Here is a 128,926-nt window from a genome sequence, read left to right as displayed (position 1 = left end):
GTGGTGTTGGAGAAAACTCTTGAGAGTCCCTTGGACTACAAGGAGATCCAAACAGTCAATCCTAAAGGAAATCGGTCCTGAATATTAATTGGAAGGACTGATGCTGAAGCATATGAAGAGCTGACTCATTTGAAAAGACCCTGATGCTGGGAAAGATTGAAGGCGGGAGGAGAAGGGGACGACAGAGGATGAGATGGCTGGATGGCATCACCGACCCGATGGACGTGAGTTTGAGTAAACTCCAGGAGTTGGTGATGGACAGGGAGGCCTGGTGTGCTGCAGTCGGTGGGGTCACAAAGAGTCAGACACGACTGAGCGACTGAACTGAACTGAACCCTGACCAGCACTCCTTTCTCTCCCTTATTTTAGCCATAGTGTTTCCTACCACCTGAAATATTATATATTTTACTTTTTTGTTTTCCCGCTCCCTCTGCAAGCTCCCTTAGGGAATGGATTTTGTTTTGTTGTTGTTATGATGCATTTGCTATGTTCCCAGAGCCTAAAAAAATGCCTGGCACACAGTAGCCACTCAAATACTGGTTGAATGAAAAAAAATGAATGAACGAATTCTTGGTAGGAGTATAAATTGGTAGACTCTAGAAAAATAAATTTAGCAATGTTAATATTTAGCATGCATTAACCTTTTGAACCTGTAATACCAGAGCTAGGAATTTATCCTGTTGATGACATATTCATGCCTGTGTCTAAGGCCATATGTGCAAAGATGTTTCCTGCAACACTGCCATGGGAAAAGGCTAGAAGCAGTCAGACTGTTAACGCTGAGGGCACTCATTAAACAAATTGTGATAGTCCTCCTCGGTGGAGCTCTGTGCAGAGGTGGGAAAGAGAAGTAGACCTGCGCGTGCTGACACGCAGCAACCTGAGGTATGTTAGTAAGTGAAGTAAAGCAGAGTCCAGAACACAGTGTCACTTTCTTTTAATTTGCATTAAAAAGAAAAAGATATGATTTAAAAATATATTTGTTTATGTCTGTACTGTTTCTGGAAGGAGAAACACAAAATAGTTGCCCCTGGGGAGAAATAGTTGCCCCAATCAGTTGGATTGAATACTTTTTTTTTTTAAGATTTATTTATTTATTGGCTGCAGTGAGTCTTCGTCGCTTTAAGCAGGCTTTTTCTAGTTGTGTCCAGTTGTGGCAAGTGGGGGCTGCCCTTCCCTGCGGCGTGCGGGCTTCTCGTTGCGGTGGCTCCTCTTGTTGAGGAGCAGCGGCTCTGAGTGCTTGGCTTCAGGAGCTGGGGCACGCGGGCTTGGTCGCTCCATGGCATGTGGGGTCTTCCTGGACCAGGGATTGAACCAGCGTCCCTTGTGTTGCCAGGCAGATTCCTTAACCACGGGACCACCAGGGACGCCATTAGAATACATTCTTACAGTACACTCTTTTTTAAAGGTTTTTTTTTTTTTAAAGCAGTTTCATTGAAATACAATTCACTTATCATACATTAATCCATTTAAAGTGTATAATTCAGTGAGTTTTGCAGTATGACATTCTTAATTTTTAATAAATTGTGGTAAATATATATGACATAAAATTTGCCGTTTTAACCATTTTAAGCTATACAGCTGAGTGGCGCTAACTACATTCACAGTACTGAGCAGCCATCCCCACTGTGGATTTCTGAAACTCTTAGCCTCAAACAGAAACTCTGTAACTGTCCTAGTATAGTCGTTTGTAGTATTTGATTTTTTTGTAAATTGAAGTGTGGTTGATTTATAATATTAGTTTCAGTTATACGACATAGTGATTCAGTATTCTGATACATCATGCTCCATTTAAAGTTATTACAAAATAATGAATGTATTTCTTTGTGCTATATGGTATACCTTTGTTCCTCATCTGTCTTATACATAGCATAGTAGTCTGTGCCTCTTAACGCATGGCCCTGTCTTCCCCTCTCCCCTTCCCTCCTCCTGTTGGTAACCACAGCTTGTTCTCTACACCTGTAAGTCTGTTTCTGTTTTGTTATATACATTTCTTTATTTTTTAGACTCTACCTGTAAGTGACAACATAGGCTAGTTGTCTTTTTTTGTCTGAGCTATTTTACTAAGCATAATACTCTCTAGGTCCATACACATTGTTGCAAATGGCAGAATTTCATTCTTTTTATGGCTGAGTAATGTACTATTTTATATACACTCACACACACACCACATCTTCTTTATCCGTTCGTCTGTTGATAGACGCTTACATTGCTTCCATATCTTTTCTGTTGTAAATAATGCTGCTATAAACACTGGGGTGTTACGTTGTATTTTTGAATTAGTGTTTTCACCCTCTTCATGGACGTACCCAGGAGTGGCGTTGCTGGATCGTATGGTAGTTCTGCTGTTAGTGTTCTGAGGAATCTCCACACTGTTTTCCACAGTGGCTACACCACGCTACATAGGGCTCCCTTTTCTCTGCATCCTTACCAATATTTGTTACTGTGTCTTCTTTGATGATAGCCATTCCAACAGGTGTGAGGTGATATTTCATTATGATTTTGCTGTGTATTTCTCTGACGATTAGTGATGCTGAGCATCTTTTCATGTTGGCCATCTATATGTCCTCTTTGGAACAGTGTCTATTCAGGTCTTCTGCCCATTTCTCAATAGTGTTGTTTGTTTTTTAAGAGCAATATTTATTTATTCAGTTGCATCAGGTCTTAACTGTGCATGTGGGATCTAGTTCCCTGACAAGGGATCAAACCTGAGTCCCCTATATTGGGAGCATGGAGTCTAAGCAGTTGGACCAACAGGGAAGTCCCTGGTTCTTTGTTTTGTTTTGTTTTTTAAATATTGTATGAAGTGTTTATGTCTTTTGGATATTAACCCCAATTGGTCATATAATTATAACTTGCAGATATTTTCTCCCGTTTAGTAAGTTGTCTTTTCATTTGTCAGTGCTTTCCTTTGTTGTGTAAATGTTCTCAAGTTTAATTAGGTGTCATTTATTTATTTTCATTTTATTTCTTTCGCCGTAGGGGACAGGTCCAAAGAAACACTGCTTTGATTTATGTCAGGGTGTTCTGTCTGTGCTCTTAGGAGTTTTATGGTTTCAGATCTTAGGTCTTTAATCCATTTTGAGTTTGCATTTGTAAATGATGAAAGGAAATGTTCTAGCCGCATTCTGTTGCATGTGGCAGTCCCGTTTTCCAGGCAGCACTTCTTGCAGAGACTGTCTTTTCCCTGCCGTGCACTCTGCCGCCTCTTCTGTGGATGAACCGACCACGCTTGTGCGGGTCTGTTTCTGGGCTCTCTATTCTGTTCTGTCCATCTGTGTGTCTGTTTGGTGCCAGTCTGTTTTGATGACTGTGGCTTTATAGTATAATCTGAAGTCGGGGAGTGTGATACCTCCAATTTTTTCTTTTTTCCTCTCACTAGTAGTGAAATTTACTTTGTTATTAAAAAAGAAAAAATTCCCAGCAAGCAAACGTGCAGGGCTGTATAGCTTTACCAGTGGAAGTCTACCGAACATAAAGAAGAGTTAACATCTGTTCTTCTCAAACTGCTCCAAGAAGCTGGAGAGGCAGAACCCTGCCAGACTCATCCCGCAAGCTCCCCATTTACTAAAACCAGGAAAAGACAACACAAAAAGGAGGATTACAGGCCCAAACCTCTAATGAACATGAATACAAAACCCTCAATAAAGCATCGACAAACTGAATGTAATCATATACACAAGAATAAAATTTTAGCCACCTTTCTGGGTAAGGGAAGTGGGTACCATCTAACCCCTCCATTTTACAGATGAGAGGCAGACCCACAGAGGTAGGGCGGCTGCCCCACGTCAGGAGGCTCGTCAGTAGCGGTCCTCCCAGTCCGAGGGGCGGTGGTCAGAGTAGGTCACAGAAGAGGTCTCTGGCTCCTTGGCAGACGGTGGGGCTTGTATCTCTCCTGACCCAGAGAGGGTTTAGGAGCCTCCCACGGGAGGTCTCTCTTGTGTGGCCTGTGTACCCGTCCATCTAGTAGTAGGGAATGGGGCCACTGCACCCTGGTACCAGTGTTTCTGTTTATCTCAGACTATGCAACGAATCTTCAGGGCCCATCCAAATCCCCACTTGATTCTTAATTCTTAGAAACATTGTTATTTAAAGCATTTAATTAGCAGTCAGAGAATGGTGTGGGACATTTAATAGCTGTGTCAGTTTATGAGCTCCTTCTGCCCACTAGTGTAAGCTCCAGGAAGGCAGGAGCTGGTGGTTGATTCACTGTAGTATGTGCCCAATTGATGGGTGATGGTTGATTGGGTTAGTTGAGCTGTGCTGTTCTGGGGGGAAAAAAAAAAGCTATGGTATGAGATGTGAGTTCCTCACAGAGTTTCTCTATGCCGTCCAGCAGAGACGCCTGTTGGATCTCAGAACGTTGGAACTGACAGAGGTTGTGACTGTCCCCCAGTCACTGAGAACCACGTATGGATCTTCCTTTGTCATACTTACATGGTGTTAGTGACACCCTCATTCACACGACTGATTACAGCTCATCTTCTCTCTCCTCTTCTCTTCCGCCTCACCATCGGTCTCAGCACCCAGCCTGGTAAACAGTCGGTGCTCAGAAAGTACTTGCTGAAGGCATGGATGAAGGAACAGACCAACTTGTTTCATAGACGAAGCCGCAGAGGCCCAGGGCGGTCGGGCTTCTCGGTGACAAAGCTGGGACAAGCAGTCAGGTCTCCTGGGTCTCAGGCGGGTCCACATCCTCTCCGCTTTCCTTTGTGTTCGGTCAGTATTGGGGTCTAGTCCAACCTGCTTGTTTCCAGAAGGGAAACTGAGACCCAGAGAGGGGAAGGATTCGCCCACAGTCACAGAAGAAGACCATGGCAGAGCCAGGCCTAGAACTGAAATCTCTTGCCTCCGAAGCCAGCGCTCTTTCCCTGTAAAGGCGTAGGGAGACGGAGCTGGATCGGGCTGATCGCCAAGCCCCTGTAGGAGGTCACATAGCCGAGCGGCTCTCAGAGCTCCTTGTCTATTCTTAGCCTGAACTTTTAGTGACTTTGGTCTGCAGCAGCTTACCCCCCCGCCTTTTTCCTCTGCACTAGTTTTTTTTGTGTATGTGTGGTACGGGCTTTTAAATAAGGGGTGCTACGTGGAGGAAGTGGGCTTCAGCGCCGTCCTGCCACAGGGGCTCTGAGAAGAATAAACGTGAGGGGCCCTGAGAAAACAATCTGCTTCTCTCCTCTGAGCTGACCCCAGAGCCGCCCTCTCTGCTGCCTCTCACAACTGTCAACGCAAGGCTGAACTCCTCTCACAATGAGGAGGAAATGGCCAGAAGGAATTTACAAAGAGGGCTGACTGTTAGTATTGGCCGCTGATGCCTCACGTTGATGAAGACTAAAAACGCGCTCCTCCGAAGCCATAGTCCCTTTTCTAACTTCCACCTCAGTTTCCCACTGCCGCGTCATTTATGTCAGCCATCAAGTATGAGCTAGGAGCCGCTTTCTGCACAAATTCTCAAAACCCCTTTCTCTCCTTTGCCAAATACTTGCTCTGAACAGGGACACACAAGAAATTTAAGCAGCTACTGACTTTGGGTTACTGGAAAGGACCAGAAACCCAGAGGATAGAGGGCAATCAGTGCTGCAGAGGAACAGAGTGACCGGTGAGGACAGCTCCGCAAGTTCAGAGGAGGCAGAAGCTGCTCTGGGCGGGCCCAGGTGAGAGAAGTCGCTGGCAGGGGCAGTTTGAACCAGGTCTGGTGTGTGAGTTGTCTGTTGCCGTGTAACAAATACCTCAAAACTTAGTGGCTTAGAGCAAAAGCGTTTATTATCTCACAATTTCTGTGGGTGAAGAATCGGATCCAGCTTAGCAGGACGACTCTGGCTCAAGGTGTTCTGGGAGGTTGCGGTCAAGCTCCTGGCCTAAAGGCTCGCCAGGGGAGCCAGTTTCAAGCTCACCGAACTGGTCGTTGGCAGACCCAGCCCTCGTGACACAGGCTTCCCTACACGACAGCTTCAGCCCTTGGGGCTGGCTTCCCCCAGGGTGAGAGATTTAAGACAGCAAGAGTGACTTGATACGTGCACCACGGCCCTTTGGAAACCTGACCTTAGAAGCACTCTCCCGTCACTTCCGCTGACTCTTCACTGGACGCAAGTCAGGAGGCTCAGCCCACCAAGAGACGGAGGCCACTGGGGGCGTGTCAGGGGCTGCCTCCCCCGGCCCTGCTGGGTGGGCAGGGTTAACTGAGGTGCAGACAGCATTCCAGGTGGAAAGGAGAGTGCGAGCACAGAGGTCACAGAGGTCTGAGTGCGGCGACTCGGCTGGAGCCAAGCGCCTGAGTAGGAGTGTGCGCAGTAACTGGAGAGTCGTCTGGGCCCGGGGTGAACTGGGTTTAAAAAACATAGCAGGCTGCGGAGTTTTACTTCCGTCCTTAGGCGCTTGTCTCTACCGCCCCACTCCACGCTGAGCTCTGTACGTTTGGGAACTACTCCTGTTTCATTCTCAGTACGTCTCTGTGATTTACAGCAGAAGTTGGCAAGTGGTGGTGATCAGGAAGCCTTAATGAATAAACCTGGTGAAGTCGGGAGAATGGGCAGTGCCAGATCTGTTGTCTTCATCCTTTAAGGATTCAACAGGATCACCTGCAGAGCTCCCGATCAAGATTCAAACACTGCCCCTTATTCCTAAGGTCCCACGACTGAGATTCACAGCACACAGCCAAGAGGAGAGTTGGGCTTTGGACTACAGTCCATGCAGTTGCAAAGAGTCAGACACAGCTTAGCGACTAAACAACACAAGCTCTTTCATCAAACCTGATCATCCTGTTGAGCCTCAGAATCTTGGCGCCTGGGCAGGAGAGGACCAGCTTGGTGTCTAAGGGCAGGCAAAGCCGGTCCCCCTCAGCAGCGCGGGAGCGAGACGAGACCAGCACAGCCGGGCTGGGCAGGCTCCTCACGCTGGCGCTGACCACTTGCCACGCCACCTCCCCCCATGGCTGGCTGGAATGCCTCTCCGAGCTGCCTTCATGCATTGCCCTTCGGTGTGGAGGGAGAGAGAGCCTATTCTGGGGGAAGGAGTAGAGGAAACAAAACTATCAGGTGGAGTGTTTGTTTGGGGCCGCCCCAGTCTGGGAGCTTAACCAGTAGAAACGCCTTTCTCGCAGTTCTGGAGGCTACAGGTCGGCAGGTTGGGTTTCTCCTGAGGCCCTTCTCTACGCCTTTTGATGGTTGTCCTCCCACCTGCAGGCCTTTCTTCTCTGCTCACACCCCTGTGTCTTTTCCTCATCTTACAAAGTCACCAGTCCTGTTGGATTAGGGCCCCACATCCATAACCTCATTTAACCTTAGCAACCTTGTTAAAGGCTTGTCTCCACATACAATCACACTGGCGGTTAGGGCTTCCTCATACAAGGGAGAGGGACCCAGTTCATTCCATAATGGGGGCCAAAGTTTATTGCACATGCGCCTTACGTCCCGTCATCCGTGTTCTTCTAAGGGAGTGATAGCCTCCTGCTTGCAGGGACGGTGATCGATCATTCTTTTTTTCCCCCAAGGCTTTCCTTTTGCTTATTTTTAAATTTGTTTCTCTGGCTGTGCTGGGCCTTTGTTGCAGCGCACGGGCTCTCTGACTGTGGTGGGGGAGGGCTACCCCCGATTCGTGCTGCGCGGGCTTCTCGCTGTGGGGGCGCCTCTCGTCGCTGAACGCAGGTGCTAGGGCGCGCGGGCCCCGGCAGTGTGTCAGTGGACTCGGTGGTTGCGGCCCATGGGCCTGGTTGCTCTGTGGCATCCGCGGGCTTCCTGGGTCAGGAACTGAACCCGTGCCCCCTGCCTTGGCAGGTGGATTCTTGCCCACTGCACCACCAGGGAAGTCCTGACCCCTGACTGCTAAAGGCGCTTCACAGCCACCGTCCCCCATGACGTCACAGGACTCTCCCGGTTAGTAGAGATGATGTCACCTCTCGTCTACAGAAGGGGAAGCCAAACCAGGAGGGTTCCCAGGCTCCCCCCCAGTTACAAAGTGTCTAGAATCTGGTTTCCGGATCCTGGGCCCCTCTCTATACCCTGCCTTGGTGTAATCTGCCCTTGACCACTTGGGACCAGCCCCTCAGCACCCTGACCTAGATTCTGACTGCCTGCTTCTTCCTCCTGCCCACTCCATCAGAACCTAACCCCCCCTTCAAGTCCTTCCATTTGATTTTCAAAGCAACAAGTAGCTGACTGAAGAAAACTCAATAATCCATGTTGATTTGTTGGTGCAAGATTACTCAGGAGGGATCCTAGCCAAACAGGTTAACAATCTGTGATACTTTATAGCTTGTAAAACACTTTCTTCATATTCCGTATCTAACTTACTTTCACTATAACAAGGATTCTCTGAAGGGGATGCTACTACTATCCATACTTTTCAGACTCAGAGATGGGCAGTTAGCCCCGAATCACGCAGGTAAGTGCAGAGGTTGGACTTGAACCAAACACTGTGAGCTCTCTTTTCTCTGCCTTCCTCCGCCTCCAAAGTCTGCTGGATCGTTCAGAGCAGTGTTTTGTTGCACGGACGCTCTCCTCTAACCCAGCCTGTGGCGCCCACCCTTCCCTGGGCATTCCTTCCTGACCGCCCCTCTGTCGAGCTCCCACAGCGCTGGGACTTGAGACTCTGCTCCCTTCCTGCTTAGCCGGGGTGACCACAAACACATGTTCCCTTCTCACTAGGCTTTTGCTTCTTCATCTGGGATTAATTTCATTGACTAGGGTCATTTTCCCCCTGTAAGAGTCTTAAACAAACTGATTGTCTTTATCTTTCGTTTCATTCATCCCATAAACAGTTATTGAGTATCTGCTATGTGTCAGGCCCTGTGCTATGTACTCTTCCCCCCTTTTCTCATTTCTTTTTAAAATAAACTTGAACCTTTGAGTGTCTTACTAACAGAAAACAGTAGCAACAAAAGAGAAAACCCAAGAATGAAAAAGAAAAAAGCTTCCTCAGCAGGTTCCCACACATGCGAATGCCCGGGCCTGGGGGACAGACAGCAGCAGGTTTGCAAAGCGGAGCAGCAGCCCCCAGGACTAGCCCGGCAGGGACCCTGCCCTCAGGGTGTACACCTTCTCACCTGCCAGGATTGCCCCTTGAAAGCATCTGCAGGGTGCTTGTAGAGAAAAGCTCAGTCATGCAGACGAATGACTGAGGAAGGAAAGAAAGGCCACAGGGTGAGACGTGGCAAAGAGGGGATCTGGGAAGCTGGGCTTTTTCATTTCTAGCCTGGGGTGTTTCTCTTCCACACTGTCCTTGCATCGTGAGTTCTCCCTTCTCGCTCACTGCTGAGACTGTGTCCTCTCTGCTGGGCGTTCCGGCCGGGGTCTGGCCTTGCGCTGCTGCTGATTTCGTAGCTGACAACAGGACTCATGGGTCACCATGTCAACACCCAGATGTCCAGTGTCCACTGAAATTTTAGACACAAGAGTACAAGAGAGAAGCCTGGTGCTCGGGCTGAGCCAGCTCACAAGCAGGGCTCCCCTCTGCTTCTCTCTGTGCTGCCGGGGCAGACTCTGCTAGCCCTCTCTAGGAAACGGCGCGCTTTGCTGTCCCACTCACTGCACTCTGCCCCCTGCTTTTCTCCAAATTAGGACCTGGAGCAGCTGCCTGTAGGTCTAGGCTCCGCTCGCTCTGCATGCCAGTCAGTTGCTGAAAAACCTTCACCACTCCTCGTGTCCGGTCTCTCAAGGAGACGTTCCGAGATTTAGGCCACCGAGGAGAGTGTGAGCCCCGGTGTGGGATTAGCCCCGTGTTCCCCTCCATATGGAAGCACCCGCACCCGTGTGTTTCACAGAAGCAGCAGCTGGGTGCCTACATGTACATGAACACCTATTTGCACTGTCTGCCCTCAGTTTGAACGTCACCACACTCCTGTTAAAAATTGCATTCTATCAAAAGCACACCAGCATGTGATTTAAAAAGCCAACTTCTACAGTCCTACAAGGTTTTAAAGACAAAGACAGAGTGGCCCCGGGCCTCTCCCCACCCACCCCATCCCCACTTTTCCTTCCCCAGAGGGACCACTTGCAACTTACTTGACTCTCGCTTTTACTGATACCCATCTACAAATATTAACAGCAGGTTTGAAGTGCTGCTTCCTGGCTTTTCAGTTCAGGGGTTATCTGCTGCCGTCCCACCACAGGACGTGAGGACTCAGCCCCCTTTCTCCACTCAGCCTCCACACGCGTGTGCACGTCCCACGCTCCTTTGTCCCCGCTGCACTGAGTGTGGTTTTGGGCAGACTGGTGGTTGCGCACTGGTCCCCGTGACAGAGCTAAGCCATGGAGTCACCCGGGTGGCTTTTCCTTCCCAGCGCATCTCTCTGTCTTGATTCCCGTTTTTTCCACACACTTAGGTTTCTAAGACCGCAGCACTAATTCCCTCTCAACCCTGCCAGCTCTCCAGATCCCCCAGTGTGTCCTTGGAGGCTTCCTTCCCTCCTGCTCTGGGGGCGCTGGTGCGTGGCTGCCCGAAGATTCCCTGGCCCCTTTCTTGTCTTGCATCACCTGTTTCTGGATTGCATGTCTTCTCATTTTTTGCTTCCTTCCCTCTTTTTGATGACTTACATTTTTGGAAACTTCTGAGAGTGCATGAAAGGCAAACTTTTTTAAACTTTGCATGTCTGAAATGTCCAACGCCTGCTTGATTAAGTGTGGGGTCCTAGATAAGGAGTCGTTTTTGCCGCAGAACTTCGATAGCATGGCTTGTTGTCTTCTAGCTTTCAGGGCTGCTGTGGGGGCCACGCCTTCCTTGCATGTGACCTGGTAGGAATTCTTTGTCTTCAGTATCAAGAATGTCACCAGGTCATACCTATCGTGCTGGCCACTTGGTGGCCCGTTCAGTCTGGAAGCTCATGCTCTATGATTCTGGAGTATTCTCCTGAGTTATTTTATATCCTTCATCGTAGTTCTAAAACTCCTGTGACTCAGCGGTTGGGATGAATTTCTCATCTGTTCTTTCCTGTTTCCTTCTTTGTCTTTTTTATTCTACTCTCTGGGAAATTTCCTCAGTTTATCTTCTAATGCTTTTATTACATTAAAATTTCTGGTGTCATTTTTTTTTTTTCCTTTCCAAGAGCTTGGAGACTTTTCCCTAAAAAAAAAAAAAAAAATTGTTTTCAGTGGAGTTTTAGATATAGTGAAATTAGATGCATATGGCTAGCCCACTATTTTTACCCAGTGTCTCTAAATACATTGGTTCTCTAACAATTCCTACCTTCTGTTTGTATCAAATCCATTAAGTTTTTATAATGGTGTCCTACTAGTTTGTACTTGACCCTCACAGCCTAGAATGTGGTATCTGTGTAGAACCTTGGGGTCGTCTGGTTCACCCCTGTCACTGACAGAATACCCAGCTCTCAGAGACATGAAGTGTCCTCTTGGAAAACACTTGTTCCTGCCGGGACTCACCAGAGGCGTGTGAGATGAATGACTTGGCAGATGCACTGTACTCTCGTAGCTTTTTTGTTTCTTTGGGCTAGTGGTAAAGAACCCGCCCACCAGTGCAGGGGACATAGAGATGCGAGTTTGATCCCTGGGTTGGGAAGATCCCCTGGAGGAGAGCATGGCAGCCCACTCCAGTGTTCTTGCCGGGAGAGTCCCATGCACAGAGGAGCCTGGCGGGCTACAGTCCACGGGGTTGCAAAGGGTCGGACGTTGTTTGTTTACTCTTTTCCAAAGAGTGTCACTGAGTTATAATTGACATATAATAAATAACCTGCACATATTTAAAGTGTGTGATTTGATCAGTTTTGACCCATAGACATATGGCCCACATGCGTATATATACACACATACGTATGAAACCATCATCACAGGCAAGACACTGATCTCTCCCCCAGTTCCCGTCCCCTTTGTCAATCCTTCCTCCCGCCTCCCGCCAGGCAGCCGGGGGGTCTGCTTTCTGTCACTGTGGATTCGTTTGCATTTACTCGGTACAAATGGAATCACAGAGTGTGGTCTTTCTGTCTGGCTTTTTCTGCACTAGTTTTGCTGGGTGCTTTGGAGACCACACCTGGCTGTCCAGGTGAGAAGCCTTCGCCAGCTCCACCTCCTTCCACAGCCTTCCTCTTCTACACGCTTCCCATCTCGCCTCCCACAGGGGCTGCCACCTGCCGTGTTCCGGCCTTCTCTCCTCCATCCAAGCCTGTAGTCAGGAAAGGACCGAATTAACATCCACAATGAGGTGACTGATACGATTTTATATGTATGACTTGGGTGACAGAAGACAAAAACTCATGTTTGGCTTGTGCCAAAGAAGTAAAGCTCTGATGGTGGACTTCTGAGCATGAGCACTTAAGCTTGGGAGAGATTTTTGGACAAAGGCCTCCCCGGAACCTCTAGACTTGCACCCTGGTAGCAGAATCCCCGCGAACTGAAATCCCCTCTGGTTCCATTCAGAATTTTGGTTTCCGGAAACGTCAGCCATTGAGAAGCTAAAAAAAGAACTAATGTCTTGCTGGCCTTCCTTCCTTTTGGTCTGTTTGGCAGAGAAAACAGCCCTGTGTCGATACGAGGTCACTTGAGAAGGCAGGGCTCCCGCGTTTCGTCCCTGGGTCTCTGGTCTGGGTGAGAGGAGGGCCACCAAAAGCGGTCCCGGGCTGCCAGACCAAACTCTGAAGCCCGCAGGCCGGCCTGGCTCTGGAAGTGACCCCCTTCTTTCCTTACTTGTTTGCACGTTTAATCTTTAATTCTTCATCAGTTAATTCACATTTCATTCTTGACAGTAAGTGCTGTGAAGGAGGAGAATTGGAAATATCTCTACATGTTAAAAATGAGAAGAGGGGGTAGCATAATCTCAACTTCAGCGCAGTCCTCAGCGGTTGCCCTGTCCGAGGGGAACGCCAGGCCGCTGTGCTCGCCAGGGAACGTAGTGGTTAGGGACCCTTGGGGCGGCAGCGGAGGAGTCAGCGTTACTTTGATAGGTAGTGTATGTGTTTATGGTTTGTAATGATTGCCGGAGCAATGATATTTTCACATTACATAGTCATATTTATTAAGGCAAATTATCGTCTGTGTTCTTCAGGCTGTGCATTAGAACTCTGTGACTTATTTACTAAAGACAAGTTTGTTCTCTTAAACACCAGCAGTGTTGCCACACACACACACACACACACCCCATCTCCTAGCACCATCGTTTTATCCTGCTTCTTACAGTGTTAACTTGTTTAAATGCCGCGTGTGAGGGGTGTACAGTGCTTGTCTCTCTCTGGGGCTCATCTCAAGGCCACCGTGCTGCGAGTGGCAGAGGGTCCTCACCCTCCGCTGTGTGTGCTACATCCTGTATCCGTTCGTCCACTGATGGGCATTTCAGCCGTTTCCATGTCTTGGCTATTGTCAATAGGGAGTGCAGACGTCTTGCTGAAATCCTGTTTTCATTTCCTTTGGCCATATACCCAAGAATGGGTTGCTGAATCACAAGGTAAATCTATTTTTCTCTTTTTTGAGGAACCTCCATATTGTTTTCCGTAGAGGCTGGGCCAATTTACATTCCCACCAAAAATGTATAAAAGGATTGAACTTATTTTCACATGTTTATTGATCAGTTAGACTTCCTCATCTAAACTGACTGGTTTTAACTCCACCCATTTGTCTAACAGGTTATTTTCATAGGAGTTATGTATTGTGGACACTTATCCTTTATTGATTACTGACTATATGCACCGTAGTTACTTTCTCCAAGTTTGCGGCTTCTCTTCATACTTTTTGAATGTTTCTTGTGGAAAAAGAAGTTTAAAATTTTAAATAAGTAGGTTTAGCAGTATTTTCTCTTACAGATTTTGTGTTTTAAGAAATCCATCTTTCCCCAGAGATCATAAAGTTATCTTTGTTTTTTTGATTCTTGCTTGTTAAAAGAGTTAAAGTTTTTTTTAAGAGTTAAAGTTTTTTTTAACCACCTTTATTTTGTTTTCAGTTTTACTTTTCCATTAAGAAACTCTATTGTCTCAGAACCATCTAATGAACACTCTGTCCTTTTTCTGTGATTTGTAACGTAACCGCTACCACATGACACATGCCCATGCAAGACAAATGTGTTCCTAACCTTTATATCCCACCCACTTTGTCTATTTGCCTGTCTGCCTATTGTAATGTCTGCCTTGAGCTTTGTACTTTAGATATCTTTTAAGGCAAATTTTCACCTTCTTCAAAAGGAGGAAAGTTGTTTTGGCTCTTTTTGCTCCTTTTTTTTTTCCCTCACATTATTTATTTTTTCAATCCAGATTGTCAAATTTCATGAAAACCCTCTTGGGCTTTTTAAGAGGTTTGTATTTCATTTAAAATTAATTTGGGAATAACTGCCAACTTTATAACACAGACTCTTCCTGTTCACAAACATGGCACGTCTCTGCATCAGATTGAGTCTTCTCTTTTGTGCGTATTTGTTAGATTTATTCTTAGGTACCCTCTAGTTTTTGTTGCTATTGCAAATGATATATTTGTAAATTGGTTCTTAGAATAGCTTTTAATTTTATTGTTATTTTGAATTTATTTATTTTATTATTATCTTCGGTTGCACCTGGTCTTTGTCGCTGCGGGAGGGCCTTCTCTGGAAGCTCCAAGTGGAAGCTGCTCCCCAGTTGCCGTGCGCGGGCTCCTCGTTGCAGCGGCTTCTCTTGAGGCGCAGAGGCTCACAGGCGGCTCTGTGGTTGCGGCTTGCCGGCTCCCGGGCCTGTGGGTTTCAGCAGCTGCAGCACAGGTGCTCATTAGCTGTGGCTTGCTGGCTTAGTTGCTCTGCGGCATGTGGAATCTTCTGGGCCAGGGATCGAACCCGTTTCCCTGCATTGGCGGGCAGATTCTTATTCACCGCACCACCAGAGAAGTCCTCTTATAATAGTTTTTGATGGTATATAGGAAGGTTGTTGATTTTTTTAATACTGACCATCTATTCAGCAGCCTTGATGAGCTCTCATAGTACAGTCATCTCCAAAGAAATTTTTTGAATTTTTCAACAGAGAGTTAGTGCAAATAGTGTCACTTTATTTCCTTTCCCAGTCTTAGATCAGTTTCATGCTTACTGTGATCTCTCAGACCTTTATTACAATACTGAATAGTCTTTACTAGAGAGAGAAGGCTTCTAATATTTCACCACTGACTGAATATGATGTTTGCCGTAGGTTTTCAAGAAATACTGTTTATTGGGCTAAGAAAATGCTTTTATATTTCTAGTTTACAAAGAGTTTTTACTACGAATAGATGTTGAATTTTTAACATCATAATAATTTGCTGTGTCTATTGAGACATGTTTCTTTAATTTACTAATGTGAATAATATTGATTGATTATCTAATGTTAAGCCACCCTGGCATTCCTGGGATAAACTCTAATGGGTCATGATTTATGTTTATACATTGCTAATACTGAATAGTTTGTGTCTAAATTTGTGGGTAATATTGGCCTCAAGTTTTCCTTTTTCATACTTTGCTTATAGTATATAGAGGTGTAAACAAACTGTTTTTATAAGGGTTAGAGCCATTCGAATCAGAAGGGAATTTAAAGAGCATCCCATTTGATCATATCACTGTAGCAGGAGAAACTGGATCCCAGAGAAAGGAAATAGCCTTTCCAAAATTACACAGCGTTAGAAAGAGTTGGGGCTGAAGTACTTGGATTTCCGACTGCTCTCCCACTCATGATCTTATTCTGTCTACAGCAGCCTCGCAGGAAGAGTGTCGTTTATTGCCCCTCAGTCAGTAAAGAATCTGCCTGCAATGCAGGAGACCCAGGTTCGATCCCTGGGTCAGGAAGATCCCCTGGAGAAGGGCATGGCAACCCCCTCCAGTATCCTGGCCTGGAGAATTCCATGGACAGAGAAGCCTGGGTTGGCTACAGTCCATGGGGTCACAAGAGTCAGGCACGACCTAGCGACTGAACCACCACCACATTTACGATTGGGCTGAGAACCGGGGAAATCACATCATGAATTGTGTGACTGGAAGCCAGGCATCAGACTCCTAGACCAGAGCCCCCTTCCAAGTTACTTTTGTTCTGTGCCCAACCCCCCTGACAGATCCACTGTTTAGCCTGAAATGAAGGGAACCCTGAGACCTACATCCAAAATGATTAGTGTATAGGAGTCCAGCAGTGTTTTCACAGGCATGTCAGACAAGCGGCCCGTCTGCTTGAGCGCGTCTGTCTGAGCGGCCCACTCCAGCGGGCAGGGGCGAGGCCTTCATGGTCCCCAAGGGTTGTCGGGTGAAGGGACACCCTCAAGGCCGTGTAAGTCCGGGGTCTCTGAGGCTGTCCCTCGTGGAGTCTCTGTTACAGAGTCAGAGCAGGCCCTGAGGGCCTGTCCTTGCCGCCCCCGAGAACGGGGCTGCAGTTTGCCCCCCACCCCTCAGCCACACCGCCCCTCCCCAGCATCTCTCTGCGGGCTGCTTCCTGCACCTTGTTTGGCTGGTGCTATTTGTGTCTGCTGCTAACAGCTGGCCCCAGCCCGGCAGCCCCTTGCTCGCAGGATGATCCAATTACCCCATTAGCCCAGCGTGTCCTTCCTTCCTCCAGAGCTATTAGCTCCCGTCTCCCGCTCCCTCGCTCCCTCCAAGGGCCAGTCTGTGGCCTCTGCCGCTCCTTCCCAGCCCGGCTGAGGGCCGGGTCAGCCCCCAGTCACACAGGCTCGGGGAGCCCCAGAGCTGGAAGGGGCACTCTGCGTGGCGGAAGGAAGCTGGCCGCCGTATTTCAAGTCCCGTGAGCCTGCTCGGCCCCACGAAGGCCTTAGGCCCCGGGTCTCACGTCCACGGCCGTGTTCTTCCCTACCGCACCTGGTCGCCACGCTGTATCAGGCGCTCACTATGCCCAACCCTGGGCTGGAAGGGAAACCATTCCCACTACACTGTCTGGAAATCTGTGGTTGGGATTAGAAGTTACGGTCTAAGGGAGCGCACACGCCTGTGAAAATCAGCACATTGCCCGGGAGCTCCGTCGTGCCTCAGCAGAAGAGGCGCCAGCAGAGTAGGGGACACGCTTCTGCTTCCGGGGCACAGAGCCGGCCCTGGGTGCTAGAGGCACGCTGGAGGGGGAGAAGAGGCTTCCCGCAGGCTCCGGAGGGCCTCCTGGAGGAGGTCATGGGGAAGCTCGGGCTGTGGTGAAAGTAGGGGAGATTCAGAGGGTCCGCATTCGTTCCTGGCAGAGGCCTCCCTGAAAGGGAGAGACGGGGAGTGGGTTAGGATGGGGGGAGCGGTTCAGCGGGCTCATTCGGGGCGACTGGGGGACGAGCAGGGGCTCGGCCAACACAGCATCCTGAGGGAGGCCTGGTGTGACCGGGAGCGCCGTCCTGGAGCTGATGCGGGAAGGGCGATCTGACTGCAGGGGCCGAAGCAGCTACAGCAAAAACAGAGGTCCGTCTGGAGCTCATCCAGGTGGGTGAGAGGATGAGGCCTCGCCAACGCCACAACTTTGGGGGCATTTCTGGAGGTAGGATGGATGGAACAGATTCAGAAGACGTCTGGAAAGAGGAGTTGGCAGGACACCACAGACTGGGTCTGGGGAGACATGGATCCCGGCAGTGGGAAGTACTGGGTGGGGAGGAGGCGGGGTGGGTGAGGACCCCCCCTTCTGCAGCCTCGGGCACTCGTTAGGGGGAGAACGTCATAAACTGGCAAAGTCTGCTTAACCTGCGCTGCGTGATGCTTTCCCTACCCCACGTCCGAGCTCCTCAGGCTTCTCCTCCCCGCCTGCTGACCCCACCAGACAGCCGTGCATTTCAGAGAAGCCTTCACGCCTCTGGCCCCGAGCCGTTAACTGTATGGGACAGGATGGGGCTGGAGACAATAGAGGATCTGTTGTCCATGTCCCTTGCAGGCCAGCAAGGCGGGCACTCCTCGGAGTGCCCTCCCACCGCCCAGATCTTGAGCACCTTCCTTTGGTCACTCACTGATTGCGCCAGGTGTCGCTGAGACTCCCTTCTCTGGGCGGGCGCGTCCTCAATGGGGACTTGAGTTTGCTGATGATTGGCTGTGGTGTTGAGACCTGAACACCATCCTCCTGCCTTGAGCTGGGACCCAGACACCACGGAGCCCCTCCTCCCTGGGGCTCCCGAAGCGTGACGCCGCTGGAGGCTGCAGCCGTTTCTCCGTGGGGCACTTTGCCCAGAGCTCGCCGCGGCTGAAACGTTCGTTGTCGTGGCAGGGACTGATGCTGGTGGCTGTGCTCGTCTTCCCGCTTGTCCTTGCACGCTTGCTTTTTCGGACTGGCTACAGGACTTCACACTGATCTCTGCTCAGTTTTCTCTGCCTGGCCCCCTGAGGTCATTTTGAACCCCGATTTGGTTTGTGTTCCTTGCCTGAGCGGTCAGCCAGTGTTTACTCCCAGCCCCCACAGACACCAGAGGCTTCCAGGCGCCTGGTTTAAATCCACACTTGCCACATTTCTGTTTTGGTTTGCACTGGGTCTTCGTTGGTGCACGCAGGCTTTGGTCTAGTGGAGAGCGGGGGCTCTTCTTTACTGCGATGCACGGGCTTTTCTCATCGCAGTGACTTCTCTTGTTTGGAGCACAGGCTGTGGGTACACGGGCTTCCAGTCGCAGCACTTGGACTTGGTGGTTCTAACTCACAAGCTAGGGGGCACGGGCTTAGTTGCTATGCGGCATGTAGAATCTTCCTGTACCAGGGATCAAACCTGTGTCCCCCGCATCGGCCGGCGAATTCCTGTCCACTGTACCACCAGAGAAGTTTGCCACATTTCTTTATCTCAGAATGGCTGGGCATCTGGGAACATACCTTCCAAAGCACTTTCACATCTATTGTGTATTATCTAAAAGCAGGCATGGCAGGTCAAAGAGAGACTCTCCCACAGCTAAAGAAGTCAGTGGCAAGGCCGTTTGAACCTGGTGCCGACCCCCAAGGAGAGCTGCGTGAGGCAGGGTGGTGGTTTCAGGAGTGAACCGGGGGATTTTTTGGCACCTCTGGATGAGGCAGAAAAGACAGGCAAGCTGAAACCGCAAGGGGTAGGCTGGGGATGACCGCAGAAGGCCTGGCCCGGTCTCTCCAGCCCCCTAAAGATTCTGCAGCTGCCAACAGTTGTGACGGGCTCTGGGCCTGAATTCTACCAAGAGAAAACTACACAATTTTTATAATTTTATAAAAGTTCATCATTTTTATCTGACATTTCCAAAAAATCTCTGAATCTAAACCAGGTTCTATCACCCTCATTCTCCCTTCCAACCCAACTAGAAAGTGTGGGTGGATTGAGAAAGAACAGAAAAGAAAGATCAAAACTGTGACAAGCCTCTGACAACATTTTAACTTGAAAATTGCCTGCAAATGGGAGGCATAATCCCATGTGGGCAGATGTAAGTCAGGCGTGTGTCTGCTCCGTCTCCTCCACAGCTCTTGACAAACACCTGGAAGGCACGTCCCTGGACTCGACCGTGGGTCTTGGAAAGATGGACCCTCGTCGGCCGGCCTGAGGCCCAGTGTCCCCAGCACACTCCCGGGGCCTGTGTCCTGCTGGCGGCCTCACCTTCTGCCGCCCCCGTTGACAGCACCCCTGCCCCCGTCCCCCGACTGCCCCAGGCCCAGCGTCACCCGCGGGCGCTCAGGAAGTGCTCGGGAGGAACAGAGTCAGGAGATGGGGCTCCTGGCGGGCCTGCTCCTTCCCACCCGAGCCCGCTCTGGGCGCTTCCTGGCCATTAGACGCCGGTCCAGATGGCAGAAGTCTCTGTGTATCTCTTAACACACACGCATACTTCCCTGGGCGAGGCAGAGACGCATGGATGGTTCTGCATCCAGCCTTTCCTCCTGGTGGGGGAAAAACCCTTCCCTCAGAGAACACGGGCTCCTTATACCCATCACCTGTCCCTGCTGCCCCGGAGCCCTTCTCCAAGCCCGACTGACGGGAGGGCAGGGGCCTGTCGGGGGCCTCCGCCAACTTGCCCTTTCCCCTCTGGCGAAAGACGGGGTGTAGCCAGAGCCCCTCGAAAGATGCCTGCACACCCAGGCTCCGTGCTCTGCGCGTCCTGCCCTCTCCTTAGCGTCTGTAAGTCATCCGACGTTCTCCTGCCCCTCCCAGCCCTGCAGCCCGCCGGGCTGTCCCACCCTGACAGCCGCTGCTCGTGAGGATCAAACGGGGCAGTGAGGGGCGCCTTGGGGTGGGGGCGGGGGTGGGGCGGGTTGGGGAGGGGAGAAGGGGGCCGTGGTCATCCGACTTCAGGTAGCGCGCTTTCCACTCTCCAGAGGAGAGGGGGCCCCGAGGGGGCGACCTGCCTCACCGCAGAGCTTAGGCCTCCCACGGTCCTTCTCCCCTAACGCGGCCTCCGCCACGGGCACAGGCTGTCCCAGAGCTCAGGCAGAGCGTGGGTCCGGCACGGAGCCCGGGGAGAGCGCTCACTACAGCGACAGCCCCCGGGACCGGCCACGCTGGGGGCGTGCGTGCGTGATGGGCCAGGAGGTGTTCTCGGCCCGGAGCGCCTTCCCGACGCGCCTTCCCTGAGGGCCTGGTGTCGAGGCCGGCCGCGCCGGGCTGTTCCTCCCGCCCATGCCGCTGGCTTCGACCAGCCCCCGAGTTCCTGTTTCTCCATCCCAGTTGAGAAGGCCCGCTTCCAGCTCTGGGGTCCCATGCCCAGCCCGGTGGGCCGCGGGGTGGCCTCTCGTCTCCTCTCACTTCCCAGGCCGCCCTCATCCCGGCGCTGCCGGGGTCTGTCTCCAGAGCTTGCCCGCCCCCCCCCCACCCCGTTGGTACATGCATATCTGGGGCTGGCCCACCCGCCCCCCACAGCAGGCTCCCGGGAACCCAGCTGTTTTAGCAAGAGAAAGGGGCCTTACTACAAACAAGGGAGCCTTGCAGAGGTAGGTTTTTCAGGGGAAAGGGGGCCCGCCTCTCATGGGGCAAGTGAAGCGCCAGGACACAGCCTGAGCCGGGCCTCTGCTCACAGGCTTCCCTGGGAACCCTGACGACACTCACCACAGAAAGGGCTGGACTCTGATAGAGCCCCGTGCCTGGACAGGCTTGCCGAGGCCTGCTGCCTACCCCCGGCCCCGGGAAAGGCCAGGACAGGCCCGAGGGGCCCCGGGCTTCGAGCAGCCCCGACGTGGCCCCCAGCCGCTTGGCCCAGGGCCGGCAGGCCTCCGCAGCCCCAGGGCTGAGCCGGGCCTCACGGCTCGCTGGTGCTGCTGTCGGGGTGACTTTGCTTATGTACGTGAACGTTACGTACGTTCGTGTGCACACACGTGTATGTGTCTTATACAGCCAGGGCGTGACACACGCGTCCGTCTGTGTCTGTGTACACGCACATACAAGCGGGCTCCCAGTGGGAGCCTGCACAGGCGTGTGTGGTGAAAGGGCGCGGGGCCCTCTGGGGACCCAGGGGAGCAGGGTCACGTCGCCCCGGGACTGCCCCTGCGAGGGCCCGGGGCTCAGTCGTACCTGAAACGTCTCGAGGCCCGGCTCTGTTCCTCCCCAGCCCAAACCTTTGCTCCCCCGAGGCCTCAGCTAAAGGCTGGAGGGACAAGCTTTCTTCTTTTGGCCTTTGTGGGTCTCTCCGTGGCCTCCCCCCCAACTTGGTCAGGAGGATTCAGCCTTTGTGCTCTTGGCCGCCTCAGGCCCCAAGCCGACCACCATTCCGCCCCCTGCCCGCAACCAGCACAGGCCAGCGTGGACGGGGCGGGGGCGGCCGGCGTGGGTGGGGTGGACCGCGCGTTGGTCTCTGCGGTTCCGGTCCTGGCTGTCCGAGAGCGCTCCTGGGAACCGCCGCCGTCCGCGTCCACCCACGTCTCTGCGGCAGGGGCTCGGGGGTCGTCCTGCGTCTCCTCTCTGTAGCCAGCCCGGAGGACCTCTGATGGGTGGGGCCGTGAGATACTGCCGACGCGAGCCCAGCCTGGTTGGGGTCCTCACACACACATCTGTTCAGTAGGAGCGGAGATGAGCAGTGCAACCCAGGGAGCAGGGAAAAAGGGGAGCGGGCGGCTATCAGGTCTCATGTCTTCAGCAGAGCGGTGGGAACATGGCGTGATTTCCTAGTTTCCCGTTTGGTTGAAATAGCTCATCCAGGTTTTGGACTTCACGGTCAGACAAACCTGGGGTTTTTAGTTCACGTCTGCTGTTTACAAGCTGGGGGCTGGGAGGGTGCTGAGCCTCTCGGTTCAGAGGCGGTCTGCTCTCTCTGCTGTCCCGGCGCCTGTCCTCCCGGGGCTGCGTGAGGGTCCCCTGCAGCTTCTCCTGTTCCGTCTGGGCCTTGAGTGTGCCTCTGAGACTCGAGTCATGGCCTGGCTTTCCCTGGGGCAGCCTGCTCTTCCCGGCTGCCCCCCATCCCTCGCTCCAGGCTTCTCCAGAACAGAAGGGGGGGCACCTGCTCCTTGGTGGAGGGGGGCAGGGCCCAGAGACAGTGTCAGAGCAGGAAACCCCCCCTGGTGGGAGCGGGGGGTGGGGGATGGCTCCAGGGGAAGGCAGTGTAGTCTCTATCCACACCCCCCATCGATGCCAGATTCCTGTGGCCACAGGGAGGGGGCGAAGAGGGCTGCAAGGGTGTCAGGGAGGCAGTAGCCTGCTCCCCACACTGAGGGGGTCCGGGGGGCGCCTCCTTCCTTTGGGGGTGCACATGGACGTGTGGATTTTGCTGCAAGCAGACAGCCTGCTCCCTGGGAAGAGGGGCGCCCTGGAGCCCACCGCGGCCCCAGGCAGACAGGCAGGCCGGCCGTCTACCTCACAGCTGCAACACACACCATAGGCGTGTGGTAGGCCTGACTGTGGACAGGGGAAGGAACTCAGACACCATTCTCACCGGACAAGCTTAAAACACAATGTGGCTCATTTTTATTTTATCTCAGAAAAAAAACAACAAAATAATATTCCCTTCAGAAGGCAAGGCAGTCAGAGAGGGCCTCTGCCTGGGCGGCTCGGAGCCACCTAGACTCACCCCTACTGGCCAGCCCTGACTGCCTCCCTGCACCCGTGCCCTGGTCCCCTCGGCTACCACCCCCGGCCTCGAAGTGGACGCGCGCGGCCGCTCAGGGCAGTGGCGGACGCCTGGGGCCAGGTTAGCAGCAGGACTGAAACAGAGCCAGCAGCCAGGGAGGGAAGGTAAAATAAAAAGGGTTTCCTCAGGCTTTCCTTTTCTCCTGGGGAAAAAAATACAACAGTCCAAGGCCACCACCAAGCGCAGCAGCTCTGAACCCTTGGAAAGCCTGGCGGGGCGGGGAGGAGGAGTGTGGCAGGGTGCCCTTTGGGGCCATTTCCCAGCCTCAGGCCAGCCGGCCTGCTCTACGGAGACTCGGCGGCACTTGGAGGTGTTTCAGGGGCTGGAGGCCGGCGCTGGCCTGGTGCGGGGCCGCCCCCGGGGGCTCCAGACCCTTCCTGCTGGGCCTCATGCTGCTCCAGCCGGCGGGGGGCTCACTCCTCGGTCCAAAGTGGGAACCGACCGCGAGAAAGGGGGTCTCCGCACATGCACTCTGCTCCCAGAGCCACTAGTCCTCCCAAGCGGGAGGAGAAAGTTCCTTCCCTCCCGAAGGGGCGGACTCGGCAGGTCCTCAGGATACTCCCGCTCCGCCCCGGGGGCCCCTGGGGCCAGAGGACTCTGGGCGCCCGCCCTGGAGCTGCACGTCCGGGAGGCGCGCGTCCCGCTGGGACCCGCTGAGCAGCGCCAGGGCGGGGCCGTCGGGCCGGGGGGCGCTGCCGTTGGCCCAGACGCCGCCGGGGGGGTGGCCGTTGAGGCGGAGACCCACGCGCTCCGCGTCGTGAGCCGCCAGGGCGCGGGCGCCGGGGCCGCCCGCCTTGCAGGGCTCGCGCCGCCGCCGCCGCCGCAGCACGTGAGTGCGCAGGATCCTGCGGAAGGTGTGGCGGAACTCGCGGATGCGGTAGGCGTAGATGAAGGGGTTGACCACCGAGTTTCCGTGCGACAGGACGATGGCCAGGTACATGAGCCAGGCCGGGGCGTGGCCGCACGAGGGGCAGAAGAAGGTGAAGCAGTTGATGACGTGCAGCGGCAGCCAGCACAGGGCGAAGAGCCCCACGATGATGGCCAGCGACTTGGCGGCGTGCACCTCCTTCTGCAGCGTGGACCGCGCCCGCTCGCCCGGCGGCGGCGGCTGGCTCTCCGTCTGCTTCAGCTGCCGCCGCGCCGCCAGAAAGATGCGCAGATAGACGCCCAGCATGAGCAGCAGCGGCACCAGCACGCAAGCGAAGAAGTTGTAGTAGACCATGTAGTCCATGGGCACCACGTCCTCGAAGAGACAGGCCACCTGGCCCTCCCTGCAGACCTGGGAGCCGTTCCGGCCCTCCTGCTGACTGCAGTTGTTCCAGCCCAGCATGGGGGTCAGGCCGATGGCGAAGGACAGCACCCAGCAGATGGCGATGATGCCCTTGGCCCGCGTGCCCGTCACCAAGCCGTTGTACCTGGGGAGAGGGGAGGGGCGTCAGAGAGGAGCCTGGGCACCCGGGTAGGAGGGGCCCCGCTCCAGCACCCGCCCCCCACCCCGCCCACCGGCTCAGAGGTCTTGGACCAGGCGCTTCCTGCCTCCCTGCCTGTGTCCTCTGATGCCTGCAGTCCTTGACTTGGTTTGGTTTGAAGGAACTAATGTGACTTGGGAAGGGGGAGGGGAGAAGTTATAACCTCCACGTCGATCTTAGGCGCCGCTAGAATGGATTTCCCTGGAGCGTGGGAATGGCCAGCAGGCTGCTCGCTGGCTGGGGACAGCACCTGCCAGATCCAGCCTGTCGGGGGGTCACACCTCCTGCGCTCCGTGCTGTCTGTTTCCTACTTGACCTGGGGGTCCCCAGAAGCCCCCCCCCCCCCGGGACAGGTAGCACAGGCGGGAAGGGGAAGGGTGGAGGTCCCAGGCCAGATGAGATACTCATCTCCCTCCCAAATCCACCCACAGCCCTCTGGAGAGAGACGAGGTCAGGATGTCTTAACATCTGCACAGCAGCCTCCACATTCAAGAGGACGCAGTTGCTCGAGATCGTAAGGTCCAGAGAGGAGACGTAACCTGGCCCGAGTCGCTCCTTACTCCGGAGGGCCGCACTCGGGGACAGGCCGGACCCACCAGCCCAGAAGCTGATGCCAACGAAAAGAGATGGCAGGGACTTCCCTAGTGGTCCCGTGGGTAGGACACCAAACTCCCAGCGCAGGGGACCTGGGTTCTATCCCCAGTCAGGAAACTAGATCCCACGTGCCACAGAGACCTCGAGTAGCCAAATAGATCAGTTTAAAAAAAAAGACGGCAGAGATTTTAAAGAACAGGCAGTCAAAAAAACTCATCTCCCAGACTGAGGAGGGCGACCTCAGTGTTCCGATGGATGACCTGCGCTTCAGGGGTTGGGTTCCCCAACACCTCTACCAGTAAACCCCACCCATCCTTTTAAAGCTCAGGTCAGCTATCTTCCCAGAGGAGTATCAAGCTCAACGAATCCCACCCAAGCTGGGCTCCCAAGGCTGGGGGCCCCGTGGATCCTGAGTCCATCTCTGCATGACCATCACTGAGACAGGACGGAATAGGTGTCGAGGAGAAACACGCTTCCCTTAATCCAGGGTTAGAAGTTTCCACAGAAACCAGCTCAAGGGGCAGCAGACACGGGGGGCCTGCAGGTCACGAAGGGGCGAGGCAGGCGGGCTGCCGGCTGTCATGGAGTGTGCGGGAGGCCCCAGACACCGCTCAGCCACCCCCGCGCCCCCCACCGCGACACACGCCTGCCCCGCGCTGCAGGATCTCGGGGGCCGGGAGACGGCTGTTCTGGGTAAAATCACCATGGGTTAAATTTTGTCAGCTGATTCACATTAAGGAAAAGAGAAAACCTGGTGGCCTCTGACCTCTCATCTAACCATTCATTCTCTAGGTGGGGAAACTGAGACGCCAGGAGAGGCGTGGCCTTGCCGTAGACATTCCAGGAGTCCAGAGGCTACTCGGGCCAAGGCGAGTCTGTCAGTTCTGAACCCAAACAGTGCCCGAGCAGGACCCCTCTCTCCCGAGCTCTGGGGCCCCAGTCACTGCGGGCTTGGGTGCCTCTGGCAGGAAGAGGTCATGGGCTTGCCCAGTTCGCCCAAGCCACAGAAAGTCTACACCGTCCTATTTCCGGTTCTGGAGCTTCAAATGTAAGGTCAGAGGTTTTTTTTCCCCCCCATTTAATTCTTACGTAGCATTTGCTGTGTGCTAGACACTGTTTCTAGTGCTCCGCAAACAGCAATTTATATAATCTCATTGAGTAGGAGGCGATTTTAATGCTGACATTTTTCTGAAGAAAAGCATACCCCTCTCTGGGTTCTAGCGCTGGTGTGTTCCTGTTTAGCCACGTTCTGTCACTCTGAGCCTCAGTTTCCTCGTCTGCAAAACGGGACTCAGAACGCAAGGCCTGGAGCACTGTCCCGTGAGGGCAGAACCGAGATCGGGGGTGGAAACCGCAGGCAGGTGGGTTCAGGGTGAGGGAGCTGTTCACAGGAGACACGGGCCGCCTCAGGCAGGAGTGAGCCTCCTGTCATTGGAGGCAATCAAGCAGAGGCCAGCCTTCTCACCTGCAGTCCCAGCGCGCAGCTGCTGAGGGAGACGAGGCTTACTGACATTCCCCGAGTGAACCCGGGGCCCAGCATGACGGCTGCTGGGAACACGGCTAAAGAGCCCGTGCCATCCAGCTGTCTCCATGCAGACGAGGAAACCCAGGAGAGGAAGTCGGCCGCTGCAGGCTGTGAAGGAAGCCCCTCCTGGGGACAGGAGCAGACACGGGTGGCACGCGTCTGGGCAGAGGATGTCTGGAGGAGGCCCGGCCTCGCCCTCCCGGAAGGCAGCGGGGCAGGGGGCAAGGGCCCAGCTCCTCACCGGGCTTGCTTCTCTGCCTTTTGATGTTTTAATACGTGCAGTTCTTATTTAAGGACCGCCCAGACAGATTAATCTTGTTACTCAAAAGAAAGCCTCTTAGGCCGAGAGCCCTGGACCCAGGCTCCCAGGGGACCGGGTCAACATTTGGGCTCAAATGGGGCGCCACGGCCACGCCCCAGCCTGGCCCAGCGGCAGCCCCCGGGCTGTGTCTGTGACCGAGGCGGTCTCGTCCTGCCCCGCGGGGCCTCAGACAGCCTGCCTGCCGCGCGGGGGTGTGCCCAAGTCAGCCAGCGCTGCGCAGTCCTGGGGGCCCATCTCTCCCACTGGGGGCTACCCTGTGACCCATCACACCGCCCCATCTCTCCCACTGGGGGCTTACCCTGTGACCCATCATACTGCCCAGTTCTCGGTGGGACTCAGTGCCAATCTGCCCTTCAGTCAGGAGAAAGCAGAGCTCTCCCCAGTCATCCAAAGGCGCCGTGGCCCGCAGCTGAAACCCACCCTCCCTCCCAGGTGCGGGCAGGCCTGAGCCGCCTCACAAGCCCCGTGGGCCATGCACCTGTCCCCTCTCCCTGCCCAGGGCCCGTCCGCAGGCTCCTTCCTTCCCCGGGGCGTCTGTCCAGGCGGGACCCCCGTTACACCTGCCCCCCAACACCAGCTCGCATCCCGGTGCACCCGCAGCAGGCTCGGTGTCATGCCCTGCAGGGAGCGCTGTCTCCATCTCCCACTCAGAAGCCAGGGCGCTTGGGTCTGCCCTCTGGGGCAATCCAGCACCCAGGCCAGGACTCTGCAGCCCCACGGGGAGGCTGCTCCCCGGGTCTGGAGAGAGCAGTCGCCAGGGGCTGACGAGAGAGGAGGGAGGTGGCCCTGAAGTGCCCCCAGGAGTCTGTCCGCTGGGGACGCGGAGCACGCCCGTCCCCACCTCTGGGCAGGCTCTGCCTTCGCTCAGCAGGGCCCATGCACACGGGAGGCGCATGGACATCTTTCTGAAGCTGCACTATTTTTTTAAAGAGAAATTAACGGTGAATGGTGCGGGCCTGGGGACGGGCACCTTAGAGCATCGTCAGAGGCTGGACTTCAGAGCAGCCAGCGGGCCTCCTGAGCAGAGCAGGAAACAGCACACGGGCCGGGCTGGCTTCCGCTGGAGGGGGCAGGGACGAGCGTCCCGAGCCGGGCAGCGGCCCCAGAGCTGCCAGGAGCTCCAGGTCCCACCTGCCTCTGTCTCGTCCCCCTCACGCCCGGCCTGTTCTCGGGCGCCCCAGCAGACAGCGTCCCACGCCTTGTCCCCCGGCCCTGGCGTCCCAGGGTCAGGAGACACTTTTCCTTCGGAGCAGCTGCTGCCATCCTCCTGAGCAACAGGAGGGTCACAGCCGCCGGAGGCCATGTCGCCGGCCGGGGATGAGCGGAGACGTGAGCTCACATCCTCTGGCGGTGGTGGTGCCCGGCCCCGGAGGGACGAACATCACCTCCACCGTCAGCCCACGGCTGCCTGACCCGGGAGCCAGGCCGGCCCCTCCAGAGCCCTGCCTCATGGAGCTCAGATGGCTGAGGTCGGGGTGGGACTAGGCCCCATTCCTGAAGGTCACAGGGCCCGGGAGGCAGGCAGGGCTGAGGAGGGGTGGCCAGGCCCACAGCTCTGAGCCTCCAGCAGCTTCAGAAAGGCCTGAATCCCCATCCACCCTCCTGCCATCCTCCCACAGGGCCCCACCACGCCAGTCCACTCACTGGGCCCTCAAAACACCTTTGTGAGCATCAAGGGCTAGAGACCCGGCCCCTGGAACCGATGAAAAACGGGCCCAGAGAGGGGCAGCGGACTCCCCACCATCACACAGCGCGGGCCACCCACTTGCACCAGGGAGGGAGGCTGGGACTTCTGAGTCTCAGAGAAGAGACAAGAAAAAGAAGCCATGGGCCTCTCTGTTGCGATCAGCAGCCCTGATCGCCCCAAGACCTGCTGTCCCTTGCTTGAATCAGGGCCACAGCAGCCCTGGCCTGGAAGGGGACGTCAGTCAGACCAACCTCTGTGTCCTGGACCAGCCTGGACTCCAGCCTGCCATTCAGGCTGGTCCAAGGTTAGGGCCGGGGTCGCCTTTCCTTCTGACGAGGGTCCTAGGCTCTCGCGGGACGCAGGCGTCTGCTGTCCCCCAAGAGCCCCGGGGGCAGTAACGGCTGCCTGACCAGGCAGCCGGCGGCAGGCGTGCTCCTTCCCAGACCCGGTCCTGCCATGCTGCCAGCTTGCAGCGTGGCCCCAGGGGCTGACGCTTCCGTTGCTTTCCCACCCACATGATGAGAGCAAATGATCTCTAAGCGTGCCCTCGGGTTCCACACGCACCCTTTCCACTTGCTCATCAAGCATCTGCCCCATGCCAGCCGGGGTGCCCTCAGCCCAGCATGGGGCTGCTCCGGAAGTAGGCGCCACCTGTGCGCATTCACCACCTTCCTCGGGCCTGCCGCCATGGAACGGAGGGGCAGGGAGGCAGGGCCGAAGCCCCCTGAGTCGGGGGGCTTCGGCCCTGCCTCCCTCAGGGGTGGGGTGGGGAGGGACGCACTTCCTAGCCCGGCCAGGGTGGTGATGGTGTGGGTGGAGGCTGCATTTCAGTGAACTCAGCCTCGGAGAGAGTCTTTGTTTCCACAGCACTTGCCTGAAGTCATTTCACAAGTTTCACCAGGAAAACCCCACCGGGGCGGAGAGCACCCAGTGACTGAGAAACACAATTTGCATAGAGGTCCAAGTGACTCACAGGCATCAGGCCAAGTCACTTCCCCTCGGGGTCATTTCCCTAACTGCAAGCTGCAGGCTGGCCCAGAGGGGCTGGAAGAAGGCGGCTTCCAGCAGGGCCCTGTGGTTTCCCGTGGGGCCCGCCCCACCCCAGCATCAGCTGCGTGAGGGGAGGCTCAGATGCAGCCACCCCAGGCTTGGACACACGGGTCACCAGGAGCTGCAGCATGGCAGCCTCTCCCAGGTAGCCCCGGGGGTACCAGCCTGGCCCAGCCCACGGCGATCAGCCGGCGGCGCACAGCTGCTGGCCAGCCAAGCCCTGGGCAGCCCTGCGGCCCCGTCCCCGCTCACACACACACCAGACCAAACCCTGACCCCCGAGTTCACCCTGACCCCGGGTTCACCCTGACCCCCGAGTTCACCCTGACCCCGGGTTCACCCTGACCCCCGAGTTCACCCTGATCCCGGGTTCACCCTGACCCCCGAGTTCACCCTGACCCCCGACTTCACCCTGACCCCGGGTTCACCCTGACCCCCGAGTTCACCCTGACCCCGGGTTCACCCTGATCCCGGGTTCACCCTGACCCTGGTTCACCCTGACCCCGAGTTCACCCTGACCCTGGTTCACCCTGACCCCCGAGTTCCCCCTGACCCCTGGTTCACCATGACCCCCGAGTTCACGCTGACCCTGGTTCACCCTGACCCCGAGTTCACCCTGACCCTGGTTCACCATGACCCCCGAGTTCCCCCTGACCCTGGTTCGCCCTGACCCCCGAGTTCACCCTGACCCCTGGTTCACCCTGACCCCCGGCACAGCCCCTCACGGGTGCGGCCCTGCACGAGGCACCCCAGAGCAGGACTCACCGGAGCGGGATTCTGATGGCGATGTATCGGTCAATGGCGATGGCCAGCAGGCTGAAGATGGAGCTCTGCGTGAGCACCAGGACGAAGCAGGCGAAGAAGAGGCAGCTGTGGCAGGCGGCGCAGAAGCCGGTGCTCAGGGTCACGGCGAAGGGGATGGCGAGCACCCCCACGGCGATGTCGGCCGCCGCCAGCGACGCCACGAAGTAGTTGGTGACATTCTGCAGGTTGCTGTTGAGCCACACGGCCCAGCACACCAGCACGTTGCCCAGGATGGCCAGCACGGCGATGGCCAGCTCCACCGCGATGTACACCGCGAAGCCGGGCATGGCGCGCGCGGAGGCCGGCGGGCGGGCTCAGCGAGGACGCGGGCCGCGCCAGCGCTCGGTCCATAGCTGCGGCGCGGCCGGCGCCGCCCAGGCCCCGAGCCCCTTCTCCGCAGGAGCCGGGGTGACCCTGCCGTCGGTCGGGGGCTCCCCCAGCACTCTTCACCGCCCACGGGGCGTCTCCAGAAGGCAGGCCCCCTCCAGGCGCTCCGGCGGCATCTCTCAGCTCTGCTTCAGGTCCTGAGACCCCTGCCAAGAGAGAAAGCTCGTGAGCAGCTGGACCTCGAGGCACGGCCGGAGATACCCGGGCAGCCGCCCGCCCCCCGGCCCCCGCCAGGCAGGCACCGGCCCGAGGACGACCCACCGTGCCCCGGCCCTCCTGGAAGGCGGGGGTCAGGTCAGCCCGAGTCTTCTCCCAGAGAAACCAAGACCTCGCAGAGGTGAGTCGCTTCTGTGGTACCCCCCCTCCCCGCCCCGGGCTCAGCTCGCTTCTCGAGGCTTCTGTGGCAGCCCCGCCACCCCTCCCCTGGAAGCCCCTGGGTCTGCCGGGACCACCCTCCTTGCTCAGCCGGCTGGCTCCATCCTTGAGAGCCGGGAGCTGCCCAGAGGCCCCGCGCGCTCCCACCGCTGGGCGCCCCACTGGGAGTGCAGCCTTGGTGCTGGAGCGCTCGGAGGGGGCCCGCCCCCCAGCAGCCCCCGCCCGCTGCTGCGCGTCTGGGCGGGGCGCTCCTCAGCCCCGCCCGCTGCCTCCTCCCACGCCCGCTCCCAGCCGGCTCCTCCGCCCGCGGGGGTGCTCGGCCCGGACTCGAAGGCACCGGCAACTGATGTACCTGTCCGGGCCTCGGTTTCCCCACTGACACAGCGGGGAGGCTGGACCCCCGTGATTCTATGAGCAGAAAACGAACACGCGTGAAACAGCCCCCCGCCCCGAGTCAAAATATCCTGGTGTCAAGAATCCGGGACAGCACTCTGCAGAAGCAGGCCGCCTCCCAGGGACCCCCTGAGCTGGTGGAACGTCCCCGCTCCCCCCGCCACTCCGAGGCCTCTCTCCGCCGCCTCTGCTTCCCGGTCATATTCCCTTGTGCCGCCCGGCAGGGTCCCCCGTGCCAAGTCCACCCTCCTCCCGCCCAGAGCTCCCCTGCCGGGGCTCCAGGTGCGCACGGCCAGTGGTGGCCGCGGGCCACGGGGACAGGAAGCCGGAAGGTGCCCGCAGTGGGCTGGGGGCTGCCCCGCCCTCTCTCCTTGAGGCCGCGAGGGATCAGATGGACAGGCCACCTTGGGAGAAGGCTGCTCGTGGCCCCTGGCTGCATTCAGAGGGCCGGTCCCCTCACCCGGTCCAGGAGGTGCTGTGCCGCTGCGACAGAGGACCCCCCAGCTTCCTTCTGACTGCCCCCAGCTTCCAGCGGTTGCAGCCGGCGGTGGGCACCCCATGACACAGAGCAGGAGAGAGGAGGCGGGGCCCCCGACAAACCGAGGGGTCCCTGCAGCCTGCGGGGTCTCCCAGCCGCCAGGAACAAGTCCTACCGAGCCCCTGTTGCCCAGACGGCACGTGCTGGCCAGTGGCTCACAGCACTGGCCGGCAGCAGAGGTGGGCCGCCCCGGGCCACGCGGTGTCCCTTGCTGCTCCCCCTGGGGCGCCTGACCGCTGAAGCCCCGCCCCCAGGTCTCTCCGTCCTCCCACCGCAGCGAAGGGGCCGGCTCCCCTCTGGGGGGCCTCCCGGGTCCAGTGCCGGCCTGGGGACCTGTGTCCCCCCACCAGTGAGCCGCCGGCCTCCTGCCGACCCCCTGCCATCCTTCTTGCCCTGCCTCAGCCCCTCCCAGGGAAGCTGCGTTGGCAGTGCGTGGCCCACACTGGAAGCCTGACTCTGCCGGGACCACCTCCCAGACCAAGGGCCCCGGGGCCGGCTGACCCAGGCCGGTACCACGTTTCTGGGGAGCTGAAGCTGGACTGTCTGGGCCCACCGCCTGGAGCCCCAGTGATGGGGGAACACAGCCCGCACCTGTGTGTGGATGTTGGCTGACCCCACGAGAGCCACGATGCTTGGCCCAGAAGGGCCTCAGGACCAAGGCCAAGCCCTCTGGTGACCACCTCCTGGGACCTCTAATCTGCAGGGCGTCCCCATCACCTTCTGCACCCGGGGCGTCCAGGCCTCACGGCACTTGGAGCCAAGCTGGAGCCGCCCTCCTGCTGTCCACCGGTGGCCGGGGGCGCCCTCCCGTCCAGGTCCGCTCTCGCAGAGCCAGCGCGCCCCTGCGCCCCGGGCTCCCGTCTGCCTCCCGCAGCTGCGAGCACAGCCCCGGCCACACAGATCACCGGGCGTCGGCCAGACCCAGCCCTCCAGCGCCCAGCAGAGCACGCGAGGGGCGCCCGGGGCAGGCGGGCTGGAGGCGGCCGCAGCATCCCGGCCGTCAGACCGCTAGTCAGCCTGGGCCCTTTGCCGGACTTTGCTGGGTATCAGTGCTCCCGTGATGGCCAGTTTCAAGCTGCTCCTGTGTCACTGACAGGAACCGGGAATCAATGCGCACAGCTCGGGAGAACCAGGCTCCAGCCCCCCCGCTGACCACCCAGACCTGTGTCCCCCCGCCGGGACCACCCCCCGGGCTCCACCCCAGAGCCCAGGCTCCGCGGGCCTGCTGGGGAGCTCAGGAAAGGAGGCTGCAGGGGCCTAGGGGCCCCCATGAGCCTTACTGGGGAAATGCCCATGGAAAACAGCAGCAAGGAGGCTTCCTGGGGCCTTGGGCACCTCCCCGTAGCCCCGCCTCCGGAGGCTTCCCAGAGCCACAGGAAGGTCAGAGGCCCCAGGGCCCAGACCCAGATCTGGCAACTTCCTATCCCTCTTTGTTGGCCCTCGTTAATCCTCGAGTCATCTGTCGCTAGCCAGGAGGGGCAATTAAGTATTAATGATGCAGTATTTCCTCGTGATTGTCGCCGGCCAGGGACAGAGCAGAGGGCAGAAGCCATCCACGGCAGGCCAGAGTCACGTGCCAGGGAAGCAGCATGCTGAGCCTGGGGAGGGCAGCCCCACGGGGTTCCCCAGCAGACAGGCTCCATCCAGCCTTCCTCCTCACCCTCACCAGCCTGGCCGCTCGGATTAAAACCTCTGTGTAATCACAACCCACACGCTTCCCAGCTCCTGGTCCGTCCCACCGGCGAGGCTTTGTGTACACACACCCAGATGGCGGGCGGCCCCCCAGGGCCTGCTGGACGGAGCGCCTGGCAGCGAGCACACAGCTCCCTACACCCGCCCCTGAGGACCGCGCAGGCCGGGATACCGCCTGGCCTGTCGCAGCCACGCCGGGCCTCTTCCCGGGCTCCAGAGCCCCAGCCTGAGACCCCTCCACCAACTTCTCAGCAAGTGTTTCCGAGAACTTGACCCCATGCCCAGCAGCACCCCGCCTGCCGGAGCCCAGGGAGCCTGGTACCAGCCGCTGCCCGGCCTGAGCCCACAGCCGGGGTCCTAAGGCGCTGTGGTCCCGGGAGGCCGTCCCGAGAGCTGCCACTCACCCTGGTGTGCGGGTCACGCCCCACCTCCAAGACCTCAGGTCCACTCAGGCTGCAAAGCGCAGTTTCAAAGCACAGGAAGAAAACTAAGGGTGAGAAAGATGAGCAACCGGTGGCCACAACACAGGCTGATTCATTCCAAAAGAGACGGAGGCAATCCAGTAACCGAAACGATGATCAAAGGTACTTAGGGTCTTCAGAGCAAGAAAGGAAAGGCATCCCTAAAGAAGAACAAGAATCCCTGGCAGCGCTGAGAAGGTCGGGCAGACACCAGCCAGAAATGAAACCGTGGAAGCGAAGCGCAGAGGGGCCGCGAGGCACACAGCACGGCGTGCGCACGAGCTGAGAGCATCAGGGGCGTGAGCACACACCAAGAATCGTCGCCCAGGCCTCACAGAGCAGGCAGTCGAGAGCCTGAAGGTGGCAACGCCGACATCTGTCTCACGGAGGGGGCTTGGTGGGCAGCAAGAGTGGGAGAGACAGCTGGGCAGCTGGGTTCTCTCCAACTGCGAGCCCCTCGCTGGCCTTTGGGGGGCCCCAAGTCTGGGCATGAGCCTCCCCCAAGCCCCCAGGGTCCTGGGACCCGCCAGGCCCCTCTCCAAACCCACCAGCAGAGCAGTGACTCCAGCGCTGCCTGGAGGAGCCGCGGGGCCTCTTCCCTCCGGCCCTGCAGGGCTGCCAGCCCGAGGAACTCGGCACGGCCAGTCCCCAAGTGGGCGCCGGCCAGTGATCCCTCCCCCAGGGCCCCCGGGGGTGCAGCCGCTGCTCTCGGAACCTGAGGGCAGGATGTGGGCAGGGGCAGGGCTGAGGGCGCTCCCTGCACTGGTCCCCGCCCCACGGGCCCTCCCCACAGCAGGCCCTGGGGCTACATAAAGGGCCCGTCTCCCTGCTGGGGGCCTCGGGCCACCTCCCTGTCCCCTGGTGTCCAGGCCAGACGCCGGACAGGCTGCGGGCCCGGCCCCCAGCCTCAGATGGCACCCCTTGGCCACCTCCCCTGACACCCCGCTCCAAGGGGCCACTCCTCACACAGGGCCCTGAGTGCCCACTCCTCCAGCCCACGCTCCGAGACCTGAGCCAGGGGTGTCATCCCTGGGGGGTCTCGGCTCCCAGACCCCTTCCAGGTGAATCTTCAACTGGCAGGACCAGCTCCTGTGCTTGAAGAGGGCAAGGTGGGGGGGTGCTTTCCAAATGACGACAGACTGTAGGGGGCCCGGCGTGGGAGCTGGCGGGGGCTGGCCGGCTCCAGGGGCAGTGCCTGGGGCTCTCGGAGGCGTCCACACGGGGGGTGGGGGAGGCAGACCCCCTTCCGGGCCCAAGGCATGGAGAGGTGCTGACGCAGCTCTGTGGGTGGATGGGGGTGGGTGGGCCAGAGTGGCTGGCTCCCTGACCCCTCAGTGGCCCCGCATGCCCGCCTGGGGTTTGCAGAGGCTACTGAGGGGCCAGAGGTGAACCCTCCTGCGAAGATGGGCAGACCTGGGGGCATCAGCGTGGAAACCACCGCCCTGCCGGGGGCAGGGAGGCACCGGGCGGCCCCTGCCTGCCTCTGCCTCGCACACCCCAAGGCCATCTCTCTTCCCGGGGATGGACGGCTGGACCGACGGGGGCGGCAACTGAGGTTGGAGCTGCAGGACCCTCCCTGCTCAGCAGGTTTTCACACGCCCTTCCTGCAGGAGTGGGTGCGGGCTGGAACCGTCTGGAAGAGCGCTCCGGGGACAGGCACGGCTCAGGCATGTCAGGGAAGGCTCGGGGGGCCTGGAAAGCTGGAGCACCCTGCCTCCCCGACCCCCACCCCCTCTGCCCCTAGAGGGAGGGCAGCCCCCCTCCACCCAGCCCCTCCCACACCCTGTCAGGATCCTGTGGCTTCCACGCCCAGGGGGCCCTCCCATGACTGGGGGAGGGTATGGGGGGACCCCGGCCACTTCCCTCCCAGCCCTGCCCGGGAGGGGAGCAGTCTCCCAGGAGAGCTTCTCCCAGCATCGCAGCTCCGAGCTTCTGCCGTCCCTTCAACTTCCAGGGCAAACCCTCCTGGGGCCGCCTGCACTCCCCAGGCCCAAGAGCTGGAGCTCATCCTTCTGAAGCTGAGCTTCAGAAGGGGTCTCCTCGGGGTCGCCGAACACACACACCGCCTGGAACATCTTTTCAAGTCAGCCTTCAAGCCCTTGCCTGCCCTCTGGCCCTGCTGCCCTGGACTCTCACGGGTGCAGAGATTTCAGCAGACAGCAGCGCCCATAAGACCAGTCCCAGCTCACAGAGGCAGGGGTCTCGGGAGTCAGGCAGGTTAGATGGAACGAGAGCGGCTGGCAGCTTTCACATCAGTGCTGTGAGCCCCGGGGCCACGGCCCTGCATGGTGGACGCTGCCTCGGGGGCCCCGCAGTTTGCAGGGTGCGATGCCCGGGAGCCAGCACCTGCTCCCCACCCGCCGCTTGTCCACCTGGCCCTCTGCTGACAGTGGTCTCTTGTGATGAGAGACCTTGGGGCTCTGGGTCTCTTGGGGTTCCCCAGCCCCGCAAGCCTAACAGCCTCTCCCCAGGGCTTCCCAGCTCAAGCACAGGCCCCAATCTGTCCACCCCCCCGACAGCCCCGAACCTGAAGCCCTGAGCACACCATCCCGCGTGTTTCACAGGATGAGAAGGCAGATTGGCCGGGGCAGGAAGCCCAGTGAGTGGATCCAGACCAGAACATTTGGATGTTCAGGCCTCGCAATCCGGCTGCCCCTGAAGCCACCCACGGCCCCCGTGAGCTGCGGACTCCTAGGGGGCAGACTGGGGGACGTCTGGGGACCTGCACGTTCCAGGCCCATGTGAGAAAGGAAGCGTGCAAGCCCACACACACTCACCTGGCCAAAGTCCTGTCTCCCGTCGGCCGTGTGTGGGGAGTCCTCCACTTTCCCGAAGCACTGAAGAGGGAGGCCGGGTCAGCCCAGAATACGGTCTGCTCTAAGGGGACGGGCCAGTGGTCCAAGAGACATCCGGGACCTGGGAGAGCCCGGGGACCTCCAAAGGACCCGGGTGGAGCGAGGAGGAGCGGACACCCTGGGATGGGGCCTGGCCCGGGGGGCAGAGCCTCTCCAGCCCACCCTAGGAGGAGGAGCCCCCGACACCACCCCACCTGCCCGGCCTGCTGTGCGCCCAAGAACTGTCCATGGCAGGCCCTGGGCCAGACACGGGGCGGGGGGTGGGGGGGGCAGCCCAGCTGGGCTTGGCGGTGAGGAGGGGCAGCCTGGGATCCCCGCGGGAAAAGGGCACAGATCCCGCGGGTGGACGCAGGCTCGGGGCGCCTGAAATGGGGAAGGGGAGCCGGCTCAGGGAGCCAGCCCCGCCGTCCCCCAGGGGTCAGCTGCGTCCAGAGAAAAGGGGGTGGGGACACGCCCTCCGCTCCCAGCTTCTCTCCTCTCCCCCGCGGAGCCCTCGGCCCCCGCCTTCCTCCCATTGTGCAGTCGGGGAAATTGAAGTCTACCGCGCGGTGGCCGCGCCCCAGTGCAGACATCACCGCTCGCTGGCCCGGGCCAGCACCCCCACCCATCCCCTGGGCACCCGAAGCCAAGCCCCTCGAGGGCCGCCACCGTTCCCGCCAGTCCCGCCTCGGCTCAGGGCGGCCCCAGCGGGCCTTCAGAACGGTCCCCACCCCGGCCTCCCCCGGGGCGGGCCCCCGAGGCCGGTTCCCGCCACCAGCGCCCACCGGACGCGCCCGCTCTCGGCCGGCGCTCAGCTCCGTTCCTCGCCGCGCCCTAGGCGCTCGGACGCCGTCCGCTCACCCAGCCTCCCCGGGACGCCGGGACGCTTAGGCGCTCCGCCGGTGGAAGTCCCGGCCCGCGGGGGCCGCCCGCCCCGCTCCGGCCGGCCTCTGCGCCCCCCGAGGGCTCGGCGAGGGCCCGGAGCCCGGGCGCACCGCGCCGCCCCCGCCCCTGCCGCCGGGGTCGCGCGCTCTAGCCCCTTCTCCTCGCCGCCTGCCCTGCGCGCCTTCCGGTCCAGCCCGGGGACGGTCCGGAGGAGTCCGCGCAGCGCCCCCGACCGCGCTGGGGAGCCGGCGGCGCGCCCCAGCCGCCCCCGCGCCCGCCGTTCCCGCCGCCGGCGGGGCGCGGACCCCAGCCCTCGAACCGGCTGTCGGAGCGGCGGGAAGAGACACAACGGCCGCGCGCCTGAAGGAGAGGGCCTGCGCCGCCCGCGCTCCCGGCCCGATGACCCTGGCCGCCCACCTGCGACCCCAGACCCGGGGCCCCCACTGACCTGCTGCTCGAGAGCCGGCGCCCGCGGTCTCGGCGTCGCTGGGGCTCCGACTCCGCCCGCGGGCGCCCCCCGCCGGCGACTTCCAGCCCCACGCGGTCCGCGCCCCGCCCCGCCGCCCGCCCGCCCGCCCCGCCGTGCGCGGAGCCTGGGGTGCCTCGTGCGGCGGCTCGTGCCCCCCGCGCGCCCTCCACGCTCCCGGCTCCCGCGTCCGCTCAGGCCACCTGCCTCGTCCCCTCCGACGATTCTCTCGGCCCGGGGCGCAGGCCCGCACTCGCTCCCCTCCTGCGCGAAGCCCCGGGGCGCGCCAGCCCCCGGTCACCGTGTCGCCAACGGGAAGTGCCCTGTGCCTGGTGTCCTCGGCCCTTTCCACGGCGCCCGCTCCGGAAGGAGAAAGCTTAGCCTCAAACCAGGGTCCTGGGGCTGGTCCCCAGCCTTGCCCCGCTTCCCGAGTCTGGCCGGCAGTGCGCTGGTCCAAGATTGGCCTCTAAGAAGCCGCCCCCATTCCAGTGACCCCTCTGAGCCCTCCCCAGGTCAGGTCCTTCCCCCTCCCCAACTTCTCTGAGCAAAAGGAGGAGGAGTCACCTTCGGCCTCCTCGACCCCCTGGGATCTCAGACTCTTCGCCCTGGGAGTCCTTCATCTGCCCGCCTCACAGATCCAGGGTTGTGTGATTCCGAATGGGAACGCCCCACGTCCATCCGTCTCCAGCTCAGCCACTCAAGGGGACCCCCCTTCCACCCTGACTCTGGACAGACACGGGGCCACCCAAGTTCTGAGCACAGCAGGACAAGCCGCTCTGAGGCCGGGGTGTCGCTGCCAAACGTTCGCAGGAACCCCAGGGTGGGGGCGCTGTTTGTTGGCCCCCTGGGTGGGGGCCGGGTTGGCGGAGCAGCTGTCTCTGCAGCAAGCCCACAGGCTCAGGGGAAGCGCTGGAGGGAAGCGGGGGGCTCCTCCGTGCGGGAGTGCAGCCTTCCCAGTTCATCCCCAGCCCCATTCGGCCAGCGGGGACCCCGTTCCCATCTCCGCTGATGTCCAGTGGCCCCCTCCCCGGGCACAGGAGGGGTGCTGGGAAGCAGGATGGGACCCTGAGACCTCGCGGGGAGAGGCGCGGGAGCGCGTCCCCGTGACCCCGCCCCCGGCTCAGCCCCCCGCCCCACCCCCAGCCCCGCCCTGGTCCAGCTCAGCTGGCTCCCTCTCCCCCGCCCATGCACTCACCTCCCCTGCTGGCTTTGGGGGGCCCCTTGCCTCACCTGTAGAGTAGGGCTGTTGTCTTTCTGTCCTGCTGCCCCTGGAGCTGTCAGACCACGAAGGACCACCCTCCAGGCCCTCGGCTTCCCTCCCTGGCTTCTAGGCCTTCCTGAGGGACAAACTCCTACAGGGGGACAAAACCCTTCCCATGGGCCCGAATTCACTCAAATCCTCACTCGACAGACATCCAGGGAGTTGCCTGAGTCGCCTGGGGCCCAGATGGGTCGGCGGGGTTCATAAGGCGGGGACCACACTCAGCTGACCCCGGGTCACGCTCACCCCCAAGCGTGGGTCCCAGTTTCCTTCCGGGGCCCAAACCTTCCTGCCCAAACTTCCGCAGGTGTGGCCCGGCCCCAGCCAGTGCCCAGGGGCTGAAGCCAGCCCCGTGGGCCAGAGGGCCAAAGCCCTCGGATTTCACCCGCGGGGCCCAGAGGGAAGCCCTTCCTCTGCGTGGGTGTCCCAGGCCTGGGGTAGCCGTGTCCTCGAGACGGGGGCACTTGGCTGGGCCAGCGGGACTCCAGCCCTAGAGCCAGCTCCCCAGGCGCTGGAACCCACCTGCCCTGGAAACACAGGGTCCGCAGCCTCCTGGCAGAGGCAGGAGGGGTGGGGGTCTGCCCCAGAGGTCCTGTGTCATCTGCCACGAGCTCTGAGTCCAATGAAGCCTCTGCCCAGAGTGGGCAGGAGGCAGGCAGAGGGGCTCTTCAGCAGTCCTCGCTGCCTGCCACCGTGGGCCTCGAGCGTGCTCCTCCAGGTCCGGGCCAGGCCGGGGGAGCCCCGCGAGCCCATGGCCGCACCCAGGTGATGGGGGTGGGGTGCCCAGCAGGCCCCTCGTGGGCCGTGGCATTCCTGCCCAGCCCCGCGCCAGCCTGTGGAAGCTGTGGGCACCCACCCTTCCTTCCGTCCGGGCCCAGCTGCTCAGGCCAGGCGGGGTCCAGCTGGGCTCCCCCCCCAGCCCACTCCCACAGGCTGTGTCCCCGTCCAGGATGCACCTGCGTAGCCTCTGGCCCCCAGCTGGGCCGGCTCTGGGGCCGCACCAGGAGCGGAAGGCCAGACATGGGGTGAAGCACCCCAAGGGTGCTGTGGCCAGGGTCCCAAGAGCTGCCAGGCCGCCCCGAGTGCCCGCCAAGTCCTCCCCTGCGAGGGGGAGGCTCTGGAAATGTGGAGGCGGGGGCATCGCGGGGCTGCAGCTCAGGCTCCCAGGCCCTGAACAGACACGGGAGGCGGCTGCAGGCCCCGGCCCCGGCCCCGGCCAGGCCCAACCCAGGAGGTGAGCGCTCCGGGAATGCTGTGCCTCTGGCGGATCTGGGCGCATCCCTGTGGGCGGCTCGGGCACTGCCCACAACAGCGGTCAGGTTATCAAAGGCGCCCACCCCCCCAGGAGCTCCCCACGGCGCTTCACGGGGGGCAGAGCCCATGGGGGCCCTTCCTGGGCCTACCCTGTTGCAGAGGCGGTCCCTCCCGGGAGATGGACGCAGACCTGGGGGGCGACCAGGTGTCCCCGCATCCTGCCTGATGGGTGCTGGTAACTTGTGGCCCCAGGCCCCTCCCTGGCCCTCCTGGTCTGCCAGCCGAGGCTCCAGACCTCATGGTGGCTCCCTCCTTGGAACCCCGACCACCCTGGATACAGACGACGCAGACGCCGCCATCCGGGGGCCCCAGTGCCCTGGGCCCTGGGCCTGGCACAGCCCGCAGGCAGAGCCCCCCACACTGCCCCCACAGCCCCCCAGTTCCTGGCACTTCCTCCGCACCCCAAGCGGGGGAGGTCTCGGAGCCAGGAAGCCTGGAGCCCCGTCCTGACGCCGTCAGCGCTTTCCCAGCGACCTGGGCCCCCGACAGAACCTGGGGCCTGCAGGCTCAGAGCCCCCACTGAGGGGCCCCCTTAGACAACCAGGCCTCCCCGAGCCCGGGACGCCCCCCACCTCCCAGCCCCGCGGAGGCGGCCGGCACAGCAGCAGGAGGGTGTCTGCCCCTCGCTGCCCGGGGTCCGGAGTGGTGCCTCCCTCCTGCTGCCTCAAGCAGGGCCCAGGTGCAGCGCAGAGCCTCTGGCCGCCGTGGGACAGCCTCCGGCAGGGCAGCAGCAGAGGGGGCTCTGAGCATCCCCGGACAAGGCCCTGACCCGGGGAGGGGGTCACAGACCCGGCAGGGGCGCTCACGTCGCCCCGCACCAACGGGATCGCGCCGTGTGTCAGGTGACGTGGCTGGGCCGTGGGGTCAGTCCCTCTACACGAGGAAGAAAGGCTGACTGCTTGGGCGCTGTGATGAGTAGAGGTGGCTGGTTTTTCTTTATAATTTTATGTATTCTCAAGATTATCTCTGAGATATACTTTTACAATCACCCACCAAGCCTCAAGGGGCCCTCCTCCAGCAGAGCAGCACCTGCCCGGGCCGTGCCTCCCGCCACGCAGGCAGACGGCCGGCCCCCCAACACAGGCCACCCCCCCTCCAGGCCCCGGGACACCTCCTCGCCCGCGGGCTCCGGGGTCAGCCGTCCTCCCAGCACAGCCAGACCCTGGAAGCAGTGAGCGTCCTGTTCATGGTGACCCAGAAAAGCCCAAGCCGATGTGTTACAACACTTTTAATACATTCAAGAGTATTTAATAGAACAAAATTTAGGGTATTGTCAGTCAGCAGAAGCCTGTGGTCAAGAGGAAGCCCATGGGTCCTTTTGCAGGAAGCTTGTGCTTGGCGGGAGGAGGCAGGCGGCCCCTGGCATGCTGGCTGCAGGCAGGCTGGGCCCCAGGCCGTCCAGACGGCCCCTCACAGCCAGTAGTCCTGGCCAGCCTCCTGCAGTCTCCTCACAGGACCCCCGTGGGGACCGAGGGCCTGGCCACATGGGCTGTCATCAGAGGCAGCAGGGCCCCCGGGAGACCCCCTTGCAGCCCCACCAGCCCTGGGCTGAAGCCGGGCCCTCCTCCAGGGGACGCCGGGGCCCCCACCCCCGGCCCTGCGGCAGGCGTCCCCAGGGACAGCGAGCGGCCTGCAGACCCAGGGAGGTCTCCGCCGGACAGGAAAGCGGCCCCCACTTAATAAATAGACTCAATCGTGGCCACAGGCTGGGCACGCAGGCTGCCGTGAGCGTGGGGGAGAGAGGAGCCGAGGGGAGACGTGGAGGGCGGCCCGTCTCCCTGACGGCCACCGGGTGGGCACAGTGGCGCCCGCAGATGTGAGGGCAGGCCCGGCAGGCGTCCTCGGGGGCCTGGGCTCCGGCCGGGCGCTGCTCCACAGCTGACAACGGCGCTTCACCCACAGCCTCTCACCCCACGGAGCTGCAGCGCCCGCCGCGCGGCTGCCTCCTCGCCCCGAGCCCCCGGGGTGCGGGCCGCCCTTCCGCCTGCCAGTCTGGGTTCTGGACACGGGTCACCCCAGCAGCTCCTGGGCCCCAGGACGGGCCGAGGTTGGTCATCGGGATGCGGGCCCGGCCTGCAGAGCTAAGGCACTTTTGTCCACCCCGCCGGAGGCAGGCCATGTCCAAGCGCTGCAGGGGCTGAAGCCGCAGTGTCTGGGCCTCGGGTCGCTCGGCTTTTCCTCCCGTTTCTGGCGACGCTGGTCCTGTTTCCCCGCCTCACGTCCAGACGCTGTTTCATTGCTATGTTTACTAAAACAATTTAACAGTGGTGCTGAGAGAACAGGAGCCCTTCCCCCAATATTGCTCGTAAGAAACGCACTTTCTAGCCCAAGAACCGCTTGTGGGGAACTCCTCTATCAGGACCCTGAGGCCAGCACCGGGTTCCCAGGCCCCTGGGGCTGGAGGGCAGCAACGTGTCTGCGCATGGGAGCCTGGGGGCAGGAGGCAGGCAGGTCCCGGCAGGCTCCCGACCCTGGTTCTCGGGTGGGCAGCCGAGGTGCTTCCCGGGGCTGTGGGCGCAGGAAGCCCAGTGCCCCAGCTGGCGGAGGACGAGCCTCCCGCCACGGCTCCGACCCGGGTGGGCGAGCGGGTCGGGCTGCAGGCCGAGTCCCCGTGGGGCGGGCGGCTGGGGCACAGGAAGCTTGCTGGGCCCCGTGACGGGTGGCGGGCGCTCAGGTCTCGAAGTACTTGTAGATGGCAGTCACGTAGAGCATCACACTCTGCCAGTCCGGCCGCTCGGTCCGCACCATCTCGCTGATGTCCTGGCGGGAAGCAAGCAGCCGTTAGAGCCTGGGCGGCCCCCCGGGCTCCGGGCCCCGCCCCGCCTGTCACACAGGCCAGAGGGCAGGGTGTGGCCACATCCCCGCCGGGTGCCCAGGGCCGCCCAGGGCCTAATGGGGCTCATCCCCACACGTGCCCGCCCCCCAGGCCTGCCGCACAGCCCCCAGCCGTGACCCCAAGGCCTGCAGGTGCCGGCCAATGCTGCTGGGAAGCGGGCGGGGGCCTGAGCTCTGAGCCGGGCCTCCCAGGCCCGCTGGAGAGCCGGGGGTGCAGGGCACAGATGAGCGTGGGGTCAGCCAGACGGGGAGAAAGAACACGCGCGTGTTCAGTGGAGGAGCCTCAACGGGAAGCTTTCAGGGTGGGGGACTGCCCACTTCTTGGACATCAGAACTTTACACGTGGCGTGAACCTTCCAGATAAAGGAACCATCACATAACCGTACTTCTGTCTACGTTTACAACCGAATAGAAGCCACTCAAAACCATGTGCTTCTGTGAGATCGCAAGACAGATTCATGGAACTCTGCGTGAACACTCCTGCAGGGTAAAGATGAGTGCAAACACTTGTTCAAAGCTATCGGTTGCTACAAGGCAGGTGACAGGTACCCTCGGGCTGGGAGGTAGCTCTGGGGGCTCCTGACCTGGCCCCGTGGGGTCCCTCACTCTGCGGACACCCTAAGCTGTGCGTCTCTGGGTGCAGGGAGGTTGGCTGTGTACTTGGATGCAGCGTTTTCTCCCTTGAAGTCAAACCTGCTGACGAGGCAGGAGCCCCCACAGAACAATCTGTCCCGAGCACGGCAGCCCCGCCCCGCCCTGACCGCACCCCCGGGGGCCCTGTGCTCTGGGCCCCCGCCCTCCACTGGGGCATAGGCCGAGCTGCTGGGGTGCGCCTCCGACGGCGACCCTGACCACCCCCAGCCAGGGCGCGGCCTCGGACGCTCCGTGTGAGGCACGGGGCACACGGGGCGGGCCGTCCGCACCCTCCCGGGTCCCCGCAGCTGGCAGCGCCCCCGAGCGCCTAGGGCCCCGCCCGGCAGCCCCCTCAGGATGAGGCCTCACCAGTGTGGACTTGATACCGACGCTCTCGGCCGCCTGGAAGGCCAGAGTGAAGTTCCTCCGCTGGAAGAGAAGCCGCAGGACGGCTGTGTGAGCAGGCCGGGGAGGGCCACCAGCCCGCCCACGCCTGCCGCGCTGACCGCCGCCCCGGGCCCTCCCGCCCCTCTGCCGACCGGCTGTGCGGTGACCCCCAACAGGGCTCAGACCTGAGCTGCCTGTACACCCCCAAAGCTAATAAGAAATACCTGTGAAATAGTTTTCCCTTTGTGGGGGTCTTCAGAAGTCATCTGAAGGGCAGGAGGGGCCCTGAGATGGGGTGCTGGGGGCAGTAGAAGGCTTGGGGTGCACTGAGCCCGTCCTTTTCTGGGGGATGGTCTTGATCCCTGCCTCCTGTACAATGTCATGAACCTCTGTCCATAGCTCTTCAGGTGTTCTATCAGATCAAATCCCTTTCCACGGGACTGGAAAAGGTCAGTTTTCATTCCAATCCCAAAGAAACGTAATGCCAAACAATCTTCAAACTACCACACAATTTCACTTATCTCACACACTGACAAAGTAATGCTCAAAATTTTCTAAGCCAGGCTTCAACAGTACATGAACCATGAACTTCCAGATGTTCAAGTTGGATTTAGAAAAGGCAGAGGAGCCAGAGATCAAATTGCCAACATCCGCTGAATTACTGAAAAAGCAAGAGAGTTCCAGAAAAACATCTACTTCTGCTTTATTGACTATGTCAAAGCCTTTGACTGTGTGGATCACAAGAAACTGTGGAAAATCCTGAAAGAGATGGGCATACCAGACCACCTGACCTGCCTCTTGAGAAACCTGTATGCAGGTCAAGAACAGTAGTTAGAACTGGACATGGAGCAACAGACTGGTTCCAAACTGGGAAAGAAGTATGTCAAGGCTGTATATTGTTACCCTGCTTATTTAACTTATATGCAGAGTACATCAAGAGAAACTCTGGGCTGGAGGAAGCACAAGCTGGAATCAAGATTGCCGGAGAAATATCAATAACCTCAGATATGCAGATGACACCATCCTTATGGCAGAAAGCGAAGAACTAAAGAGTCTCTTGATGAAAGTGAAAGAGGAGGGTGAAAAAGTTGGCTTAAAGCTCAACATTCAGAAAACTAAGATCATGGCATCCAGTCCTATCACTTCATGGCAAATAATGGGGAACCAGTGCAAACAGTGGCTGACTTCATTTTTCTGGGCTCCAAAATCACTGCAGATGGTGACTGCAGCCATGAAATTAAAAGATGCTTACTCCTTGGAAGGAAAGCTATGACCAACCTAGACAGCATATTAAAAAGCAGAGACATTACTTTGCCAACAAAGGTCCGTCTAGTCAGGGCTATGGTTTTTCCAGGGTTCATGTATGGATGTGAGAGTTGGACTGTGAAGAAAGCTGAGCGCCGAAGAATTGATGCTTTTGAACTGTGGTGTTGGAGAAGACTCTTGAGAATCCCTTGGACTGCAAGGAGATCCAGCCAGTCCATCCTAAAGGAAATCAGTCCTGGGTGTTCATTGGAAGGACTGGTGCTGAAGCTGAAACTCCAGTACTTTGGCCACCTGATGAGAAGAGCTGACTCATTGGAAAAGGCCCTGATGCTGGGAAAGATTGAAGGCAGGAGGAGAAGGGGACGACAGAGGATGAGATGGCTGGATGGCATCACCGACTGGATGGGCATGAGTTTGAGTAAACTCCGGGAGTTGGTGAAGGACAGGGAGGCCTCGCGTGCTGCAGTCGTGGGGTCGTAGAGTTGGACACGGCTGAGCGACTGAGCTGAACCGAGCCGAGCCGGTCCTGGCTGGATGGGGAGGAGCCTGGCCTGGCGTGGGTGGCGCCGCCCAGACCACTCTCCGCACCAAGCCCTGAGCCTGTGTCATCAGCCAGGGGGTGAACCGGCAGCCCGCCCCCGTGCCCCCGGAAGGGCCCCGCCTCCGCACCCGCGCGCCCGCACCTTCTCCTGGCTGCTGAGCTCCTGGTAGGGGATGTGCGCGGGGAGGTAGGTGTGCAGCAGGGCGCAGAAGGCCAGCCCATCGTTCCAGCTGCTGCTGAAATTGGTGATGTCAATGTTCTGCAGGAAAAGAAAAAAACACGTGAGTGACACCCCTCCCCAGGCTTCTCAGGTCACAGTGGAGGGGGCGGAGGCTGTCAAGTCCAGGTAGGACGAGCCTCTGCAGAAAGCTCGGTGGGCCGGGGCCCGGGCCCGCTGGTGTCAGGGGCCGCGGGAGCGGCAGCTCTGTGTCACGAAGAGCTGAGTCCAGCCACCCCGCACCCCGACTCACAGGACAACCCCACTTCACAGCGAGGGCGGCGGCTGCCAGTCTGCAGAGGGAACACCCAGAGCCGACGGCATGGGCGGCAGGCCCCGCGATGCATGTGCAAGGGTCAGCTCGGCTCCGACAAGTACCCAGCTCCATGTCCAGGAAGCACTGTTCCCAACTATAGACGTGATGTGTCCCTCAGAGTATCTTATTATATGACAGAGCAGGTCAGCTAGAGATTAGCTTTTACCTTATTTGCAAGAATCCTTTTGAAGCAGAAACTCCACGATTACATTTGGAAATTCACACACTTTATGAAAATACCATGAACTAAAGAAAGAGCGTCCCCGGCGTGGCACGACCTGGGTTCTGTCTGCGGGCCGCCCTCCTCGGGGACACCGGGCACCGCGCCCCTCCCTGAGCAGCGGGCACAGGGCAGTGCCCTGCATCTGCAGGGAGCTCCAGCAAGGCTGCCCGCCGACCCCCGCACAGACAGCTAGTTCCTGACCCCACACGGGGCCCAGGGGCCAGGCGGGGCTCCTGACAAAAGCCACAGGGGGGTGGACACGAGCTCTGTCGCCAAAAGGAGCCGTCGGGCCCTGACCGCAGGCCCCGGGACGCTGCCCGCTGGGGGCGACGAGCCAGAGGTCACTCCCCCAGTGGCTGCCAATCCAGCCTGGAGGCCTTGTTCGTAGGCTGTGCTGACGGAAGCGACCAGGTCGCGGTGCCAAGGGGGCACAGACCTGCCGAGAGCTCTGGGGCGAGTGCGGCAGCGTGTGGTGGGCCCGCCACGGCCAGAGAAGGGCAGAGCCAGCCCCCCACGCTGAGGCCCGGAAGCCCCGCATCACCGGTCCCCACGACAGCGGGGACCCCCCAGCAGGCTGGCCGCCCTCACAGCCTCTGCTCTGCAACGCCTGCCACCCCCACGGCCAACCTGCCCCTCTGCCCTCCCGGGGATCTCAGGACGCAGCCAGTGGGAGAAACACGGACGGGAAGGAGGCCACCTGTCCATGGCCCCTGGGGGGCAGGGCCCCCGCGTTCCCACACACCGGCGCGCGCCCCACGGAGGCCCGGGTCCTGGACCCCCACGGGACTCCTCCGCCCAGTCCTGGGGGCGCGGCCCCGACCAGGGAGCCAGGACACGGGCGGCCCAGGGGCAGCAAGGACAGAGCGCCTGACGACGTGTCCAGCTCCACACGGGCCAAGGCCTGCCGCCGGCCGCTCACGCAGGCCTGCAGGAAGCATGCCCCACTTCCTGCCCAGCGACCGGCCGACCTGGAGCCGCCTACGTGCCTGGCCTCAGCGGCTGTGACAGAGGCCCGGGCTCTGCCGGAAGCAGCTGGGCCTGCAGTCCAGCAGCAGCGGGTAGGCGGCTGACCAGAACCTTCAAAGCCCTGAGCAGAGACGCACGCAGGGCACCCTGCCCACCCCAGGAGCGTCGCCGGGCCCCGCGGGCAGCTGGCCTGCCTGTGCCGTCTCAGCTCCCGCAGACTCACCTGAGGCGCCGCCCCGCCCGCGGCCCTCCTGAGCTCAGACGCAGCCTGTCCCCCTGCAGCGGGCAGGACCCACTTCCGTGCACTGACGCTGGGTCGGGGGGGGGGGGGGGGCGGTCTGAGGGCCGAGAAGCTATACAAACAGTATGTCAGAGAACATCTTGACACGTTGTCACTTGTCTTTTAATTAAGGGCCACGAAACGCACCCCCAAATGCCACACAGTGGTGGTTCCGACAGTACATATTCCGCTTGCAGTGCAGGAGACACGGGTGTGATCCCTGAGTCGGGAAGATCCCCCAGAGAAGAGCATGGCAACGCACTGCAGTACCTGGCGGGCTACACACAGGCCAGGGGGCTGCAAAGAGCTGGACACACCTGAGCGACCGACACTTTCGTATTTAAGGCAATAAGGCACGGGGCCTGAGCCCACGGTTTGCCTCTGCAACACACAGCTTCCTCCACCGGCTCAGCCATCACGGCGGGGTCTCCCACCAACCACACTGCCTGGCGTCGGGAGGCAGGAAGGAGCCACAGACAAGCCTCTGCCCAGGGGCCTCCAGGCCTCAGCCCAGGCCGGGGGGCAGCGTTTGGGGGATGTTAGAGCCTGGGTGCGGATGGTGGGGAGGCAGGGCCCAACGAGGGAGAACCGGCAGGAGGCGGTTCTGGGCTCCCGGGTGACCCCCGAGTGACGGTCAGCAGAGGCCCCCTGGCCCCGGCGGAGCAGCCCGTGGTGCTGGGTGCACGTCTGCCTGGGCCCTTGGCCAGGCTCCGCTCTGGGTCAGGAGAGGGAGGCCCGCGTGTCGTGACATCCACGTCAGACGTGCATGTGAAGTGGAGGCGGGAAGAGACGCAGGGCGGGCGGGCGGGGTGGGAGGGCGCTGGCCTGAGGACACAGCCGCCTGCACCCTGCAGGGCTGGGGCAGCAAGGACCCTGGCCCCTACTGAGCCTCCACACGGCCGGCTGGGCCTGTCCAGATGCCCCTGGCCTGCCCTCCCCCGGGGAGCCAGCCAGTCGGTCGGGCACAGCTCTCCAAGGTCCCGGGGCCCAGCGTGCGGCCTGGAGGCAGGCCCACTGCCCTGAAGGCGTCGGCCAGCCGGACCCCACTCGGGACGCCGCCCGCTGGGGAGCTGGGCCAGGATGGAGCACTGGGCAGAAGGCCCCAAGGCGCCCTTCTGAGGAGAGGGCTTCCCGCAGCAGGCGGCCGAGCGGCTCCAGCCGGTGACCGTGCTCCGCACCGGCCCCACCCCCGCCTGGACGGATGGATGCACTCAACCCCACAGCTCAGGGCTTCTGCCCGATACCTGAGCCAGGGGCAGATGCAGCCAATTCACCCCCAGACAGAGCTGTGAGGCTAGCCTCCCCAAGCCCAAACACAGACGCTCTGGACACACTGTCCCATTCCTTCCAGACAGACACTGAAAGGAAACAATGCAATATGCGAACCTTATTTGGATCTTAATTCAAGCAAATCAACTGTAAAGCTGACCAGGATCCAACTGGGAACTCTGAACTCTGTCCAGACGTGTGTGTGTGTGTGTGCGCGTGTGTGCGTGTGCACGCTTAAGTCGCTCAGTCGTGTCCAGCTCTTGTAGCCCACCTGGCTCCTCTGTCCATGGGATTCTCCAGGCACAAATACTGGAGTGAGCTGCCACACCCTTCTCCAAGGGATCTTCCTGACCCAGGGATGGAACCAGGGTCTCCCGCATTATGGGCAGATTCTTTACCACCTGAGCCGCCAGAGAAAGTGTCCAAACGAGTGGTGATGTTAAATGGAATGCCAGGGGTGGGGGGTGACCAGGACACCTGGGCCTGGGGTGTGTCCCCAAGGGCCATTTTACTTTAGCACTGCTTTAGCACAACATACCTAAAAATTTCCATGAGAAACAAACAAACCTACAACTCAACAGCGAACAACCCAATGGTGCAAACACGGAAAAGGGCAGAGGCCCCGAACCAGCTTGTCTCCAAGGCTGACGGACGCCCAGCAGCACAAGAGAAGAAGCGGGAGGCCGCTGGTAACCAAGGAACCGCAGGCCAGAACCCAGACTGTGCCACTCCACTGCCTCCCCCGCCGGGCTGCACGGCACCCTGAGAGCTGGGAACCCCAGGAGCTGGGGACGGCTGCACGGCGGCACCCTGAGAGCTGGACCCCTGAGAGCAGAAGCTGGGGACAGCGAGAAGCCAGGGCCCCCTTCTGGCTGCTGCGGGGCAGGGAGACAACCCCTGGCCACACACACAGAGCGCCACCAGGGGCCCCGGGAGGGCCACCCCGAGAAGACCCGCAGAGGGCATGGACCCGAGTCCCCCCGGGAGCATTCACGGCAGCACGAGAGGTGGAAGCGGAAGCAACACAAACGTCTACGACCAGAAAACGGACACGTGAAACGGGGCGCACGCACAGGACGGAGGAGCGGCACAGGCTACAGGCTGGATGCGTCTGGAAAGTCATGCCCGACCCCGGGCCGTGGGCCAGGCTCTGCAGAGGCTGCTCCAGAGCTGGCTTTGGAGCACCCTGAAGAGAAGGAGAGAGGGTCCAGAGGCCTCCGCACAGAATGGGCTTTACAACACAAGCTTCATCTCTAAACACGAAGCCTGCTGAAAGTGAGACACCACTTTACAAAGACAGAGAACGTACACCTGGGCTTGTTCAAACACCTTACGTCTGAGAAAGACAGTCCACGCAAGGCGGTGGCCCAGGGTTCAGCTGCCAGAGCAGAGGCTCCGGCCACAGCCCTGGGCCCAGCGGGGAGAACACCACGCGAGGGGAGGCGGCCTGGACGCTCCGCATCGCCTCTCTGCCTGACCAGGCTGCCCGCAGGGCCCCAAGGGGGGCGGTGACGCGGGGACAGAGCCCCTCAGTACACGCACCCGGTCAGGAGCCCACTTCACGGCCTCCAGCAGCAACCGCTGCTCTTTCCCATCTTTCAGCGGTTCGTTCTGCACCGACCAAGCGCACCCGTCCAGAGGGGTGTGGCTCCTGGGACCCTCGGCGGGGCGGGGCAGCCCCTGCTCCTGCCCTCCCGGGCTCCCGACCCCCGCTCCGCTCCCCACGCCCCCCGTCCTGGTTTCAGCTTGCACACAGGTCAGTTGCTGGTGTAACAGGGCTCAGGACACAGCCAGAGAGGCTGAGGGCCGCGAGAAGGAGGTGGTCCTGCAGGAGAAGCCTCAGTCATCTGAAGGCGGCCTACCGCTCAGGAAAGGGCACCGCAGTAAGAGACCTGCAAATACTATGTTTCAAAACTAATCTTGGGAGTTCCCTGAGGGCAAGGGTCATGCCCCAGACGGCATGACGTCTCTTCTGGAGTGAGTGGCCTCGTGATGGACACTTCACCAAGAAGGGTCCTGGATGTGTCGCAAAGACACCCAACATCACGAGCTCAGAGGCACCTGCAGGACAGAAACCAAACCTCACACGCAGGACAGGACCGAGGCTGCCCGTGCCCAGCCCCGGCCAGGACAGGGAGGACTGGGGGCCCTCGTGTGCCGCGGGGGACGGGAGCCCCAACCCTCTCAGACCACGTGACCCAGCCAACCCACTCTCAGACGCCTCCACACACACCCACACAGACGGTCCAGGGGGCCTTTCCTCACAACAAGCGACAGCTGGAAACAGCCCTGAGTCCACCAACAGTCGAACGGATAATGAACCGGGACACAGCCGTAAACGGACGAGTCTCCAGGAAAGGAGGAGATGAATTACTGACACACAACCATTACGCTCGGTGAGAGAAGCCAGACCCCCCCCCAAACTGCAGCTGCGGTTCTGTTTACACAAAATCAAGAAAAACGCAAGCCCTGCAGTGACAGCAGACCAAGGGCAGGATGTTCTCACGGAGACAGACGTCTGTCGGGCGTGGGGACAGATCCCCGGGCGTGCACGTGGATCACAAGTCAGCAAAGCTGTGAAACTGAAACCCGTGCAGCGGCAGCGGTCACCACCGCACGGTAACGCCGAACCCTGAGTCACGCCTCACCGTGGCGGGGCTGCCACGCGTCAAACACAGAGAAAAAGGGGTTAGATTTGTGGTCACCAGAGGTGGGATGGGGAGGGGAACCGGAGGCAGAGACTTGCAGTTTCGAGATAAATAGGTCCTAGGGACGTAACTGGAGAAGGCAATGGCACCCCACTCCAGCATTCTCGCCTGGAAAATCCCATGGACGGAGGAGCCTGGTGGGCTGCAGTCCATGGGGTCGCTAAGAGTCAGACACGACTGAGCGACTTCACTTTCACTTTTCACTCTCATGCATTGGAGAAGGAAATGGCAACCCCCTCTAGTGTTCTCTCCTGGAGAATCCCAGGGACGGGGGAGCCTGGTGGGCTGCCGTCTACGGGGTCGCAGAGAGTCGGACACGACTGGAGTGACTCAGCAGCAGGGACGTAACACTGCTGTATGCTGTACATAAAAGTTGAGAGTAGACGCTTACAGTTCTCATCACGGAACATCTTTCTACTCCACACGCACGTGAGACGAGGTTCACTCAGCCTCCTGTGGTCACACTTCATGTGTGCGTGCGTAGTTGGACCATCACGCCCCACACCTGATGTTCATCTGTGCCGCGGTCAACCCCACCTCAGCACGTCTGCTTAAAAGACAAGAGGGCAGCCGAGACCACACTCACAGTCAGATCCAGGCTCTACACGGGGTCTCTCGGCTTCCCACCTCTGCAGTTCATCCCCAGTGTCTTGCATTTTGTGACTGAACACAGCGCGCAGTTAAACCACAGCAGAGCTAGCCCGGGGCTGTGGACTGACGGGGATGCTGCCTGCTGAATGCTCGCGGGGGGGGTCCCCAGTGAGCCCGTGGGCAGCCTGCATGTGTGGCAAGAACCCCTCCCCTCCCCGCCCAGGCCCCTCTCACTTGGGGTCCCTGTCGCACTAGTACTGTCTCCACTTTCTAGAGAGACGGCCTGGACTCCTGAGAAGCGGCCTGGTGGTGTTTCTGCCCTGAGTCCCCCTTAGAGCCTCACTGCCCATCAGCGTGGGGTCCACGTCCCTCCCCTGGAGCCGGGCAGGCCCCTGTGCCAGGTCATGAAAGGCAAGGGGCTGGTACCTGTCCCCCTCTCAGGATGCCTGCTCTGGGGCCGTGGCCAGCAGGCTGTGAGGAGGCCCTGGCCACAGGGAGGTGTCCACCCAGATGTGTGCGGGCGGGAGCCTCCGACGGAGCAGAGAACCATGCCTCCCATGCACTACCGATGGGCACGCACGAGCCACGTCAACGCTGGCGAGCCTGCGTCACCCACTCTTGGCTGCAAACAGCCAGCCTGCTGTGTCCTGCATGGAAGGGCCCACTGGCAAGAAACCCAGCCCCCTTCCCCACGGTGCCAAGCGGCGGACCACCGTTCCCATGGCAGTGAAGCACCTCCACAAGTAACTGCCTTCCACAAACTTCCCGAGTGACCTCAAGCTAAACTTACGCGTGTGATGGAATTAACCTGTCAAACCTCCACTGCTCTGTGGCCTTCACACAGTTATGCTGGCCTCCCATGCAAAGTCACTGAAGCACAAGAGGAAAAAGGCTTCTCATGATGGAAGGAAGTGAGGACTGTGCAAGCTGCTGGAGATGATACATGAAGATTATGTGACCCAGACAATTTAATGGTTCTGCTTTTAGCAAAAAAATTAAGCAGCTCTTGAAAACGTTGCTTATCTGATTTCTCTCCTATTTCTCAGCATTCCTCATATAATAAAAAGGCCTGCTTACTGGAAACCTCCTGGAGCCCAGGGCACTGTCTGGTGGGAAGGGCCTGGGGCTGGGCGTCGGGAGACCCCAAGACAAGCACAGTGGCCACAAGCTCATCCGGCCGGCGGAGCGGGAGCCCCTCGTTATGATTCCCAGGCCCGTCTCAGGTGTGACCTTCGAGGTGCGGGTTCCAATGAACACACGCGCTCCTGAGGCTTCGAGCTGACCAAGCACCAGTGGCCAGGCCATCGGCCACACCCAGCGGCTGCCCTGTCGTCGCGGAGTTCCACAGGAAGGGAGGAGGAAGGCCAAGGGCTGGGACCCTGAGTCCTGGAGTCGACGACCCAGGGAGCCCTCCTGCCGGAGGAGCCTCAACAGGCGCGTCTGAGAGGCTCTGCCTGCCCGGGGGACAGCCACCCCTCCCGAGCACCTTCCTGAGTGTGCGGGCCCTGGAAGACACGCCCGGTTAGGAAGGCGGGAACTGGGGCTCAGCCGGGGCTGCTGGGGCTCCCCGGGCCGCTCAGCACTGCGGGAATCCTAACTGGCGTCATGGGGAACCTGCCTGAGCGGTGTCACCTACCTCACACTAACACGACGATCAAGCTAATGTACCAAAATGCTACTAAGCAATTAATTTAAACATCAGAGCCCTGACATCTCTGGAAACACATGTTAGCACTGTCAAACCATGGCTAAACAACAGAGCACCGGAAGTACATCGCGGTTCTGGGAAAACTCGGTCTCCAGCTGCTGTGCTTGGCACGCAGAGGGCCCCTGAACACAGGAGGAGCCACCGCAGCACCCCTGGTGCCCGGCGGATGCATGAGCCCCCGGCCCGGCCGCCGCTCCGGACAAAGACGGCGTGTCACCAGGTCAGGACGGTCAGACCAGCAGTTTCCATCACTGCATGGGCAGGAACCTGTGAGTATGTGTGAGTCCACATAAAGAACGGGTGGGACCACAAATCTGGCCACTCGTTTCCCTTTGTTCAAGTATTTTAAACCCTGGGACACGGTGATATTTACAAACAATGAGAGCTTTCTGTGTGGGAACCCAGTTTCCATGCAAAGTGACAATGTACAATAAAAAAAGCTCGGACTTCCAACCTTGATTTGATTCAGATCAAACCCTTATCTGCTGCTGGCACCTTCTGGATTTTCACCTCTGGGAAGGCATTCCTGTGACCTAAGACTCCAGATATAGCAGAGGAAGCTGAACCAACGCTGAGCCTGGCTCAGGAGCCTCTCGGCTGCAGAAGCCCCAGCTTCCCCAGCCTCCCACCGAGTCACAGGAGACAGGCTAGGACGGGGGGGAGGGGCGAGCAGGAAGGACGGCACAGGGACGCTCGCGGCGTCTCCCCAGGGACCGAGGGCCTCCTACGGAGCGCGGACAGGCGTGGGAAGGGGCGCGCCTCTCCCTCCCTGGCCCCCAGCATGGGGTGACCCACACGCACCACAGGGAGCCTGGGCCTCTGGGGCCAGCCTCTCGGGCAGGAAAGCTGTCTTTGCAGCTCCCAGGTGTGGAGCAGAGCCTGGCGGTCTCTGCACAGGGCCTGGGAGGGCACCAGCAGAGGCTGGGGGCAGCTCCAGGCAGGGCCTGGGGGGGGGGGGGGCCACGCGGGCTGACACCAGCTCGCTCCCAGTGAACGCACACAGCCGCGAAGGGAACTTCCTTTTCCTACTTTGCCTACCGACTGTCCACTGCTTCAAAGGAAGCCGGGAAGGCCTGGCTATTTTTATGTCCATTCGTTCTCACTCTGCTGACTCTCAATTCACAGGGACACACAATTCTGGGAGAATCTGCTGCTTCTTAGTGAAAAACAGTTGGGAATAAAAGAAAAACCCAAAAGGAAGCACGATGGGAGACTTTCCCTGTGGTGGGGCAGGGGCCAACAAACCCTCTCCTAACAAACAACACGGGGCTGGACGAGCTGGTCAAAAACAACCACTGCAGGACTCTGGAGATCAATCAAGGGAAATAAATTCAGACGATTATTCAGGAAAAGGGACCAAAATGTCAGCAAAGAACAGAAAGCAGGCAGCCCTCCCGCCAGAAGTCGCCCTCCTTACTTTCTTCCCTCGGGTTTTTAAGACGCACGCTGCATAGCGGAGTTGCCTGTGACAGCGCCGCTGGGCTGACAACACCTAGCTCACAGGCAGGACAGCGGGGCGGGGGGGGGGGGGGGGGGGGGGCGCCGCCCTGAAGCAGACCCGCAAGACTCACAGGCTGGGTCAGAAAAGCCTCAGGCTAACGGTGGTGAGGAGCATTTTGTAATCTACAGAGTGACTGTTAGGGAAATAACGTAAATAGTGATATGGCAATACTTGGTTCTATGCTACCTATACACACTACAAAGATACACACCGTGCTAAATGCAATCAAAGGGAGCCGGGGTGGGGCTATCGACCAGAGTGGACTTCAGAGCAAAGAAGAGTAGCAGGGATGAAGGTCATTTCATGGCAGAGGGAAGTTCCTCCATCCTCAACACTGATGTACCAACTAACAGTTTCAACACACACAGAGCAAACAGCCTCAGCACTGCACAGAGACACAGAAAGCCCGCGAGCTCAGGCCGAGACCCCACCCCGCCCCTCACTCAGCAGCTGACGGAGCCAGAGGATGTGGACGGCGCTCAGCCAACGGCTCCAGCTGACCTCCGACAGCAGCAGAACAGCCTTTAAAAACGACACGCCGCGTCCTGGGCCACAAAATGAGTCTCGAAAAATCTGAGAGCGATTCAAGTTACAAAGAGAGCGTTCTCTGACCACAATGCAATTAAGTGAGAAATCAATAACACAAAGCTCTCTGGAAAATCCTTAAGTGCTTGGAAACTAACTAGCACACATTTGTACTTTATGTATGTTTAAATAACATCTGTCTTTTACACAGAATAGAAGTTCTTAGCAGAGTCTGATCTGAGAACCTGTCAGTCTCATAGAGAAGTCCAAGCGGGACTTTAATTACTGACACATAGCTCACTGACTAGCTCACAAGCTTCCTGAGACAGGGACTGCCTTTCTATTTCTTGATTTCTGTCTCAGTGCCCAGCACATGACCTGGCACAGGGCTTAGTATGTATTTGATAAGTCAATTTTATATTGGGAAATATTGCTAGAATGCAAGTAAAGCACACCACACATCCCTGTTCAACCACTTGAGTCCATCAATTCTGATTCTGATAACCTACACTTAGAAATGCAGTGTCTTTCCTTCTTCGGTCCAAGTGCTAATGAGCAAATCCCTCAACAAAACTGTGCATTCTTACTGTTTGAGATTAAATTACCTCGGGCAGTACTGAAAGCTTCTGCTTATTTATTAAAACTATTCTGTAGTAGATTAAGTGATTTCATTATCCTTTGGATTAACTAATCCATCTCTAGGCCTGGCATTTTATCAGAAAGCAATGAGATTTCAAAGTAAAGCTCTCTTAAATTAACCTTTAGAGGCTCCTTGATTGTATTCAATTAGGTTTTCCAAGAACAAGAAAACAGTGGTACAACAGAAGCTGTTAAATATAAAACTCAGAACTGCAGGAAAGCACACTGCAAGGGTGAGTTACCCCGTCGCCTGGCTCCTCTGCCACGGTCCCCTCACACTGCCATTCCCTAAAGAGACAGTCAGAGTCGCCAAGCAGCAGAACGCAGGGTGATGGTAGAGGGCATGGATCACCACCTCTCTCCGTAAGCACTAAGGAATTAACTGTGTACTTAAATTACCTTTAAAACACAATTGTATACAAGCTGAGGTGCTGATTAGAATAGAAAAAGAAAAGACTCAATCTGTAAAGCAATGGTTCAGAAGCACCACACGGCCTTCAGGGAGTCATTTACCCCAATTCCTGGTGGGAGGTGGGGGGCTCAGGCAAACCCGACAGGAAGCCCCCTCTGATGGTAATAATCCCAGATTTAAAAACTTCAGTGAATAGTTGGTGGCAGGGCGCAATTTAAAAGAGGAAAATGCGTTAGATAAAAGGCAAACTCACAAGGGCTTGCAGTGTAATGGACAGCTAATGAAATTACAGCGATGAGGATGGGCACTGTAGGACGCCCCTCAGGAGGGTGAGCGGAAGGAGAGCTGAGTGTCGGCTGGGGAGGCTGCCCCCGCTAATTGGCCAGCAGGCTTGCTCCCAGCACGGCCGGGACCGGAGGGGGAGCGCGTGCTGCCAGTCACGTATCAGCCACCACACGGCGGGCCCCACGCGGCGGGCTTCAGGGAGGGGACGCTCATCAGTCCCTATGGCCAGATAAGGAAAGGGCTCTGGCACGTCCGACGTGGCTCTTGACAAATTAGGAGCTCTATCGGATACATCTCTCAGCTTAAAAAGATAATGCATATAAAATTATATCCAATTTTAACTCACAGACCTTGAAATAAAAGAAACAGCATCCCACCTTACTTTTAAACAGCAAAACAGATATTAGTTTCATAGGAAACGAAAGCCAGACAGAGAAAAGCCGTATGTAGACACCACTGCAGAAGTTTGCACGGTAAGCAAGGGGAAATGCGTCTGCAGCACAGACTGTCCAGTACAGAAAAGGGCTTTTCTTTATGTACAGTGACCCATTTTGCTCTGCATTGTATTTCCTCTTGCATTTTAAGTACGCAGGAAATGAAAAAATTTAAAATTATTAATGGAGGATTTTAATGAATTGATTTACCTTTTTTTTAACCTAAGGCAATGTACTTTTTTTTTTTTTTTTTTTTTTGGGGCAATGTACCTTAAAATCACAGAATCAGAGAATTTAAGTGGGAAGGAAGCAAGAGACATTAGTTAAGTCATTGATTTAATGCTTGAATGACTGCCATCAACTTGATTACTTAACTTTTTAAACAACTTGATAGATGGCAAAGTTCCATAATCTAGGGGGCGGTACTTTCTAATTATCTCAAATTAGTCAATTTATGTAATGGTCTAGAAAAATTTAAAGCTCATGTTATAAGATGACACAAAGTAACAGAAAAATAATGCTTTAAATCTATTAAACATGCAGCAAATGCTAGAATGTGTAGGACTTCCTCACTTAAGCCTCCATTTTACAAGGAATGGAGTTTAGGAGGAAAAGGGAGGCCCAGAGAGGCTAAGTAATTTGCAAAAGGTCACACAGTAACAGGCAGAGCTAACACTCAAACCTTACTTGACCTTCAAGTCCAAGGTGTTAATCACTACTCTATGTGTGATTCTCACAACATGGTCTACGGATCAAGTGCAATGTCTATAGAAATGCAGATTTCAGAGTCTCACTAAGCACCTCTCGAATTCTACATGTTGAGGGCTGGTTCTCAGGAATCTGCGCTTTCCCCATAGTCTTCACAGGGTTTTACAGACAAGCTTGAGAACTGCTATTCTAAAAATGAACCTCCAATGTCTCCCATGACATTCGATATACAAAAGTTCAGACAGCCACTGAGCTCTGCTGGATGCTGGGAGGCAAAGACAGGCCCTTCTGAGGAGCTCACAGTCTGGAGGAGGCACACACACTGGCACTTCAGTCCCCTCAGGATCTGGCAGGCAGTGTTCCGCAACGGGGGGAAGTGAACTACAGATACAGAGCCCCCCAGACACGCCCTGAAATGCAGAAAGCACCCACCCTGGACTTGGGTCCAGGGCGAATGGGACAAGGGAGCATGAGCTCTGGGGTGCTGGGGTGGGCCCCCGAGGGACGGCCCCTCGCAGGGCAGGGCGGGGCGGAAGCTCCCCAGACGGGGTGCTGGGGTGGGCCCCCGAGGGACGGCCCCTCGCAGGGCAGGGCGGGGCGGAAGCTCCCCAGACGGGGTGCTGGGGTGGGCCCCCGAGGGACGCCCCCTCGCAGGGCAGGGCGGGGCGGAAGCTCCCCAGACGGGGTGCTGGGGTGGGCCCCCGAGGGACGGCCCCTCGCAGGGCAGGGCGGGGCGGAAGCTCCCCAGACGGGGTGCTGGGGTGGGCCCCCGAGGGACGACCCCTCGCAGGGCAGGGCGGGGCGGAAGCTCCCCAGACGGGGTGCTGGGGTGGGCCCCCGAGGGACGACCCCTCGCAGGGCAGGGCAGGGCGGAAGCTCCCCAGACGGGGTGCTGGGGTGGGCCCCCGAGGGACGACCCCTCGCAGGGCAGGGCAGGGCGGAAGCTCCCCAGACGGAGGGGGTGCAGAGAGAGGACGGGGGTTCTGGGGCAGAGAAGGAGCCAACCAGACTACACAGAGGCCTGGTCAACCACCAGAGGCCTTGCTCTCCACACCAAGGATCCGGGGCTTTAACCAAATGGCAGAGGGGGAGCAGCTGACAGAGAAATAACCGGATGGCAATTGCAAACCGTTTCAGCAGCCAAGAAGCCGGACAGAAGGATGAGAAAATCACTTATGTCCACGCAAAGCTCAGCATCATATGTAACGCCCACAACAACCAAACACCGTCAGCGTGAGACGGGACGACCACAGGTGGTCCACAGGGCGGAACACAGCGCGGTCACAGGAGTGACCCATGGAGGCTCACAGGCCACGGGCGCACCAAGGAAGCACGGCCCTCGAGAGCAGCAGCCGCAGAAACCCACAGGCTGCCGAGCTGCAGCGCCGCGACCCACGCACAGGCAGCCGCGGGGCCCGCGTCAAACGGGGAGCGGCTGCTGATGGGCTCGAGGCCTCCTTTCAGACTGATGAGGACACTATACAGCCGCCTGTGGTGATGGCTGCATACCTCTGTGAACACACTAAAATGTACAATTTTCAGTGGGTGACATTTATCTTATGTGAAGTATAGCTCAATAAAAAACAATATAAAGGAAAAAAACATAAGGGGCTGGGCAATACGGACTTATGCTCAAGATCTCAGCCCGAGATCACACTGGGAGCTACGGTACAGGTGTTCCTGGGGATCGGCCCACTGTCAGGGTGCAGGACTGACTTCTCCCACTTGGCAAAATGTTTCCAAGATCCATCCATGTTGTATCATGTAGCAAATCTTCCAATCCATCAAAAAAAGGATCTTTCCATTTACTTAGATTTCAATTTCCTTCACAGTGTTCTGTAGTCTCCAGCAAACAAATATTGCGCCCCCTTGGTTAAATTTATTTATAAGTATCTTATTGTTTTTTAAAAATTTTTACTTTATACGTGTTGTGTTAATCTCAGGAGTACAGCAAAGTGATTCAACTGTACATACACAGGTGTATATTCTTTCTCAAATCCTTCCCATTTAGATGCCTGGTGGTGAGCAGAGTCTTCTGCTCTGTGGGAAGGAGGTCTCCGTCGTCCATCTGGTGCAAACACTGCAGTCTGTACCGCTCCAAACTTCTGCTCCACCCCCGCCCTTCCCCTCCCCCCGGTAACCACTGGTTCTTTCTCCAAGTCTGCGAGTCCATTTCTGGTTTGTAATAAGTTCACTTGTGTGATTTTTTTTAGATTCTACATGTAAGTGATACCATATTTGTCTTTTTCTGACTTACTAAGTATGATAATCTCCAGGTCCATCCAAGTTGCGGCAAATGGCATTATTTCATTCGTTTTAATGGCTGAGTAACATTCCGTTGTATACACATACCACACTTCTTCGCCCACTTGTCTGTTGATGGACATCTAGGTTGCCTCCATGTCTCGGCAATTATACACAGCACTGCAGTGAACACTGAGGCATATGTGTCCTTCTGAGCCATGTTTTTCTCCAGAGGCATGTGGGATCTTAGTTCCCCGGCCAGGGATCAAACCTATATCCCCTGCAGTGGGAGTGCAGAGTCTTAACCACTGGACCACCAAGGAAGTTCCCCAGATACATTATTCTTTATGATGCTACTATAAATGGAAATTCTGAAGTTCATTTTCAGTTTTCATTGCTAGTATAGAGAAACGCAGATAATTTTTATAGGACTGCAAGGAGGTCAAACCAGTCATTCCTAAAGGAAATCAGTCCTGATCATTCACTGGAAGGACTGATGCTGAAGCTGAAACTCCAATACTTTGGCCACCTGATGCGAAGAACTGACTTATCTGAAAAGACCCTGATGCTGGGAAAGATTGAAGGCGGGAGGAGAAGGGGACGACAGAGGATGAGATGGTTGGATGGCATCCCCGACTCAATGGACACGAGTTTGCGTAGACTCCGGGAGCTGGTGATGGACAGGGAGGCCTGGCGTGCTGCAGTCCATGGGGTCGCAAAGAGTCGGGACACGGTGAGCGACTGAACTAAAGTGTATCCTGTAACGGCTGGATTTGTTCACTAGCTCCACCGGTTCTTATGTGACTTCCCAGAGGTTTGCTAGGCAGCATTCAGGTCGTCTGCACACAGACACAGTCTTACCTTTTCCTTTCCAATGCCTTTCCTCCCTTTCTCGCACCCCGCTGCCCCAGAGGGAACGTGCAGTAAACGTCGAGAAGAGACGGTGAGGGGCTGTGCTTCCTGCTCATGCTCACCAGTGACCGTGACGGCAGCCCAGGGTTTCCAGACGCCCTGGGGCAGCTGGAGACAGCACCCTTCTAGTACTGGCTTGGTGAGTGTTTTCACCATGAATGGGTTTTGCATTTTGTCGAGTACTTTTTCTGCACCCACTGAGATGATTCTGTGGTTTTTCCCTTTTATTCCACGACATGGTGTGTTACTTTTAATTTTCATATGTTGAACCAACTTTGCATTCCTGGGATAAATCAAACTCAGTCACGGTGCGCAAGTCCTTATATTTGCTGCTGGACTCTGTCAGTATTTTATTGAGGACGTTTGCATAAGAAATATTGGTCTGTAGTTTTCTTTACTTGTGATGTCTTCTTCTGGCTTTGTTAATCAGGGTAATACTGGCCTCACAGAATGAATAAGGACATGTCCTCCATTCCATTTTTGGAAGAGTCTGAGAAAGTCGGCTGTTAATTCTTTGTAAACATTTGGTAAAATTTACCAAGGAAGCCATCTGGTCCTGGGCTTTTCTTTGTTGAAATTGTTTTGATTACTAATTCTGTTTCTTTAGTTGCGATAGGTCTATTCAGATTTTCTTTCTTCTTGAGTCAGTTTTTTATAGTTTGTATAATTGCAAGGAATCAAAATCATCAAGGTTAAGTAATTCGTTGGTGTACTGTTCACAACATTCCCTTTAATCCTTTTCATTTCTATAGGGTCATTTAGTAAAGTCCTCGCTTTTACTCCAGAGTCTAGGAATCTCAGCCTCCTCTTTCTCGTCTTTGTCAATCCGGGCATGAGCTGAGCCCGTCAAAGAACCAACTGCTGGTGTCAATTATCTTCTCTGCTGATTCTATTTCTGTTATTTCTGCTCTAATCTTTATAATTTCCTTCCTCTGACTGCTTTAGGCTGAGTTTGTTCTTCCTTTTCTACTTTCTTCAGGTAGAAGGTTAGATCACTGACTGGAGATTTTTCTTCTTTCTAAAGGTAGGTGTTCACAGCTAGAAATTCCCTAACAGCTCCTTTTCAACATCTCCCACAGTGTTGTTAGGTCATGGTGTGAACATTTCTTCCACTATTAATTTCTAACTTCATTCAACTGTGATCAGAAGAGATACTTTGTATAATCTCAATCTTGTAAAATGTATTGACGTTTGTTTTATTACTCAGCACACAGCCTATCCTGAATGCTCCATGGGTACCTGAGAAGAATGTGTATTTTGCTATTGATGGATAGTGTGTAAGAGATGTCTCACAGGCCTGATTAGCATACAGTTTATGAATATTGTATCTGGTTTGGGTCTCGTGTCCTTGGCTAGGTTTTTCTATCAGGCTGTATCCCAATCATTTACTGCTTTGCTTATTCTGCTAAATGATGGTTTTATAAGTGGACAGTTCAGTGGCATTAAGTACATTCACTCATACTATTGTACAACCATCACCAGCATGCATTTCCAGAACTTTCTTCAAGCATGATGGCAACTCTGTACTCTTTAAACAATGACTGCCCCATTTAAACAATGACACCAAGCCCCTGGCAACCACCATTCTACTTTCAGTCACCATGAATCTATTTTAGGGACTTCATATAAGTGGAATCATAGAAGATTTGTACTTCTGAGTGTTGGTCGTTTCATTCAGCACAATGTCTCGGAAGAAACCTCAACATCCATTGACAGATGAATGGATACAGACGTAGTGTATAAATATTACGATGGACTACTACTCAGCCATAAAAAAGAATGAAATAATGCTATTTGCAGCCATGTGGACGGGCAGAGAGATTATCATATTAAGTGAAGAAAGCCAGAGAAAAACAATTTATGCTATCACTTATGGGTGGAATCTAAAAAAATTATACAAATGAACTTATTTACAAAACAGAAACAGACTAACAGACGTAGAAGACAAACATGGTTCCCAGACAGGACGGTGGTGGAGGGGGATGAGTCAGGAGCGTGGGATCAGCAGGTACGAACCACTGTATATAAACCAGACAGACAACAAGGTCTGCGGCACAGCCAGGGCAGCCGCGCTCAGCGCCTTGCAGCGGCCTCTACTGGAAAAGAGCCGTGCGAGTAACTGCATCACTCTTCTGTCCCCCGAACCTAACCCCCGGAAGGGCAGGCGACAGAAGAGCCTGGCTGTGAGGTGACACGGGCAGAGACCACACAGCGAAGGGGAACGCTGAGAGGAACAACTCGGCGGAGCGAAGACTTTAAACCTGACAAGCAACATCCTAATTTAAAGGAAAATATGTTTTCACTCTTAGTCCAGGTGAGGCCTCCACAAAGCGCTCATCCAGGAGGGGCTTGGATGAGAACTGCTGCCGCAGCTGAACAGGGGCAGCGTGGTGGTCCGCCGCTCTGGAAGGGAAGGCGCTATTTCTCCCGGGACCCCATCACGTCCGGGGGTCTCGCTGCTCAGCTGCCCTGGACGGAAGGACCACGGTTACCTGATAGCCCTCGGTTTTCTTCTGACACCACTTCAGCAAGGCGTTCCTCTTGGACCCCCCATATTCTCTTGCCAAGGCCGACAGAGGATCCTTCCTTTCTTCCCTGGGAAGTGGAGAGAAGAAACATTTCAACTAGTGTTCCTTATCAGAGCACCCTTCCAAGCCAGAAATCCAACAAAAACAGGACAAACGCAGCCTCGGAGGCGGCCAACGGCCAGACGCACCTGCACTTGCCTGACTGCTGTCAACACTTATGGGCCCCGCAGCCCCACCGCCGTGTGGGGCTCAGTCGCCTGAAGGGAGGCCCTGCTCGCCACCCACAGGGGAACTGCGCAGGGCCAGTGCGACACGGCCCGGGACACTCAGCGCAGCGGCCGCGCCGGCACGTGCGAGAGCCGCCACGGTGCCTTCCCCTCGCGCCTCGGCCTTCCTCGTCGCTACCTTTCATTTCACGCAAACTCTACGTCCTCGGCCACTTCACCTTTGCTTTAAAGCACTGGCTACAATCATAAAGGACAGGGTTAACCCAGCTGAAGGATCACTCCTGCCTTCAGAGAGCACACAACTGGGGAAGCAGATACAACTAAAGCGCATTAAGCACAAACCACACCCGCAGCACGTCTCAAACGCCTTTACTGCCAAATTGCACATTCTTTATTGACTGCAAGTAGTTAGCATTTTACCTTGCACAAAAAATAGAGTTTTTCTGTAAACTCATCACACGGCACCTCTTTACGAAGCACCACCGTGTCAGGCCATCCATATGCAGGTGCTAGGCAGTGAGCAATACAGGGCCCGCCCCTCAGGGAACGTCATCGTGTAGTACGGGACGGACATAACACTGAAGCTGGGGGAAGAATCAACAGCTACACAGGGGTCATCCCCGAAGATTCTATGTGGGGTACTTCAGGGCACTGTCAGGAGGCAGAATAACATCCTGCCCCAGACCAGAGACTGAATCTAAAGACTGTGGCCAGCATGGCGATGGAGCAAGGGAGACCCAAACTCGACCCCTCCAGCACCAATCCTTCCTTCCAGGGACCACTCCAGGAGCAGGACAGAACACAGGAGCCCGCGGAGAGTGAGCTCTGCAGAACAAGCCGTCCCTGACAGCAGATTCCAGCCCCACAACCGCACACCTAACAGTCTGGTCAGTGTCCCGGACGTCACAGGTGGCGCAGTGCCCTTCTGTCTGTATTCACCCCACAAAGGATGGGAGGACATCAGGGCACGCATAAAGAACGAAGCTTTTTCCGTCGAGAGGTGCATTGAAATAGCACCAATTTGTGTTTATTTTAGAACCAAAAGTAAAATACAAAAATACTCCCACCTGCAGTCAGACCCCTGTCTTGAAGAATGACACTTTTATGCGTGTGCTGGCTCACCATATTCCTATTCTAGCTGAAAGGGCTCAGAGCGGTTTGTCACAACAGCACCGAACACAGGAAACGAGAATGAAGATAAAGGTGAGATGTGAACAAAACAAAACAGCAAGCCAAGAGACAAACAGAAAGAACTGCCAGAATCACTGTGAAAGGCTTCCTCCAGCTCACACAGCCGTTCTGCTACAGAGACAGCCTAAAACAGCACCAATGCCCAGCGCGGTCCACGGGCACAATGAGAAGCTGCAGGAGGGAGCCTCCGAGCCTGAGGGGTCGTCTCCTGTAACTTCGCTGTCAGACAAGGAAGCCAAGGCCCAGAGAGGCCCTGGGGAGGCGCGCGGCTTCTCGCAGAGGGGCCAGCAACAGTGGGCGCCCCGCCTGGGGGCACTAGACACGGCCCACGTGGACAGCACACCCCTCGCTCAGCCAGAGAGATGGGTGCCCCTGCTGCTCACTGTGTCCGGGGCCGCTCTTCTAAGAGGTCGGTCCCTGAGAAGCAGGGTGTTAAACCTGAGGGTATAATCTGAGTTTTAGAGTCCAGATAGTCCACTTTTGTTCAGACCTGTAGGTCAATAAACAGGAAAGCTCCAAAACCACTGCCGCCGCCCTCTTCGTGTTCAGCTTCCACGTTCACTGAGCCTCAGCCTGCCAGCACCTGCCCTCCTTCCCCAGCCCCGGCCCTGAAGGCCTCGCTCGAGGTCCCCGCCTCCAGCCTCCCCTGCACTCCACCCACACACGGTGTTCAAGTGTCACTAACCCACAAAAAAACAAAAATAAAAACACCAACTGCTTGGGGGAAATAATTATTTCTGTAACTTTGCTTTACTTTTGTACTTTTCATCATCTTTCTCCACTCTGGGCATAGAAGAGTGGATCAGAAAACACTTGGCCCAGGGAGAACCCACACCAGGGCTGAACGCCCTTATTTCACAACCCGATCATTCACTCCCCAACGGCCCAGGGTGGCCCGAGGGGGGTGCCCCCGCAGAAGCGCCCTCTACCTGATGCGGCTGCGGGCGGTGGGGGTCACGGAGGCCGTGGGCGAGGAGGAGAGCGGCAGCTGCGGCGAGGCGGCCCCCATGGCCATGAGCGCGGCGGGCGACGCGCCCTCGGGGGCTGACACTTCACGCTTCATCTCCTCGCTGCTCCGCCTGGACACTGCGGGTCAGAGCAGAAGCAGTTCACACGGAGCTCTTGAGATGTCTCGTTCAGCAGGTCCCCACAGAGCAGAGATCCTGTGTGTTACTCCGTCAGGCCTGACTCTTGGACCCCATGGACCACAGCCCTCCAGGCTCCTCTGTGCATGGCATTCTCCAGGCGAGAACACGGGAGTGGGCTGCCAGTCCCTTCTCCAGGGGTCAGACTCGGGTCTCACCCGCATTGCAGGCAGATTCTTTACCTTCTGAGCCACGAGGGAAGGCCAGAAACTACCACACAGGAGGAAAAACTAACATTGTCTTTATCTGACTGATAATGTGAAAGGATTGTATTTTTTTACTTTAAAAAACTGTTTAAAAAAAAAAAAAAAAGGTACAGCAGTTGAAGTGTGCACAGAAGCCCACATCCCAGCACACACCTGGCCCACCGTGAGTCCCAGCAAACCTGGTTCAATCACAAACACGACCAAAACCAAAAACACTTGCTCTCAACTACAATCAACAAAACCCTTCTGAACTTGGCCAGAAACACTGAAGAGACAAAAAGGAAAGATAGGGGCCACGCGTAATTTGGGGTCAGGCCAAATTTTACAAAAACAGGAATCAATGAGATGGAAAAGCAAAAGACATCAAGTCAACTACTGAGAAGCAAGAAGCATCAGGAAAGTCCTACTTGGAGAGTCCGACAGAGTCAGGCACGCACCGTGGTGGGCTCACAAAGCCCTGAGAACTGGAGGTGGAAGCAGCCCCTGAGAAGGGGGCCACAGGGGAGGCGGCTTTCTGTCCAAGGCGCAGGGGACCAGCGGGGGCTCACAGCGCTGGGCCGAGCGCGAGGGCTGGGAGACGCGAGACCAGGCCCTGACCCCGGACGGGCTGCCTCCGCAGGCGCGGGAGTGGGAGCTGCTGCGCTGCCAGGCCGGACTGGCTGGGACGCAGGCCTGCCCGCACCAGCCGCCTCCCCGGCCGGCCGGCTGGCACCTCCTGGCTGCGGAGGGCCGGCACCTCTGCATCTGCTCAGTGATGGGTCCCACGGCTCGGAGGAGACACGCTTTCTCCTACAATAAGGTCTTAGTAAAAGGATGCACTTGCGTAACCGACAGAGTTTTATAATCATTCTGCCTTTGTCTTCCACTGTCAAATCTCTGTATAAAACTAAAGTTTCTTTCAAGCGCTGTGCTAGGAAAGGGGGTGAGAAACCTTTGTAATTTCACAGAAAGCAAAGGAAACAGACTAAGAAAGAATGGGAAGAACCCTGTGACAGGAAAGGCTCTGGGCCTCGGCTCTGCAGGAGAGATTCTGGTTGGACTTTCCACTCAGCGAAGGAGTCCTAAAACTACCAACTGAAATTCCCATCCAAGTGGGATGCTGCCCACAGGAGGCAGGGGTGAAAAACCTCTCCTTTGCTGGTCCAACTTCTAGTTGAGCTATTGAGGGTTAAAAGCAAGTCACAGAGGGAAAATAACAAGGACGGTGACAAACGGAAATGTCAACTCAAGGAAATCAGCACGCCAAGGCCATCAGACACAGCGCCGTGACGCGGCCCCTCACAAGGCCGACGCCGGCCTCAGCGCATCTCTGTGTGCTGGGAAACAACCTCCACAGCAGTCACAGCACACGCTGGGGCAAAGATCCCGGCCCCCCGTGACTACGGCTTCTCTGATAGCTCAGCTGTGAAGAATCCGCCTGCAACGCAGGAGACCCCGGTTCATTTCCTGGGTGGGGAGGACCTGCTGGAGAAGGGATGGGCTACCCATGCCGGTATCCTTGGGCTTCCGTGGTGGCTCAGCTGGTAAAGAATCCGCCTGCAATGCGGGAGACCTGGGTTCAATCACTGGGTTGGGAAGATCCCACATTTGTTAAGTGAATGGAACTATCTAGCTCTTTTTTTTTATTTTTGAAGTCAGGGCCAAGAAATATGATTTCTATGAAATCTGTAAGATACAATGGGGAAATTCAGAGTGAAAAACAATCAATTAAAGAGGAAGGTGAGGTTAAACGAGCCCAAAGAGAAGGTACTCAGTTCCACCAGCAGACCTTCCTGACACATCTCTCAAGGACGTCTCAGGTGAAAGGCACTACCTGAGATGGTCTTTGCGCTCTCCATGGCAGGTACTCTCGGCAGAGAAGCAGGTCGGCTGGTCGAAGACGTTCTCAGCAGATGCTCTGCACAGGGTGGAAAGTGCCACAGTGAGGAGACCTGACCCCGAACTTCAAGGGCACAGGGAGCAGGCAGCTCTCCTCTCGCCCAGAGGAGAGGCTTGTCCCTCCTTCCCGTCCAGGCCCCTTGACGGCTCCCAGAGTCCCCAGTACAGACACCTCCCGCCGACAAGGGCCATTTCATTCACTTGTATTTCCAGGGATGAGACATTCAGTGCGGACCAACGCTTCCAAACTACTGAGAGCTACTTCCGTCTGATGCAATTCAACCAGAAGCCCAAGACACTCTGCCGCATCAAGGCCTAAAGGCACTCAGTCCACACCGTGCCCTGTGAGCCTACAGTGTGTGTGTGGCAGGGGGGCGGGGGTGGGGGCACACAAGTCCATGGCCAGAGATGAGTCAGGGCGAACACGGGAGTACAGGACGAGTCAGGGTCATCAAGCCAGAGGGAGAGGCCACCCACCACGACTCGGGCGATGGGAAGCCTTCAGCAGCGCTGACGAGACTATCTGGCCGGCTGTGCTGCTGGGACACTCAGCCCAGCTCAGCCCTGACTGCAGAGGTCGGGGGCCACAGTCTCAGCGCTGCCGAACCTCGGGGCCGCTGGAGAGCAGAGAGGGCTGCGGGGGACGGCTCTGGGGGTGGTGTGGCTGCTGTGTGAACATCAGTCTGGGGGCAGCAAGGACCCCCAGGGAGGACAGAGGCAGTCCGCACCCCACCTGTCCGCCCCCCCTGCTACACCAGGCCCGGTCGGGGGACTCTGGAGTCCCCTGGGGCAGCAGCTCCCCTGCCTCCTGGCCCGGCCATGTCACTGCCCTGGGGCCAAGCTCCAAGACCCCTTCCCCGGCACCTGCTTCCCACAGTGGGCACCCCAGACCCAGGCCAGCACACCTCTGAGCCCGGCGCCGCTGCAGTCAGGCTGGGAGGACAGGCACAGGAGGGCCGGACGTGCTGCGTGTGCCTGGGCCACGCGCCAGGTGGGGCCGCATGAAGACTGCTCACCCCTTCTGAGAGCAACACACTCGGAAGGGAAAGGAGAGTGACCGACACAAAGGGCCCCGCGCGCGCGTCTGTAAGAACAGCCTGCCTAACACACACTCCCTCTCAGCTATCAGGGCGTCAGCTGCCTCTCCAGGACAGCGTGTCTCGCACACTGACATGCACTTCCCGTGCCCACACAGCGCCCTGGAGGGAAGGCAGGGCAGGGGGACTCACACCGCCCTGAGCCACCACCCCTTCCTCGTCCTCAACCGACACACCCAGGGCAGGGCCTCAATCCTGACCCCGTGTGGCTGCCCGCGTCCTCACAGAAGCACAAATCGTGCACAAAGACGGACTAAGCAGAGTTGAGAGAACAGGGAAGCCTAGGAAACAGGAGCCAACATTTTAAATGGAGCCCAAGTGCCCACTTCAGTTACGAGACGGGTCCTATCCTAGAGGCTTCATCTCCCAGGAGACGACAGTGAGACCAGGTAACAACGCACCGGTGAAGGGCGAGGGCCTCCAGGCACCCAACGGGGGCGCAGCGCAGGGAAGCCCGCCCACCCGCCGCAGCCGGCTCACTGCATGTCCAAGGACCCAAGTCGTCTCCCTTCTGAGGAGGCACCTTCCAGCGGGCCCAGCGGGGCGGCCGCAGCCCCCGCACGCACACACCCTCTGGTCTGCCGCATGGGTCACTGACGCACGTGAACTGCCAGCGCGCCGCTTCGGAAAGGCAGTCCAGCGCGTCAGGCAGACGAGGAAGGCAGGAGTCAGCAGACGCAACGGTGACCGGGTCTGTTCTCGGAGCCCCTCTTGTCTTTAACCCATGCGTTACACAGAAACCACAGGCCCTGGGCAACACGTGAGGTTGGAGCAAGGAGGGAAGCAGGCAGGACCTGCCCTCTGGAGCTGAGGCTACGGCAGAAGTCAGACGTTTAAGACAACCGCGTGCGAGGGACGCAGGAAAGCAGCAGCACCGGGGCCGTGAGCTGCCCGAAGAGTCTGGGGAGGCCTCCCCGGGAAGCGACGCTGCAGGGAGCAGAAGGGTGACTGGCAGCCTTTACGCAGGCACAGGAGAGGGGCTTCCTCAGTGCTCAGCAGACACCAGGAAACGCCCGGACCAGCAGGGCTGCGAGGGCGGGGCTGAGGAGCGCGCCCCCACCCCTGGGGGCGGGACTGAGGAGAGCGGCCCCACCCCTGGGGGCGGGGCGTCGAGGGACAGTGTCCTGGGGGGCGGGGCGTCAGGGACAGTGTCCTGGGTGGACACCCTTCCGTCCGAGGGGGGGTGGGGTGCAGGGGGCGGGGCGCGGTGCACGCAGGTGATGAGCGGACTGCAGGGCAGAGGGCGGGCGGCCTGGACGCGGGCAGTGCCAGGGAGACATACACGGACTCAAGGCTCGTCAGGGGCAGACTCGCAGACTGCTGACCACGTGGACAAGCAGTGAGAGAAAGGAGGGTCCCCGTGCGGAGATGCGCGAGGGAATCGAGGGGCTCACGCCGCACGGAGAGCCGGGGAGACGCCCAGGGCCGCCGGCGCCGGCAGTTGGTGCGTCCCAGGGACAGCGGGGAACCCCCAGCTGACACCCAGCTCTGTCAGCACCCAGCGGACAAGACGGTGACAACCTGGTGGCAGGAGGCCATGGTGGCCGGGGTCGGAGCTGCTGCAGATGCTGGGGACAGAGTGAGGGGCGAGAATGCTGAGGAGACTGGAGCAGGAAGTGGTGGGTGCGCGAGGTGAAGAGGCGGGAGCCGCGGGGTGGGCCCACGGCTGTCCGAGCCACGCCCGCGGGGGTGAGCTGGGGCGCAGGCGGAGGAAGGAAGCCGCACAGAGACTCCTACCCACCCTCCTCATCAAATTTACAGGCAGCGCAGTGGGTTTAAAACCAGGAGCCGAGGGCTTCCCTGGAGGTCCAGTGGGTAAGACTCTGCGCTCCCCCTCAGGACACACGTTCGATTCCGGACCCAGGAACTAAGATTCTGCATGCCACAGGGCAGGGCCAAAAGAAAAGAAACACCTGTGACAAGAGAAATATGTGACTTCTTTCCACTATTCTGCGTGCTTGAAATGTTTCATGATAATATGCTGGAGAAAATATGACAGCCTAGACAGTCTGGTACCCACTCCAGTGTTCTTGCCTGGAGAATCCCAGGGACGGCGGAGCCTGGTGGGCCGCCGTCTATGGGGTCGCACAGAGTCGGACACGACTGAAGCGACTTAGCAGCAGCAGACAGTTTGGTTTATCAAGACAAACACCAAGAACCACCTTCAGAAGTGATCAGATGCACACTAGGCTGCAAACACAGGAGGGCGTGGTTTCTCTCTCAACCTCTCCTGGGAAGCTCCCCGCTCGGGCTAGGCCAGAATCGGGCTTCGGTCCACCCTCTGGAGAAGGCAAATTGCTGTGAAACTTTTCAATAAAAGGTTCTTTTTCTTCTAACTTAAAAGACTTGGCTTTCTAGTGAAACCTCTGAACTTTGTATGACATTTGGTACATGTACCCTTACCGTAAATCAGTTTTTCAAAATACCGAATTTTTTAAAAGGTTTACATCTCTGTCCCCAAGTAACACAATTCAGTGGGATGATCACAGCAAGACTTTCCTTGCAGAAGGTAGACTGTCCTTGGACCGGTCAGCTTTCTTGGACGTCTGAGCTGATGACACCAACATGACCCTCAGGCCACACCAACCCTGGGCAACCCCAGCTCCCCAACTGTCTGCATGACCAATCAAGGTCTCCGCCTGACCATGAACCTTAAAGATCACTGTGCAAGGGGACAGTGAAGACCCCCCCAACTACCGGGATCCACGTACCTGCTCAGGCTACAAACACTAGCTCACATGCAGTCTACAAAGGCCCCCCTGTTATGGCCCAGACCACCAAATTCAACTGCCAACCATACCAACAGAAGTCTACTTAGAACAAGACCTCTGGTCTGAAACACTTTCCTGTGTCTGACATACAAGCATGACAAAAAAACAGAAAAAAGCTACATCTTTTATAACATATTTCACTGGAAAAACCAACAAATTACCCAATTTAAGCACAGCAGAACAGAGGCAGCGCCTTCCGAATTTCTGGACTCTTCAGACTGCCAAGGGCAGACTGTGCCGTCTGAGTCACGCCAGGACGGAGGACTCGGCTCAGCAGCACTCGGGTCTCCCCGCTCAGTCGGCCTGGAGAGCCTCGGTGGCTTCCGAGGACCGAGACTCAGCTGGTGGTTCTTGGTTTTTTAACTGGTTTCTTTCCCTAGTGAGTGTTTAAGATAAAAGGCTACACTACCAACAAATTCTCCAGTAAGAAGTCACCTGAAACTGCTTCCTGCTCCCTGCATTTGCAGTTTCAGCCAAGCCCAGTGAGGCATCTGAGCAGACAGACCTGGAGAGTGAGGGCAGCTCTCGCAGGGGGACCGCAGATCCCCATGCCCTGTGGCGCCATCACCTGACCGTGAGCAGGACATAAACAGAAGGGAGCCAGGAAAAGCCCCGGACACTCACCACATCAGTCTGTGTCCTCAACAACCGTGGCCCACACACCTGATACACCCATTTTCCACCAACAAAACCAGGGTCACGGGGAAACTCAACAGCAATCTTTGCCCAGTTCCCCAAGCTGGTCCTGTCCTAAGAGCCACTTGGGGTGCTTGTGAAATGAAGTGTCCATGCCCCTTTCCCAGATAGTCCACGTCAGCACATCTGAGGTAAGGCCCAGGATTCCACATTTTACCGAGTGATTCAGGTAAAACTCATCAACAGGTAAATTTGAAAAACACTGCTGGTGCTAAAAAGGTTTCCCCATAAACAAGTTACAGAGCGAACACACACAGGAGAGGGGGCCCCTAAGTACCCCTCACAGGCCATGGGGAAGGGCCCAACAGGGGGACGGGAGCACACACAGAGCCGGCATGAAGGAACCAGAAGAGCGTCAGGGGAGGGAGCTCGGCATGGCCAGACACGGCCCACAGCCACCGACACCGTGGACCACGGCCACTCAGGGGGCAGGGGAGGGGGCGAGGCTGACCGCAGGGGATCGTGAGCCGGGGAGAGAAGGCCCTGAGCGAGGTGTTCCCGTGACCCCTGACTCACATGAGGAAACAGCATCAAGAGGTCAGCCCCAGGACCTGTGGGCACACACACAACCCGGGACCCAGACGGGGGCCAGGATGGGACCCTGGTCAGGATGCACCGGGAGCCTTTAAACCGCCACACGCCTTCCCTGGGTGGGGGCCCTTCCGGGCGGAGGGGAGACCTCGGGTCCCACCAACGGGTGAAGTGGAGGCGGCAGCCGGGGTGGAGAGCGAGCCTGCAGGGTGGTGGCAGCAGCCTGCCCTGGGCCCCACTGTGCCCCGCCCAACACCTGTGCGAGCCCAGGAGGCAGGAGGCCCCCCAACACGGCCCCGCCCGAGGAGGCAGCGGGGAGGAGAAGGGCCCGACGCCCAGCGGCGGTGCCACAGAGAGCCCGTGCAGACGGCACTGCCCGGGCCCGGCTCTCAGTCTCCACTCCTTTCACAGGTGCCCCGGAGCACGGGGGCCAGGCTGCCCGGCTCCAACGCTCAGTAACTGCGTGAGCCTGCGTTCCTGAGACGCTCAACTGCCTGAAGCCTCATTGTCTGTGTTTATAAAGTGGGGCTAACCGCACACGCCCCATGAAGCACTGTGAGAACAGGGCCCAGCAATGTGCAGACTCCTGTCGCCCTTGGCGACACCAGGAGCATCGTATTCCAAGATGTGTCTACTAGTAAGTACTCCCCGATCTGTAAACAGGACACCTTCTCAGTAAACCTATGACACAGATGTATACCGGGGTGGCGGAAATAATGTCAAGAACAAATGAAAAAGAGCCAGATGAAGAAAACTAACAACAGCAGTGAAACATGGTGCCCGAGACGTACCTTGAACAGGGATCTCCCCGTAGTTTGGTCTCTTATCTGAGAGGGCCGTCAGGGGTTTGGACGTGGAGATCGGTCCACTGATGGAATGTCTCTGAAACCACAGGACCAAGGGTGTCAGACAGCACTGTCGTGGTCACTCAAGTGCTGGCATCACGGAGGGGACGTCCTCCAAATTTGCTTCCTCCCCCCCCAGCCCCCTCCTAGAGGCCTGGGATATTCAGGGTCTTTCAAGTTTCCACATAAACTTCGCATGAAACCATCCACTTCCACAGGACCAGGAAGACAGAAGGGCCCGACGCCCCCCTGTGCGGGGACAGGCTGGGTGTGCAGCCCCAGCTGAAGGAGGGTGTGAGACCCAGTGACACAGCCTCGCAGCCCGTGAACCTGACGGGTCTCCCCATTCCTCACCCCTCTAACTCCTCTCAGGGTCATCCATGGTTCTCCCTGTGAGGTCGCGCACAACGCTTCATTCAGCGTATCACTAAGCATCTCAGCTTCTGGCTGTGGGCTGGGCTAACAGAATCAAGGAGACAGGGAGAGTCCCCCAGACAGGACCGAGTCCTCTCCCCCTCATCACCCTGCCACACTCTGCTCATCAGAAGTGAGTCACGGAGCCCAGCACCCCCCGGGAGGGGCAGACGACACTCGAGCGTGGCAGAGGAGGCCAGGATCGCGGGAGCGGTTCAGAGCCCGCTGCCCCGCGCCTGATGGATCTCCTCAGCCCTTTGCTTCTAAGGTCGTTTAGGGCAGGGCTGTTTAGCTCCACTTCACAGCGTGGCCCTTGAGGGTCCCTAATGAACGCTCCAAGGATTCAGAGGACTTCCCACGGTGGGCAGAGGGGCAGAGGCAAACGAACCCTGCCCCACGCAAACCCTGAGAAGTGCCGGCCTGCCAGAGCCCCAGGAGCCACTCTTTCCTGCAGACCGGCCCCTGCCAGGCCGGCCGGGCCCACCCTGTGCCGCGCGTGTCGGCGGCCTCAGCCAGGACCCGAGGGGAGCCCTGCGGGGCTCCGGCCTTGTCCGCATGGCTCTCTGCTCCAGGCACCCCCCACCCCAGCCCTCGTGCTCCCTCCTGGTCTCCCCAAATGCAGCTCCGTGTGGGCTCCTCCTCCCTGCTCACCACGGAGAGCAGCCTGGGCCGCAGCAGGACTCGGCCCCAGGCCACCTGTCCGGCGACGTCTGAACAGAACTGCCTCTGACCCCTGGTCTGGCCTCCCGGCTGCCCATGGTGCAGAGCCACCCAGCCAGGACCCCTCACAGCCTCAGCGAGGCCTGAAACCCACCACTCCTCACCTTGGGCCCTGTTCCCAGGTGTTCACCAGGAAAAGGCCTGGGGGTCTATGTGTTTATAATTCCACACGAGCTTCGTGCACAATCAGGTTTGAGAAGCGTGTGCTAGCTAAACAAGTGCTAAAATGCTACTGACTGTGGCTTCTATTAATAATTACTAGTTTGTTTTCCAAGGTAGAGAGATGAGATTTTTTAATCTCTTATCTTTACAAAAGTTTAGAAATTGACATTATGAACATTAAACCTCAGCTGACAACCACTATTTAGAGAAAGTTCACCTTATTTGAAGATTGTGATATCTTAGTGCCTTTATTTGCTTTCATTTATATTTTCATGCCTTTAAAAAATCCAATTAATAGAGTGCAAAGAAAAAAGCTCCCTATAGATAGAATATGGAGTTTCCTCTGCCTCCCTTCCAAACTAAGAGTGTAACACTTCCCACACACACGCAAAGCACTGGCACGCACCTGCATGGGGGAGACGGCGGCCGCAGGGGGCGTTTTCATGGGACTCGGGCTCAGAGGCGTTCGGGGGATTGCTGCCGTGGCAGGGCTGGGCACTGGAAGACAGGAAACACACGGTGAATGAGGACGTGACGGAGAACAGCGGAAGCCTCACAAACGCCCCCCTATAGGGAGCACCGACCAGCCAGCACTTGGGGCTTCCGGGGAACAGCTGCCACCCCACCTCCTCAACCCCAGCAGCCCTGCGCCAGGGGTCAGTCTGCTCCCTAGACAAGCGGGGCTGACTTCCACGCCTGGCTGTGCCAGCCACTTCACTCTTGCCGCTTAATTCCATGGTAAGTGCTCCACAAACCGAGGACGCCATATGCAAAAACCTCAGGAGTGCTTCTGTGGCTGCATCAGGTGAGAGGCTGGACACGCGGTGGGCGTTCTTGGCATGTTACATGAAGGGAAGCCGGGCTCAGAGCAGCTTTCCTCCCCGCCCCTGTGGGGCTCCGCACATTCCCTCACGTGGATCTCCACAGGTGTTCCATTTAATGCACAATGTATAATATCCGCTCACATGTCAACCTCGCTCTCTAAAACGAACCGCACAAAAGGAGGATCCTAGGAATTCCCTGCTGGTCCAGTGGCCAGGGCTCTGTGCTTTCACTGCCGGGACCCAGGTTCAGTGTCTAGCTGGGGAACTAAGATCCCCCACGGCCGTGAAAGAATTTGTATTAAAAAATAAGAAGGGGCCACTGGATGGCAGTGGTGGTGGCCTGAGCGAGCCGCCGACTGTGCTCCCAGAGACGAGAGCAGAGCGAGAGGGCTTGACGATGGGCTGATGCCGGGGAGGAGGAGGACGGTTCCGAAACGCCTGGCCTGCTAACTGGGGGGCCTGGCGCTGCCTTCACGGGAGAGACGGCAGCTGAGGGGCCAGGTCTAACGCCGGGTGCCGGGGTCTGGCAGCACCTGAGCACACAGGCCCGCGGGGCTCAGAGGATGAGCGGGCCCAGAGTCCCAGACCTGGAAGCTGCCCAGCTCGGAGAAGACACCTGACCCCCGCCTGGGGTAAGCCCGAGTCTGTGGCCGAACAGACCCCAAATCTCCTGCTAAAACCCTCCCTGCAGGAAGATCGACTCCCTGACGCTGCGTGGAGTGCGATGAGACTTGGAGCAGGATGGTGACGCACACCAGCCAGTCCAGAGGGCACATGCGTGAGCGTGCCATCCGCCAGGCACAGCAGACAAGCTACCTTGAGACGCGCTGTCAAAGGACTTGATGAGGGTCTTCACCGTGGGCGTCGGCTCCGAGGACGTCGAGGACCTTCTGCTCAGCCCCATGCCCTGCCTCAGGGCCGCCAGATCTCTCTCCACAGCATTCATGTAGTTATACACCCGGCCACGCTCCTCCTCCTGCCTGAAAACAACACGCAAGTCAGGTCACTTCTGCACAAACCCTAGAAAACACACACTTCCTTTTCCCAGCTGAGAAGCATTAGAAACTATCAGCTTAAAAAACAATGGTATCACTTGAGCTGAGTAAATCACCTGGTCTGATGATCTCATTAGATTCGTGAATTCCGGGAAACAATATTAAAATTTTTATATCAGGTCATCCTAACTAGGTTAAGTAACCATCGGTTTCCATTTCCATCTGTGTTAAGTGTAAGGTGAGAACACTGGTAATCAATTAGCAGTGAGAGGGAGGTGGCCTGGCTGAAGACCCTGACTCAGAACAGGGGCCGAGAGGTCTGGGCTGCCGGGAAGGCCTGTGCTGTCCCGGGAGGGTGAATCTGGCTCCATCCAACGTGCCATTCAGGCTTCCCCGGTGGCTCAGGAGTAAGAATCCACCTGCAACGCAGGAGACGCAAGAGACCCTGGGTCAGAAAGATCTTTTGGAGGAGGAAATAGCAACCACTCCACTATTCGTGCCTGGAAAATCCCATGGACAGAGAAGCCTGGTGGGCTACAGTCTATGGCGTCACAAAGAGTTGACACAACTTAGTCACTAAACACCACCAAAACAAACAAACAAAAAAAGAATAGCAGTGTTTCAACATTTCTGCAAACCTCATTAATGTCTAGGTTAAGAAGATGGTCACATTCTCATTTCTTCTGTATTCAATCTATTGTGATATGGAAAAAAAAAAAAAAAGCAGCCTCATGGGTATGTAGTTGGAAAAGGCAAAAGTATTTTAAGGATATTGCACTGGTCATACAGAAATAATAGCTCACAGAGTTACATGTATTTCCCAAATGTTGATGCTTATCATTAAACAATTTATTTTTAAAGTCTCTTGTTGGTATCACTAGTGATCTCATAAGGAAACCCTTTATGGGGAGCTGCTGAGCTTGCAATGGCAGATACAAGTTTTCCAAAATCCTAACATTTACTTAAAAGCCCATGTTTCATCACTGGTGCCAAACACTGTCAGTTGTTTCCTTGAAGTGACAGGCTCCTTTAATCGTTTCCAAGAAATATCCACCAAACACCAAAGTCTGAATACCAACAGCTCGAGTCAGTCATTCTCAAGTAAGGATTTTCCCTCCATGAAAACACTCGGGGCTCTCCTCCAGCCCCCCGACACCGGTGCCTGACGACGCGGCAACGCAACTCCCACCTGGACCTCGGGACTGAGACAAGTGATGGGATAATTCACTGCTGCACCAAGGACTGGAAGGGAAGCCACTCTGTGAAAACGCCACGGCTGGGACGGGCAGCACAACTGGGAGCCAAGGCCTGGGCCCCCAGTTCACGCCTGCCCCCCCTCCGTGGGCAGAAGGCAACACAGCGCAGAGCGCAAACTGCCTGTCAGTGTCCCTGTAAAAACAGCCTCAGCTCAGAGAGCCCCTGAAAGGGCCCTGGGGGCCCCCGGGCCTGCAGGCCCCCTCCTCTCAGGGGCTCGCCCGGTGAGCGTGCGTCTCAAAGCCTGACAGGCTCTCGGGAGCCCGTGGACCGAGTCTCAGAGCCCAGCCCGTCAGCTGAGGTGCCTCTCGGATGGAGCATTTCTGACACCCCATTCCCGCAGTGGTGGAGAGGAGGAAGGGTGTGTACAAGGGAAGAAGTAACGACCTCCCCACTCACTCCATGTGCTGCTCAGTGAAGAAGCCAGAGAGAAACAGCTCACCAAGACTCCCCACCAGGGCATCTACTAGACCTAGGCGACGATAAAACACAACAGCTTTTCAAGTTGGCCTGTTAACTGTTTTTCTAAATTTTTCCCCTAAGGCTATTTAAAAATCGTTCAGCGTAATCAACAATCAAATTCTTAATACTAACCTCCAACTCTGACACTTAGAGAGAGATACTTGGGGCTTCCTGGTGGCTCAGCTGCTGAAGAACCCACCTGCAGTGCAGGAGACCTGGGTTGGAAAGATCCCCTGGAAAAGGGAAAGGCTACCCACTCCAATATTCTGGCCTGGAGAATTTCAAGGGCTGTGTAGTTCATGGGGTCACAAAGAGTTGGACATGACTCAGCAACTTTCATTTCACTTCTACTTAATAAAAAAAAAAATCTCAGAAACCAGTCTCTCCCCTCACACACAGTCTCCCTAGGAACTTGGGGTGCATCATCTAAGACTTCTCACAGGATTCCAAAGATGTCTATGTTAAATGGGAGAAACTCCATGGGTTATGAGCACAAGACACTCTTCAAGCGAGCAGCAGAGAGAAATCGGCCTGCACTCTTCACTCGCATCTGAGACACCCGCTGACGGACACCGGCCATGGCCCTGAGCGGCGTCCAGGTGTCTCATCGCAGCCCCACAACAGCTCTGTGACGGAAGCAGCACTGTGTCCACTGCAGAGACGGGCGAACTGAGGTCCTGACCGAGACCCCAAGGCCAGCAGCAGCAGCAGCCGCACGGGGCCGAGTCTGTCTGTCCCCAGGGTGCGCAGCCTCCGTGATGACGACAGCCCCGGGAACAGCGAGGGGCGGGGACGGGGGCAGAGGACGGGCAGGAACCGCGACAGGCCAGGTGCTGTGGCCACCCCAGCCCCTCCAGAGCTGGGACCGCGGACACTGACGACAGCTCGGGAAGACCCGGGGCCCGTGCTGCTTTACAGGGCGACTCAAGGACTGACAGGCTCCGGGGAGCCCGCGGGACAAGCCTGGACTTGGGTCACTTCCACTGACCCAAACTCGGTCACAGCAGCACCAAGACACAGTCTCCCTCTAAAGTCACATCACAGCACCAGGACTCACGAGCCCCCTATGGAAACTGAAGGGCACAGCTGGCTTCCCAAACTTACTTGCGTGACTTTATTTCCTCCAATTCTTTTGTGAGCTTCTCATTTTTCTCTTGAGCTTCATGTAGGCGGCGCTTCAGGTCACCAATCTCCTCTTGGGCTTCCGACTTAATGTCATTTGCGATGACCACCGCGGTCTGCAGATCAGCCTGGAACTGCCGCCATTCTGCTGACTCCTCCTGCATTAAAAAACCATGTTTTTATTTCCAAAAGAGAACAATGAACATGTATTTTAAAACAATAAAGTGTGCTTATGATTAGACTGCTGTAATGCCCTGTCTCAAGTGACGACTGATTTCTTTTAAATCCCAGAGAACTGCTATTACCTATTTCTAACAGATTACGTAACTATTTTTAGTGAACGGTGTTCCTGGTGAGGAAAAGTTGCCAGCTGACCCACTTGCTGAGGCAGCAAGCACTTAGGCTGCTCAGTGAGGATAACCAGGTCAGGCCTCACTTCCTTGTGGCAAGCTTCAAAGTTGGTCTTGTGAAAATAAACATATCATCCAAAATATGCCTCTGAAGAGCTCAAGCAGGTAGATACATGGTGTGTGAACTACACTGGAAGATTTTACAGTGAAAAACTATAAATATCCTGACATCAAAAATGAATAGGGAAAAAAAAAAAATCAAAAGGAAAGGAAGAGGAAGCCAGAAGGAAAACACTAAATTTAACCTCAGCAGACAAAACACCCACAAGGAGCGGCAAAGGACTGACCACACTGCAGCCTCCCATGGCCATGGAGGCTGCAGGCGTGGCCGGGCTGCTGCCCAGGGCAGCCGCCGCCGGGAGCCACGGCCACCAGCCCGGAGGCAGTGCCCAGCACCCTTCAGCAGCCTGAGTGATGGAAAGACATAAAGAAAGACAGACCGTGCCAAGTCGTGTCTGGCTCGTGTGACCCCATGGGCTGTAGCCCGCCAGGCTCCTCTGTCTGTGGGATTCTCCAGGCAAGCGTACTGGAGTGGGTTGCCATTTCCTCCTCCAGGGGACCTTCCCGACGGAGGAACTGAACCCGGGTCTCCCGCATCACGGGGTCAACCCAAACCTCGAGACCAGCACCCCCCCTCTGCGTCAGAGTGTCACTGCAGTCGCAGACCGAGCAAACCCACAGAAGACAGCCCACAAAGGGTGGCTTAGCTTCGGGCCCTCCATGATGAAGGGCTCATGTCGTTTCTTCCAGGATATAACACCTGCTCCCTAAGGGCCGCTCGTCAAACACGACGGCCCCGCTCCCGCCCGCAGCCCAGCGGCTCTGGGTCACGGCGGCATCCGCGGGCGGGCGGAGGCACGGGCGCAGCTCTCAGGGAGCGGCGCTTCCCGATGGGACAGCACGTGCACGCTTTCCTACCCGCAGTCGCCTGTGGAGGGTCTTGATTTCTCTTTCCATGTCATGTTTTTGGTCCTGGAGTTTTTTAACCGTATCTGAAAAGACCACAAAAGTTTAACTATTTATTCTTAAACCATGTTTAAAAGGAAAACTAGAAAGGGAGAGGGTACTTAAATATGTTATTCAAAAAGTCATCCTGCCCAAAGACATTCTGTTTTTAATATAAAACTTGAAAAGGAATTCCAATTCAAGTATAAACCAGTATGACTCTTTAAGGAAAGTATCAAATTTAAATTGCAATTTCTGGATGACTTCCTTCCGCAGCGTCCTAATTGTGAAACAAAAAGCTAAGCTAAATCAATTGTTAGAAACACACACACACTGTTGGCTCATAACCAATCAAAACAACACAGACTGCAATTAAAACAGGAGCTTTTAATCAAAAGGGTTACTAGCCCATTTTTACAAGCATAACTTAACTGCACACTGCAATAAACTCCAGAAAAGTCGTGAATTTACCAAAATGTTTACAAACTTAATTATTTAATAACTTGGGGGAGCTGCTATTTAATTCTATAGGAAGTCTTTTCACAAAGGATTAAGTAAATCAATACTCCTCAAATTATTTCTTGCATAACGTGAATTTCCTTCAAACAACGTCATGCAGCGTGAACATCTGATGAGCACCGCTACTGTGTAAAGGCTGCTCTAGACAGACCAGGGCTGCAAAGATGAGCAAGCAGACAAGGCCGTATGCCAGAACCCAGGCATGCACAGGGAAGTCGCTTTCTACTATTCCGAAAAGCCAGCTTTTTATGAAATAAAAAGTGAATCACTTTTACTCAGTAATTCAAGAAAATGGTCATAAGTACCTACTTTGTGTCAGAGTTTTGCACAAGGTACCTGAGATATAAGGAAAGGGGGGAAAAGGTGCAGTTCCTACCCTTTCAGAGACAGAAAAGAGAATGTTTTCATTGCAAAGGATTAAACTTTAACAGTCTGTCTCTACACAGCTGCTTCAGACCTCACTTCACCTAGAAACTCAGGGGTCAAAAAGTCCATCCCATTTGGCTCAGGGCAAAGTGGGAACACAGGTGAGCGGGCAAGTCCAGTACCGCTGGGCGAGGGTGGCTCTGGAACCAGAGGGAACTGGGCTCTGTCTGACCTACGTGTAGATGAAATTGGGGTCTTGGTGATATCAGCAGACACAGTCAAGGAACAAGGACAGAAACTGTCACATTTCCAGTGTGGAAAACACTAGGGGTCACACACCTTTCATTTATAGTACATGTACGTGTAAAAAACTTTACAGTTAAAACAAGCAAAACAGAAAAGTGTGTCTCTCCTCTGTTGAAAACTGCTCCCCTTCCCTCCTGGTGGCAGATGACCTGTCGTGTACGGCAACTTACACGAGACACATCACTGCAGCTCTTACTGCCCTTTTCTCAGCTGACGCTTTAAGCCACACGGCCATCTCAGGCTCACCATAAAAAGCCCAGGCTTCATTCTTTGCTCTTATCCTTTTCTCTTTACCAGCCTCTGCGTTCACGGCCACAGGATCCCCGTAACCACGGTCTCAAAGGACACTCCTTTGCCCTCAGCACTGCGCGCTCACTGCTGCCGCGACTCCCCGTGCAGAGGACGCTGACAGCCAGTGGACACACTCAGGAGCCTCCAGGGAATCTTCTTATTCATACCTTACAGAAGCACGAGAAGCGGCAACGGGCTTTTCCTCCCTGGAAACATGGGCGTCGGCGGTCCAGTGCTGGCTGTGAGGAGCGGGGCAGTGGCCTGTCACCCTGGGGCCTCTGCACACAGCTCCCGCCTCACAGCCCTGAGTGGGAGAGACGCTGCCATCTGCTGCCTCCCTCTCACACGCACAGCACGTTCTATCAAAGGACAGAACCACACTGACCGCCCTGTCTAAGTTTTAACTCAACTTTACAACGCTGCTTTTACGCCAGACATCTGCGCGCCTCTGTTCTCATTGTCGCTGGGCCAGCCTTGCTCTGCACAATTCTGGGCACCACCCTGCCCACCTAACAGCGGGCTTCACAGTCTTCCCACCAGCAAGACCCAGCACCGACGACAAACCAGAACCGTCAGCCGGGCCTCCGCGCCACTTCCGGCCACGGGCCCGTCCCCTCTGTGGGTGCCGTGGGCAGCGACCACGCCACGGGACCCCCCAACAACCCTTGCGGTGTGAAGGGAGCAAAGTCCCCACAAGCTTTCCTGCCCTCGGATACCAGAAGACACCCAGTGCTCAGCCGGGCCCCTGCAGCCGGTCAGCACCGACAACGGCCATCGGGTGTAGTTTGCAGAGGCAGGAAGGAGCCAGGAGCCTGACAGCTAAAGCTGCGCCCCTCAGGACCAGGGGCGGGGCGGCGGGCCGCCAGCTGCCACGCCACAGCTACACCTCAAAACAGGAGGAGGAGACGCGTGAGTTGAAAATAAACCATTTACTACTTTTATTTACCTTCGTTTTTTATGTTTTGGCCATGCCTCACAGCAGGCAGGATTTTAGCTCCCCACCCAGGGACTGAACCCGCGTCCCCCGCATTGGGAGTGTGCAGGTTCAATCCAGTGGACTGCCAGGGAAGTCCCTACTGCTATTTTTTTAATTTTTATTTTACTCATTTTTATCCCTCCCCTCAAAATGTGGATATAACTTTTACCCCTTGATTCTAAAAGTAATACACATTTACAGAAAAAAAATTATACTGTTTCTACTGCTTTGCAAGCTCTCCCACTAGTCAGTAGATACTGGACACTTTTACCAATAAATACGACCCGCAGCACCACTCTGACGGCCACGCTCATACTCTATCAACTGGAAATACCATGATGTGTCTCCGCAACCTCCTTTAACAAACAGTCAGAATGGCTCCAGTATTTCTCACAAACACCGCGAGCGCCTTCAGCTGCTCAGACGTGACTGAGGACACGTCTCCAGAAGGAGGAGAGGTGCTGAAGGACCACCTGAAACTATCAACAGGGTCCAAGCCAGCCCACCTGCTCCAGAACACAGAATTCTTCCTGAGAAGCCACCAAGTTAGGGGCTGCACGGAACAGAATGCACGGAAATCGGTGTTTCTTTAGGAACACCGCTCTGGCCGGCTACAGTCTGAGTCTGATGCTCTATTAAAACGGCCACGGTCTTAATCACAGAAGCAACACCCCCAGCTCATCCCCTGGGGCGTGCTTTCTCTCATGCACACATCTCTCTGGCCTGCGCACACTGACCTGGCTTGCCCACCCCAGCTGGTGAAAGGGCAGCCGTGTCAGGGACGCACCACGCCCACGGGCTTCTGACTAGCCCTCAACTGTTGAAAATACAGGTTAATTCCCTGGTCTCTGTGGTGACCTGCAACTCGGGAGCACCCACATCTATGTGTATAGCTGCATCTCTTAAGGATGTCTCTGAAGAGCAGATTTCTGCAAGCAAGTTGCTATGGCACTGTTATACTTGTAAAAATTCTCATCAATGCTCCAGAAAGGACCCTTTTCTCTTACATGTTAGCTCTCTTTTTAATTCTTCACACCTGCATCTAGTTTTGAGTTTCATTGCTTTTTTCAGAAGTCAAGCATCTTCCTGTATCTTTTTCTGACTAAATTATTTACGTACTTCATTTAGCTAATGGGTTATTCTAGTCTTACTGAACCTCTCTACGGATCTGATATCTATTACAAATACTTCTCCCAATGCCATTTATTAATAATTCTGGTACTCCACTGAACTGAAAATTTTAATCATACACAGTCAACATGACTCTTCTCCATGAAGGCTCCCCAGTACCCTGCCTTCCAGGTCTTCTCATCACAGCAGGAAACCGCTCTCCTCCTCTTGCTCTTGCCCGTCCTCTTGTCTCGAGCCGCCCATGCTCACCACGGTCATCAACCTCCATGTATCAGGATGCCAGGCCCCCGCTGGTCTGAACCTCAGGGCCTGCAGAGGGCAGGCGGGCAGAACGCAGCGGCAGGAGTGCGCAGAACAGGGCTACGCAGACAGCGCGTGGGAGGCGAGGTCGCGGCTAAGATGGGCCTGAGGTCTTGCTGGTGTCGCTGTTCTCAACACCAGTCAGCTGCGTTTTGATCGGCACGTCAGCAGCTTTACTTTAGACACTCTGTTGAACTGTCTTTCTGCTATTCTCCTCTAAGCTCTTCTAAGATGTTAAAAGGTGCTTTCCTAGTGGCTCAGCAACAAGGAATCTGCCTGCCAATGTAGGAGACAGAGATTCGATCCCTGGATCAGGAAGATCCCCTAGAGAAGGAAATGGCACCCTGCTCTAGCATCCTTGCCTGGGAAATCCCATGGACAGAGGGGCCTGGCGGGCTACAGTCTATGGGGTCGCAGAGAGTCGGACTTGGCTAAACAACAACAAGGTATTAAAACATCTAGTAAGTCCTAGCTGGTCTTTCTTACTTACAAAGAATGATTCGCATCAGAGACTCCTGAGTGCTTCTGGAAGGAACAACCGGCTAAAGGAAGGCTCCTGAGGACAGGAGCCTCTGGTGGGCGTGGAGGGGACACACTCTGGACATACAAGCGGGAAAAGGCGGTTTCTGAGAAGGTGACGGGTGTGTGCGCGTGCCCGTTTCACGGCGGGGCCGAGCTGCGCGCCCTCTGTGTGGTCCCCTTTTCAAGACAACACGGAGCCTGCAGTCACCGCGGGCACAGTACGAGGGTCGTGGTGCTGGGGGCCCCTGGGCCCACCTTCCCACCTTCCTTAGATGAGCCCAGGAGAGCGTCGGGCCGACAGAGGAGGGGGTGTAAGGACCCCCGGGGCCTTATGCCTTGGCTTCAGACCCCATGGGGAGGTTCGATGCCCTCAGCCCCAGGGCGCGGCTGGGGACATAACTACTGAGAGGTGCATAGTTCTCTAGGCCGCAGACCTGTCTATTCCCACTGATGCCCATGTCCAACTCCATCAGCTTTACATAAAGTCTTCCAGAGACCACTTATAGCTCTTGGCCTACAGACAGGATCCTTCCCCTGTGTTCTCTCTGCTCTACTGTTCAGAGTATTTTTATATCTCTCCTGCCATGTCACTAGGACTCTGGGAGGGAAAGGAGGTACACATGACCTCAGGCCATTGTCCTGAACTGGAAGTCTTAAAGAGTATTTAATGGGAGAGTTGCTGCTCAGACCTTCCCAGCTCAGATGTGAAGTCCCGGTGCAGCGGAGGAAACCGCAGGCCAGGCCAGCCTGGTGCGCCCTCCAGGCCTACATGGCGCTGAGCTCTCCGGGGTGCCGTGTGGACCCCCCGACTACACACACACCGCATGGTCCTGTCACACAGACACCAGGGATGCCCTGCTGGCTGTTTCCAGGCTTCTTTCTCCCTAGATGATGTCCACAGATTGGCGTTCAAGGTCAGTGGCTCTTCTACGTCTCTGATTTGCAGTTTAAATGACTCAGTAACTTTTTGTAACTATTTTTTGCTGTCTAATTTTTCAGTTCCAGTACTAAGTTCGTTTTTAACAGGTTTTACTTCTCTGTGGAGATTTGCTGTTTGTTCATGATGACGAGTACGCTTTCCTCCATGTCCTTAGTACATTCACAACAGCTGCTTTGAAATCCTGTCTATTAATGCTGAGTCAGAAGCACGCTGGGGTACGGGATCAGTGACTACTGAAGGGTGCAGGATTTCTTTGGGGCGGGAGGGGGGGGTGACTAAAAAGGTTCTAAAACTGACTATGGTGATGCTTTCATTCCACAGGAAAAAACCCTCCTTTCCCAATTAGCAGTATTCCCTTTCATAGACTCCCCTAAATCAAGTGCTGACTCAGCACGCATCCCAAATGCTAGAATTCTTGAGGAAAAAACTAACTCCTACCAGACTATGCAGCTGTAACAATAAATTACATGAAACGTGTCTGGATCCTGGTTCCTATCAAACAACTATAAAGGACATCCCAGGGTCAGCCAGGAAAATCTGCACACGGGGTATCCGATGATGCTAAGAGCCTACCCTGGCTTTGCTAACCGTGATACTGCACTGCAGCCACAAGGAGAACGTGCTGACGTATTCAGGAGGCCAGTGCCCACAGCGTACTGCCAACTGGTTCAGCTAAACACACTCAGAAGGCAAACGCTACAAAACGCTGCTGACTGCTGCATCCAGACAGGAGGTGCTCGCTGCAAAACAACTCTCCAGGTACTTCTGCATATTTCAACTTTTTATTTCAGAAAACTGGACACGCAGACGCTGCTATATGTGAAATGGATCACCAGCAAGGACCTGCTGTGCAGCACGGGGAACTCTGCTCAGTGGGATGCGGCAGCCTGCACGGCGGAGGGGACACACACACGCTCTGCTGAGTCCTCTGCCGTCCACCCGGAACCCTCACAACACTGTCAATCAGCAGTCGTTTCTGGGCTGGTCCTCAGTCACTTCTGACTCTCTGCAACTCCACGAACTGTAGCCCACCAGGCTCTTCCGTCCGTGTGATTTCCCAGGCAAGAATACTGAAGCGAGCTGCCATTCCCTATTCCAGTGGATCTTCCAGATCCAGGGACTGAAGCTGTGTCTCCTGCATTGCAGGTGGATTCTTTACCCACTGAGCCGCCAGGGAAGCCCGTTAATCAGCTATCAGTTCAGTTCAGTCACTCAGTCAGGTTCAACTCTTTGCGACCCCGTGGACTGCAGCGCGCCAGGCTTCCTGTCCATCACCAACTCCCAGAGCTTGCTCAAACTCATGTCCATCGAGTCAGTGATGCCATCCAACCATCTCATCCTTTGTCGTCCCCTTCTCCTCCTGCCTTCAATCTTTCCCAGAATCAGGGTCTTTTCCAATATGTCAGTTCTTCGCATCAGGTGGCCAAAGTATTGGAGCTTTAGTTTCAGCTTCAGTCCTTCCAGTGACTATTCAGGGTTGATTTCCGTTAGGATTCACTGGTTGGATCTCCTTGCAGTCCAAGAGATTCTCAAGAGTCTTCTCCAACACCACAGTTCAAAAGCATCAGCTCTTCAGTGCTCAGCTTTCTTTATGGTCCAACTCTCTCATCCATACATAACTACTGGAAAAATCATAGCTTTGACTAGACGGACCTTTGTCAGCAAAGTAATGTCTCTGCTTTTTAATATGTTGTCTAGGTTGGTCATACCTTTTCTTCTAAAGAGCAAGAGTCTTTTAATTTCATGGCTGCAGTCACCATCTGCAGTGATTTTGGAGCCCAAGAAAATAAAGCCTATTACTGTTTGCATAATCAGCAACACCCAAATACAAAATAAAACATTTTATAATTAAAACCCGTACCCTGTTTGTGTAACTTTTATCTCGGCAGGGATATGGAACCTTTGTCCTGGAAACCTCTAACGTCTCCCTAGCGATCACCCCAGTCACCACAGGGTGTCACTCTCCCCATTCAAAGCAAAAGGTCTGCAAGGGAAAGGTCTGTTTATTATCTGTGCTAAAAGGAAGACACTGGACTCCCAAGTCAATCTGAGACTTTAGAACCATCTGTACTCAGGAAGTAAAATGCAGTATCTCTCTCAGTTCAGAGACAATGAAATACAAACGACATAAATGTTAAACTGAGAGTTTTCTAAAACTTTAGATGAAAAAGTGCATCACTATGTCTTTCAGGAATACAGTCTCACAAGCCACTTCAGTATCCACACACGTGGGAATAGTCTGAATAGCCCTGAGGGGTCATCCTACAAATGCCGGGTCAACCAGCCAGAGCTCAGAATCACCACCAGACACCTTTAGGGCTCCTGCAAACAACCCCCCTCTCCTGGGAGTAGGTCCCCCCCAATGCCACACCCATGGCACAGGTGCTCCAGCTCCATGTTGCATCCGCCTGCTGGTCCGCAAAGAAGCAGGACCCGAAACGTCAACAGCTCTAACCAAGGCTGGTAAAGGTCCACTTTCATTCCAATCCCAAAGAAAGGCCAAAGAATGTTCAAACTGCCACAGATGCGCTCATTTCACATGCTAACAAGGTAATGCTCAAAATCCTTTAAGCTAGGCTTCAACAGTACATCAACCGAGAATTTTCAGATGTACAAGCTGGATTTACAACATGTACAGACATACAAGAGGAACCAGAGGTCAAACTGCTAACATCTGTTGGATCACAGACAAACATCTACTTCTGCTTCACTGACTACACTAAAGCCTTTGATTGTGTGGATCACAACAAACTGTGTAAAATTCTTAAAGAGATGGGAATTCCAGACTGCCTTACCTGCCTGCTGAGAAACCTGTATGCAGGTCAAGAAGCAAGTTAGAACCGGACATGGAGCAATGCACTGGTTCCAAACTGGGAAAGGAGTATGTCATCAAGACTGTGTAGCATCACCCTGCTTATTTAATTTCTATGCAGAATACATCATGTGAAATGCCAGGTTGGATGAATCACAAGCTGGAATCAAGACTGCTGGGAGAAATTTCAATAACCTCAGATATGGAGATGACACCACCTTAATGACAGAAAGCAAAAGGAACTAAAGAGCCTCTTGATGAAAGTGAAAGAGGAGAGCAAAAAAGCTGACTTAGAACTCAACATTTAAAAAAAACTAAGATCATGACATCGAGTCCCATCACTTCACGGCAAATAGATGGGGGAGAAAATGAAACCATGAGACTTTATTCTCTTGGGCTCCAAAACTACTGTGGACAGTGACTGCAGACATGGAATTAAAAGATGCTGGCTCCTTGGACAAAAAGCTAGGCAGCATATTAAAAACCAGAGACGTCACTTTGCCCACAAACATCCACCTAGTCAAAGCCGTGGTTTCCCAGTAGTCATGTACAGGTGTGAGAACTGGACCATAAAGAAGGCTGAGCGCGAAAGAATTAATGCTTCCAACTGTGGTGCTAGAGAGGACTCTTGAGAGTTCCTTCGACAGCAAGGAGATGAAACCAGTCAATTCTAAAGGAAATTAACCCTGAATAGTCACTGGAAGGACTGAAGCTGAAGCTCCAATATTTTGGCCACCTGATGCGAAGAGCCAACTTATTGGAGAAGACCCTCATGCTGGGAAAGATTGAGGACAGGAGGAGAAGGGGGCGACAGAGGATGAGATGGTTGGATGACATCACTGACTCAATGGACATGAGTTTCAGCAAAGTCTGGGAGATGGTGAAGGACAGGGAGGCCTGGCGTGCTGCAGTCATGGGGTCACAAAGAGTCGGTTACTACTGGGTGACTTAAAAACAACCAAGGCATCCAGAAAGGTTACCTCCATCCTGCCCATCCCCACCAGGCCATCTTCTGCAGGCATCACAACTTAAAATTTGTTAACAGTCAAGGAATTCAGGTAAAGAATACATAAGAACTTTTTAAATGTATCATTTGGAAGTAACTTGAAAGTTACAAAAAGATACAAGAAACAACACAGGACCAGGACCTGAACACCCACGTGCCTTTATTCAGCCTTGCCAACGGTAAGGGTGTGCCGTGCTCCATCACCGGCTGTCTCCGCTCCCTGCCCGTCTGTCTGCCTGTCATCTCTCCTTCCTTAAGGACATACGCCACGTCCCTCACCCTGGCATAACGCAGTGTGTGGTCCCTACCAACACTCAGGCCCAGTGGGCGGTCCACCTCATGCGCTTATGCCGACATCTGTCCCCACACCCTGAGGGCAGCCCGGGGCCCAGCAGGCAAGGGAGCAGGGGCTGGCCCGCCCCTAGCCCTCCAGCCTGGGACTCCGCTCAGCCTCCGCCCTTCATGACACCGGCATCTCTGGAGACAGCCCCACTCAGTCCTGGGCTTCCAGCACAACACTCCTCATCTCCCGTCTTTAACGTTTTTTTACGACTGGCTGAAGTCGCGGCTCAGCCAGAGTGTGGCCTGGCCATGTCCACGCAGCCCTGTCACAGGGCTGCTCAACTGTTCCACTGCACACTTTTTCCTCACTTGCATCACAGTAAACAGTCTGTGAGAGGATCACAGAAACTCCCATTCTTCATCAGATTTTCCACACAGAAATGCTAGTCCTACTTTTTCAACTTTTTTTGTAAGTCTGAAATAACTACAAAATAGTTTTTAAAAATCTTTTAAAAAGCAAACAGAGCAACTCAAAATCCTAGTTCCAAATCTACCTGACCATAAAATCTTCACGGAAAAGAGGAAAATGAAACAGATAAACAAAAAAATGTAAAAAAAAAAAAAAAAAGTGCTGTAGGCCTAAAGAGCAATCGTTTTTGGTCTCACTACACTTGCAACCACTAGACGTTGATGATAAATGGCTTTTCCTAAGATCTAGAAGGTTAACAACCCCATTAACATCTCACTTAAATGATTTTTCATAGTTAAGCAGCTTTAAACTGATGCTTCTGTGTAACAGTCCTTCAGGAGCAAAACAGCGGCCAGGAGACGGGTGGTGCCAGGAGGCTCCAGCCCACACGTGTCTGCCCGGCCACAGCACTGCTGCCGCAGAAGCCTGCCCACGCAGAGCCGCCCCACCCGTCCGTCCAGAGCGTGCACTGTCCCACGGGCGGGGGGGCCTCACTCACTCTCTAAGTCGGAGACGGGCGTGCCTCACTTACTCTCTAAGTCGGAGATAAGCCTGCACTGTCCCATGTGTCAGGGGGGCGGGGGGGACTCACTTACTCTCTAAGTCAGAGACGGGCATGCCTCACTTACTCTCTAAGTCGGAGATGATGAGGTTGTCGTGAAGCTTCACCGCCCGGTGCTGTTCCACTTCGTCTTCAAGTTCAAAGATTGTTTCTTTCATGTCGCTCCTTTCTGTCTCTTTTTCTTCCAACTCTGATCGTAATTTTTCTAAGGTCATGTTCAGATCTTCTATTTGCTTCTTAGCTTCCTCTTGGAAGGCTCGGTATTCGTCTTCTACCTGTGTGGAATCGATGGTGCAGATCAGGAAAGTGAGTGCTGTTCTGAGCTAAGTCCCAGGATGGAGGCACAGGCCGCCTGGGCTGGGAGCGAAGTGGGCACTGCTCTGCGAGAGCAAGGAGGGCCGTGTGACCACTGTGGGCACCCAGTGACTCGGACGTCACACAACATGCTTCAGCATGGCTCACCACCACACCACTGAACTCACGCTGACATCACGCTGAACCTCACTAAGGTACTTACGAAGACGTTTTGGAAGTTTTCCCTTCTCCAAAGTTTGGACTGAAGGCATGCATCTCATCAACGATTAGCATGCTTTCCCACAAAAATGATGTCTGCTTTCTGACGGTTTCAATATCAAATTAAAAACAGAAACCAAAAATTCTCAAATACTGTTAAAACTGTTAGTTCATGGGGGCCCCCGTACATGTATGCACCAACAAATATATCGCCTAAACTGTATCTCTGAAAGTCATCCCTTAAAAAAATTAAGATTAACATTATTAACAACAGACTCTCATGCAAATGGCACAGCAGCTTAACCCAAACTCACAGAACTCTACTTGAAAAACCACACCACAGGAGGAGAAGAGGAGGCAGACCCTGCTGACTCCACAGACTGGCATTCTGGCTCTCCGTTTTTCTTGTGTCAAACTACAGCCGTGAGGGCACTGTGACTCCGCATGACATGCTCCCCAGACATGTCAGGCTCCATAGCAGGCACCCCCGGAACTGGGGACTTCTGTCAGCTGTGGCTCTATGGCCTTAACCTTTCACAGGCACAGGACCACAGTGAAAAAGTAAGGGTGGGGGTGACATCATTACAACACTCTCACTCCATCCCAACACAAGCAGCTTAGAAAGACAGCAGCTCAGGAAAAGCTAGCGGCACGCCAGCGGGGCTGCCGGCTCTCGGGGAGCCTGCCGTGAGCCACACCCGCGCCGCGCGGCTCCAGAACCCTCTGTCTACCTAAACAGTACCTTTGCGATGGCGTCCTGCAGCCGGTTGGCATCATTCCGGGTGTGGGCCAGGTCTTCCTGCAGGCTACTGGCCAGAGTCTCTGCTTTCTCTTTGTCCAGCCTGACGCTCTCCAGCAGGTCCTGAATGTCAGACTTGTCTCCAGAGTTATGGATAGAGTACAGCTCCGCCACCTTCTGCTTCTCGTTCTCCAGCTGGGCCTTCAGGCGATTCATCTCGATCTGGCCACTGGCCACGGTGGCTTTGAACTCCTCCAGCGTGGCGGCCAAGGCCGCCTTGCCCTTCTGCTCGGACTCGACGACCCGCTCCATGTGGTGGCTGCGCTCCTTGAGCGCCCCGATCATCTCCTGCGCCTCCTTGTTGTCCTGCTCGGCCATCTTCAGCGTGTTGCTTAAGTGCTGCTGGACGCCAAGCAGCTGCTCCCTCTCAAACCGGGTGTTCTCCGCGAGGTCCACGTAGCGCTGCTCCAGCTCCAGGTAGCGGCCGCTCTTCACGTCCTCGTCCACGACGTAGGACACGTGGTGCTCGTCCAGGAGGGAGCGGAAGTACTCGATCTGCCGGCTGAAGTGCTCCAGCTTGTCGCCCTGCTGGCACAGGGACTCCATGAGGATGGCCTTCTCCTCGCCCAGCCGCTCGTTCTCGCTGTTCAGCTCCTGGGTGATCTGCTGCAGGTCGGCCAGCTCCTGCAGGGTGGCCTGCAGCTCCTCGCTCGTGCTGTGCTGGTTCTCCTCCATCTGGTGGATCCGCTCCGTCAGGCACGCGACGGACACCTCGCTGGCGTTCCCGCTGCTCCCCTTCCGCGAGCGCTCCACGCTCGGGACGCCTTCTGACTCCGAGGACGAGGGCGCGTCCAGGGCGTCGTCGCTGGACGTGAGGGGCTGGTACACCTCACTGCACTCGCTGTCCAGGTTGTCCAGCGAGTTGCTGTGCTGATGGTCCATGAGCGTGTTTTCATCCTGGCTCAGCAGATCCTCCACCGAGCCAGGGGCCGAGCCCTCCACCGAGGAGGTCAGCGTGCCCCCGCCGTCGCTCTGGTTACCAGGGGCGATCTCTGGGCTCAGCGACTGATAGCCAAACAGCTTTTCGGAGTGGTCCAGCCTCTGCTCCAAGGAGAAGCCCAGTGCGTTGAGCCGGTCCTTCAGCATCCGGTTCTCGTTCTTCAGCTGGTTGAGCTCCTCGCGGATGGCGGCGTTCTGTTCCTGCAGCTGTAGGAGCGTGGACTCCACATCAGTTGGCTGGTGCGCGGCGCTGCCTGCCTTCTCCTCGGACTTCTCGTCGCCCTCGGGGAGGGGGTCCTCGCTGATGCCCAGCTGAGCACGCATGTCCCGGAGCTCGCTCCGCAGGTGTAAAATCTCCACGTCCTTGGTTTTGGCCAAGGTGAGAAGATCCTTCACTCTGGCCTCCAGAGCAGCTTTGTCGCTGATCTGATTGTCCGACTTGGACTTGCTCATGCGGACATCGCATTCCGCAGCCGTGCGACCGCGTGAGCGTTTGGCCGACGCCACGTCATTAGCCCCCTGACCTGCAGAAGGCAGTTTTTTGCTCTGGTTTAGTCGGGTACGTTCACGTAATCTTTCTCTAGTAGAACTGGACTCTTTATTACCTGTGGAAGTGCTCCGCTTGGTTGAAGAACTCGTGCCTACATGATTAAGACAGAGAGTTTAAGGCAGAAAATTAGCAGGAGACAGGCACACAGTTACGCCCCAGGTGAAGGAGGAGTGGTCTGAGGAGCTGCACAGTGACTGTGATAGTCTGCCTGAGAGTCTGGCTACTTACGGTCAAGTTCAGCTCCCTCCAAACAGGAAGGTCAATCACCCTTAATCTACCAGTGGAAACAGAGGTCACACACGGAGGTGCATGCTGAAAGGGGCGAGTTTTATGGAATGTGAGCTGTGTCTCAATGATACACACGGACCTGAGTCCTAAACCATGGACTGCAACAGGTGGCTGGAGCCCAGTGTCCAGGGGAGGCTACAGGAAGGTGCCTCAAGGGATAGCCACTCACACAGCAAACTACCCGCAGAAGCAGAAAGAAGGCAGGCCATGGATGACCAGAAGGGAGAGGCAGCCTCGGGACGAACAAGAAGCCTAAGCTGCCACAATGAAGAGAAAACCGTGCTGAAAGAAAACGCAAACAACTTCACATCATGAAATGCCGCGTGTGCGTGCTGTCGCTGAGTCGCGTCTGATCCTTTGTGGCCTTATGGATGGTAGACCACCGCTCCTCTGTTCGTGGAACGTTCCAGGCAAGAGTACTGGAGGGGGCTGCCATTTCCCCTTCTTCAGCGGGGTCTTCCCGACCCAGGGAGGGAAGCTGCATTTCTTGCACTGGCCGACAGATTCTTTACCACTGCACCACTTGGGAAGTGCCACACAAATAGCACCAATAACAAGAATTATTAAAATACGCAGCATGCACTTATCCTCACTACACACACATATAATACACATATAATAGCTCATACACAGTAATTTACACAGGTTTCATTACCATCATCCTGTTTTACAGATGAAGAAACCCAAAAAGAGATGATAAATCATCTGCCAATGTCCCACAGGTAATGTACATGGATGAGCCAAGATTCAAATGCAGGCAGGCCGTGTGGCAGAACCTGCAACTTACCAGGACCCACTCGGCCTTTATCGGAGTTAGAAAACGATGTGGTGTCAACGCTAAGGCCTCATAACACACGCATCAAACAAGTCACACTGTTACCAACTGCTAAATTTTTAAACTTCTGCAAACGATTGACATGACCGTGTATTTAATATAAAAAGAACGTGTTTAAATAGCCACAAATACTTAAAGAAATCATTAGACTTTTTACTTTGAAAAATAAGTCCCAGACCCAACCAATAAATATTCATAACGAGCCAAATGGTTATTCACGTGTCAGTACCAGGCTAACCAGGGAGCGGAGAGCGGAAGCGCTGCCTGCCGGGGACGATGTGGGAAGAGCCCCTGCTTCCGCCGTGGCTCAGGGGGAGCACAGGGAACGGATGGTGGCCTCGGCAGATGAGGACGAGGTGGTGGAAGTGGCATTAAATACAGGAAGGGAAAGTGAGGCCACACGGCAGATGGAGCAGGAGAGGGAGGTTTCCAGAGGCCCTGAACGCCAGCAAGAATTCAGGGGGCCGCAACAACAATGTTCAGTGAATTTTCTTGAGCAGGAAAGAAACAGACGAGCACTCTGGTGGAGAGGAAGCCAGAGGACGCCTCGTGAAGCAGGAGGAGGAGGAAGAGGAGCAGGAGGAGTGTGGGAGACAGAGCAGTGAAGCGGAGGGAGGCCACGTTCGTGGAGAAGAGCCCGCTCTCCCAAGAAGAGAGAGGGGATAACGAATCTGCACTAGATTTCAAGGGCAGCGGAGAGACTGCAAACAGAGGCTGGGAAAGGGCCTGGGGAGGTGACGACTGGATGCAGCCCGCGAGGGCGGGAGGCGGGCCAGCAGGGACGCACGCGTCTGCACACAGGGAAATTCTCAAGGCCGGGGAGGGAGGGGGTGTGAGGAGCCAGAGTCCTGGACCTCCTTTTCACCACACAAGCCGGGGCATTAAACGTGGTGAAGACCCGGGCTCCAGGGCGGAGACCTATGGGTCAGGGTGCTCCATCACCAGCTCTGAGGCTGGCACAGGACGGGCGCCCGGGAAGCACCTGCCAGGCGGAGGTGCACGCGGTTTGCACGATGCTGAGCTGAGAAGCCTCTAGATGACAGCTCTGAGACGGCCCCGCCCTCTGGGGTGCAGTGAAGAGAGGACGGGGTGACGCCTGCAGAGCCAGATAAGGCTGTCCACGCCCCTCCTGGCGACCGCGCCGCTGCAGTCAGCGAGCGTCGAGGTCTGGGTGGGAGGAAGAGGCCACAGAGGGCCAAGGCCGGGGGACAGCTGGCATGCCCAGCCGAGGAGGAAGTCCAGCACACACAGCGGGGACAAGAACCTGAACGACGAGAGCGCGCGAGCGCCTGCTCTGGTTTCTGCCGCTCTGCTTTCACACACTTAACTACAAGCACAGTATCCTAAGACTACGGAAGTTTCCAAGCTTTTTTCTTTCAGTGTAAGAAGCAACATATAAAGTGTTACTCCCTGGACTACAGAATGAGATCTTAAAAAAAAAAAACCTGCTGCTAATGAAGGAAGAAAGAACAGCAGGACTGGAATGAATGGATCTAGGCACGGACTATCAGAGGCTGCTAACCTCAGGGAGCGGAGACAGCCAGAAACCATGGGCCACCTGATGGACAGACGACGGTCCCGTGTGAAGGAGCGGGCGGGAGTACGGGAGGAGCCTAAATCTGTCCCATCAAGGCTCCAAACCCAGGGACACTGACAGTAACAGAGAGAACACAGGGACATGGTCACGGACATCACAGGAGTGAGATACCAAAATCCAGACCACGAGAGGGATTCCCTGGAGGTCCAGTGGTCAGGACGCTGTGCTTTCACCACTGGGGCCTGGGTTCGTTCCCTGGTGAGGGAACTAAGATCTTGCAAGCCGCATGACACAGCCAAAGAGGAGGAAATAAAACCCAGAAACTATAGATCAAACAACCAGTTTCTACAAAAACTAAATTGTGAGGGGAAAAGAAGGGGGGATGGTAAACTCACAGATTTAAACATGAAGACTGAGAAAGCACCAGCAGTTACCGTCTGTGGGCCTTAATGAATCCTGGTAAACCCTAATCCAGACAAGCAAGCAAGCACATGTGTGCAGTATTTATAAGACAGTTGGAAATTCAAATACTTACTGAGTAAGTAGCGATTTGAAAAATGATTACTATAAGGCCTGATAATGGCATTGTGAATGTATTTTTAAAAGAGCACTTATCTTTCAGAGAGAATCGGTTATGTGTGGATGACACCTGGAACTGAAGGTGGGTGTCAAGGAGCCGAGAACGGCCCAAGCGACAGGGTGACGAGCACGTGGAGACGAAATGCCACAGCCGTGCACAGGTCAGACGTTCCCCAGGACCGAACGGCGGGAGCACCGTCCCCTGAGCACCACCGCCCCGCCTGCGTGGCAGGGCAGCGTGAGCCCGCCGAGTGCGCACCTGTGCTGGTCCTGGGCCTGTTCTCCGCGGTGCTCATGGCAGGGGCGGGCGCGGGTGGTGCGCTGGAAGAGCAGGCGTTCTTCTTCCCTTTGACACCATTGGTCACGGTCACCCCTCCAGCCATCCCAGCTAAAAGGTCATCACTGCTCTTGGTCTAGAAGCAACAGAAGATTAAAAACAAACTGATTAGATAAAGTGAGACTAAATAACATTCCGATCCTAAACAAAGCCCTTGACTTTCCGGCTGAGTCCAACACCTCTGCAAAGACCTCCTGGCAGCTACCAGGCAGTGCATCCCTTGGTGCTGCAGAAACGGAACCTTCTCGCTGGCACATAAACAACTGCAACTTCTTTTTAAAAATGTGAAAATCACAATGTACTCAAAGATGTCAATGGGAGCCCACCATATGCCCCCACGTGCCAGATTCAGTGAGGGGTGAGAGGAAGTGATGACACCCTACTTGCTACCCCTCATCTAGGCCGTGACTCACCAACCAGCAGCCGTGGAGTCGCGCTGCGCGCCATCTGGCAGTTTCTAGAGAAGCGGCATTAGGAGTGAGGAAGAACCTCCACTGCTCTGAAGCGATCCAGTGAGGAGCCAACATCTAATAGAAGTTCCTCTGAAATTTACTTTTTTAACCTTTATCTATTTTTTTTTCTGGTAGCCTAAGCCAAAATTGAAAGAAGGGGATTTTTTAAAAAGCCCACAACATACAAATAAAAAACTGGAGACTTTATGGTTACAGTGAGGGTTAAATGATCGTTCTACTTGAGAAAGACCATTTGATTTATTTATGTTTTATGAAGATGACTGAAAAACATGTGAGCTTTTAAAAAAGAAAACAAGTACTCTTAAGATAACTGGGTTGGGCATAAAATTACTACTTAAGAAAAAGAAGTGAAGAAATCTGATTTTACTTCTCCTAGAAATGAGAGAGAATACAGAGGAGTTAAAGATCTATGAGAGAAAAAAACAGAAACAAAAACATGCTTTTAAATCGAAGAATCAGGGCCTCCCCGGAAGCTCAGTGGTGAAGAATCCACCTGCCAATGAAGGAATGGGGGTCTGATCCCCGATCTGGGAAGACCCCACAGGCCTTGGAGCAGCTAAGCCCTTGCGCCACAGCTGCTGAGCCCACGCGCCGCGGCTGCTGAAGCCCAGGGCCTAGACCCGTGCCCTGAACAAGAGAAGCCCCCACCACAGGAAGCTCATGCACCGCGACGAGAGCCCGAACGGCATCCAAGACCCACCACAGCCAAAAATAAACAAATAGAATTGTTTTTTGAATAAAGATCCAAAAGTTTTGCCCACTAAGGTGAAGTGGTCTTTCTCTGCATCTCACTAAATCTAGCCACAACCTTTGAAACAAGAAGTAAAGAAACACATAAACTTGGGACTTCCTGGCAGTCCAGTGGTGAGGAACTGGCACTTTCCACGCTGGGGCTGGGTTCCATCCTGGGTTACAGCCAAAAACGAAAGAAAGAAAGAAACAGGACTTCCCTGGTAGCACAGTGGCTAAGGGCCCGCATGCCGATGCATGGGGCATGGGTTCAGTCTCTGGTCTGGGAGGATCCCAGGCCACAAAGGAACGGAAGCCCTTGAGCCGCAACTCCTGCAGGCCGTGCCCTGGAGAGCCCGCAGCCTGTGCCTGCGGAAACCATGCTGCAGCTGCTGGAGCCTGGGGGCCTGAAGCCCGCGCCCCACAGCGAGAAGCCTGCGCACCGCAGCTCGAAACCGGCCCTCCCTCACTGCAGCTAGAGCAAGCCCACACACAGGAGTGGCAGCAAAGAAGGGGTAGATTACTTTTTAAAAGAGAAAGGCACATCTCCACACCCCACAACTGCAGGAACAGTGCCCAGGCTCCGTGAGCCCTGGGCAGTGACAGAGCTCGTGGGGGTGTCCACACCCCACAACTGCAGGAACAGTGCCCAGGCTCCGTGAGCCCTGGGCAGTGACAGAGCTCGTGGGGGTGTCCACACCCCACAACTGCAGGAACAGTGCCCAGGCTCCGTGAGCCCTGGGCAGTGACAGAGCTCGTGGGGGTGTCCACACCCCACAACTGCAGGAACAGTGCCCAGGCTCCGTGAGCCCTGGGCAGTGACAGAGCTCGTGGGGGTGTCCACACCCCACAACTGCAGGAACAGTGCCCAGGCTCCGTGAGCCCTGGGCAGTGACAGAGCTCGTGGGGGTGTCCACACCCCACAACTGCAGGAACAGTGCCCAGGCTCCGTGAGCCCTGGGCAGTGACAGAGCTCGTGGGGGTGTCCACAGCAGCGGTGTGTGCACGTGGCACCCAAGTGATTACAAGTCGAGCACTTCCTTCTTGGGGTTAACCATCAGGGCTACAGTTACAGGGATGTAATCACCCCGTACAGGGATGAATTCGGGTTGTGGGAAGTGACCGTATACTGGAGAAGCACAGTGAAACATGGAGGAAAGACAAAGCAGCACTTAGGTTTGTGGGCTCTCCAAGCCCTTTTGCTCTTTCCAATTTTTCCATTTTCACTACTTTCTTCTTTCCTTCTTACGTTTTCACTCCAACTTCTCTTCAACGACCCTTTGTCCTTCTTAAATGAAAGCACTTGCTGCAGTAAGGGGAAAGCGTCCCCAAACAGTATCGCCTCTTGCATGCCCTCCCCAGTGAGCACACACACACAACCCGTAAAAGTCCGCCAGCTGCGCGGGGCCCAGGCCACAGACACTGGCACACAGCAAGAACACGCCTCTCCCCGCCTTACGATGGAGAAGCACTCACTGCTCAGGACCAGGCGCCGTCCACGGGGCCCACGCCTCCCGAGGCCCGACGCGCTCCGGGCGCGCTCCGGAGTGAACCGCAGCCTGCCTGCCAGCGGCTGGCAGTATGCACGTCCCACGCCAACGCTTCAACCTGCTCCTCCAGCCCCGAAGTCACAAGTCACCCAGCTCCACAGGCGCTTCGCTGCAAAGACAGCCCAGCAGCTGAGTGACTGGCAGGAAACCCCAGTTCTCCTACAGGAGAGGCAGCTCTGTCACAGAGGAAACGGCTCAGCGTGCTGATTCAGACTGAAGAAGCAGGGCAAAGGTCAACTCCGGGTACCGCCCCAGGGTCACAGGGTGACACCCGGCCACTCAGCAAGGCAGCGGCGAGGAGAAACCTGGGGGCATCTCCCAGCCCCTGGAATGAGTCTGTCTTCAGGTTCGACAACCCAGGGATAGAAAAACTAGCACATCCTGCTAGATCTTTCCACACATACGAGGAAGTCTCTCATCAGCTGTTCCTGCGAGGTGCCCTGTGAGGTGCTCTTAAAATAGTTAAGTCACATCTGTGAAGCCCTGCGTGGACAGAAGCTTCTGGACAGACTGTGTTTCAGGCACCGCTTGCTTTCTCCCCATCAGACAAGCAGCAACGCTCTCCAGGTTTCTGCAGAGGCAAAGCTTCCACCTCAGAACAAGCAAGCAAAGAACAACAATGAATTCTGGCCTGAGACACTGGAGGCAGACCACGGGGCTCTCTGTCCACCGAACAAAACGCCAGGCCAGCAGAAAAGGCGCGGGCAGTCTCTCGGACACCGAGAGCAGCACGGGGAGGCTGCCGCCGTCAGGAGGGGCTCGTGGGCCGAGGGAGCTTCCCGGGCTGAGCCACAGAAACCCTGCTGCCAGCACTCACACAGGCCCGGCCCTCAGCCAGGCCCTGCGCACCGCGGCCTTCCGACCGCAGCCCGAGGGCGCACACGGCCAGCCGGGCCGGCCTGCCCCCAAAGCCCCGGCTCCAACACCTCACTCCCCGTGATGACAAGGAGAAAGCCAGCCTCCAAAGGAAGGGGTGTAACGAGAAAACCAGTCACACTCTAACACACTAAGACCACCCAGTTCTCCGTGGGATTAATACTGGGTCAGCACAGTCTTCAGGGCAGTGTGTTAAAGGGTGGGGCGGGAAGAAGAACCCGTGTGGGTTCGGGAACGCCGCACTGGCCATCCAGCCAGACCCTGCACGCGTGCGTGCCCCATCAAGCCTCCTCAGGCAGAAACAGCGTTCCCCTGCTGGAAACGGCGCACACCGCCCCCCTGCTCCCCCGACAGCCGGCCGTTTCTCGGTGCTCGAGCTGTTCCTGCAGACGACTCGCCTCCACGCCGCGCTCCACGGGCTCCGGGAGGGGGCTCTGCCCCGCAGGCACAGCGCTCTGCTCGCAAGCCAGCTGCCACCGGGCGTCGCCGCTGAAGACGCCCGGGCACCAGTGAGGCCCACCACACCGTGAGCCCCTTCACAGACAGCTCACAGCAGAGGCCCCGCGACACAGCGTCTGCGGAGGTCAGAGCTCACAGGGAGATGCGCCCCCCACACCCGCCATGCGAGTAAAGGCGGCACATGAATACCTTCGACAATGCTGCTGCGGCCCCCGGCTTCACGGGTCTGCTGCCCGCAGAGGCTGAGGAGCTGTTCTCGGGCCTGGCTTTGTCTGCTGCCTGAACTCTGCTTATCCCCGACACCTTAGGCGCTGAGCCAACACTCCTGCTTGCTTTCTTCATTCTGGGCTGCCTCTTCGTGATGCATTTACAGGCAAATCTGTGGAGAGAAACGGCATTATACCAAGAACAAAACTGCAAGAAAGTGCTTTAGAAATTTGTTTTTGAAGGATCTTACCATGAAATAAAAATGTCTGAAAGCTAGATGTCGTTACAGAAAATAATGAGGAAAAATTCTTAGACTTGTTAATCAAAAATGCACTTCCTTCTTGAACACTACTGATCTGAAGTTACTCTGCATTCCAGTTCTCTCAGTACAAAGAATACGCCAGATCTCTAACAGAATGAGCCAACACAACGCATGTGCAGAGAAGCAATAACCGTCCTGGCAGTGAGAATCAGCCACTTTACAGGTCTCACTGTGATCACGCTTTCCAAATTATCCAGCACAGTCCTAGGTTCAAATATTTGTTGTGACATTGCACATAAGCCAGCAGACAGCCCAGAAACTCCAATATCAGGATCTAAATATATTTCCCAGGATATCTCTTTTATCAAGAGGAAGCTCCAAAATGCCTTATCAGAACAGAAGACTCAACGTATCTTTCAGACAGTAAGGGCATTCTATACCCTGTAAGAGCCGCGACAGGAACCTCCCCCCTAAGTGGAGCACACTGGACTTCACAGGCTGGAGGACCTGGGATGGCAGAGCACACAGCACTGAGGCCAGAACAAGCCCTCAACGCACCTCTATTAGCAGAGCCGGAAAGATCGTGTCTGGAGAGACACGCTGGCCAGGTCTGGGCAGAGAAAGTAACACAACCAACAGAAGTGAAAGCCTGCTGTGAATGCAAGGGCCTTTACACACAGCGACGCTGAGCACAGAGGTTGGTCTGTTTCAGGAAGGTTTCTACACACTATTAAAAATAAAGGGAAACTTACAGAGTAACCTTTTGGAAGAGAAAAGGTTCCTTCCAACAGCCTCAACGACCACTTCACCCAGACTGTGCTCAAACGCTCCAGATCCATCTTGCCCGACCTGACACAAACTGTACCAGCTGGTCCGGGGGCAGGAGCAGTGAGACAGAGGGAAGGGCCCCGCCCCGCCTCCCCGTGACAAGGCCTCAGAGCAGACAGAGCGCTCTGACCAACGCCACACTCCACAAGCAGAGCACGCGGGGCCTCCGGCTCCTCTCCAGCCTTCAGCCAACTTCTCGGCTAGTCCGTCCAGAAAACGCCGCGCCTGGTCATCAGATCACCATCCGCTTGCTCCCAAGCTTGCAGCCTTCTTCCTCCGCACCCCATGAGCGCTCGGCCCACGGCCGATGCTCCCTCAAGTTCGAATCCACCAGCTGCTCGCTCCAGGCTCCCAGAGGACACCAAAACTGACCCAGACAGACGCTTCCCGGAACATATGCAACACGGTTATGCTGACCCCTGCCGACCAGCAGCTCTGCTCCTCCACCTGTACAAGGAAAGAGAATGGCTGGACCTGTCACTAAGCTGATTTTGTAGAAAAATCAAGATCCTAAGAACCTTTCCTTCAGCCTCTCACTTTCCTTTTGTACCACCTTCTCTTTTCCAAGTCTCTTGTCTTGTAAATGGTTCCCCGAAGTTTCTCTGCTCCAAATTCCAGGGCAGCCCTCCTTCCCACAACACTCAGCCCTGCTCCCATTCTCTAAACTTTTCCTAGGTCAGCACAACCCAAGGGACCTTACTACAACAATGAAACTGTTCTGTATCCATCTGTGCTGCCCATGGCTCCTGAGCGCCTGACATCCGCCTAGTGTGACCGTCACTGTCTCTGCCCAGAGGTACAGGCAAGCGAACAACCGCTTCCCACGCACGAGGATGGCTACAAGTGAGGAGACCGCCAGTGACACACATCGGCGAGGATGCGGCGTGACTGGAGCCCTCACAGGCTGCTGGCAGAAACACAAACCAGTGCTGCCACTTTGGAACACCGTCCGGCAGTTCCCCAAGTGGTAAACACAAGCCCAGCAATTCCACTACCGACACACACCCAAGAGAAATGAAAACATTAGTCCACACAGAAACATATGCACAAATGTCCACGGGAACATTATGCATGATGATAAAAAAAAAAAGGGGGGAAAAACCTGAACAACCTCAAAAATTACCAATTAAACCATGACAGAATTCCTTGCTAGCATTTAAATAACTTTTTAGTTACTAGCACGTATTTGTTTCTTACTGGATATACATTATCATATAGTTCTCTGTTTACCTGCTTTCTGCATACAAAATAACTTTTTGTTTCCATTTTAAATGTCCATTAATTGACCATGGATAAACAGATGTAAGGGATTCCCAGGTGGCTCAGTGGTTAAGACTCCAGCTGCCAATGCAGGAGAGGTGGGTTCCATCCCTGTATCGGGAAGATCCCCTGGAGAAGGGAATGACCACCCACTGCAGTATTCTTGCCTGGGGAACCCCATGGATCCCCACCAGAGGAGCCTGGTGGGCTAAAGCCCAGGGGGCCGCAAAGAGTCGGACACGACTGAGCACACACACACTCACAGAAATGCGGTCTATCCATCCGGTTACCTATTTATTACTTGGGTATAACAGGCACAACATGCATGAGCCTTGAAAACACTGTACCAGATAAAAGCAGCCAGACCCAAATGAACATGTACTCCATGACTCCCACTTAAACAAATTTTCCAGAAAAACCCAACCCAGAGGCAGAAAGCCGTACAGAGGCTGCCTAGGGCTGGGAGACAGAGCACTAAGTGCTAATGGACATAGGCTTCTCTTCGGGATGAAACATTCTAAACTTGCCTTGTGGTGGTGGTGACCCTGTGAATGTACTAAAAACCACTGAATTCACATCGTTTTCTGGCTGCTCTGTGAGGCTTCCAGGATCTCAGTTCCCCAGCTCAGGGTTTGACCTCGGGCCCTCGGCAGTGAAAGCATGCGGTTCTAAACGCTGAATCGCCAGATAATTCCTAAACTTCACATTTTAGTGGGTGAGCTGTGTGGCACGTGCATTACTTCTGAATACTGCTATTCTGTAGGAAAACCAATGACATCAAACCAGAGCTTCTGGAAAGCAGACGCCGGTGCTGGAAAGCCTGACAAGATAAAGCGGAGGACGGCGGCTGTGCAGGCGTCCGAGGTGACAGAGCGCAGCAGCAGCTTTCCGCGTGCTGCGACGCGGGCCGGCCCGGGAGACTGACAGCGCGGAGTCCAGGGTGCTCTCTCGGACCAGTGGTTCTCACCACCGGACCCGGATCCCCTCTCTCTAACAAATATGTAAGCACACCTTTACTACTGAAATGAAATCCAAAGATATCCTCTTTATGACACACATTCTTTCTAAAAATGTCTACATAATGTGCCAACAACATGAAAATGATTTACAATAAAACACACGTGAATTTCGACAAATAACTGTTCAAGCAAGACTATACTAGGAATTAAACAGTCAGACACCCACAGCTCTGAGCTGAATCACTATGACAGGTACAGACAGTCCTGACTTGGGCACAAGGTCCTGGCAACTCAGGTACACGCCATCTCCCATGAATGCTCCCAATAATGTGGTTTTCTGAAAGGGGAACCACACTTCTGGGATATAGCTAATCTTCTGTCAACTTAAGCCATGGGGCACCCAGACATTTTGCCGAAGAGTATTGTGGGTGTGAGGGCATTTCTGATTGAGATCAATAATTGAATTCACCGGGTAGGTGAAGCTTACTGTTCTCCTTAATGTCGGTGGGCCTTACCCAACTAAGGGAAGACATAAATAGAACAAAAAGGCTGGAGTCCGATGGAACTCTTCCCTGCTGGCTTGAGGTGGGATGTTGGTGTTTTCTGCTACCAACTCTCTGGGGGGCCCAGCCTGCCAACTGCAGGCCTTGGGACGACTCAGCCCCGCAGCTGCAGAAGCCAACCCCTTTTAACAAGGCTGCTGCTGTCCTACTGGTTCTCCCCGCTGCTGGTGCTGGCTCTGTCACTAAGTCCTGTCCAACTTGTGCGACCCCATGCACAGAGGAGCCTGACAGGGGGATTCTCCAGGCAAGAATGTTGGAGTGGGTTGCCATTTCCTTCTCCATCTCTCTCCGGAGAACCCTAACATACTTCAAAAAGCGGAGAACAATTTCCCGTCAGTGTCTACAGTAATTGCAATCCTGGAAAATTCCACATATATCCAAAAAATATATTTTAAAAAAATTTTCTTTGATGCAATAAGATTCTAGACTCAGTCATGAGTTTGTTTTTTTCTATCCCCATGAATAATTTAGCAAGATATTCCCAAGTTTCTCAGGTCTCAGGAGGAGTTTTTATATTGCGGGACTGTCAATTCATTACATCTACAACTCCAGGGCCCCCATCTGTAAAATGTCAACAGTGTCCACCAACTGCTGAGACAAGTCAGGGGGAAAAAACGGCCAAAATTTTCTAAAATGACCCCTATTAAGGGCAAGGATGCTCCAAAACAGGCTGACCAGAGACCCTGGCCCTCTGCACCAGGCTAAGGAGTGGGGACTGCTGGCCAGGAGCCTGGGTCTGGGGTAGCGGCCAGGCGACTGTGAGGTCCACACACATGCAGCACCCCCACACACACAGACACACACACGCAGCACCCCCACACACACGCAGCACCCCCCCACACACGCAGCACCCCCACACACGCAGCACCTCCACACACAGACACACACACACGCAGCACCCCGCCAGGGCCCGAGAGCCACGCACAGACCAGGCACCTCCCCGCACAGGGTGTCACCAGCTCCAGCCCAGAGAAGTCAAGTGTGGGGGATAAGCACCTGTCCTCACAGAACAGGATGGATGCTGGGTCTCTGCATGCGCTCAGGACAAGCTCAAATAACAATAATCCACGGGGTGTGTCACTTGTATTTCTCCAGTACTGTTTCTTAAAATAGCAAACATCTCTTATAAACAAAAACATCAAAATACGTGCACTGCCCCCACCCGGGAAGACACAGACGCCCCGAGCCCCCACGGGCAGGCCCCACGCCCGGCACCGCCCCTGAGGCCCAGAGGCAGGGCGGACAGGGTGACTCCCCGGGCCAGCCGTTCTCAGTGACAGCATTCCCGTCCAAAGCCCGCACCCTGCCCACCAATCCACACGGCCTCCATGGCAACCACACACAGTGCTTCCTCAGAAACGGGCAACTTTGATCTTAGCGAAGATTGTGCAAGAGATGAATAAAACGTAACAACCTAAAATTACACCCTCAATCTGCCTGTCTAGACTTATCTACTTGTCCTAGGGGTCAGTACTGGTACCCTTGACCCATCTTTTTCATTTTGAAGGTGTAATTAATTACTACGTTATTTAATATAAAAGCTACCTTTCGGAGAGATTTTAGAAAACTTAGTACCAGGTGCAAATCAGTATGTATTATGTTACAACTGTAAACGTAAAAAACTTAGCCATGATCCTATTAATCTGTAGAGACTTTTTCATTTAAAAGAATTCTTTGCTAGGCAAGGGCAGAGGTACAACTGCTCCCGTTTACAGAAAGGAGCCCGCACTCAGCCTGGGTGGCCAGACCTCTCACCAGGATGTCCCCGGACAGGACTGACCGCTCCAGGAGCCCGGCCTAAAGCTAATTACACATCCCCAGGCACACAGGAAGTGGGCGTGTCCTCTACAGGTACCAGGAATCAGCAAAGGAAAACAAAGGGCGCCCCCGCCCTCCACGAGCGGCAGATCAAACACCACTTGAAAGTCAAACCACGGCTCTTAAAAACGGAAAGTATCCTGCAGGCCACTCCTAGGAAAGCCCACATGCAGCGTCCCCGGCCCCCGCAGAACTCGGAGGGCGCTGAGCACTGAGGCAGGAGGCAAGGCACTGCTTCCTCCACAGGCACTGAACACACGTGTTCTGTGCCAAGACGGGCCCAACACAGCTCTCTGGGCAGGGTCGCGGTCCGTGGTCCGGGTGCGGGCTGGAGAAGAATTTCCAGCCATGAGACACAGGGAGAGGGAATTAGAGTTTGTTAGAGTGGGAGATGCTGTTGATCGGCAGGCCAGCTCAAGGGAGAGCCGACGCTGACAGGGGTCCTCAGTGCACTTCCGCACCCGGCCACAGGGAGCGGGACACGGGTCCTGCGGGCCATTTGCTGATCGGACGAGGCGTGTACACTGGGGGGGCGGTGTACACTGGGAGGGCAGACGCCTTCTCCCTGGGGGGCAGGAGGGGAGCCAGGCGATACTGCTCCATGAATAGTTACAACATGGCAGAGGGAAGGACAATAAGGGTCTGGTTTTTCTGTCCCTGCATTCCAAGACCCTCCTTGGTTTATCTGCTCTTTCCTTGGGCCACCACAGGACGCAAGTGAAACAAGGCATAAACAAACACACGGGCATCCTAAGCTGATTAAGACACAAACACCTACTTCTCCCTGGTGGCTCGACCATAAAGCGTCTGCCTACAATGTGGGAGACCGGGGTTCAATCCCAGGGTCGGGAAGCTCCCCTGGAGAAGGAAATGGCAACCCACTCCAGTATTCTGGCCTGGGAAATCCCATGGACGGAGGAGCCTGGTGGGCTACATCCATGGAGTCACAAAGAGGCGGACACAACTTCACTTTCACCTACTTTTCAGGTGCCCACAGTCCGGGGGAAGAATGAGGTGCCCAAGTGAACAGGTGCCCACCCTTTACAAATCCCACTGAAAGCCTGAGGTCTGTACATGCGCAGACGCGGCTGGAGCAGGGAGGGAGGGGCAGGGCAGAGGTGGCGGCCGCATGGCCCCTGCAGACCTGAGTCTGCTCAGAACAGAGAAGGGGGCTGAGGGCTGAGGCGGCGCCGCCCTGATCGTGGTCCTTCCGACAGAAACCTGGGGCCGCGCGGGGCAGGCCGAAGGGCACACGGACGGGCTCGGGGAGAGGGGCTGGAAGGGCCTCGCCACCCCCGGAGCACCGTTCCTCCGCCCGAATCCGAGCTCCACACTCAGAAGCGCCCTCAGCCCACAGCTCGCCCGGACCTAAGGGCCGGCTCGCACTTCCCTCATGGGCTGGCTGCACCCCCACCTCCCAGACGCTAGAGGACCCGGTCTGCAAGCAGAGTCTGGCCTGCTCCTACCTGCTTGGCCAGGAGCTACGAGAGGCTCAGGCTCAGTTCACGGTCACCTAATACTACAAGGTCCTGTCACACAAACTCCTGCGAAGTTGCTTTCCTTTTTTCCCTGATAACATTTTATTGTGAGTCTTTCCAAACACAGACACTGAAGGAACTGCATAGTAAACACCCCACATTCTCCTTTTCGCAGCTGTGTGACTGATATTCTCAGAAAGATTCATACTTGTTTCTGTTACAACTATCATTTGGTCAAATTCAGCCGAAGGTCCAGCCTTTGAGATGTTCTGAAATTCTGACTTTGACTTGAAACCCATTAGTTCTCCTTGTAAAAAGTGCTGTTTTCAATCTAAGTAATTTGTCCAATCAGGATCCTCACCTAAAATAAAAGGAGGCTCAATTTTAAGGAATCTCCACGGTTATCTCCTGACTCCAAAACCCTTCTAATTTAATGCAATTCTCCCAACTGATGAGGCTGTTACAGGTAGAGATCACAGACCCCACCCCAGGCCTCAAAAGAGCACACAGCACTGGACTTCGAGCTGGGTTCACACTCCGGCTGTTTCCTCTCCTATAAAGAGTTGATAAAACCTAATTTACAGAGTTACTATACAAAAGAACACGTGCAGACCAACAAAGAGAACAAAAATCCCACCATACTTGTTCTAGACGTTATTTCACCAGGGCTCAAAGGTCAGAAAAGTGTAGCAAGAACCCAGGATCGGGGACGGCAATTTTTCTCAGTGATTCAGAAACTCCACCCTCCCCAACCATCCACCCATAGAAAACACACTAACCGAGTTTCAGAAATAATGCCCAAAGGACCGGAAGAACTTACCGTAACTGTCATTGTACTGCATCAGGAAGGCTCCTCCCTGAGAGGACTGTCCAGCAAACCACTGGGGAGCTCTGCGGCCGTCCCTGGCGAGAAGCGCCGCCAGGCCCCAGCACAGCGCCCGACAGGAGCCCGCGTGGGGCCTCCCGCGGGGAGCCACACCAGGACCCCGGCCCCTCACCCCTGCTCCCCTTGAGCGCCTCTATGCACCTCCTAGTCCCCTCCGCGCAGAACCATGCTCCTGTTACACTCGGTGCACCGGTATTCACAGCTACTTAAACGGAACTGGGGGGACCGCCCTGTGGTCCAGAGGGTAAGACGCTGCACTGTTACTGCAGGGGGCCTGGTTGGTCCTTGGTTGGGGGAACTAAGATCTCACAGGCTGCATGGCTCAGTAAAGAAAAATGGAATTGTTACTTAATTGACAGTTTCTATTGATTTCTTTACTTAGGACACACTTCCAGGCTCGCAGCTTCCTAGTTCCCCGACCAGGGATAGAACCCATGCTCCTAGCAGCAGGAGCACGGAGTCCTGACCACTGAACCACCAGGAAGTCCCTAAAAAAGACCATTTTTTAAAATCCACTGTGTTATTTAAAAAAACAGTATTCGGAGATTTTCCTGATGGTTCAGTTGGTAAAGAATCTGTCTGTAATACAGGACACAGGAGATGTGGGTTCAATCCCTGGGTCGGGAAGACCCCTTGGAGAAGGAAATGGCAACCCACTCCAGTATTTCTGCCTGGAGGGCTACAGTCCATGGGCTCGCAAGAGTCGGACATGCCTTAGTGACCAAACCACCACCATTGGGAGACTGCCCCACCTGCAGTGTCTGATGACATCTGTATCCTGAGGCATGGAAGTCAGCCTCTCTGAAATCTCAGTTTCGTCATCCATAAAATGGGATGGTAATAATACTACCCACCAAAAAGGATTTGGGGAGGATTAAATGAAAGAATGAGCCCACAGTGCTTAGCAGGGTGGCCCACAGCAAGGATGGCACAAATGTGAGCTGCCATAATTTATAACAACACACTGCATGCCCCAACGATGACTAATGCCTTATTAAAACAAAAGCAGCAACTCAAAGGACTCTCTGTCAGAGAAACCCTTCATCAGGAATGACTAAAGATTATTTTTACTCACTACTTCATTAAATTACACACTGTGGCACACAGATGTCAACAAACAACACTTGCTTCTGGTTCTTTCCCACTGAAAACTGCATGTCAGGAAACACTGAAGGTACATGGTTGGGGGCTCCCTGGAAGGGCAATCAGGAGGCCCGGACTGAGGCCTCAGGCCCGCCTGCACAACCCTGAGAAAGGCATGCTGACTCGGAGCCTTGCTGGCAAGGCCAGGAGGATGGACCAGGAGCACTGGGAATTCAAACACTCTATCTCACAATTCATACCCTCAGAACCAGGAATCAGAACCATTAAAAAAAAAAAAAAGGAAACTGCTTTGGTGTTTAAACTACGGTGTGTGGTACTAGCTATGGTGTTTTTATGTTATATATTGATAACACTCCACCAAAATTCAAAAAAAGGTTTCAATCCAAGCAATCTAAATACATTTATCTCTCTTACTTCACAAGCTCCACATTCAAAATGTAGGAATATTAAAATTTTAAATTAAGAAAAGAGACTTAAAACACTGAGAAGGAATCACTGTCAAGGGAAAATGGAAATTTAGCAAACTAAATTGAAGACTGTGAGCAAATGTTGCTAACTGGATCAAATAACCAATTGATAAAATGATGAGTACTACAAAATCAAACAAAATGTTGAAAAGAAACTCTATTTGAAATGTTTTAATTGAATAAATCATAATGCAACAGACGTTCTATTCTGAATTCCTCAACACATACATTTTTCAAATCTTTCTTACTGTGAATTCTAACACACAACCAGAAAGGCATTATAAAAAAAATACAGACTTGGAGGGACTTCCCTGGTAGTCCAGTGGGTACGACTCCGAGGCCTCAGCAGTCGGGGCCACAGGCTCAGCAGTGCTGGGGCTCAGGATCTACGGTGCAAGCGTGTCGTGCGGGCTCAGCTGTCTCACGGCACGTGGAATCTCCTCAGACCAGGGATCAAACCCGCGTTCCCTGCGCTGGCGGGTGGATTTCGATCCACTGAGCCACCAGGGAAGTTCCTTCAAGTTCATTTGTAATAGAAGCCAAAGTTGCCACTTACTGTTACATAAGTTTGGCTTCCCAGGTGGCCCTAGTGGTAAAGAACCTGCTCGCCAAGGCAGGAGACATAAGAGATGCGGGTTTGATCCTGGGTCAGGAAGATCCTCTGGAGAAGGAAATGGCAACCCACTCCAGTATTCCTGCCTGGAGAATCCTGTGGACAGAGGAGCCGGGCGGGCTGCAGTCCACGGGGTCATAGAGAGTCGGACACGACTGAAGCGACTTGACCGGAACATTCCAGAAACCCCAGGTGTGCCGTATTGCGCTCCGCAATTTTTAAAGGTTATGTTGCTGCCGCTCAGTCGCTTCAGTCGTGTCCGACTCTTTGCAACCCCATGTTACAATAAAAATAAACATTTAAAAGACTCACAGAGAGAACAAACCAGTGATTAGCAGTGGGGAGAGGGAAGGGGAAGGGGAGAGAAAATGAAATTTTCTCATTTTTAAGACAGATTTTATTGCATGCTTAAAATTAGGGTGTGACCACTGACTAATGTGCACATTTAATAAGGTGTTCTCCCTGCTCCCGGAAACCAGTGATGCAAACTCTGGCCCTAAGGAAAGGCGGCCTTCCGACGGACCTCTCCTCCACCTCCACCGCTGAGCCCAAGTGTGTGCTCCCCTCCAAACGCTCTCCTGGCCACAGAGGAAGGGAAAGGAAAAAACAGCCCCTCTCCCATTTCCACCCCCGCCCCTCACAGCCACCTCCTCTCTGCCTGGCCACGCTGGCGGGGAGGGGTCTGGGGGGCGAATCCACAGGACCACATACCCAAGTGGACGCTGAAGTCAGCCAGAAGGGGGTGATGGCAAGCAGGGCCAACACAGCTCCACGGGGAAGGCTGGAGAGAAGTCAGATGCCACTGGAATGGGATAAAAGGTTGAGTAGGAGACAAGGATGAAGAACATTTCAGAAATGCGGCTTTGCGAAGGGCAGAGAGTCAGACAGTAACGAGGCGGGTGAGACGCTTTGCTGCTGCTGCTGTTTAAAGCCCAGAGCAGGCTGCCGGGGGAGGGCTGTGCTGCCCAGACCAGCACATTTGATTAGAAGCCACCCGACGTGCCTGGAGAAGAGACTGAGGCCAGGGTGATAGGTGAGCAGTCTGCCCGGAGTCTGCACACTTGTCACTAAACTCCAACCACTGACAGACGGGACACAAGAAAAAGGGAGCCAACTAACTGCCAGCAGCAAAAATCCCAAAGTGCGAGTCTGTTTCCCTTCTCTCTGGTCACAGAAAACGTCACTCATACTGATTCATGATTTCTGTTATTCTGCAGGGTTTAACACAAGGAATATCTGGAAACTAGATGCTCCCTGCATTTTTTCAAACTTAGAACTGTAAGTCTTCTCCTTCTCACTGCTTTGCAAAGAATAACAAAAACAAAAAACAAACAAACCCTAACCTTATACTAAGACCTCTTCAGATCCATTTCTGGAGACCTTCTCTTTTTTTAATACAAGCTGCTAAAAGACCGTTAAACTACTGCCAATACTTAACATTCCAGATAAGTGACAAGGCTGGAAAAAGACAGCCTAAAAGAATTTCTGGCTATAGTACACAAATGATTTCTCCAGATTTAGTCCAAAACAAATCAGTTCCCAAAGTTCAAACAGCCAGAATGCAAGAAATTTTGAGTCTCCTTTCCCCGCTCAGCCAAGGTTTTTGAATATTTACAAAAAGAAAATGTTTATTCATGACCCTTTCAAACCATGGCTTTAAGCTCAGATTTTTGGCAGGCAGTTACAAAATTGCACAATACTGTATTCATAAAATGAACTGTCGGCCATACTTTTAATTAGAAATACCAATTCGATATATTTGAACATTTTTAACTCTGAAATAAAGAAACTTTTTTTTTGTAATTCGCTAATTATGCACTAATTATTATTCACTAATAATATTAGTATTATACTCATTTTTGTAATTCACTAATAATTAAATGTAACAATATAATAAATCCCTTTAAAAAAAGCTAAAGATTTTATATTTGAGAAATGTTTTGCCAATGGCACAAAGAAAGTCTTTCCAAATTAAGTTAAAATAGATTAAAACTTGAGTTCAGTTTAATGAAAACGAAATCTTTTTTCAGCACGTGTTTCACTGATTAGATAAAATGAAGATTCATAGGAAACAGAAAGGATCGCTTTTTCTTTGTCCAGGGAGGATGCGGCAGTGCTCACCATGTGGGCAGTCCCGCCCCCAGGGGACATGCAGCGCTGTCAGGAGACACTGCTGGTTGTCACAGCTGGGGTGCTGCGAGAGATCCCACAATTCAAGGACACCCCTCGCCCCAAAATCAACAGCGTCAAGGCTGACAAACTGGCACGAAAAGACTGGTTTATAAACCCAGGAGGGAAGGGAGACGCTCATCTCTGTGCAGCAGACCATAAACAGGGTCTCATCTGCACAGACATCCTGTTGCGCTGAGAAAGCCAGCCCAACAGAACCGGCTGGAGGAACAGGGAACAGTTATGACACGGGCCAGCGACAGCCCTGACTTCCAACCACACTTTCTGGGAAAGGACAGCCGCTCAGAGGCGGCTCTCCCTGGTCTCCCAGAATGAGACGTGAGGAGCCCCAGGGGCTGACCTGGGCCTCCTGTGGCCTCCTCGCTCGCTGCCAGGCAGACCCACAGCCCCAGACGGACAGCGAAAAGCCACTATGGTCCAGCCCCCCGACACCTCGCCGGCGAGAGGGAAGGCAGGGACTAAACGCTGAGGGCCCACGGCCTGTGGGGACTCCACACACAGCAGGTCACCTCCCCACCCTCAAGGGAGGCGCGCAGACCTGAGCCTCCCGCAGCTGGCCGCCGAGGGCAGGGCGTGAGCAGCGCCGACCAGGCTCCCCATGACAGGCCGCCGTCAGTGTCGGCTGCGGCCGCGGTGAGACGCCGAGGCCCGGCCCCCACGACAGGCCGTGCCCACCGCTCCTGCCAGCCCTGTTCCAGCTTCTCCTACGCCAGGAGAGCAGCGCAGCCTGGAGAGCCCCATGCGCCCCGGCACTCCACGCCACAGCCGCCTCGCTGGTGGGACAGCCCCTCGGGGCGTGCCCACTCCCCCGCACACCTCAGGCCCAAGCCCGCCCGGGGTCACCCACCCAGGCCGCGGCCACGCTGCCTCCCTGCCCTGAGCCCCGTCCTCCCGCCTGAGACGCCGCCTCCAGCGCTGGGACCACAGCACACCTCACTGCCCGCCGGCCCGGCAACCTTCGGGACGCACTTGGACTAAAAAGTATTCGCTCTTCACCCGCAATCTAAGTGCGGTTGGTGTCCTGGAGCTCGCCTGGCCACCCGGAGCCAGGCACACAGGCTCGCCAGCAGGGAGGGAGGCGCCGTCAGCCAGCCTCCACAGGGCTCCAGACCCAGAGTCCGAGGCCCCGCGCCAGGGCCCTCCAAGGCCCTGCAACCAGGCCCAGGGCTGGGCCCAGCACCCGCTTCGCACACCGCCCCCCACTAGCCCGTTATTCCCCCAAGTCCCAGGTCTGCCAGGTGAGAAGTCCCCCTCCTTGGAAACAGTCTCCGAGGACAGGTGCAGCTCAGAGGACCCGGACAGCAGGAAGGCTCGCCTTCGGGCACCGTCAACACGAGGGCAGCGTGGGCAGGCTTCTCCCGGCCCCACAAACGAGGCGAGGCAGAGCCAGTGCCAAGCGCATCTTGTACGGACCACAGAGACAGGGGAACCGAATATCCGAGAGACGGAATCGAAGCCAGGACCTGAGGGGCCCGACCCGCCGCTGGAAGGACCTGTGTGGCAGCGGAAATCCTGGAAGCACTCTCCAGACCCCCGTGACACTGGGCACGGCCCCTCACCACGTCCTGCAACCGCGTGAAGGACTCTGCTCGGGTGCTCATCAGCGGCAGGATGAGGAGGCGAGAGGGAAAGAGAGGAAAGCCGAGGCAAGCACTTCCTTCTGAGATCCAAATGCCACGGCGCATACTTCCTTGTGGGACGCTGAGCCGCACCATATACCTCAATCCACCGACCGCCATTGCCTTTACTGCCTGAGTGATGACTACACGCCAAACACCAAATTCAATCACGTATCAGAAATTCAATGCGACACAAGCAATCGCGTTTCAAGAAAACAGAACATGTGAAACGAATCTTTCTTCCTGATACGTCATTCTAATTCTTAACAAGTAAAACTTGAGAACGTTACCTGATTTAGCAGACTCTGGGCTACTAGTAACAGACATCAGGGATAAGAGACATCCTTACAAAGGGCACAGCAGCTCACCCCAAACTCAAGTTGATGGGAGGGTCTTCGGATTCTATTCCTTCAAAACTATTTCTTAGATTCAAAACATTACCCCCAGATGACCAAATCCTGTCTCTGAAAACGTTGCGCATCTAACCTGATTTACTGTAAATGAGTAATGTAACTACTTCAGCTTTAAGAAACAATCACCCCTTCTAAGGACTTCAGGACACAAAGGAAACAGGTCTCTATGAGAGAGACGGCACCCTCGTGGAGAGCGCTCGGACCGCTCAGGCTCACGGGCAGCCCCCCCGCATGCTGGCTGCACGACTCTGGACACAGTACTCATGTCCAGGAGCCGGTTCTCGCACCTCTGGGTGGAGGCCGCGAGTCCCGCCAAACGGGGCCCTGCAGACTTCCTCCCTGCCCCACAGAGGCGAATCCCCTCATCCTGACTGCTTACTTCCTCTTTCCAAACAGCCTTTTTCAAACTTCAAAAGGTCCAGAAGGCAGGAAGAGCACTAGTGAGTGCAAGTTATCCAGCAACAGATTCTGAGGCGGCTAGAAATCAGCGAGGCCCCCACGCCAACTGCATGGCCGGGCCCGCCCCTCAGCAGAGGCTCCCGCCCGCGTGGGGCTGGGCTGGGAGGTCACCGGCAGACACAGGTGAACCGGGTCTTCTCGCACTAAGCTGGGTTAGTGAGACCCTCAGACAGGCACCGCGCTCCAGCTCTTGGGGCCCCCAGGGAACAGTGGGGGAGCGTCACAGGGAGCTTTTCGCAAGGGAGTTCGCCGGGCTCACTTTCTCACTGGCCTCTTTCCTGAGGGACTCTCCTTTTCAGGGCAGCCACCCATCCATCCATTCCAGCCTCAGTCGCCTGAAACGTCCCTGGTTCGCTTCTGACGACGCAGCAGAGCAAACGTGTCTAAGCTCCAGGCTCCTGACAACAGGGTAGATAAAAGACAAAACAGAAACTGCTGTGCAAAAATTAACCAGCTCCTTGACAGGTGACAGGCCTTTCCCCCTTGAGCTCACTGCGCTCTGAAGCTTCACCTGCAAAGCAGTTCAGGGATGGAGAAGCCTTCTCGGAAGTCACTCTGTGGCCTTGATACAGACGCGGCCGTGGCTGACCACCCTCTCCCCACCCGCAGGATGCCCTGGCCAGACAAACACAGTGCCCACGCCATCGGCAATCACATGCGACGAGGAGTGAAACAGCACAGGGACCTTGGGGGGTCAGCTCTGAGGATGATAAACCCTGGGTGAGAAAGGAAACCCTGCGTTAGCCGTTCAGCAGAGACTCTCATACAATAAATCCCCTGCCTTCAATTTTTATTTCCAGCTTAAAAAAAAAAAATCCCTACAGAAACAGCATTGGAGAAAAAATGATAAATTCCAAAGCCATACCTGTCACTTTACTTAAAACATGGAAGGAGTGAAGACAGACTGCATACGTGAGAAAAATGAACCGAAGTCATCAGTAACTACTATCAGATGACCATCCCGTATTTAAGACTTGCCTCTGAGGGGCTTCAGGGAGAAGAGGTGCGAGGCTCGGAAGAGGAGACGGGGCCCCGGCAAGTGCTCAGCAGAGGAAGCGGGCAGAGGGGGGCGGGGCGGACCTGTGAGGCCGGGGCACCGCGCTCGGCCCCCTGCCCGCCGTCCTGCCACACCCGGCGGCCTTGGTCACCAGGTGGCCCTGCAGTTCTCGGGCAGGTTCTCACACGTGGAGCCGCACGTCAGCGCGGCTGTGACCACCATTTACTAGGGGACCTGCCAAAGCAGCACAAGATAAATCCAGTCCTCCTTCCTGGAGGACTTCCCGAAAGCTCTTCAGACAATTCAATCACACGGAAAACAATGCCCGACCCCGTCTTCTCTTCTCCAGGCCGAATGGCACTTCGGCTCCTTCACCACACGGCAGACGCACTCCAGTGGAGCAGCAGCGGATCACTGAAAAGAACACAGGAGACCTGGGCTCAAAGTCAAGGGTGGCCCTGGCTAACTCTGTGTTCTCAGCCTCATCTGTGAAATAAGGAAAGTAAGTCATGCTAACTACTGTGAAATGTGTTGTGAGAGGACCCTGTATGATGAAAGGGACCCGTGAAATGTAGGGCTTTTCAACCATGCTGCCATGCAGGCTCACTAGGTTTCACAGTACTAATAACCCAAACCTCATAAATCGTATGAACCGAATTAGCTTCATAAACAAAGTGCTGGAACCCAGCCCCACTGAGCACATGTGTGGTGGGGGTGTGAGGAGAGCAAGCAGCAGAACCAGGGGAGAGGAGACCCCTGCCCAGAGAGACAGCGCCCCCGCTGGTATTTATGTTATACTAGACCTTCAGAAATGTTACTTCAACATAAACTTGCAGGCCGCGTTTTGATGCTTTTTCAAAACACAAGGCACATTAGTAACTGAACTGCCCCCAAAAACTTCTGCGGGATAATATTTTATTCCTTAGAGTGACATTCTGATTACTCAACAGATGACCAGCATCCCATGATGACGGAGCTGGCCTGTCACCTGGATGGGTAACATGAAGGGTGAGTAACTGCATCTAAATGTGCATTTCTAACTTCATTTCAAAGTAAAATTAAAAAAAAACAAATCAAAACATTTATTTTAACCGGGTAACCCTTAGAGCCAACACAGAAGGATCAGTGCAGGCCCAGCTAGGCTGCATGTCAATACAAAGCTGCCCTCGCTGGAGGGAACGCCCTCAGGCCTAACCATTTCAGATGATCCAAACTGTTTTCCCTAGGCTTCACCTTGAGTAATTTAAAGTAGCTTTACTGGAGGGACAGCCTCAATAATTCAAAGGGCAACATAACAAATACAGAAAGTCCAGGAAGAAAACAAGACTGCGCTGGAGGTTCTGCCATGTCCCCCAAAAGTCCTCTCAGCGGCACCCATCAGAAAGCGCCCCACACCCTTCACCTGGTTCCTGGGGAGGGGTGTCTATCACTCGGCACCAGAGGTTCAGTTCAGTCGCTCAGTCGTGTCCAACTCTTTTGACCCCATGGACTGCAGCACGCCAGGTTTCCCTGTCCATCACCAACTCTCAGAGTTTGCTCAAACTCATGTCTGTAGAGTCGGTGATGCCATCCAACCACCTCATCCTCTGTCATCCCCTTCTCCTCCCGCCTTCAATCTTTCCAGCATCAGGGTCTTTTCCAAAGTATTGGAGTACGAGGACTTGGATGCAATTCATAAATGTGCTAACTCGTCACCAACGACTCCAACACCAACTGACTCGTCTGTTGACCTCTCAGATCTCCACAACCACATTAACCAGTTAGGTCTTTTATTTATTTTTTCCTATTTTTTATTTTACGAAAATGTTTCTACCTTCTCCTTAAAGTAACCTGCAACAACATTTAGGGCCATCTAGCCATATGCGCTCCTCCGAAAGCTGTCAGACTCAGACTGCCCTGGTAAAACCCTAGGCTGTGCTACCTGTCATTTCTTGATGTCCCACCCGCACCCCTACTAGAAAGTAAACTCTAAGAACACAGGGCATCTTGTTTTATTGCCTCCGAGCCTAAATCGGTGCCTGATACATAGCAGCCTCTTACTTTCTGTTGAACTGAATCAATACACAGTATATTTGCACTATGGAATATTATCATAATGAGTCAGAATGGTACGAGCTGATTTGAAAGAATTTTCCGGAAGTATCGAGTGGGTGAGAAAAACAAAAAGCAGAAGGACCAAAAACGCCCCATGTTTTTCAAAGCATCCCCTGAACGCCCATACACCGATTAGGAAGTGGGGAACGGAGAGCGTGGCGTGGGATGGGGGGGCGGTGCACAGAGCGGCTGTGGAGAACAGCTGGTGGTGACTCCACAGGCTTAACGTCGCTACGACAGGGCCCAGCGACCCCACTCCTAGGTACACATCTAAGACCACAGAATACGCCTGTCCACACAGAACTTTGTACACGGAGGTTCACAGCAGCATAATCCGTAACAGCCAAAAGCGGAATAAACCAGGGACTGCCCTGGTGATCCAGCGGTTAAGACTCTGAGCTGCCAGTGCAGGGGGTGCAAGTTCCACCCTCGGCTGGGGAACTAAGCCTGCAAACCTCGAAGTGCAGCCAAAAAATAAAAATAAAACTGAAGGAGGCAGGGTTGAAAAACCCAGCAGATGATGTATCACACTAGACAAAGCGCACCTGAGGAAGCGGAATGACGTGATGGGGTCTGCAGAAAACGCCGACGCCAGAGAGAGGGAGGAACAAGAAGCCGGGACAGAAGATTAAGACTGACCTGAACCCTGGGATTCCCTGGCATCCAGGGGTCGGACTTGGTGCTTTTACTGCTGGGGGCCCAAGTTCAATCTGTGGTCAGGGGACTAAGATCTGGCAAGCTGTGAGGCCAAGGAAAGACTGAGACAAACCCATCAAGGTTTTTTTGTTCGTTTTTTGTTTTTAAAAAGAAGGTATGCAAGGAGAAAACTCAGTATCTCCTGCTCAAGAACTCTTGGGCCTGGTGAGCACAACCATGACCAGGAGACGCCTCCGGGGAAAGAAAGGAGTGGGACTCGGGACACTGGCGTCTCCTGCGCCGGAGAAGAGGGGTCCTTCATGGGAGAAAGGAGTCCAGTTGTGGCTGCTGGGGAAGAAAGCAGCTTTAACAAACTGCCTCAGGACTTCCCAGGGGACAAGGTGTCCCAAGAAAATGGCTGAGTTGGGACTTTATCCAAGAACACGAGAAGGGAGAGAGGAAGAAAGGGACAACTTTCATTTTAAACAAGTATTTCTTGACAAATTTTAACCCTGTTGCCAGTTTGCCTGTTTTCTAAACTTAATCATGATCTCTGTTGTGTGTTTTTTTTTTAATAAACTCAAGTTCTTTTGAAAATGAGTGTAATATGGGTTTTTTGGAGTTTTTTTTAAGAGATGAAGTATTTTTTCCCCTTTATTTTTTTTTTTTCCTTTAACATTCCTGTTTTCCCTGGCTATATGCACAAAAGACAAACTTGATATTTGATATCTTCATTTCTTAAAATTTTACCATTCATCAGATTTTTAAAAAATCACAAGGCAGAAGGAGGGGAAAGGAGACAGTATGCAAGTAAAGATGATGCCCACCTCGTTTCTGGTTGATAAAATAGACATTAGAGAGTCTCCTCTGTCAAGAAGTTAGATTTGAATTAGACACTAAAACACAATTAAATGGACTCTGCAAGTTGGTGTGCGTGGCTGGAAGGTGTCGCAGGGCTGGCAAGGCCAGTGGACCTCTCGAGGGGCAGGGGCTAAGTGAGCCCTGTCCTCGGAGGCCGGGCCTGAGGGTCTCTGCGCCCTGCTCTGTGTCAGACACCGGGGACCAAACCCTAAGGCGAGGGGGCTGGACAGGCCTGCAGAAGACAGGGCAAGGGAGGCCCTGCAGGCAGAGGACTCTGAGCAGAGTTCTGAAGGACGAGGTTAAGGAAGAGCATTCCAGCAGGAGATGGGGAAAGCCTCAGGGACCAAGAGCTCACCAAGGCTCTGGAGGGGATGCCTAAAGAGACGCGGGGCCAGGGCTATAGGGGCAGATCTGATTGTGAATACCGGCGGGGGGGAGGGGGGGTCATTGAAGGATTTTAAATTGTGCCAGAGGAGGGTCAGTAACTTTGAGCAGATTAACATTTTAGAAAGACAGGCAGGAGCAAACCTCAGGATTTAACCAAAGAAGTAAAGACAGGACGACAATGAGGATGTGAGGAAAGGTCAGGAAAAACACCTCTGCCCTCTTTTCTTGTGGACAAATGTCCTGTACAGAGTTCCTGCGTTCTCCCCTGAAACTGGAGCACTCAGAGGTGAGTGAGAGCAGTCTGTCCTCCAAGGCAAAAATGAGTATTTCAAGAATTAGGGATTATAATATTTTGAGACACTTTAAAAATCCATGTCTGATACACATTATACATTGCAGTTTTGTAAGTACAAACAAAATTTACAGTAACTAAATCTGTTAAGAGTTTTTAAATCTTTAAAAATTTTTAAGATTTCATGGACACAAAGGTCATCTGTTACACATCCACTTTAAAACAGATGGAGCCAGCCACTTCTCCCATCAGCATAGCCTAATTTCTTGATGGTCATGGTGTTTCACAGCAAAAGACTGGGGCCACAATACTGAAAGATTTCCCAGCTGACAGCGAATCCCCACAGGGGTTCTTTACCTCAGCAGCCAGTCTATTCAATACTAACAATTCCAACCACCAGGAGGAATTCCCCTGCCTGGGCTTACACACACACACACACACACACACACACACACACACACACACACACACACACACACACACACACACACACACACACACACACACACACACACACACACACACACACACACCCCTAACCCTGGGCTTACACACACACACACACACACACACACACACACACACACACACACACACACACACCCCTAACCCTGGGCTTACACACACACACACACACACACACACACACACACACACACACACACACACACACACACACACACACACACACCCCTAACCCTGGGCTTACACACACACACACACACACACACACACACACCCTAACCCTGGGCTTACACACACACACACACACACACACACACACACACACCCCTAACCCTGGGCTTACACACACACACACACACACACACACACACACACACCCTAACCCTGGGCTTACACACACACACACACACACACACACACCCCTAACCCTGGGCTTACACACACACACACACACACACACACACCCCTAACCCTGGGCTTACACACACACACACACACACACCCCTAACCCTGGGCTTACACACACACACACACCCCTAACCGTGGGCTTACACACACACACACACACACACACCCCTAACCCTGGGCTTACACACACACACACCCCTAACCCTGGGCTTACACACACACACACACACACATACATCCTGACATTTTATATCTGGTAGAAAGGGTGATCAGAAGAGAAGTATCTTTACTACATGACAGAGCCTCCTTGGTTGCCTGTGGCTTGTGACAAATGAATTACCACAAAGTAAACTCATATCTACTATTTTTGTTTTTTTTTTCTATCTACTCTTAAAAAGTAATCTATGTTTTAATCTTCTTAGCCGCAAAAGCCCCAGGAACTTTTTCCTAAACTCCCTTACTGCAATAGCAAAACAATAGATTCTAGGTTCTCTTTTTTTCTAAAAATATCTTATTGTGATAAGGGAACAAACCTCGTAGATGCCATTTACAATCCCATATACCAACATTTACTATCACCATCATATCATAAAAGATGCTTTAACATCAAGAAAATGACATTTTTAGAAAGAACAGCCTTTTAGTTGAATAAATTTAGTTTTACAAAAAACTCTCTATACTGTCCTTGTTAAATACACTGAAGCCCACTCAACACTTCGTTTCACAGCCTGACCAAGAGTTTCTGAGGTTTGTTCACACCAACTTTATGACACCACCTCTCCAATCTTTAAGGAAGGACCCACAATGTCATGGAATTGGTGAGAAGGCCCAGTTCTACCTCTGGCTGAAGAGGATTAAGTAGGCAAGGAGCCACTGAACATTAAAACTGACACCTCAAGCAGAGTCCTTCCATCTCCACTTCCAAACCCCACCTTTACAGATGGGGAAACAAAGCCCAGAAAGGAAAACTGACCAGCCCAAAGCCACAAAGAGAGTTTATCTTGCCTCCTGACACCTTGTCACTTTCCCTCTACTGCATCGTAACTATGCATAAGTGAGCCACGTGATTTAAATCTGTATATGGTTATACACCAAGTCTTAATGTATTTTGAAACCCAACCCTGATAATTATTTTGAACCAAAGCAGTATTATCATCTGAGTCATCTGAAATACGGGCTTCCCAGGTGGCACTAGTAGTAAAGAATCCTCTTGCCTATGTGGGGGACGGGGGTTCTATTCCTGGGTCGCGAAGACCCCCTGGAGTAGGAAATGGCAACCCACACCAGTATTCTTGCCCGGAAAATTCCACGGACAGAGGAGCCTGGCGGGCTACAGTCCACCAGTTGTGAAGAGTCAGACACAACTGAGCACGCACACATGCATCTGAAATACAAGAGGAACTGGGTCGAGTCAGCTATAAAGAGAACCTCTGCCTCAGAGAAATCCCATCTCAAGAGGACTCAACAGCAGATACACACCCCCAAATCCCAAAAGTTAAGTTTAAAATAGAAATTCTGATACAGGCCTCACCTTAACCACAACCGCTGTAATCACTTCCCACTCACTATGATGCAGAACTGGACACTCAGGTATCTGGACTGTTGCCACGGTGCGCAGTGATAAAGCTCTACCACGGCACAATATTCAGTCTTACCGAAAATGAAGGTCAAGAAAATCCCTACATACCTAGAATGTGCACAGGCAATTAAAGAGCGTCCACCAGCTGTCTCCAGTTGAGTCTTTAAAGACTGCTTGGAGTGCAGTCTTTAAAGGAGGAAAGGAGACATCTTCGCAGAGGAAAAAAAATTAGTGGACCAGCTATCTCTTTATAGGAAAAAAAAAATCTTACCCAGGTTAATACCCTACTTCTCACACCGTACACTCTTCATCGATGTCTTTACTTAATAAGCTATCCATAAGGTACTGAGGTCTGCTGGTATCTACCAAAACCCCAGGCTCTGATTTCATGTCAAGATGCAGCTCCGGGGGTGACAGCAAACGTTATCTGTAGTTTCTTGCATCTCTTGAAAATTTATGAAACATTATCAATGTCTGGAGATGCTTTAAAAAAAAAACAAAACAAAACAAAACAAAAAACAGACATTTCCCCCATAATCGATACAGGACGACGAATTTATGGTCATTTTCCTCGGGTCCTCGCGTGCTTGCCGGCGAATTACCAAGGGCATCGGCAAACCCAGATTCACTTGCGTTTGACTGATCACAGACATTCTTCCTTGGTTTTGTTAAGCAGGCCGAAACTATGTGGACACTGATTTCTTTTTCCCAAGTCATCTATCTCAAAGGGAGCTGCCCAGAGACCAACTCTGATGTCTCAAGCGTTAACCACTGAAGCCATACAATGACCGGACTGCGGGAAATGCAAAGATTTCCTCGGCAACAACACAAGAGTGTTCACCTTCAACCTGAAGCAATGATCCGGGTATGGAGAATTAAGGACCCTCCGTCCGCCCCGGGCTGACCCCGCCAGCAGAGAGCCGGGCGCAGGTGGGGGTGGAGGGACGGGGGCGCGCGGCCGGCGGAAGCGGAGCCCGCAGGAGGCCCGAGGCCAGGGAGCCAGCCGGGGGATGGGGGGCCAGAGCACCGCCGGCCAGGGGCTGTGGAGCGGTGGCCCCGGCCGCTCCTGGGGCGCGAAGGGAGGGCGCCGCCGGGCGCGCGCGCGAAGCCGGCCCTGCCCGGGGCGGCCGAGGGCGGGGGGCGAGGCTGCCAGCCAGGCGGCCTCGCGGGAGGCTCCGGGGCCCTGGAGCGGCCGGCGCAGGCGCGCGCCGGGCCGGGGGGCCCGGGAGGGGACGGCGCAGGCGCGGGCCGCCGGGGTCCGCGGGGCCGCCGGGGCCGGGCCGCGCGGGCGGCGCTGAGGCGAAGAGGCGCGCCGGCCGTGGCTCGTGCTGAGGGGGCCCGGAGCAGGCTCTTACCGCGCGCCGCCGCCGCCGCCTCGCTCGCTCGCTGGCTCCGCGGGCTGGGGCCGGGCGGCGAGCTCGCCCGGTGGCGCGGCCCGAATCCGTTGAGTCCGGCCTCAGGGCGGCAGCCAAGCCCGCGGCGCCGTCCGCCCGGCCCAGCCCGGCCCAGCCTCCCTCACGGCGCCCCCGCCCCCGGGCCCGCCTCTCGTCCGGCCCCCCCACGGCCGCCGAGGACTGCGCAGGCGCGGCGCGGGCCCCGCCCACACGCGTCGCTGCGGAGGCGCCGGCCGCGCTGCCCTGTTCACGTCCCCCCACCCGCCCCGGCCCGGAATCGCGCAGGCGCTGTACCACCCGACTGGCCTCGGGCAGGCACTGCGCATGCGTCAGGCTTCCCGCGGGCCGTCGGGGTGGTGGATGCTCCTGGCGGCTGTTCAGAGCGTGGCCGAGTGATCCATTAGCGCTCCCCTCATCCCATCCCAAGGCTTGGCTTAGCCCAGAGGTCCAGCCTTCATGCAGCACGTATCTACAGCGTGCCAGGGACAGTGCTGGGCTTGAGCTGGACAGTGGTGAGAAAAACACAGAAGCCCTGCCTTCCCGGTACTCCCCGGCGGTCTTGGAAGAGATGGGGATGCAGGTGTTAAAGTAAGCACAACATTAACCGTTCTAAGTCTAGACAATTTCTTTGTCTTCCCATATCATTTTTACGGAGTTATATTTTTGTAGAAAAGTGTTCATGTTCTCAAAACCAGTGGCGTAAAGCTGTTCACGTAATTCTCTGGTGGTTTTTATTCATATAAATCTTTGTTCCTTTTTGCTTCTGAATAAATTTCCAATACATTCACATGTTTGA

The 128,926-nt window shown here is 55.5% G+C and overlaps 3 protein-coding genes across 15 annotated transcripts; 1 reads left to right on the top strand and 2 right to left on the bottom strand.

Annotated features, from left to right (window-relative positions):
• Nucleotides 1-22,674: 22,674 nt before the first annotated feature.
• On the bottom strand, nt 22,675-38,398 carry ADORA2A (adenosine A2a receptor). 10 transcript variants are annotated; one of them, XM_043901170.1, is made up of 4 exons: nt 38,330-38,369; nt 36,940-36,999; nt 30,278-30,849; nt 22,675-24,280 (listed from the first exon to the last, which is right to left on the bottom strand). In XM_043901170.1, the coding sequence occupies exons 3-4, from the start codon at nt 30,601-30,603 to the stop codon at nt 23,416-23,418; spliced, it is 1,191 nt and encodes a 396-aa protein (XP_043757105.1). In that variant the 5' UTR covers nt 30,604-30,849; nt 36,940-36,999; nt 38,330-38,369; the 3' UTR covers nt 22,675-23,415. The 10 variants fall into 10 exon arrangements, with proteins under 10 accessions (XP_043757105.1, XP_043757100.1, XP_043757098.1 ...); XM_043901165.1 differs by having other exon boundaries at nt 36,940-37,034; nt 38,330-38,346; XM_043901163.1 differs by lacking the exon at nt 38,330-38,369 and adding an exon at nt 37,858-37,993.
• Nucleotides 35,566-41,372, top strand: LOC122695676 (basic proline-rich protein-like). The gene is made up of 7 exons (XM_043905788.1): nt 35,566-35,833; nt 37,540-38,859; nt 38,983-39,167; nt 39,364-39,584; nt 39,916-40,025; nt 40,374-40,842; nt 41,144-41,372. Exons 1-7 carry the CDS (start codon nt 35,566-35,568, stop codon nt 41,370-41,372), a joined length of 2,802 nt encoding a protein of 933 aa, XP_043761723.1.
• A 763-nt stretch (nt 41,373-42,135) lies between these two features.
• Nucleotides 42,136-128,274, bottom strand: SPECC1L (sperm antigen with calponin homology and coiled-coil domains 1 like). Of its 4 annotated transcripts, none has more exons than XM_043901160.1 (16): nt 128,092-128,274; nt 104,081-104,270; nt 99,727-99,880; nt 94,683-96,319; nt 93,495-93,702; nt 82,919-82,992; nt 81,573-81,748; nt 78,574-78,737; nt 77,340-77,431; nt 75,584-75,674; nt 69,633-69,716; nt 67,398-67,554; nt 65,015-65,117; nt 46,727-46,843; nt 44,760-44,819; nt 42,136-43,682 (listed from the first exon to the last, which is right to left on the bottom strand). In XM_043901160.1, the coding sequence occupies exons 2-16, from the start codon at nt 104,231-104,233 to the stop codon at nt 43,593-43,595; spliced, it is 3,360 nt and encodes a 1,119-aa protein (XP_043757095.1). In that variant the 5' UTR covers nt 104,234-104,270; nt 128,092-128,274; the 3' UTR covers nt 42,136-43,592. The 4 variants fall into 4 exon arrangements, with proteins under 4 accessions (XP_043757095.1, XP_043757096.1, XP_043757094.1 ...); XM_043901161.1 differs by lacking the exon at nt 128,092-128,274 and adding an exon at nt 126,689-126,970; XM_043901159.1 differs by lacking the exon at nt 128,092-128,274 and having other exon boundaries at nt 94,683-96,202; nt 96,284-96,319.
• Between the last annotated feature and the right edge of the window lie 652 nt (nt 128,275-128,926).

Source organism: Cervus elaphus, chromosome 5 (assembly GCF_910594005.1).
Source record: "Cervus elaphus chromosome 5, mCerEla1.1, whole genome shotgun sequence".
Lineage (NCBI taxonomy): Eukaryota > Metazoa > Chordata > Mammalia > Artiodactyla > Cervidae > Cervus > Cervus elaphus.
This window is presented reverse-complemented; position numbering and strand designations above follow the sequence as displayed.

What these genes read in the sequence shown, in the direction of transcription:
- ADORA2A (XM_043901171.1), bottom strand. Translation starts at nt 30,603, where the DNA reads ATGCCCGGCTTCGCGGTGTACATCGCGGTGGAGCTGGCCATCGCCGTG. An exon ending in GCCATCAGAATCCCGCTCCG is followed by an intron (nt 24,281 to 30,277) that starts GTGAGTCCTGCT and finishes CCCTCTCCCCAG; the next exon opens with GTACAACGGCTTGGTGACGG.
- LOC122695676 (XM_043905788.1), top strand. Translation starts at nt 35,566, where the DNA reads ATGGGCAGACCTGGGGGCATCAGCGTGGAAACCACCGCCCTGCCGGGG. An exon ending in GACAGGCACGGCTCAGGCAT is followed by an intron (nt 35,834 to 37,539) that starts GTCAGGGAAGGC and finishes CCCATTGTGCAG; the next exon opens with TCGGGGAAATTGAAGTCTAC. An exon ending in GAGGGAAGCCCTTCCTCTGC is followed by an intron (nt 40,026 to 40,373) that starts GTGGGTGTCCCA and finishes GGCCGCACCCAG; the next exon opens with GTGATGGGGGTGGGGTGCCC.
- SPECC1L (XM_043901160.1), bottom strand. Translation starts at nt 104,233, where the DNA reads ATGAAGAAAGCAAGCAGGAGTGTTGGCTCAGCGCCTAAGGTGTCGGGG. An exon ending in CCCTCCACAGGCGACTGCGG is followed by an intron (nt 81,749 to 82,918) that starts GTAGGAAAGCGT and finishes TTTTTAATGCAG; the next exon opens with GAGGAGTCAGCAGAATGGCG. An exon ending in TCGGTATCAAGTCCACACTG is followed by an intron (nt 43,683 to 44,759) that starts GTGAGGCCTCAT and finishes GCTTCCCGCCAG; the next exon opens with GACATCAGCGAGATGGTGCG.